The sequence below is a fragment of the Anabrus simplex genome, chromosome 2, assembly GCF_040414725.1.
Source record: "Anabrus simplex isolate iqAnaSimp1 chromosome 2, ASM4041472v1, whole genome shotgun sequence".
NCBI classification, from domain to species: domain Eukaryota; kingdom Metazoa; phylum Arthropoda; class Insecta; order Orthoptera; family Tettigoniidae; genus Anabrus; species Anabrus simplex.
In genome coordinates, this window is record NC_090266.1 from 354,902,869 (window position 1) to 355,047,047 (window position 144,179).

The 144,179-nt window shown below is 40.8% G+C and overlaps 1 protein-coding gene across 1 annotated transcript; it reads right to left on the reverse strand.

The window, feature by feature from the left end:
* Positions 1–10,102: 10,102 nt before the first annotated feature.
* On the reverse strand, positions 10,103–79,475 carry LOC137498348 (uncharacterized). Its single transcript, XM_068225790.1, has 4 exons — positions 79,443–79,475; positions 32,985–33,136; positions 23,715–23,840; positions 10,103–10,275 (listed from the first exon to the last, which is right to left on the reverse strand). Exons 2-4 carry the CDS (start codon positions 33,117–33,119, stop codon positions 10,150–10,152), a joined length of 387 nt encoding a protein of 128 aa, XP_068081891.1. The 5' UTR covers positions 33,120–33,136; positions 79,443–79,475; the 3' UTR covers positions 10,103–10,149.
* Positions 79,476–144,179: the final 64,704 nt, after the last annotated feature.

Sequence of the window (144,179 nt, forward strand, 5' to 3'; positions counted from 1 at the left end):
TCGTAGGCCTACCTAATGAAATGAACAGCATTGTTCGTTTTAATGACAAATAAGTGTATGCCATAAGTACTACAAGTATATTTTCTTTGTCACAATATTCTAATTCATTGTTTCAGGATAAAGTTGTGCCAAAATATGGCAAATTCTGAGGGCAGGTTATCGAACTTAGAGAGATAACATCCCCCCTCCCCTCCCAGGTTCTGCTGTACAGAAAACAAGAAATGGGTCTACTTCACTGCCCGCAACTTTCTGGAACCCTTCATTGCTGGAAGAAGGTACAATTCTGTAATATTTATTTTTTAAAGTAGGCCTACACCAGTGTTCTAGTTGTGAAAGCGTGAGGGGAAAATTCAGTCTCTAGGCCATAAGTTCATTAATGTATCAGATATAACTGAAAGTAATATGATATAATCTAACCTAACAATCATCTTACTATAATTATTATTGAAACTAATAATTTCTTAAACAGAAGGCTTGTGTGCAGACTAAAATGTAGATTCAATGTAGAAGAATTGCATTAATATATTGTTCATTTTTTTTTCAGTTCTATAACAAACACACCTATAGAAGTGGCACCTGGTGTAGGACAGCCTTCTCACCAAGCTGAAATGGAGAAGGAGGAGGCAGAAATAATTTGTGTTGGATGGGTTTAAATCCTGCAGTTCAGTAATTATTGAAGGGACATCAACTTGCATTCCAGTGAGTTCTGCTTCTACCAACAGCTCTGCCAGCAGTAAAAAAAGAAAGAAATGTGAAAGTGACAGTGATGTGTTAAGTAAATATTTAGAAAAGATACTGAAAACTGAAAAGAAAACATAATCAATGTTATTTTTAGTGTCTTCATGATGACATGGAAAGATTGAGTTAACTAGGTCAAAGGGCTTTCATAGTTAAAATTCAGGAACTATTGTAGATCAAGAAAGAATCTAATAAAATTTATGTCCTTGAGAAATGTTCTACTTTTTAAATTAAATCAGTTTTCCTTCTACTTATCTATCAATATTTATTGGAATCCTCAGTGAGTTATGTGTATTTGCACCTAATGGGAAAGTAACCTTAACTCCAATGTTTATTAATTATTAGCATTATTACAACTTAATTTGTATATTTTATGTGGTAGAACATGTATGGTTTAAAAAAAGGAGTAGCCTATTTTGAAATACTGGTAGTAGGTCCTCTCTATGTGTATGTAGTAAGCAGTTGTACAGCACAGGTGGTCTGAAACCAGACTGGTGTATTGATAGTTTTGTCCACGAGCTGACTTCCTTCTCACGGTATACTGTTGATCGCAAATGCAAGCTCATTGCACTAGGTTTGTACAGCACAGGTGGCCTGAAACCAGACCGGTGTATGGATACGAGTAGTTTTGTCCAGGAGCTGACTGCCTTCTTACAGATTACTGTTGATTGCATATGCAAGCTCATTGCATTAGGTTTACTGCACCCATATACAATGTTGCTTGCTATAATGCCATCCTGGGAGAATACACATCCTAAATAACTATTTGAAATCATCTAACTGTTCCAGTTTTGTATTCCCAACCTGACATTCAGTTCCCTTTTAGGTGTCTTCCCTACTGCAATCACTTTAGTCTTGAAAAGACTAATTTTATTATTATTATTATTATTATTATTATTATTATTATTATTATTATTATTATTATTATTATTATTATTATTATTATTATTATTATTATTATTATTATTATTATTAGAAAAGCGCACGAATGTGCATTACATAGATTATTAATTTTCATGTCATTTTTAAAGTTGCTAGATATTAGATTGCATGGTTTCAGTAGACCAAGTCGTTCGCATAGGACAAACCTCTTACTACAGTTATACCTAAATGAATCCCTCCCTGCCACCTTATACCTTTGTAATTAGCCTTTATCTCCTCATTCCAAGTACTCTCCTGTCATTGATACCTGTTTGCACCAGCAATCATTCTCACTACTTTCATGTCTGTTACTTATAACTTATTAATAACATATAGGCCTACTGAGGGCATCAAGGTAGACCCATTCTTTTATTCCTTGTGCTGAAGGTCCATGTAAACAATGAAAACAAAGGTGGAAAATTCATTTGTAACTGTTTTGACAGGTGTTTCTACCAAAGTTTTGTAGAATTTAATCTACAAAATAAAAATCTGCATTTTGTGTGATGTGATATTAAGGGGATGTGATGGCAGAAAATATACATATTTATAAAAAATACATTCATATCACAGTTACATGCTTGTAATAAAAGGTTGAGTAGATTAATTACCCTGTACGTTAATCCGAGATTTTACAAGAGCCAAGCACCCTACTGTCAAATATTATTTTATATAATCAGTATTTACAAATAATTTTGACACACAATGTAAGATATAGCAAAATGAAATCATTTACCACCTGAGCAACAGCCCTAAATAACATTCTACTGTAAACAGCCATGGTACTTAGTTGTTAGAAAGGCATACTCTTCACTTCTAAAAATAGAAGGCAAGGTGCTTGTTATTAGCACCTATTATTGTTTGCAGTAGTTGGTCCCCATTTTTGGTGAAATTGAAGGCAAAGTTTTCATTTTCCTTCAACTGATTCATAAGGGAAGTATTTCAGGATAGACAGACAAGCTTGGTAGTGTTCACATCAGTAAGGATGCATATGAAAAATATACAGAAAGGCAAAATCAGCATTGAGGTAAGAAAGAGAGTCCTACCAGACATTTGTGGAAAAAGTTGTAACTCTGTACCAAGGAGTTTACCAGTAACTTGGATGGAAGTGCAGGATTTAGATTAATAGGTTTATTATTGCCAAGTGAGCAATTAGATCAGCTTGCCCGTGCAAAGTTTGGGGAGACAGTACTGTATGTATAGTGATGAGGGTAATAAGACCTTGTGTGTAATTTACATGTAGTTGTGACAAGTATCAGTCTATTACACTGCCAACTTAATCATTAGAACAATATTCCAGAAGCTTTTCCAAAAGTTATTAATCTAGTACAGAGCACCTGAACTCCTCAAGAAATGTACACATATGTGAATACACAGAACCTTAATGAGAATTCTTTTTTTTTTTTTTACTTTGGAAGAGATGTCCATAGACAACCTTTCTTCACAGCCATTTGGTAAAATTAGTTTCTTTTCAAATGCTGTAGTATTCAATGATATAAATTATGATAGGATTGTCATTCTTGCACAAAGTTTGGTTTTGTACCTGGATTCTTTGCACAAAATACAGTACAGAAATTCAGCAACATGCTTGTCATGAAAGCAATATCCTACTATTCTGAACATGGCACAATAACAAATAAGAAGAGAGGCAAGAAGAGATTTACAGAGGATCATGAGGGAGAGAAACAGTGTAAGGAACTCCATTGCTTTACCTTGTTTTCCTCATTTTCACAATATTCAGAACATATGTACATTTTTCTTTCATTCAAAATTATTTACGGGATTGTAATGAAACTTGAAACACTATTTCTACATTAGGTATAATGTAAATTTTAACTGGAAGCATTTCTTGATATATTTATTATTTTGGTAGGTGGGATCTCACCAAGTGGTATGAAAAAAAATTAAAAAATGTTAACCTCCATCTAATAAATAACTCAAAATATCATCTGAAAAAGACTAATTATGTCCCAAGATCCAGCATCATTAAAAAAATAAGCATAAATGGTATTAGCCTTATGTTTGAAGTACAGTGAGCCACTGTTGTGAGGCTTTTGTTGCAATTTTTACCCTGTCAAGAATTCTGGCTGTAGTGCTCCATGAATGGCATCACATAATAGGTACAAATCTGCTGATTTAATGTGAGCAATCCTAAATCTGTAAGATGCAGACATGTATGAGTCCACAATGTCCAGAAACCTGTAGGCCTAAATAAATATATTTCCACTGTTAACAGTACCTTCAAATTATGAATTCCAGTTGATGTACATAAATGCCTCCACGGCTTTCAGTCCTTTTTTTATCAATACTTTATTAGCAACCTGTAGAATGCAAAGAAATGAACCTGCCACTAATTTTTTATTTGATATATTTTGTCACGGACATAGTTGTTTCGGAGGTGAACATCGCTTCTGACTTTAAACCTTAGACAATCGTTGTGAACATTGAATTTAACGATACTGTCAGCCTTTCCTCCAAACTTATACTTTTCCTGTAATTTGTTTGCCTGATGTTTATTAGTGACTTAATTTTTTCCCAATAATTCCTTATAATTATTGATGGGCATTCGGTACTAGTTCCTGAATTTTTCTTCGTCATTCCACAACGAAGGCACACGTTAGTGGAATTCTCCATAGCTCTTTGCCTTGTCCACTGCAATTGTCTGGTTCTTTCCTTTCTCCTAATATATTCATACGTTAGAATAATATCTTCACACGAATTATCGCGTTCACAACACATTCTTTTCCGCTCGTTAATATGAATACGTCCTATAGCCTGTACGGTACTGGGCGGGAGTATCAGCTGTTTCCGCGCAGTCGATCCCTCTCGATCGATGACCAGTGTGACAAGGTAAATGAATTTAGTCGTTAGTGCTCGATGGCAGTTGGTTGCTCTTGATCGTTCGATGCTCTGTGTGACAGTGGGCTTAGTGTGTAGTCAAATCCTAAATGGTCTTAATTGTATAATCGCACCGTACTTCTTTTTATTTATAATAAATATGTGGGCTAATATTGTTTCTTTGGTGAAAGTATTGTTGTATAGTACTGAATCAAAATCTCAAAAAAAAAAAAAAAAAAAAAACTATCACTACCGCACTTAAATTGGTAAACTGTCAACCTTTACCTCTCTGCCGATATCCGCTCAGAGAGCATAAAAGACTTGCACTCTTGTAGCTTTTGTTTTTCGGTGTTAATATACAGTATATCCCCCCCGTCCGCTATTATCCCACAAACCCGGGTCTTGTGCCGAAAGCCTGCAGTCTAATAGAACTTGAAACTAAATTCAATAGGCCTAGTCTGCAATGAAAGTTAGCCTTTCCAAGACTTAAGTGAAGTCAGTAGGCAAAGAAATGTAAGATAACTGACTGTCAGGTTGAGTATACAAAGCTGGAACAGGTAGATAATTTTAAGCAGTCAGGATGCGTGTTCTGCCATAATGGTAGTGTAGCAAGTGAAACTGAATCAAGGTGCAGCAATGCTAATGCTTTCTCTAAGAAAGCAGTCATCTGCTGGACGAAATTTTCTTTACACCCGTCTGTTTTCAGACGAACATTGCTTTAAGAGAGCGAAAGCTGGATGGACTCAGCATATCTTATTCGTAAGTTAGAAGTAACAGACATAAAAGTAGCAAGGATAATTCCTGGTAACAACAGGTGGGAACAATAGCAGGAGGGTACTCGGGATGAGGAGATAAATGCTAAGTTAGGAAGGAATTCGATGGATGAAGCTGTACGCATAAACTGTCTTTGATGGTGGATCATGTGAGGCGAATGGAGGAAGATGCACATGAAAAGCATTACTTGTCTTTATAAGTTATTCGTATTATTCTTATATTAGGCTATCCTGGAAATATCCGTTGTCATAATTGCCAATCGATGGCTTTCTTCTAAAACCTCGTATCTCCCAATGCACTTCCTATCCATTATATTCCTTAAGACTGGTCACGCCCCCCAGCCACATATGGATGTACAGTCCATCAGAACAATTTTCGTTGTGTTCATTTTGTTATGTTCGTTTGTAAAGAAAAGTGAACATTAAATAAATTAAACTGTAGGAATGCGTAAATTCGCCATGCAAACAACATCCCTACTATACGGTATGTTAAGACACATTTTCCTTTATACGTACGCATAGGAAAATGAACACAACGAAACTTGTTCTGATGGACTGCATATAAATAGGGCCTATATAGCTGGGAGGCGTGACCAGTCTTAAGAAATATAATGGACAGGAAGATCATTGTGACATACGAGGGTTTTTTTTTTTTAGAAGTAAGTCAACGAAATACTGATTAGATTGGCCCGCTCAATTTCCTGGGTTCAAATTCGGGTGAGTATAGGAGAAATATCTAAGACCTTGCTGTATTTTTTGAATAAAGAAATGAAATAAGTTAGACACTGCTGTAGATCAATCAATCAATCAATCAATCAATCAATCAATCAATCAATCAATCAATCAATCAATACTGATCTGCATTTAGGGCAGTCGCCCAGGTGGCAGATTCCCTATCTGTTGCTTTCCTAGCCTTTTCCGAAATGATTTCAAAGAAATTGGAAATTTATTGAACATCTCCCTTGGTAAGTTATTCCAATCCCTAACTCCCCTTCCTATAAATGAATATTTGCCCCAGTTTGTCCTCTTGAATTCCAACTTTATCTTCATATCGTGATCTTTCCTACTTTTATAAACGCCATTCAAACCTATTCGTCTACTAATGTCATTCCACGCCATCTGTCCGCTGACAGCTCGGAACATACCACTTAGTCGAGCAGCTCTTCTTCTTTCTCTCAATTCTTCCCAACCCAAACATTGCAACATTTTTGTGACGCTACTCTTTTGTCGGAAATCACCCAGAACAAATCGAGCTGCTTTTCTTTGGATTTTTTCCAGTTCTTGAATCAGGTAATCCTGGTGAGGGTCCCATACACTCGAACCATACTCTAGTTGGGGTCTTACCAGAGACTTATATGCACTCTCCTTTACATCCTTACTACAACCCCAAAACACCCTCATAACCATGTGTAGAGATCGGTACCCTTTATTTACAATCCCATTTATGTGATTACCCCAGTGAAGATCCTTCCTTATATTAACACCTAGATACTTACAATGATCCCCAAAAGGAACTTTAACCCCATCAACGCAGTAATTAAAACTGAGAGGACTTTTCCTATTTGTGAAACTCACAACCTGACTTTTAACCCCGTTTATCAACATACCATTGCCTGCTGTCCATCTCACAACATTTTCGAGGTCACGTTGCAGTTGCTCACAATCTTGTAACTTATTTATCACTCTATAGAGAATAACATCATCCGCAAAAAGCCTTACCTCCGATTCCACTCCTTTACTCATATCATTTATATATATAAGAAAACATAAAGGTCCGATAACACCGCCCTGAGGAACTCCCCTCTCAACTATTACAGGGTCAGACAAAGCTTCACCTACTCTAACTCTCTGAGATCTATTTTCTAGAAATATAGCAACCCATTCAGTCACTCTTTTGTCTAGTCCAATTGCACTCATTTTTGCCAGTAGTCTCCCATGATCCACCCTATCAAATGCTTTAGACATGTCAATCGCGATACAGTCCATTTGACCTCCAGAATCCAAGATATCTGCTATATCTTGCTGGAATCCTACAAGTTGAGCTTCAGTGGAATAACCTTTCCTAAAACCGAATTGCCTTCTATCGAACCAGTTATTAATTTCACAAACATGTCTAATATAATCAGAAAGAATGCCTTCCCAAAGCTTACATACAATGCATGTCAAACTTACTGGCCTGTAATTTTCAGCTTTATGTCTATCACCCTTTCCTTTATACACAGGGGCTACTATAGCAACTCTCCATTCATCTGGTATAGCTCCTTCGACCAAACAATAATCAAATAAGTACTTCAGATATGGTACTACATTCCAACCCATTGTCTTTAGTATATCCCCAGAAATCTGATCAATTCCAGCCGCTTTTCTAGTTTTCAACTTTTGTATCTTATTGTAAATGTCATTGTTATCATATGTAAATTGTATTACTTCTTTGGCCTTAGTCTCTTCCTCTATCTCGACATTATCCTTGTAACCAACAATCTTTACATACTGCTGACTGAATACTTCTGCCTTTTGAAGATCCTCACATACACACTCCCCTTGTTCATTAATTATTCCTGGAATGTCCTTCTTGGAACCTGTTTCTGCCTTAAAATACCTATACATACCCTTCCATTTTTCACTAAAATTTGTATGACTGCCAATTATGCTTGCCATCATGTTATCCTTAGCTGCCTTCTTTGCTAGATTCAATTTTCTAGTAAGTTCCTTCAATTTCTCCTTACTTCCACAGCCATTTCTAACTCTATTTCTTTCCAGTCTGCACCTCCTTCTTAGTCTCTTTATTTCTCTATTATAATAAGGTGGGTCTTTACCATTCCTTACCACCCTTAAAGGTACAAACCTGTTTTCGCATTCCTCAACAATTTCTTTAAACCCATCCCAGAGTCTGTTTACATTTTTATTTACCGTTTTCCACCGATCATAGTTACTTTTTAGAAACTGCCTCATACCTGCTTTATCAGCCATATGGTACTGCCTAACAGTCCTACTTTTAAGACCTTCCTTTCTATCGCATTTATTTTTAACTACCACAAAAACAGCTGCATGATCACTAATACCATCTATTACTTCAGTTTTCCTATAGAGCTCATCTGGTTTTATCAGCACCACATCCAGGATATTTTTCCCTCTGGTTGGTTCCATCACTTTCTGAATCAGCTGTCCTTCCCATATTAACTTATTTGCCATTTGTTGGTCATGCTTCCTGTCGTTCGCATTTCCTTCCCAATTTACATCTGGCAAATTCAGATCTCCCGCTACAATCACGTTTCTTTCCATGTCGTTTCCCACATAGCTGACTATCCTATCAAATAATTCCGAATCCGCATCAGTGCTACCCTTTCCCGATCTGTACACTCCAAATATATCAAGTTGCCTATTATCTTTAGAAATGAGCCTTACACCTAGAATTTCATGTGTCTCATCTTTAACTTTTTCGTAGCTTACAAATTCTTCTTTCACCAGAATGAAAACTCCCCCTCCCACCTTTCCTATCCTATCTCTACGATACACACTCCAGTGCCGTGAGAAAATTTCTGCATCCATTATATCATTTCTCAGCCATGATTCAACTCCTATTACAATATCTGGTAAATATATATCTATTAAATTACTTAATTCTATTCCTTTCTTTACAATACTTCTACAGTTCAGCACTAACAATTTTATGTCATCCCTACTTGATTTCCAGTTCCCTGTTCCCTTATCACCGCTCCCTAGGCCATCCCGTTTCCCTGAATGTACCTCCCTATTACCCTTCCAAACAAATTTCCTAACTTGTACGTACCACTGCGGTTTAAGTGAAGGCCATCCGAGCGCAGATCCCTATCTCCTACCCACCCATTAGGATCTAGAAATTTCACTCCCAGTTTCCCACATACCCACTCCATAGTCTCATTTAAATCCCCAATCACCCTCCAGTCAGTATCCCTCCTACACAGTATTCCACTAATAACAATCTCCGCTTTCTTAAACGTTTCTTAAACGATGTCGGCACAAATTAAAATGCGAGGTAGGCCTATAACTGAAATGACAGTTGTGATCGGTAAATCGTCGCTGTTCTGGCAAAAGGTTATATTGTAGATGCTCTTCCTATCCATTATTTTCCTTAAGACTGGTCACGCCTCTCAGCCACATATGGATATGCATTCCATCAGAACAATTTTCGTTGTGTTCAATTTCGTATGCTAACGTGTAAAGGAAAAGGAACCTCAAGTACATTATACTGTAGGGGTGCGTAAACAAGTCATGCAAACATACATTCCTAGAGTGCAGTGCTGTAAGTTTCATTTTCTTTTATACGTAAGCAAACCGAGCTCGATAGCTGCAGTCGCTTAAGTGCGTCCAGTATCCAGTATTCGGGAGACTGTAGGTTCGAACCCCACTGTCGGTAGCCCTGAAGATGGTTTTCCGTGGTTTCCCATTTTCACGCCAGGCAAATGCTGGGGCTGTACCTCAATTAAGACCACGGCCGCTTCCTTCCCACTCCCAGCCCTTTCCTGTCCCATCTTCGGTGCGACGTAAAGCAACTAGCACAGAAAAACGTAAGCAAAGAAAAATGAACACAACGAACATTGTTCTGACGGACGAACAGCGACGAATTAATGGTAAGTGGATACTGAAATGTTATTTATTTAAATATTTATTATTTAATTCATTTATTTCTTACATTTTTTAAAAATACAATTATATTTAAATTTCTCCATGTAGTAGGCTACCGTCTCAAGTATTTTCTAGCTACCTTAAACATTGAACTGTAGTAATTTTACAAGCAAACAGATCATAAAACAATTCTGTTGTATGTAAAGTTACAGTCTTTAGAATTCCACAGAAGATATAAAATCGCCAGTTGATGTGAAGCATTGTATGTCTTCTTTCCTTAGTCGTCGTCGGGTTCAATATTGGCGCAGCACGTGGCGATGTACCACAGACACATCTTACTGCAGTAAGAGCTATATTTGGGAACTGGCTCTTCCCGTTCCACCACTGGGATGTCATCACAACCCTGTGGACACAAAGCATTAAGTAGTAACATATACCCTTCAGTTAATAAATCAATAGTAATATATCAATGATAGAAAAACAAAGAGACTAAGAAGGAGGTGCAGATTGGAAAGAAATAGAGTCAGAAATGGCTGTGGAAGTAAGGAGAAATTGAAGGAACTTACTAGGAAATTGAATCTAGCAAAGAAGACATCTAAGGATAACATGATAGCAAGCATAATTGGCAGTCATACAAATTTTAGTGATAAATGGAAGGGTATGTATAGGTATTTTAAGGCAGAAACAGGTTCCAAGAAGGACATTCCAGGAATAATTAATGAACAAGGGGAGTGTGTATGTGATGATCTTCAAAAGGCAGAAGTATTCAGTCAGCAGTATGCAAAGATTGTTGGTTACAAGGATAATGTCCAGATAGAGGAGGAGACTAATGCTAAAGAAGTATTAAAATTTACATATGATAACTAGAGTTGGGATGTCTATGTAATTACATATTTTGTTCCATGCTATTTAGGTGCTGGGAAAAGTCATATGTTCACAAAACACTATGTTACCGAATTTCATTTTACATATTTTTTTATATTTGTGGGTATTCTACATATTCTTAGTGATATTACATAAAATTACATATTTTAGCATTTTCCTGTTTTCATCTATATAAATAAAACTGTAGGGGGTCCGCTGTCTGTAATTTCTTTTGTTTTGCCAATTTTTCAGATATTTATCCGTTTTAGGTCAACTCAAGACCGAATCGGTGGTTTTTACGTTTCGTGTCTGTTTGTTTGTCTGTTTGTCTGTTTGTCTGTTTGTCTGTCTGTTTGTTTGTCTGTTCCACCATCACGTCGAAACGGCTGGATAGATCTCAACCAAACTTCATATTTAGAGTAAACTTATCCCGGGGATGGTTTCGATATGCATATCATTTTAAAATCTTTCAATACTCGGGGGGTTTATAGGAAAACCAGAATGGTTTTTCCACCATCACGTTGAAACGGCTGGATACATCTCAACTAAACTTCATATCTAGAGTATACTCATCTCGGGGAAGGTTTCGATATGCATATTATTTTAAAATCTTTGAATAGACCGGGGGTTTATAGGAAAACCAGAATGGTTTTTCCACCATCACTTCGAAACGGCTGGATAGATCTCAACCAAACTTCATATTTAGAGTATACTCATCCCGGGGAAGGTTTCGATATGCATATCATTTTAAAATCTTTCAATAGACGGGGGTTTATAGGAAAACCTGAATGGTTTTTCCACCATCACTTCGAAACGGCTGGATAGATCTCAACCAAACTTCATATTTAGAGAATACTCATCTCGGGGAAGGTTTCTATATGCATATTATTTTACAATCGTCGAATAGACGGGTGGTTTATAGGAAAACCAGAATGGGTTTCCTCCATTTTCTCTTATACTATTGATTTTCTGTAAACTTCGTTTACCGTACGTGAAACGTCTCTTCATTATAAACAACTTTCGTTATGTTCATAATTTACCTTACTCTTCACATGACGGAGAAATTTACAATTTTCCGCTGGTATCATGCTCTGCATTGAGTGACCGACAGACCGACAACGAAACTACAGGTTACTATGGCAACGTCTCTGACTGCATGCCAGCAGGGAAGTAACGTATTGCCATTTTCCTCATCATGCTTTTAAATTCGTGGTTGTTCCTTGGGTAGAAGGCAAGAGAGGCGTCAATCGGCCTATCTGCGGGATATTGGCGGAATATCGTTGGATATTATAACCGCCCTCGAATAGATTAAGTAATAACACCATTAGTCATCTTCTTATTATTTGTTTACCTAAGAATCACTGACCTAAATTTCTCCTCTGTTACCGCTTTATTATATCCATTACTCACACTAGCATAATTTATTGAGGGGCATTTGATTTTCCAATACATTCACTTGGCATTTACATATTTGTCGTTATCCGGCTGTCCGCAGTTATAATCCATTTTCTATTACTTTCAACTTTCTTAACTGTATTATTTCTTCCTTAATTACGCCGTATGTACGCGAGTGCTACAAACTACTGGATGTATTTCCACCAAGACTCATATTTAGAATACACCTGTCCTTGATAGGTTTTGGGCAAATATTGTTTCTAAATCCCTGAACTGACTGGGGGTTTATACGAAACCGAAACAGTGATTTTGCACTTCCACAAAATATACACAACCAAACTTAATGGAAATCTACCTACCTTGGTAGATAATAATTTCTAAACCTTTTTTCTCATGTGCATCATTTCGATACGAGGATTAATAAGGGAGATATCATTAACGGACCGTTTTTCTGTACAAGTCCCATCGGACTTAACTCCCGAGCGGGTGCGTGTAAAGCGTACTCCTTACAATTTGAAAACTACTGAAGACATTCGAACCAAAATTTATATTTAGCATCCACCTGTCCAAAGGTAGGTTTTAAACGTAAATAACATTTCATGTTCCGGAATGGATTGGCGGTTTATAGGGAACCGAAATGGTGATTTTACTCTTCCACAACATATACAGAACAAGACCAACCTGACTGGAAATCGACCAAACGTGATGGAATTCCACCTCTAAACCTTTTTTTCATGTGCATTCTTTCGTCAGGAGGATTACTAAGGGAGATATCATGAATGGTCACTTTTGCAGGTTAAGTCCAGCGGACATAGCCCAAAAGGTGTTTTACATGGAGCAGATTCCTTATCTATATAAATCAAATCGTAACGACTGTGTGCCTCTACACTGACTATTTTGGCGAAATTTTCGTACAGCTTTCCGTTTAAGGGGTAATAATGACCATCTCCATAATTTTTGGTTTAGTTTCCTGAAAGTACTAATTTTTACCCGCCTCGCCCAAAATCCAAATTGCGCCATAATCTGCCAGAAGAAAAAGAAGATAATTGAAATTTGACAAAATTATACGTTTAAGCCTGTAACGAACGGAAAACTTCCTAGATCATTAAATTTTTCACTTTGAATCCCCGAAGTATATCGAAATACGCAGGCAATTTTAATGATGGTGCAGACCTTCGGAAATTCCTATCCTATAACGGATTGCACAATCTCCGTTCAATTTGGAATGATCTATAACCGTGGTCTTATGACTTTTTGCCGTATCTGTATCCCTTTTACGTTTGATTTTTCTCTTTAATCGATGTTAAGTCAATTTGGAATTTTCACATGCATAATTCATACTTTCAATTACTTATATGAAATACAGAATCATTAAACTCTTCACGAAAATTGGCCCACCCAGTAGCCATATGTGAGCCAAATGCTATGTATGTATCCGAAAAGTAATGTAATGTGAGATAATCTTACAAAACCTTTACCCTGTTCCACGTTTCTAATTCAATCTGACCCAAGAATAGATGACATATCATAGGACCAGCCATTTAGGCCACTAAATCCGGCGTGTCTTATGGTATAATCCTTTGTCGATATGACGTACGTTTAGTAGCAGTTAATCTGTAAATGAAGGTCTTCAATATTGCAAATACGCATATACTTTCGTATGTCGATCTATATATATTCACTGATGTCGATTTTTAGCGATCGAGAAAGGGTGGGTCTGCTATTGTAATAAGTACTCCCCACACCGACTTTGACTGGCAGTAGGAAAGGGTTCCTTCTCCAACTCCTGTGTAACTGTCATTAGTAAGGAAAGCCTACAATTATAATGAATAGTTCCCTTCTCGATTTGACTTGCAGAAGGCAAGTGAGCATGCAGTTTTGTTTAAAACTCCCCTACCCGATTGTGTTTGGCAGTAGGCAAGGGTGCCTATCATTATAAAGAAATGTCCTCATCTAAGATGTGACTGGCATTAGGCATAGTGGCCTGCTATTTTGATGGAAACTCACCAACTTGGTGTGACTGGCAGTAAGCTGGCTGGCAGTAGGAAAATGGGCCTGGCATTATAATGATAACTGCACAACTCAATTTCGAGTGATAGTAGGGTAATTGCCTGCCATTATAATAAAAACTCCTCAACTGAAATCTGTCTGGAAGTAGGAAGGGGGCTGCCATATTAACGAAAACTCCCCAATCGATTTTGTCCGCGTAGTAGGCAATGGGGCCTGCAATTATTACGTAATCATCCCAACTCGATTGTGAATAGCAGTAGGCAAGTGAGTCTGCCGCTATATCACAAATCCGTAACAAACACTTTACATTGGAAACAACGTACGGGGAACTCCCCATGCTCTTTCTCGGATAACGCTAAGAGACATGCAATTTTAAAACAATCTTATTTACTGCATGTACACTATTTACTTCGATAACCGAATACAATGTAGAATACCGTAGCGAAGCACGGGTACATTCGCTAGTATGAAATAAATTGCTGAATTGAAGTTTCACACTTATTTAATGTGAGGCTGTTGTCTGTCCTCTCAACAGGGGGATTAAGGTAATTATGAGTGACAGGTATTCGAGAGGATGATAGGTGCAGGTAGAGGCCCTTGCGAAATAGGTTTTTCTAAAGGTTCCAATTAGCTGCAGGAAAACTGTTACTTTACATCTGCCAGTCTTAAATCTTTCATCCCTTTTAGAGTTAATTGCTTTACAACTAGCCACTTTCATGTTGGAATTTCCAGGAATATTTTTCTAAACGCATTTCTGTGACCTCTTTGTTATGTACTTAGGAATTTCCAAATATATTCTTAGACCTGTCTTCCTTTGAAATGTCTCAGTTAGGTTATAGTTTCTTTTGAACAGCTGAAGAACATAGTTCATGATCATCAGTTTCCTCTAGAGTCAATATGGCACCAGTAGTGTCCTCGCTGGCTTCAAAGTTAAAATCATGGATTGCAGTTAACAGTTAGGTCTACAAAAGAAACAAATCCTGTTAACACAGATGCAGCCTTCACCTTCAAGTAACCCTTTTTATAAAGACTTATGCAGTGCAATAATTGCAGTCAATATTCCATGGTATAAACTTGAAGTGTCTGGATTCACATTTTTTCTGGAAAAAATACTGCAAACAACATGTTCCTAACCAATCCACACAACGCAAGAATTATCTTCAAGTCTGCTACGACGAGGTAATTAACAACATAAGACAGCATATAGGAAATTCTTTCATATGGGTTGCTGTTGATGAAACAACAGATGTTAAGGGTAGATTTATTGCAAATCTTGTGGTGGGGAAGCTACAACCTGACAGCGCCTCAAAACCGTGTTTGATCTAAGTTGTTGTAAAGAGCTAGACTACATAAATCACTCAACTATTGCGAGATTTGTGAATAATGGATTAAGAGCTCTGTGACTGACTGAGATGAAAGAGGAAAAGGTATTAGTGATGTATTCTGATGCTGCAGCATATATGCTTAAGGCTGCAACTGCTTTGAAGGTGATACAGTATATCCCGATATGATCCATTTTACATGCTTGGCTCATGTACTGCAACGTGTTGCCAAAGATATTAGAGCTAAGTTTCCATTTCAGCAACAGAAAAGGTTTTTCTAAAAGCTACACAATGAGTGCTATTTTACAAACAGCAATTGCCAGAGATACCACTCCCACCGGAACCATTGTTAATGAGGTGGGGGACATGGATAGAAGCAGTTAACTTCTATAGTGAGCATCTAGATGCTATCAAGACTGTGGTAGATTCATTTGATCCTGAAAATGCTGTATCTATTAGTGAATCACAAACTGAATTTAGTGACTCCAAAGTGGTCTCCTCAATCACCTACATCAGGGGCAACTTCCACTGGCTTCCAGAAAGCATCAAACGTCTAGAAACATCAGGACTGCCACTGCAAGATTCTATTGCCATCATAGAGGATGCTATTGAAAAACCAAGTGCTGTGCATGGGGAAACTGGTGCAAGTGTATTGAGTAAATTGCAAAAAGTGTTAGAGAAATCCTGGTTATTCAACATTTCACAGTGTGTGCCAAATTCTAAATGGAGATGACGTTGATCCTCCCGAGGACATTTCTCCAGCGAAAATTCCTCTCCTAAAATTTTCCCCGGTAACATCATGTGATGTTGAAAGATCTTTCACTACATATAAGAACATCCTAAGTGACAAACTACTTTCCATGACCCCAGAGAAAATCGAAAAATGCTTAATAGTTCACTGTGATTAAAAAGTTAAGGAATAAACGTGCTTTGAGTGTTGAAAATAATAAGCTTCTATTGAATACGTGTGTGATATATTCATATGACTCCAAAGAACATTGAAAAATACTTAATTGATCACTGTGCTACAAAATGTAATAAAAAGAGTGTTTAGTGGGTTGTAACTGACAAAATGGTAAGTTTATATTAATTATATTTACATATTTTGCCGCTTTTTGTTTCATATTTATATACCTATTATTCCACTTGATACTACATAAAAATCCCAGCTCTAATGGTAACAATGATATTTACAATAAGATACAAAAATTGGAAACTATAAAAGCGGATGGAATTGATTAGATTTCTGGGGATATACTAAAGACAGTGGGTTGGGACATAGTACCATATCTGAAGTACTTATTTGATTATTGTTTGCTTGAAGGAGCTATACCAAATGAACGAGGAGTTGCTATAGTAGCCCCTGTGCATAAAGGAAAGGATGATAGACATAAAGCTGAAAATTACAGGCCAGTAAGTTTGACATGCGTTGCATGTAAGCTTTGGGAAAGCATTCTTTCTGATTATAATAGACATGTCTCCAAAATTAATAACTGGTTTGATAGAAGGCAGTTTGGGTTTAGGAAAGGTTATTCCACTGAAGCCCAACTTGTAGGATTCCAGCAAAATATAGCAGATGTCTTGGATTCAGGAGGTCAGATGGACTGTATCGCGATTGACCTGTCTAGAGCATTTCATAGGGTAGATCATGGGAGACTACTGGCAAAAATGAGTGCAATTGGACTAGACAAAGAGTGACTGAATGGGTTGCTATATTTCTAGAAAATAGATCTCAGAGAATTAGAGTAGGTGAAGCTTTATCTAACCCTGTAATAATTAAGAGGGGAATTCCTCAGGGCAGTATTATTGGACCTTTATGTTTTCTTATATATATAAATAATATGAGTAAACAAGTGGAATCAGAGGTAAGGCTTTTTGTAGATGATGTTATTCTGTATAGAGAAATAAATAAGTTACAAGATTGTGAGCAACTGCAGCGTGACCTCGATAATGTTGTGAGATGGACAGTAGGCAACGGTATGTTGATAAACGGGGTTAAAAGTCAGGTTGTGAGTTTCACAAATAGGAAAAGTCCTCTCAGTTTTGATTACTGCGATGATGGGATGAAAGTTCCTTTTGGGGATCATTGTAAGTATCTAGGTGTTAATATAAGGAAAGATCTTCATTCGGGTAACCACATAAATGGGATTGTAAATAAAGGATACAGATCTGTCAGTGGCGGCTCGTTTGGGAGGCGCTAAGGCGCGCGCCCCCCACGGGGTTCCATTACATTCGGGAATTTTAATCTTAAATGTTAACATGGGAAATATTTTACTATAAGATTATTATCAAGGGCGCGAGTTGCATTGTGCTGCGGCGCGATGCGCTGCTGGCCCTACGCAGGAGGGCGCTCTCTCACAGCGGACCAAATACTCCCGAGTCACGCTTGACTGGCCTTGAGGGAGCCAATCAGAGGCGCTGTAGAGATGTGCTGTTCTACGGAGATTCCGGCGCGTTTCTGCCGCGGCCCATCGTTGCATCCAACCTACCCGAAACATTGGTGATCTGATTTCTATTTAACAGGGGTCAGTTTATGCCATTTCTCTCCTAAAACTAGGAACTATTTTACTGAGGTACTTACCTGAGTTAAATGTGCCGGTATACATTTAAAATTGTCTTGTAATTTTTAGGATTATTAACTAACGAAACGAGTAACGACTGTAACTACTGGCTCCTCGCACTTGACTCATGTTGGCCATACTCACTCGAGAGCGCGATGCTTAACTTTGTGTTGATGAATGATCTCGTGAGGTGACTGTGACAAGGTGAAATTAGGAGAAAGGTTGTGATTTATATGTAGGCGTAGTGTTATGTATGCACTTCGTACAGCATGATTGCCGTCGAACATATTAAATCACTAACGTTTTCTTCTCTTTCTATCGAGAAGAAAGTCGAACTGAAGGAGTGTTTTAGGACGACACCAGAATTCTTGTTGAAAAAACCGGAGACAAAGAAAAATGAAAATAGGGCTTTCCAAATACAAATTATTTCTCTTGACGTATATAACAAGAACTCGCGGATATGTGAAAGTGATATCTCAGAAACCTTTTACTGCTTTCCTTGCCTGCTATTCCCCGTTCTAGGAAAGGAGATAAATGGATCACCACCGGGGTGATATCAATAGTACCATGGACTTTGAAATGCTTGGTGAAGTCAATGTCGTGTCTTGTGTAAGTGATCACTACAATGAAACTATTCGTAAACATAACTCTATGGTGGACAAGAACAGGCAAATATTATTATTATTCATAATAATTATATAATGTAATAATAATAATAATAATAATAATAATAATAATAATAATAATAATAATAATAATAATAATAATAATAATAATATATCTGTATGTATGTTCAGTCTTCAGCCCTAAGGCTGGTTGGATCCTCAACAGCTCTGCCATCAGCTGTCATAGATGGCCTAGGCATCACTGAAGAGGCATACTAGGGAAATGAGGAGTGAGGTAATTTCCCGTTGCTTTCCTCACTGAGCCAGAAGTTGCTGTTACATATCAGTCTGCCAAGCCCACTGAAATGCACACACCAACCGACCCTATGAGCAACATTTTCACACCATTCCTAGCAGGGACTGGCTGCAGAAGGAATGGAATTACTAGCATCGCTCATAGCTCAGTCACTTTCATATTGTCAAAGCCAAGGATAAGACAGAGACAGATCAATGAAAGTAACAAAATTGCTCTAGCCCACACCAGAAGACATAGTGCACTGTAAACACTAGGTCCTGCCAGTAAAGGCATACAATAATAATAATAATAATAATAATAATAATAATAATAATAATAATAATAATAATAATAATAATAATAATAATAATAATCAACATCATCATAATCAAAACAATTGCATATGCATTGCACCGTATAGTGTTCGAAGTGTGTATCTTGATAACATGTTTTGAAGAACTTGAGATATTTTGTGGATAAGGTGCGCCCCCCACTGCTGATATCCACGAGCCGCCACTGAGATCTGTGCACATGGTTATGAGGGTGTTTAGGGGTTGTAGTAAGGATGTAAAGGAGAGGGCATATAAGTCTCTGGTAAGACCCCAACTAGAGTATGGTTCCAATGTATGGGACCCTCACCAGGATTACCTGATTCAAGAACTGGAAAAAATCTAAAGAAAAGCAGCTCGATTTGTTCTGGGTGATTTCCGGCAAAAGAGTAGCGTTACAAAAATGTTGCAAAGTTTGGGCTGGGGAGAATTGGGAGAAAGAAGACGAGCTGCTCGACTAAGTGGTATGTTCCGAGATGTCAGCGGAGAGATAGCGTGGAATGACATTAGTAGACGTGTAAGTTTGAGTGGCGTCTTTAAAAGAAGGAAAACCGGGCGAGTTGGCCGTGCGCGTAGAGGCGCGTGGCTGTGAGCTTGCATCCGGGAGATTGTAGGTTCGAATCCCACTATCGGCAGCCCTGAAGATGGTTTTCCGTGGTTTCCCATTTTCACACCAGGCAAATGCTGGGGCTGTACCTTAATTAAGGCCACGGCCGCTTCCTTCCAACTCCTAGGCCTTTCCTATCCCATCGTCGCCATAAGACCTATCTGTGTCGTTGCGACGTAAAGCACCTAGCAAAAAAAAAAAAAAAAAAAGGAAGGAAAGATCACAATATGGAGGTAAAGTTGGAATTCAAGGGGATAAATTGGGGCAAATATTCATTTATAGGAAGGGGAGTTAGGGATTGGAATAACTTATCAAGGGAGATGTTCAATAAATTTCCAATTTCTTTGAAAACATTTAAGAAAAGGCTAGGAAAACAACATTTTTTTTTGCTAGGGGCTTTACGTCGCACCTACACAGATAGGTCTTATGGCGACGATGGGATAGGAAAGGCCTAGGATTTGGAAGGAAGCGGCCGTGGCCTTAATTAAGGTACAGCCCCAGCATTTGCCTGGTGTGAAAATGGGAAACCACTGAAAACCATCTTCAGGGCTGCCGATAGTGGGATTCGAACCTACTATCTCCCGGATGCAAGCTCACAGCCGCGCGTCTCTACGCGCACGGCCAACTCGCCCGGTAGGAAAACAACAGATAGGGAATCTGCCACCTGGGCGACTGCCCTAAATGCTGATCAGTAGTGATTGATTGATTGATTGATTGATTGATTGATTGATTGATTGATTGATTGATTGATTGATTGATTGATTGATTGATTGATTGATTGATTGATTGATTGATTGATTGATTGATTGATTGATTGATTGATTGATTGATTGATTGATTGATTGTACAGTAAGAATTCTGACCTCAGTACTTTTGGTTTTAATACCCATAGGAAATCGTTTTCAGAATATTGTCGTTCTAGCCTATATCTAAGAATATGTGGATAGAGATTGAGACCGTCCTCTTAATGGCAGTGGACTCTGATGTTCAGTCACCTTGTCAGACGCTCATTTGCAATAACTGGCAAACAACTGTGCTACCTCCCAGAGAACCCATCTCTAGAAAGTTCATTAAGTATTTCCACAACATGGTGCTTAACATCCAAGAAGATTGCAACAAATTTAAACCATAGTTCCTTTGGCATCCGTGTAGGCCTGGGTGCAAGTCCTCCCAGTTGATGCCCAATGATGACCTGTGCAGCTGAAAACTCGTGTCCTCGTATTCCTCGAAGTGGTGCAGCGCTTTTCAGGCACACCCTTAAGGAAGGTGAGCTGTGAGTACATTTTAAACACATCCTAGCCCTCCTGCCAATCTGAAATCACTGGCCTCCGAGGACGTCAGCTACCCTTAAACTAAGGAAATGGACATAGGCCTAATACGGGTAAAACAGGTCGATGAAATGTCGTACGGCTGTTAGTGCCGGGATATCCCAGGACGGGTTCGACTCGCCAGGTGAAGGTATTTCTGTTTGACACCCGTAGGCGACCTGCGCGTCGTGATGCGGATGAAATGATGAAGACAACACATACACCCAGCCCCCGTGCCATTGGAATAAGCCAATTACGGTTAAAATCCCCGACCTGGCTGGGAATCAAACCCGGGACCCTCTGAACCGAAGGCCAGTACGCTGACCGTTCAGCCAACGAGTCGGACAAACAAGTCGGTGATGTTAATAAATGAAATGGATGAATAGGCCTATATAAGACATTTTCCACCATGGTATATACACATTTAGACCTAAAACCCATCAGTATTTCAATTCAAGTATCTTCTTCAGCTGAAGAAATGAAATGAGATAGACTAATTTCAAATAAAGTTTTAGTACCTTTCCTAAGGTAGAGAGGATCTTGCAGTGTATAGTGGACTGTCGTATGTATGGATCATTTTGCATTTCAAAATGTCTGCTTCATATTAAATTAGATGGTGTGTAGATACCTTTACATTCAAAATAATTAGTTATTAGACTATAGGCTGGAAAGCACTAAATAGAACAATGCTATTGTACTTCATTTTTACTACTCTTGGTGGCTATATAATAATAACAGCAGGCCGGATACGAACATCTAATTGAGTAGTCTTCTCGTCTTCACTAGACAGCTTGAAGAAAGCATTATTTTGTGAGACGTTAGAAATGTCATTAAAAGATGGAAAATGATCTCAGATCCACTGAAGATATAGGCCTAAATGGCAGGAGAACGATCGCCAGGCATCAAAGTGGTGTGAAGACAGTTTGCGTTACGGTAGTCGCTTTATGTTAGGGGTCACGTCCACTCATGTGCAAATATTATTTGATACCTTGTCTTATTGGGAAAAGGGTTATGAAATCAATCACTTCGACAGTTCGTGATAAAATCTCAAATCATTTTGTACAAGAGAACAAATTACGCAATGTCAATTAAGTTGTTAGGTAGAAATAAAGCAAGACAGATTTAATAATAACTTAGCCTACTACAACCAAAAACGACAATAACAAAAGTAAAGTTGTAAAAGAGGTTGAGAAACTGAAGGAATTAACGCAATTTGTAATACGCATCTGGAGGAAAAAAGATGTGGGAAGAGGATATACATTTGAGTCTTAAGTTGAGTAGGAGGGGAACTGAAGACGGTTGTCGAAACAATTTGAGACATTGTCTCAAGTTGACCGACTAAAAATCTTAAGTTATTATTTAAATCTAGCTAGACAGCACTGAAAAACATAACTTAGAAACAAATTCTATTCACAACAATCGAAGTAGGCCACTTTCACGGACCCTGTCTGGAAAAATTGAATATGTATTTCCTCGGGTTTATTTTACCACTCGTTACAGAAACATGCTAGGATAGTTCATTCCCGGCTTGCCCAATTTTTACAAATCCTGGATAGGGTTCACTCGGCCACGTGAAACAATCTGAAGAGATGTCTTATATGAGAGGCAACAGACCCGGTCATTAAAGGCAAGCAATATGGCTTAGGGTTTCGTCATGCTAACCACATGAATCTCCAATATCTATGGGCCATCTGATTGGGCAGCAGTCATCTTGGCAGGTCATAATCCTTAATGGGCGTATATTCCATTGTTCTTTTTTTAGAAGGCCTATTTCATATCTTGTTAATAAAAATGTTATTGTAGACATGATATAGGCTTTTGGGCTTATGCTGTGTCAAGAAAATAGGCCTAAGGTAAAATTCTTTACGTTTCGCAGAGATCTTTGCTCTGCGTCATCAGAAAAAATCTGGACTGTCCACGAGAAAGGCTTCTAAAACAATAAGGCTTGAATTTAGACGTTACTCAATAGAAGTGGGAATGGTACGTTCAGTCGTCACCAAATGGCTCCCCGGACGCGGTACAGCGCTTCGAAGCGGAAGCTGACGGAACAATCAGAATCAGTCTGAGAGATTCACATAACATAACAGGTGTACGCACATATGAAGATATGACCTTGACACAAGCCTGGAATGAAACACCTGGCGATGAGGAACGTACGAACTTGGAAAAAACCGAAACGAAATAACAATAGTGAAGGGACAGGGAAGGGAACTACCTACGTAAAACCTTAATGGCTGGCAACCAAGTATTTCTTAATTGATAGCCAGTGTCCCTGTTGAAATTTTTACGTATTTCCACAGCTTCTCGTATAATCCTGGACCTGCAGTGTCTAGTGTGAGTAAGAACTCGAGGCTGTTTACTGACTGAGCTCACGTGACCCTACCACTCGTGTGCCCAACGCCACTGTGAAGCTCTTAAGGCAATCTTCAATTCCAAAAGAGTTCCATGATTAAAGACATGCATAAGTCTACAACAATATCTTACGACATTAAAGAAGAATATAATTTAATTACTGAACAAAGAACATCTACTGTATGTGATTCTTACCCGAAGTAGTTTAATTCCTTCTTCATTCACTTCTTCTTCTTTGTTCTTGGTAGGCTGAGAAGTAACAACGCATGGCTTCTTGCCAGTGTTGTCTTTAGTGGGCATCATCTTCTCTAAGTCGGCTATCTGTGGGGAGAATGTGTTTATATGATATATGTAGATAAATTTATTAGAGTTCCATTTGTTTCAATAAGCCTAAGCTGATGCAGTTTCCGATCAGATTAAACGACTACCTTACAAAGATACCGAGGATCAGACTTCATCATCCGGGAGGTTGGGTGGGTATAAAGACACCGTGGCGGAGTGACGGGTGAACTTTGTCACACACACATACACACATATATGTACTTAAACCAGTCTTACGGCTGGATCAAATTTATTAAGTAGATAACTGGCACATGGTTTGTAATATAACGTTGGCTTACTTCTAAAACCTCGTATGTCACAATGCTCTTCCTACCCATAATATTCCTTAAAAGACTGGTCACACCTTCCAGCCACATATTTATATGCAGTCCATCAGAACAATTTTCGTTGTGTTCATTTCCCTATGCTAGCCTGTAAAGGAAAACGGACCTTACCATACCGTATTGTAGGGATGTTGTTTGCATGACGAATTTACGCACTCCTACAGTGTAACGTGTTTAAGGTTCATTTTCCTTTACAGGGCAGCACAGGAAAATGAACACAACGAACATTGTTCTGATGGACTGTACATCCATATGTGGCTGGGAAGCGTGACCAATCTTAAGGAAGTTAATGGATAGAAAGTGCATTCAGAGATACGATGTTTTAGAAGTAAGCCATCGATAATTAAAATATCTGCCCTACTCTTGGACGACAATTGTAACATAAATAACATAAAATATGAATAAATAAAATAGTAAATACAGCAATTAATCGCCCCATGCTTGGGCGTTAATTGTAACATAAAAAGTAACGTTGATCAAAATATCGATCTTCGTACCGTAATTGAATGTAATTATCACCTGGCGATTTCCATTGAAATATTATATTAATAACTGGAGCAATAATAATAATAATAATAATAATAATAATAATAATAATAATAATAATAATAATAATAATAATAATAATAATAATAATAATAATGATAGAGCATAAAAGATTCCACTCAGGTCATATTCGTAAAGCTGCAGAACTGGTACTCTGCTGATTGGGTCTTACCTAACCCACTGAACACGAACAAACAGGTAGGAACTGCACCTAGTTTATCCAATAACTTCTCCACTAATTGAAAATGAATTATCTATATTCTGACTAACCATAATCTGTACAGCAACTGATACGCTAAATATTCACCGTAGCAGCCGAACACGTGCCTTGAGGGCATGTTAATTAGTAAATGGAGATTATTTACAACAACTTTGTAAATGCTATTAATTTCCATAGCATAAATACCGTCTTAAAATGGTAGGAAAACGTAACTCAGGTGACAAACTGCGATCAGCTACGATTTATGAAACAAATGGGACTTTTTATTTTCTAAAATATTTATGAGTTGACCTAATTCAGGTTTAGTAAGTAGATAACACAGAATACATTGCTGGCTTACTTCTAAAACCTCGTATGTCACAATGCTCTTCCTACCCATTATATTCCTTAAGACTGGTCACTCCTTCCAGCCACATATTCATATACAGTACATCAGAACAATTTTCGCTGTGTTCATTTTCCTATGCTTGCGTGTAAAGGAAAACGGACCTTACCATACCGTATTGTAGGGATGTTGTTTGCATGGCGAATTTACGCATTCCTACAGTTTAATGTGTTTAAGGTTCATTTTCCCATGCTAACGTGTAAGCACAACGAAAATTCTTCTGATGGGCTGTACATCTATATGTGGCTGGGAGGCGTGACCAGTCTTAAGGAAGATAAAGGATAGGAAATGCATTCGGAGATACGAGGTTTTAGAAGTAAGCCATCGACATATAAGGTAGCGGCACACTGAATAAATATTTACAACTGCTGGAAGACTAACTGTATACATTCAATAATCCCAGAATACAAAAAGGCAGTCAAAAATGACAGCGAGGGCTGCATTTTCATTTGTAGTGAGCCCAGTGACCAATAGTTACAAAGCATATAAATGTAGATAATTGCCCTTCACTGTTTCTGTGTATCAACACAACTTGTCGGCTCTCACTATCAACGCATGGTATGCCACTTTGATATTGTAACTTACCTCTTTTTCACTGACGCCAACACTTGGTTTAGAGACACTTTCGTTTCCACAAACACACGCTGTTGATCTATGCCTTGAAATCGGGTCATAGATTACCGAAAGTTGCCATGTGAAGATGTTCCTGACTCGCTGACTCAATTTTTTAAACATACTAATCTGAATGTAAATTGAAAATTATGAAAAGTAATACTCATTAAATAAAATACACAATCGTCGGACCTTCTACTCACACTTAGTTCTTACCTGCTTACTTACACATACGTTATTTGAAGGGCGCTAGCTACCACTCAGTGCAGCAATAATAGAATGTGATCTTGACTATCTCTAGGGTGTGGGGATAATAAGCTTACTTTTGACAACATACCATATAAGTTCTGGGAAAAGGAGATTGGCGCTCGGTTTCCCCATTACATTTGAGGTTATCTAATTCTGTCTTTGAAATAATACGATAAATTCATTTGATAGAACAAAATATATTCTTTAAATAATTTCAATAAAATAGTGAGAACTGCTGCGATTAAAACAGATGAGAATATGAAATTGTGACATTGCAACTGAAAGAAACTAGGCATGGATTTGAATTCTTCTTGACCGGACGTTTAATAATTATACACGAAATATATCCCTCACTGGTTCACTTGACTGTACCTTCAACACTTTGAGTGTAATTACGACGTATTCCTTTGATCTGGTGTTTACTGTAGATGTAGGCCTATCAAGCCTAACTTGGTGATGTATCCTTTTTATTTCACTGACGACTAGGTATCCATGTGCTTGCTTCTTCTCCATATCATACGACTTCTTGGTAAGTCTGTACTGTATGACTTTGTGGTAAGCCTATCCTTCCAACTGTCGCCTCTCCTTCCTTTCGACTCCATCACTGTTCACCATCCACTTTACTAATAACTAATGACCGACTGAGGCCTCTCCATCTCGTTCACTCTCCGACCAACTGTGGCCTCTGCTTCCAATTGAATAATGACTGACGCTACAAGATACAGCCACCTTTTATAGACATTAGTTGACACACCTACGCAATCTCCAGAAATAACTATGATCTACTCTCACCTCGCGACAAATGTTCCACACTATGGCGAAATCGCCCGCGGCTCCCAGTAGGTAACTCCCACGAAGTGAGCTCACCGCTAAATGTGCACGATGACATAGCGATGACTTGGCAGAAACGTCAGCAGTATTGCACAATGTAGCAATGTCATATCCACATCTGATATACAGCAACTCTTACTGTACATGTTTTAGTGTTAATCAACACACACGTATATATGTATACATTTAACTACAATCAAGCAAGCGACAAGCATTGCAGAATTGAATTGAATAATAATTATAATACAATAATAGTAATCTCATAGATAAAATAATAATATTACGGACATAATAATAATAATAATAATAATAATAATAATAATAATAATAATAATAATAATAATAAAGATATCATCTTGTAACGGGATTTGTACCGTTACACATCAGATAGAGAATACAAAGTACAATAGCACAAGAGTTGTATAAGTATAGAATAGTAATAAATAATACTTTTTAATTAATAATTAGTCTATACCAGAGCCATCCAAACAGCGCTCCCCGAGCGCGAGCGCTCAGGCCGCGCTCCAAGCCAGTGCTCCGAGCGCTTTGGGGGAAGGTACTTTCTGTAGTGGTGGGAGGAGCCTGGCTGGCTGAGCGAGCATCCGATCCATCAGTCGCTAGTCTAGTCCAATGCGCTTTGTTGACAGAGTGTAACTAAATCAGTTTCACATACATACATACACAGTCTACATGCATTATCATTATAGACTGTTATGCCTTTCAGCGTTCAGTCTGCAAGCCTCTGAGAATTTACTAAACGTCGCCACAATCCTCGATTTGCAACTAGTGTTGTGGCCACATTTAGTTCTATACATCTTATCTTTAAATCGTTAGAAACCGAGTCTAACCATCGTCGTCTTGGTCTACCTCTACTTCTCTTACCCTCTATATCAGAGTCCATTATTCTCCTAGGTAACCTATCCTCCTCCATTCGCCCCACATGACCCCACCACCGAAGCCGGTTTTTGCGAACAGCTTCATCCATCGAGTTCATTCCTAAATTAGCCTTTATCTCCTCATTCCGAGTACCCTCCTGCCATTGTTCCCACCTGATTGTACCAGCAATCATTCTTGCTACTTTCATGTCTGTTACTTCTAACTTATGAATAAGATATCCTGAGTCCACCCAGCTTTCGCTCCCGTAAAGCAAAGTTGGTATGAAAACAGACCGATGTAAAGATAGTTTCGTCTGGGAGCCGACTTCCTTCTTACAGAATACTGCTGATCGCAACTGCGAGCTCACTGCATTAGCTTTACTATACCTTGATTCAATCTCACTTACTATATTACCATCCTGGGAGAACACACAACCTAAATACTTGAAATTATCGACCTGTTCTAGCCTTGTATCATCAATCCGACATTCAATTCTGTTGAAATTCTTACCTACTGACATCAATTTAGTCTGCGAGAGGCTAATTTTCATACCATACTCATTATACCTTTCAGTAGATGATCCATGTAAACTTCGAACAGCAAAGGTGAAATTTTACAGCCCTGTCTAACCCCTGTAAGTACCCTGAACCAAGAACTCATTCTACCATCAATTCTCACTGAAGCCCAATTGTCAACATAAATGCCTTTGATTGATTTTAATAATCTACCTTTAATTTCATAGTCCCCCAGTATAGTGAACATCTTTTCCCTCGGTACCCTGTCATATGCTTTCTCTAGATCTACGAAACATAAACACAACTGCCTATTCCTCTCGTAGCATTTTTCAATTACCTGGCGCATACTGAAAATCTGATCCTGACAGCCTCTCTGTGGTCTGAAACCATACTGGTTTTCATCCAAATTCCTTTCAACGACTGATCGCACCCTCCCTTCCAAGATGCTAGTGAATGCTTTGCCTGGTATACTAATCAATGAGATACCTAGTTGTTGCAATCCTTCCTGTTCCCTTGCTTAAAATAGGTGCAATTACTGCTTTTGTCCAATCTGAAGGTACCTTACCAACACTCCACGCTAATTTTACTACTCTATGAAGCCATTTCATCTCTGTCTTCCCACTATACTTCACCATTTCAGGTCTAATTTCATCTATTCCTGCTGCTTTATGACAATGGAAAGGCCGATTGTGGAATATGGTTGACAATTTATATTTCCTAGGAATGCGAACCGATCAGTCATTTCAACGGAAAATATATCTTTGCGGATAATGAACTTAAGAGACAAATGTTTGATGCATATGGTATTTTTTTTATTATTTGCTGTAAAAGTCTCGCGATGAGTGCACCGAATCCCCTACTCTCGAAGACCTTATCCTTCGTTGAGGGTAGCAATACCCGAAGAATTGCCGATTTTTTTACAAGGTGTTTCAAGTGACACCGACGACAGATAGGTCTTACGGCGACGATGGGACAGGAAAGGTCTAGGAGTGAGAAGGAAGCGGTCGTGACCTTAATTAAGGTACAGCCCCAGCATTTGCTTGGTGTGAAAATTGGAAACCACGGAAAACCACCTTCAGGGCTTCCGACAGTGGGGTTCGAACCCACTATCACCCGAATACTGGATACTGGCCTCCCTCAAGCGACTGAGGCTATCGAGTTCGGTATTGCCGATTTTTAATTTACAGAGAGGTACCTACACAATTCAATCGATCCACGCTTACCGAATTTATGTACAATATAGGCTATTCTGTAGCACCACTCAAACAAAATGATAAACAAATACTTAACCTAAACGAAATCACGTGCAAACACTAAGTAATTAACTTACAGGTATTATAAGCTTCTACATAAAGGCAAGTAGCAACTCAAATACGCCTTCAACATTAATACAGGCAGACTCGAAATAATGGTATCTTAATACTTTAAACTCATATCCATGATCATATTGAACCTATCCATGGCCCATGCACACGGCCATGTAGCTGCAGATCGAAACCTGCCTTAACACCTGACAAGGGAGCTATCGATAAGGTCATATCGAAACCGGTGATGCAATTTCGCTGAGAGGACGAGGTGACCATAAAATAGCTATGTACGAAACTTTGCCTGCCATTTCGAACTGGAAGGTGTCGAAATCCTGATTCAAGATCCGTGTGACAACGCAGCTACTGGACAACCCTTGCATCTTGGGGGCGAGGCGCACAGAAGAGTGGAGTTGTAGTTGCGCTGGATCGAGATAGAACGAACTGGCAGGTTACCGCAATCCAAATGTCACTTTAACGTTACGGAACGAATGTGAAACATAAAATGAGGAGTGTTAATCGCGTGATAAAAACACGATATTTTTGGCACCACGCACAGCGAATGTGCTCTTTAAGGCCACATTGTTCTTAACAGTTTTCCTTACCTGTTTGAAGGCAATATTTTGCAGGCACTTGGAACTCGATTAGTTTCTAAGTTGTGTAGTTGATTGCGAACCATGAATTTTTAATCATGTCCTTGAATCGTGGGGAGGAACATTGGAAATGAATGAAGGATTGCATTTTCAATATGCTGTGTCTCTGATAAACATCAAACCGGAAGTCTTCACAAGCCGACATGATGTCTGTTAAACGTCGCAAAACTTATCCAAGGGCGGTAGTTCTGGGAGGAATCTAGAGAATCTCTGTACCTTTGCCAGGAGGAATGTATTCAAGACAGCATTTATCACTATAAGTAGTTCAGGAATCTAACATTAGCAAATCCTTGGCTTCCGTGAATGGGGAAAACGCTTCTTTAAACCAATACTTTAATTCTTTTTTCCCATTTTCACTGATGTTGTGGCTGTTACAATTATATTATCGGCATTAAACATATCTTTGAAAACTCTCGGGCCAATGGTTCCAGTTGCCTCCTATGGTACAATGAATAATTATCTCAAAAGAATACCGGCCATACGATCAGTAAACATAAATGTGTACGAATGGATGTATTGTTTCAGCAACTGCTTCTGAATATTTCTCACCAAGAAACGATAGAGTCCATTTTGCTTTCAGTTCGTGGACGAAACCACTCTGATCTGTAATTTGAAAATTTCTCTGTAGCTCCTTTTACAATTTTTTTTAAGACTTGATATCATTTTTCGTCTTCTTCATGCAGATATACGTGCAATCCAAATTTCGTGATTTTTCTCATTTTCATTCGGTACATTTTCTTGAATCAACTCAACCGACCAGAACATGCGTTGAATTTACCTTGTCTTATTGAAATCTCGCTTGAAATGTCCAATTACCACAGTCGCACGTCTTCATCGCAACCTCCTTGTTTCTGCAAAGCGAGAAAATATTTTTTTCATCAATTTCCTGGGTTGTATGGGATTTATTTTCGTAGATTCTAATTGGTTCTTTCACACGTACAGTTGTCGTAGCGACGTCACCATACAAAGTTTGCGAACAGTGGTTAATGAAAGTCATCCCGCCCCCCCACTTATTTAACCATAAATGTATAGCTTTCCTCTTATAGGCAAGGTCTACAGTGTGTTTCACTTTCTTCTGTGGACCGGAAGCATAGCCTGAGCTGGTAGATATGTCAGGTCATTGCGGTTTCGCTTCACTGGATTTACTGGAATCAGACTCGAAGCTCAAACTAGGATCCGTAGCACCTCTCGTACGTGACAATGGAGTGCTGGAGTGCTGTCTTCTCCTTCAGATGATCAGATGAGGTGTTGCTGCTTCGACTGTCAATTTCACTATCACTATTTCTCTCCAGACACGACTCCGAGACAATGCTGGCGTCCATGGGATGATTTTCAATTAGTTCGATCACATGTCGACCACCTCCCTTTCTTCCGAAGTTATTTCACGGGAAGAAGAGAAACCTGTTTTACGCAAATAACGTAATGCATACTGTATACAATTAGCCAGATTCATGGCTTCTCTCTCAAAGGAACATGTGTTAACTGCCTGGCACAGAAACCACAAGGTAACGCGCTCGCCTCAGCTGGTCACCAGGGCTGCCCACGTCCAGCCATACGCTAAAGCGTGCAATCTTATCAGACATTTTCATGTCGATTTCAGGATTTTACTGCTCGAAATGGCAGCTAAATTATTGTACATTGGTTTCTTATGGTTCCCTCATCCTCTCAGCGAAATTTCATTGTCGGTTTCGATATGACGATATTGATACTTCTTTTGTGAGTGTTGTAGTTGGTGTTGCTTGGGCCACTGAAAGTACAGAGGATGTAAAGGATTAGAACACAACTGGTGCAGGAGAGAATTCTTCGAATGATGACTCAGATTCACACATTTTTAGAAAATCCCGAACTACTTTTTCCCACTCCCCGGATAGCCTGTTTTTTTATATTGGGGCAAGATACAGTAAATGTACTATATGCATCTTATTAGGCCTACGTGAGAAATGCAAAGTGCCAAGAAGCAAAGATTGTGTCTTATCCAAACCTGGATATTGGTGATTTAGTGATGCCCGCAGCCAGGCCAGGAGCCACTGATCAGGCATCTAGACCCAGATCTTACTGATGGTAGTCACAGGGACATAGTCACGATTACTGAGTGAGTGGCGGCGCAGTTTGAGGCTATTAGCTGTCAGCTTACATTTGAGAGGTAGTGGGTTCGAATCACACTGTCGGCAGCTCTGAAAATGGTTTTTCATGGTTTCCCAGGAGTCTAACCTGGGCTAGCAAGGCGGGAAACTATAACGTAAAATTTAGATCGCGCTGCGGAACTCCTGTCTCATTCCCTATGCAGGTAGGTACTCGTGTTTGTCAACAAGTATGCTTCAAGCTCTGAAGCCATTAGTGCGGTTTACTCCTTCGTATGGCTTAATGTTGAGCGCGGCAAACCGATTTAGGGAACCTATTTTGTTCCTAAAACTGGATTTAACACTACTGCCATTTATTAGATCAAGTAGCTGCTATAAATTATTCCCCCCCCCCCCCCCCAAGATTTCAGGCCGTGTTTCCAGCTGACTGACTTTAGTTCACTGGAAGAATGCTTCGAATAAACCCGAGCCCAGAAACAGTAAGAAATTCTCAGTGAACATCTCAGCCTCAGTCAATAATCTACTTACACTTAAGGGAAACTCACGAACCCATGTCTTCGTGGTTAGAGGTCGATTACCAACGGCATCGCCGAGGTGAGATTTTCTGTATATGGCCTTTGCTGTAACACCATCAATGGAAGTGGGATACCTCTTCTCTGCCATATTACCTCGTCACAAATCTAGAAAAGAAATATTTACATCATTGTTATTTCAAAAATCATAAAAGTAAAACTCCCGTCTTGTTCAACTTCTGTGTTTTAGAACACACCTCAGGAAAAAAATCTTCGCGAGTTACAGTGTGAAGTTGACACCTCCTAGGCTGAATTGTCGTTGCACGCGAGATGTGGAGTGCAAATATGGGTTAAGTATTTCATTGAACAGGGTGAACATTCTCTACCATAATACATATGACAGGTCAGGTTATTTCAAGAGAAATCTCTGGGTATTGAACTCAATTCTGACTTGCTGAAATTTCAACTGCAAGATGGTGTGCATCCATACCTTACTGCAAGCTTATCTCGCGTTCCGTGGCGTGACAACCCACAGCGGGAAGCGGCCCAACAAACATCGAACGGGGTCGGAACATTTCGGAAGACCTCCGGTAATTCATAATGAAATTCTGGAAAATAACCCTCATTGTGAGAGATTTCGGCACCGTCATTAACGAAGAAATAAGTAATTAAGAATCTTGGGAAATATCTAATGAAGCTAAAGTCCACAGGGTGGATTTTTTTAATTAGGCTAGGAGAAAAGTTGGCATTCATACTGGCAGAGTGGAGTACACGTGTCAAAATGCGTGTGAACACTCCTGCACGAAATCAATTAATTACGCCCGTTAAAGAAACAGCAACAATTAGCAAACAACACCATCATGGCTGGAAAAATAGGTAGTAAACTCGTGTCCTCATCCCGAGATGGCACAGCTCTTTTCGGGTACACCCCCATTGGAGGTGAGCTGCGTGTACCATTTCAACCACATACCAGCCCTCCTGCCATTCTTAAATTTCTGGCAGTACCGGGAATCGAACCAGCCCCCCAAGGACGGCAACTAATAACACTAACCGTTACGCTACGGAGGCGGACGGAAAAATAGGTGGAATCTCTGGAATGAGTCTCGAAGAAATCGGTCCAGTGGTCATCAATTGGAATAATTACACAACAATAGAAAACGCCAAGCACAGCGTCCCTAGAAAATGCATAAATACTCCCTCCTCAACCAAGAGCGTCAGTCATCATTCAATGGTCCTAGAGTGTGAATCTGCGTCAGGCGACATTAAGAAGAAGGCTTAAAATGGGCGAAATAGACTTGTACAATGTCTAAAGCCAGTTGGCTTGAGGGAGGAATATATTAGCAAGTGGTAAGTAGTGAACGGAGACAAATTAGATATTGATAACATTGTATGCACGATATCCATCCCGGTCGGGGAAGAAAATCATAAGTTAAATAATTGTAGGGTTCCTGAACTTCTGCATAAGGAGAAAGCAGATTCATATTTGCTTGTCTTTACTTTAAGATTTATTGTTCGGGTGTCCGATATATTATGATAATGCCGTGTGTTGACACTTAGTTGATTTTTGTAGGATTGTCACTATGAATGCGGTTTCGATTCGTCATCTGTTAACATATTTTATTTTATTGTTTTGTTATTCACATTATTTATGTGAGTACCGAGCTCGATAGCTGCAGTCGCTTAAGTGCGGCCAGTATCCAGTATTCGGGAGATAGTAGGTTCGAACCCCACTGTCGGCAGCCCTGAAAATGGTTTTCCGTGGTTTCCCATTTTCACACCAGGCAAATGTCCGACTCGTTGGCTGAATGGTCAGCGTACTGGCCTTCGGTTCAGAGGGTCCCGGGTTCGATTCCCAGCCGGGTCGGGGATTTTAACCTACATTGGTTAATTCCAATGGCTCGGGGGCTGGGTGTTTGTGCTGTCCCCAACATTCCTGCAACTCACACACCACACATAACACTATCCTCCACCACAATAACACGCAGTTACCTACACATGGCAGATGCCGCCCACCCTCACCGGAGGGTCTGCCTTACAAGGGCTGCACCCGGCTAGAAATAGCCACACGAAATTATTACCAGGCAAATGCTGGGGCTGGCCGCTTCCTTCCCACTCCTAGCCCTTTCCTGTCCCATCGTCACCATAAGACCTATCTGTGTCGGTGCGACGTAAAGCAAATAGCAAAAAATAGTATTTATGTGAGACGTTGCTACCGATCACTTGTAGTTTGGTTTAATGGGACAAGTGTAGGTAGACAGATTTGTAATTGTAGTTGTAGTTATAGAAAATTTGAATAATTTCCTTTTGTTTGTTTTCTATTGTGGACTAGTATTTAACGAATTTAATGACGTAATTGTTTCATACCCTGAAAGTTGGTTTAGTAAGAACATTTTCAAGTGATTCGTCACTTTTCTTTAACTTCAGTGTTTGGCATTTCTTTTAAATGCATAATGAATTAATGTTTTCCTGCATTTCACAGTTTCGTTCCTTCAGAACGATGTAACGTAAGATCTCATAGGAAAAAGTGTTGTTGGTTCCTTCCGAACATCTGTTTGGGGTGACGCATGTTTCAGCATCGGCTTCCTCTGTAAATTAAGGGTGTCATGAGATGACAATACATGGTGGAATTTTATTTTTGATTGTGACAATTGCTGTTAACTTGTAATGAACAACATGCTTTCAAGTAATATTTCTCAAACTATTCAAAGCAACTGACAGTCGATTTGGTTCGATTAAGGATCCATTCGGGGGGTGTTTCAATATTCGATAGGATAGTCGACTGGTGGATAACCTTAATTAAATGTAAATCTAGAATTCTAGTTGTTGAAGGTCAGATTTTCCACAGATCGTGTGGATTAACTCTCCGTTATCGTTTGGATCAAAGGTGCCCGATTTTCAGGTTTTATTCTCGTTTTCTGGTTTTTTCCGTCCACGAATTTTAACTACGTTTCCATTCTTTGGAAGTCAATAATAAGCAATTTCAATAAAACTTTACCACTCACGTTTTGCATTGTTACTGCGTTAAGACATGTGAAAGTTTTAAGCGACGTTTCTTGCCTATTTCATCATCATCATCTGTTTACCCTCCAGGGTCGGCTTTTCCCTCGGACACAGCGAGGGATCCCACCTCTACCGCCGCAAGGGCAGTGTCCTGGAGCTTCAGACTCTTGGTCGGGGATACAGCTGGGGAGAATGACCAGTACCTCGCCCAGGCGGCCTCACCTGCTATGCTGAACAGGGGCCTTGTGGAGGGATGGGAAGATTGGAAAGGATAGGCAAGGAAGAGGGAAGGAAGCGGCCGTGGCCTTATGTTAGGTACCATCCCGGCATTCGCCTGGAGGAGAAGTGGGAAACCACGGAAAACCACTTCGAGGATGGCTGAGGTGGGAATCGAACCCACCTCTACTCAGTTGACCTCCCGAGGCTGAGTGGACCCCGTTCCAGCCCTCATACCACTTTTCAAATTTCGTGGCAGAGCCGGAAATCGAACCCGGGCCTCCTGGGGTGGCAGCTAATCACGCTAACCACTACACCACAGAGGCGGACTTCTTGCCTATTTAATAAATAAATTACCGTGATTTACAATGAATAAATATTTTAGTAAGCACATTTTTGCCCCTCATTTGAAGTAGTTATGCTCTCCTCTGAACCCTACTGTTTGGTCGATGAAGTGGTAGAAAAAAACTCGCAACGACCCCAAGATCCAAGAGTACGATATTGCTCTACTGAAGCAGCCGAGGCAGACGACCAACGATGGAACGTTTAGTTCAAGGGTTCAGTATGAATCTACCACCAGCCTCCATCTCATAGTACAATGAATTAACTTTTCATGAACGGAACATAACGGACGAAATGTTCAGGAAGCACTGCTCAAGTCTAAACGGAGAATCTTTTTATTAATCCATTGTGCTAATTAGAGTATTTTCTTCTGCACTCCTTGCAACAGCGGCATTCTCTTTATGGTTTCATGAGAAAGGAAAAGTTCATACTCTAAATTACTTATACTGTATTCTGTTCTTGTATTTAGGTAGGCGTACGAAAATCTTCGAACACTAGCTCTGTGTAGCCTATATGTGAGTGCATAAGCAATCTGACGACCAGCGCTGGTCTTGGATCTGCTTAAAATGTTCCTTCTTTTGAGAGAACGTATGGTATGACAGCAGCGGAAGCGCTGGTGAGACGTCAGCTCACTCCGCTGTAACATATCGGTGTCAATCGTTGTACAGGCTCTAGTGAAGACGAGTTCAGCTGTATGACGTCACTGCGCTCTGCACTGCTTTCTCCCAGCCGAGGGGAAGAGGAAATAGTGTGAGGCATTCGGGGTGCAACGATGTAGGAGAGACAAGAAACAGATAACTTATGTTATAAATCCTATAATCCTATAATACTGCGTCACGTTCGTCACCTTGGTATTTCTCATATTCTTTTGCGTGGCACACAGAATATTGACGTTGTAAATTACATTTCTTTTATCCCGTACTTCTTTGTTACATACTTTGCACCTTCACCACATTGTACAAATACAAATTGAATAAACCAAACCCCATGGCGCAACATCCCCGTAGAGCCTTGGCCTACCAAGCGACCGCTGCTCAGCCCGAAGGCCCGCATATTATTAGGTGTCGTGTGTTCAGCACGACAAACTCCCTCCGCCGTTATTCTTGGTTTTCTAGACAGGGGCCACCATCTCACCGTAAGATAGCTCCTCAATTGTAATCACGTAGACCAGGGCCTCTCAAACGCCCAAAATCTCACGCGTGCAGAGCGAGGCGCAAGAGCTCCGTGCACTGTGCATCGGTGCCGCTCGGTATGGCTCGGATCAACGCTTCGTCTCTGGGCTACTCGGCTATGCTCGGCTCTACTCGGCTATACTCGGCTCAACTCAGCCAGGATTTGGAGCGCTACGGCGCAAGTGGGGGAGAGGGAGACAGGCGGAGCGAGCGAGACAGGCGTGGGGAAAGAGAGAGACAGCGCTATTGCTCCAAATCGAGGAGTGGGGGTCTGCACTCTGGTCAACCAAGCCAAGTAGTCTTTTGCACCGTGCACAGTGCATGCACCACGCGCATGCACCCTGAGAGGCCCTGACGTAGATAAAGCGGACCTCGATCCAGCCCTCAGATCCAGGTAAAAATTCTTGACCTGGCCGGGAATCATACTCGGGATCTCTGGGTAAGAGGCAGGAATGCTATCCCTAATTCGCGGGGCCAGCACACTGGAAAAGTAGGAAAAGATTTTCCCATACTGACAGAAAAACTGGCAGCTCCGTTTTACTTTTATTTGGCATGTTATTGTTACCGAGAAGCGCTGCAGCTGACTGACTTCTCCAGTTCCGTTGTCTAGGCAACATTATATAACTCAGCTCTCGTCTTACGTCACATGAACTGACAGACTTGCTCTTTGTTCTGATACGTCACTCCGCCTGAAACTGTCTTCCTCTGGTATAACACGCTTCCAACACAATCTATGTCAATTTCAAACACAAACATTCCTCCATGAAGCGCCGTTGTACGTCGAAATGTAATGGATATGATATGCCCAGTCCGCATCTGTGTGATTAGCTGCCACCCCCGGAGACCCGGGTTCGATTCCCGGCTCTGCCACGAAATTTGAAGAGTGGTACGAGGGGTGAAACGGGGTCCACTCAGCCTCGGGAGGTCAACTGAGTAGAGGGGGATTCGATTCCAACCTCAGCCATCCTCGAAGTGGTTTTTCGTGGTTTCCCACTTCTCCTCGAGGCAAATACCGGGATGGTACCTAACTTACGGCCACGGCCGCGTACTTCCTTCTACCTTGTCTATCCCTTCCGGTTTTTTCCCATCCTCCTACACGGCCCCTGTTCAGCATAGCAGGTGAGGCCGCCTGGGCAAGGTGCTAGTAGACCACCCTAGTTGTATCCCCAGGACCCAAAGTCTCACACTCCAGGACACTGCTCTTGAGGCGGTAGAAGTGGGATCCCTCGGACTAGTCACAGTACCATAATTACCTCCTACTTTCGACGTCGGCAGTGCGTTGCCCACGAAGTTGGTCATGTGTCGTGAGTATGGCTTGCTGGGTATAACTTAGATCCACCGTGTGTAAGATGTGTGATAGGTCATCTGCACACATAGGCCTAACACTTGTTGCTGCCATGAGTAAAGGGGGCCATTTCTCTGACCTACAAAAGAACAGTTCATAGCTCGATAGCTGCAGTCGCTTAAGTGCGGCCAGTATCCAGTAATCGGGAGATAGTGGGTTCGAACCCCACTGTCTGCAGCCCTGAAGATGGTTTTCCGTGGCTTCCCATTTTCACACCAGGCAAATGCTGGGGCTGTACCTTAATTAAGGCCACAGCCGCTTCATCCCCATTCCTAGGCCTTTCCTATCCCATCGTCGCCGTAAGACTTATCTGTGTCGGTGCGACGTAAAGCAAATAGCAAAAAAAGAACAATTCAACTAACCTTGCTGCGTATGCGGCTCAGTAACAAACAGATGGCCACTGCACCTATGCTAACGTAAGTGAATCGGCAGAAAATGTTTCAATTTGCACTACAGTATCGGAATTTTATCTCCATTGTTTGGCGAAAAGTTACCTTCCCCGACGAGTACCAACCATTTTCTGCTTCACCAAACGGAAAGACGTTGGCATCTCAGACGAGAAACGACGGAGAGCAAATGCCCTGGAACCAATGCTGGATGAACAGAAGCCGGTGGCAGCAGTTTTATGTGTCTGGGGAATGTTTTCGTGGCATTCTTTGGGACTACTCCTCCATGTGGAAGGCAATATCGTTCGATATGGTTATGAATCCGTCTGTGTAGATCGGCTTTTTTCGTCGCCTCCGTTGCTGCACTTCTGTTCCTGACGCGATGCATTATTATTTTTTGGCCGGGTGACTGCTCACCTTTAATTTATCACCTAGCCGAGCGAACAAAGCAAATTGGCTGGCACCACGTAGGAGGTCGGCCTTCACATCATGCTCTTCACATGCGTCGTACGTTTCGTCCCTCTCTACCTGTCAGAAGACACCATCCTCACCGCCCTTCGTCGGACCGGCGTCTATTGTGCTCTTCGAATCCACAGCGGGGTCCAACCGGCTGATGAGGTCCTGCTCTACTGTCACGAACCCGCTGACGTCTCTACCCTTCTCAAGACTGGCGCCCGCATCCGTCATCACACCTACATCGTCGAACCAACGCCAGAGCATATTCTCGCCCAGCGTATGGACAGCCACCCACCTTTGCCTACCACCACTGCTCCCCCCGCCATGACCACATCCCCTCCATACCCCTCACCCCCGAAACCTGTGTCCTGCACCTCCATTACTACGATCACGATTACTACTACTACTACCACCACCGTCACCGCTTTAGCTCACACCTCCTCCTCCCAGTCCCTCGTCACTACTGCACTTCCACCTATAGCTGCGTAGTCTGCGGCGTGGACCCCGGCATACCACCAGCTACCATCGTCTAGGACCTCCGCCGGGCAGGGCTCCCAGTGCGCCGCGCCTTCCGGATATACAACGAGGATGGTCCCACCTATCTCATCAGGATTCACCTCCCCACGCTTGAAGACACCGAACGCCTCATCGCAACTGGAATTCATCTGAATGGCTGACACCATAGGATAGAACCTTCTCGCTCACCTCCCCGCAATTCACCAAGTCCCCCCGACACATCGTAGCCGTCCCCGGCCTGCCCCACCTCCCTCAACACCTCGTTCTTCATTTCCCCCTTATCCACCCCCACCTCTCCCTAGTTACTTCTCACCACCACCTTCCGTTGACCTCATTTGCCTTCTCCTCAGTGCCGTGGTTCACCTCTCCTCCTTTTATCATACCCTAGCCGTTCACCTTTTTCCCTTTCACCTGGTTTAAACCCTCTAAGCTTAATATCACTGTTTTATGTAATCATGTATTGTAAACCTCAATAAAGCACTGTACCATTCACACCACTTAGCCAAGAGGTCGATTCACCTTCACATTTTCTGTATTCACATCTCTTTACCCATCTTCCTCTTCCTTCGCACCTCATTATCCCCGTCATCTCTCCTGGCCGGAGAGAGAGCGTTACCCTCTAGGTGGCCCGCCCCACCCCTTCAGGGTGGGGAATGAAAACTTTTCGACAACGACGACGTGTAGATCATATTCACCCTTATACGCTAATACATACTCACTGTCTTCCCTAGGAAGGTTGGTCACTTCCTGTAAGGCAATGCAGCATGTTACAAGACACTTGATGGAAAATCACGACCAAGATATCCACGTGGGGCTACTTTCCTGGCTCCATAAGTCCCTGGAATTGAACCCTGCTGAGATCTGTGCGAATACCTCGACCTTCGTGTTCGCTCTATAGATCCACCGCCAGGCACCCTCCAACAACTGTGCGATGCATTTCAGGCAGCATGGCTTCCAGATACATGTGACATCCTACCAACACTTTTCTGGATCACTCCTGGCCCATTTAGCTGATTTCCGTTCTGCACACAGCCGTTAGGGCCTACTCTGTATTTTAGCAAGCGGCCATAAATGTGATTCGACTATGTATAACCTCCACTAGGCCTGCGTATCGTAAATAGGCTACAGTTCGTACGCCAGTCAGTAAGGCCATGTACTCCATAAATAGGGCCTTTGAACGATTTACGCTGCGAGATAGTCTGTACATAAAGGATTTTTCAGGGTCTCAACTCACCACGAGGGTTAATTTAGCATTCCTCAACAAGACTGAATTCAAGAAGGCCTACATTGCGTTCCCTGAAAGCTTTCTGTGAAATGTTGCAGGCTAGGGTTATTAGTAGCCTACAGCCCCTTTTTCTTGCTCCCTGGCGGGGTTCTTCTTACACAGGAGAGCTTCAACAGACAAATTTCATAATGAAAATAAACATAATCTGGAGCAATTTGAAGGAGAAGAGCATCCCTCATGAGATCGAATAATGGATAACTTACCAAGCAGGTGTCAAAAATATTTCGAAAATAAATTTTTAGAAAGTTGCGTTCTTCATCCATTCTCGAAGTTCATAACATTTTCTGGCAAAATAAAATACATAGGTCTACATATTTCCAATACAAAATTTACTGTTATGCCATTCAGCGTTCATCCTGTGAGCCCCTGCGAATTAACTAAGCGCCTCCACAATTCTTTATTTCCATCTAGCTGTGTGACATCGTTTAGTTCCACACCTCTTGTTAAATCATTAAATGCTGAGTCTAAAAATAGTCGTCTAATTCCCTTGCCCTCCACGGCCCAGTTCATTGTTCTCTTAGGTGACCTATTCTCCGCCTCACATGGCCCCATCACCGAAGCTTCATCCATAGTGTGTACTTAGCCTTTATCACCTCATTTGTCACGTTTCCTTATCTGGGGTCGGGGATGAGGTGAGATGAAATTATATGGCAGGTTTTTATGGTCGGATGCCCTTCCTGAGGCCAACCTCAGTTCAGGAGCTAATGAAGATGAAATGAGTGATTGCGAGTGAAATTGGGCAAGTAGGTGGAATGAATCGGCTTTGGCCTATGAATGGGAACTATCCCAGCATTTGCCTGGATGTGAAAATGTGAAACCAGAGAAAACCATTCTCAGGACAGCTGACGGTGGGGTTCGAAACCACTCGTCCTCCGAAAGCAGAGCTTAGCTCCATAGCCGTAGTGCGTTAAAATGCGCGGCCACTCCAGTCGGTGATAATAATAATAATAATAATAATAATAATAATAATAATAATAATAATAATAATAATAATAATAATCAAAGTATCCACTTAAAGGCTCATTGTTGTCTGTAACCTTTAAAAGTTAACTTGCAGACAAATTTTAACAGATCTTTCAGTTCGAATAACCCAGTGGTGGATAGGCTACTGAGGGCTACCAAGGCCATCAGTGAAGCCCAAATCTCAATTGAGAATGATGGAAGTCTAAAGCACATTATAATGTAAGCATCTGAAACATTGTTCCATCTACAAAACTTGACAGCAGTGAGAAAAAACGTCGCACATATTTCTAAAAGCTAGACATCGGAGACTGATATTGCAGCTCAGACACTCGCCCCTCTCCCCTTGACTCGCCACACGCGGCTTGCTGCTGGATATCGGATAGGAGCGAGGACCGACGGAGGATAATAGTGCCCTAGGCTTCGGTCCGTCAGATCGCCACTGCTATCAACCATGCGTTACTCATCGTATATACTTCCTCACCTCATACTTCTGACTTAATGATATAGATAAGAGAGTGTGTGTATTCCTCACTCCCGTTTACTTCTGCATCCTTGTAGAAAGAGACTGCAGGGCTGCTGTTAGAGGAGCAATATAGTCTTATTTTCATTGGTAAATTTGCTAAAATGAAATGCCATCTTTCAGGTTTAATGTTTTCTTGTGTTGTTTGGAATCGAACCCGTGATCATGGGTCGGACACCACCACTGATCTCCCGAGGAAGCTAATTAACCAGTGAACGATGGGTACGACCGCTGTAAAATAATAATAATAATAATAATAATAATAATAATAATAATAATAATAATAATAATAATAATAATAATAATAATAATAATAATAATAATAATAATGGGGCATGGCATCTATATAGGCTTGGTGTTGACCTAAGGGGGATAAAATGAATGGCGAAGGCATCATAAACACCCAGCCCCCAAGCCAGGGGAATTAACAGTATTCCAATGAGGGGGTTGGTTCTGGAAACTGAACCGGGGCCATCGTACCAAAGACAAACGTTCTATCAATTTAGCCACAAAGCCGGACTTTCATTTGCTAAACCTCAGGCTACCATCTCCACTGATCAGGGGTTGAGCATTGGCAGGAGCAGAGGCCGAGGCAGTAGCCTGTAAAGCAATCTTGACAACACAGCAGGCTTCTCCGTTGACTACTGGCTGCAGCTCAAAACGCTGAATGCTTGACGTTCACTGAACCAACCATCGAAAAGAGGTAACCTAAGTCTAGTGATAGCCCATGTCTTAATCCCAGCACACGCCACTGGAATAACCAATAGTAGAGGCCTGAGGGATGGCACACATTTCGCCATTATAACGAAAGCTTCTGGAGGGGTCTCTTATTCCGTAAAGTAGGAGTCTCCTAGTGTACAGAGCTGGAGCGGTTCGTGAGGTAGTGCCGGTGTGCCATGGCACGGCCAGTGTAATAAATAAAGAAAGGATGAATGAATATGAGATTCTTTTCCTTTCAAAAACAATTTATATTAGAGTTAAATTTCAATAAATAGCCTAATAATAATGTTATTGGCTTTACGAACCACAAACTACTTTTTCGGTTTCCGGACACGCCGAGGTGTCGGAATTTAGTCCCGTGTGAGTTCTTTATGTGCCAGTAAATCTACCGACACGAGGCTGACGTATTTGAGCACCTTCAAATACCACCAGACTGAGCCAGGATCGAACCTGCCAAGTAGGGGCCAGAGGACCAGCGCCTCAACCGTCTTTGCCTTCATTTGAACGAGAGTGCAAATCGGCATTCCTTCCAGCGGCGCGTGTCTGAGTAGGCCCTATGTAAGCCAGATCGCACGGACACCATCTCCGCACATGACACTGTACAAACGATTGTTTGGCTCAGTTTCGCTTGGGATTTTTGTGTGTTTCTAAGGGCTGGGAGTGTGTCAATGGCCGCGTGACGCAACGCTTCAATTTCATCCGCTAGAGTGTAGTATGTACAAGCAGAAATCAAAACTGCTTTATATTTCAACCAGTATGAACGTCCCAATACAGCATATAGCAAGCACAACAACCTTCGTCACCAATATAGTGATGTTTTCACTGTATCTGACGAGTAGCCTATATCTTTTAACAAGACATTCTTCTTTCTCTCGTGTTAAAATATGCACTGTAATAGACTACTAACTACTGCTCCACTGTTGGGCAACAATATTGTAATCTACTTAAAATATCCACCCTATTGTTGGATGCTAATTGTAATATAAATAAAATATCAAATTTAATTTATGAAAATAGTAATTTTTGGACCATAATTGAGTGTAAATATCACTTGGCGACTTCCAATGAAATAAATTCAAAATGAGTGAATAAAGAAATAAATGACAACAACAATAATAATAATAATAATAATAATAATAATAATAATAATAATAATAATAATAGGCCCTAATATAATAATATTAATAATAATATTATTAATATTATTAATTATTAATTATATTATTATTATTATTATTATTATTATTATTATTATTATTATTATTATTATTATTATTATTATTATTATTATTATTATTATTATTATTATTATTATTATTATTATTATTATTTGCTGGAAATGCAGGTAAATGGGCGCCAAAGGTCACCATAGGATTTAGAATATCAATGAGTGAATAGGGTAGAAATTCAGTATGTGCAGCATAAGTTTTATAGTAGGCCTATCATAAGGGATTTGAAATGTTACAAATCTTATGTGGAATATCTTACCTTGTAGAGGATAGATGTGTTCACTGCGACAGCCAGGGACTCACCCGTCATTCCCCAGAAGTACATTTACTTTTATAACCTAATATAATTTATCACACGCCATTATTCATTCCTCAAGCGTGCTGTAGCATTTCCATTGGCTGAGATACAATCGGATATGACGTCATTCTCAGCAATGACGTAAAATGCATTCCGTTACCAACCCGCGCACAATAATAACACAACTAAGTGCAATCTGTAATGAAACAATGTACAGTTCAGACCAATATCTTTGTCACTAGCAGGCATGATAAATTACTTCAGATTTTTGAGTGCGCTGTTCTCACCGTACGGAATGCTAGAGGTCTGTCTAACAGCCGCTTACGCCCCCAGACCCCCTTTTGCTCGGTTACAGTCCAAGCCAATCCGCTAGCTCGTAAGTTGAAAACTAGCGCCGCCGCACCTAACAATGTAGGTACCGAGCTCGATAGCTGCAGTCGCTTAAGTGTGGCCAGTATCCAGTATTCGGGAGATAGTAGGTTCGAACCCCACTGTCCGCATCCCTGAAAATGGTTTTCCGTGGTTTCCCATTTTCACACCAGGCAAATGCTGGGGCTGTACCTTAATTAAGTCCACGGCCGTTTCCTTCCCACTTCTAGCCCTCTCCTGTCCCATCGTCGCCATAAGACCTGTCTGTGTCGGTGCGACGTAAAGCAACTAGCAAAAAAAAAAAAAAAAAAAAAAAAAAATGTAGGCCTACGACTAGTTCTTAAGGTCAAGAGTTGGCAGCCTTGTGCACCGCACGATCACGATCATCGCGAGAAGTCGGCGAGAAAGAAACAGATGACAGTGCAATCGCACCTAGATGTCTGCGCTGAAAAAGTGCTGCAGTTAGGCCTACTGAACTTTTGCCACGAATAATAATAATAATAATAGAATATTAGGTAACAACAAATAATAAATGGTAGAGCATAAATCATTCCAGTCGGGTCGTGTCCATAGAGCTGATAAACTGGTAGACCTATTCAGCAGATTGGGCCTACCTAACCCCACTAAAAACGAATAAGCAGATAGGAACTGCACCTACGTAATTAATAACTTTTCCACTAATTGAAAATAAACTATCTATATTCAGATCTAACCATTATCTATATATAAGCACTTCCTCACTACACAGTAGGCCTACATATAAGATAGCAACACACTCAGTGAATATCGCAAGTAGAAATACCAAAATTATTAAATTTTCTGGTCATTATTTTATGTGCGTAAGATTAGCGTCGTTAAATTATTTGTGTGTAATAATATAGGGTGCAGCGGATATCCCTTCCAAATTTACATTTGTGTGTAAATTAGACTTAAAGTTGAATATACATAGACTACATATATTATCATTATAGATCGTTATGCCTTTCAGCGTTCAGTCTGCAAGTCTCTGTGAATTTACTACACGTCGCCACAATCCTCTATTTGCAACTAGTGCTGTGGCCTCATTTAGTTCTATACATCTTATCTTTAAATCCTTAGAAACTGAGTTTAAATATCGTCGTCTTGGTCTCCCTCTACTTCTCTTACCCTTCATAACAGAGTCCCTTATCCTCCTATGTAACCTATCCTACATTCGACTCACATGACCCCACCACCGAAGCCGGTGTATGCGTACAGCTTCATCCTCCATCGAGTTCATTCCTAAATTAGCCTTTATCTCCTCTTTCCGTGTACCCTCCTGCCATTGTTCCCACTTGATTGTACCAGCAATCATTCTCGCTACTTCCAAGTCTGTTACTTCCAACATATGAATAAGATATCCTGAGTCCACCCTGCTCCCGTAAAGCAAAGTTGGTCTGAAAACAGACTGATGTAAAGATAGTTTCGTCCGGGAGCTGACTTCCTTCTTACAGAATACTGTTGGTCGCAACTGCGAACTAACTGCATTAGCTTTACTACAACTTGATTCAATCTCACTTCCTATATTACCATCCTGGGAGAACATACAACCCAAATACTTGAAATTATCTACGTGTTCCAGCTTTGTATCACCAATTTGGCATTCAATTCTATTGAATTTCTTACCTACTGACATCAATTTTGTCTTCGAAAGGCTACCGTACTCATAGCACCTATTTTCAAGTTCCAAGATATTAGACAGCAGGCTTTCGGCACAATCTGTCATTAAGACCAAGTCGTCAGCATAGGCCAGACTGCTTACTACATTTCCACCTACCTGAATCCCTCCCCGCCACTTTCGTAAATTACGAACAACAAAGGAAAAAATTACAGCCTTGTCTAACCCCTGTAAGTACCCTGAACCAAGAATTCATTCTGCCATCAATTCTCACTGCAGCCCAATTGTCAACATAAATGCCTTTGATTGATTTCATTAATCTACCCTTAATCCCATAGTCCTCCAGAATGGCGAACATCTTTACCCTCGGTACCCTGTCATATGCTTTCTCTTGATCTAAGAAACATAAACACAACTGTCTATTCCTCTCGTAGAATTTTTCATTTACCTGGCGCACACTGAAAATCTGATTCTGACAGCCCATCTGTGGTCTGAAACCACACTGGTTTTCATCCACCTTCCTCTCAAATACTGATCGCAGACTCCCTTCCAAGATGCTGGTGAATACTTTGCCTGGTATACTAATCAATGAGATACTTCGATAGTTGTTGCAATCCTTCCTGTTCCCGTGCTTATAGATAGGTGCAATTACCGCTTTTGTCCAATCTGAAGGTACCTTACCAACACTCCCTGTCTTCCCTGCTTCCCACTAAACTTCGAAATTTCAAGTCTAATTTCATCTACTACTGCTGCTTTATGACAATAGAGTTTATTTACCATCCTTTCCACTTCCTCAAGCGTAATTTCACCAACAACATTTTTCTCCTCCGCATGAGCTTGGCTGTTATCAATAAATAAATAAATAAATAAATAAATAAATAAATAAATAAATAAATAAATAAATAAATAAATAAATAAATCAATCAATCAATCACTACTGATCTGCATTTAGGGCAGTCGCCCAGGTGGCATATTCCCTATCTGTTGTTTTCCTAGCCTTTTCTTAAACGATTGCACGGAAATTGGAAATTTATTGAACATCTCCCTTGGTTTATTCCAATCCCTAACTCCCCTTCTATAAACGAATCTTTGCCCCAATTTGTCCACTTGAATTCCAACTTCATCTTCATATTGTGACATTTCCTACATATTCGTCTACTGGTGTCATTCCACGCCATCTCTCCGCTGACAGCTCGGAACATACCACTTAGTCGAGCAGCTCGTCTCCTTTCTCTCTTGTCTTCCCAGCCTGAACTTTGCAACATTTTTGTAACGCTACTCTTTTGTCGGAATTCACCCAGAACAAATCGAGCTGCTTTTCTTTGGATTTTTTCCACTTCTTGAATCAAGTAACCCTGGTGAGGGTCCCAGACACTGGAACCATACTCCAGTTGGGGTCTTACCAGTGACTTCTATGCCCTCTCCTTTACATCCTTACTACAACCCCTGAATACCGTTATAACCTCGTGCATACATTTGTACCCTTTATTTACAATCATATTTATGTGGTTCCCCCAATGAAGATCTTTCCTTATATTAACACCCAGGTACGTACAATGATCCCCAAAAGGAACTTTCACCCCATCAACGCAGTAATAAACCTGAGAGGATTCTTCCTATTTGAGAAACTCACAAGTTGACTTTTAACCCCGTTCATCACCATACCATTGCCTACTGTCCATCTCACACCATTATCGAGGTCATTTTGCAGTTTCTCACAATCTTGTAACTTACTAGCTGATGTACCCGCGCTTCGCTACGGGATTCTCAGAAAGACTGACGTTGTGGTTTTCCTAACTGAAGTCAACATAGGTCATTACAAAAACGTCAGTAGAAATGTAGCGATTGAAAGCAATGCTATCATATAAAATACTCGATCAAACGGAAAAACGCACTCTTCTGCCATTATTCCGTTACATATGCACACTGCTCATTCCAATCAGTGCCTCAGAGTAGGGATCGAATAGCTCGAATGCTATGATGAACCAGTGTCTTACGTACAAGTAGTATCAGCAAACTTATGAACCAGAGGAATGGCATGCTAAAGAAGAAAGTTATCTAACTTCCCATCTAATTCCTGCAAATACTCAGGCAGGCTGTTACACTCGGTATGACCGGGAGAATCGGCCGTGTGGTTAGGGGCGCGCAGTTGTGAGCTTGCATCCGGGAGATAGTTGATTCGAACCCCACTGTCGGCGGCCCTGAAGATGGCATTCCGTGGTTTCCCATTTTCACGCCAGGCAAATGCTGGGGGTTGTACCTTAATTAAAACCAAGGCCGCATCCTTCACACTCCTAGCCCTTTCCTATCCTATCGTCGTTATAAGACCTATCTGTGTCGGTGCGACGTAAAGCAAATTTTAAAAAAATACTCGGTACGCAGCAGTAATCCTATCTATGGGAGATGAGTGGCAACAGAAGACACAGAGCACATCACAACAAACAATAGTTAACGTAATGCTATTGTTGATCTATCTTATGAGCTTTCTATATTCTAGTCCTTCACATTTAGTTTTCTTTCGACTCTGTGATATTAGGGCGTCTTATAAAATTATTTATAGCGTAGACTGTAGTTCCTTATTCCCCGACTTCACATACCCATTTTCATTAAATACTGTTTACCAATTTTCTCCTGACTCTGCACTGATATGGACTTAGCAACAAAAATCCAAATTCATGAATATCTCCGTGATCATAGCCGGTACGGTAACAATGTATGAGACATAAATAATCGGAAATTTAATACCATATACCTTTAGTTATGTAGTATTTATAGATACAACCACTAACAACATAAATATTTGGGAATTAAATGTTAGGCCTTCCCCTAAACTACCATTTCAATCAGCGTGAATAAAATTATTTATCCCTAGATTATAGCGACCTATTCCCCGACTTCGCATACCGATTTTCATTAAGATAGGACCACTAATAACATAAATATTTGAGAATTACCTTTTCGGCCTTCCCCTAAACTACCATTCTTCTCACCATGAATACAATTATTTATAGCCTAGATTGTATCGACTTATTCCCTGACTTTACCTAACGACTTTCATTAAGATACGACCAATTAAAACCTAAATATTAACTTTTACGCCTTCCCCTAAACTACCATTTCACTCAGCGTGAATACAATTGTTTATGACCTAGATTGTAGCGACGTATTCCCCGACTTTGAATACCGATTTTCATTAAATTCTCTTCAGCCGTTTCCTCGTGATGCGTGTACATACATACAGACAGATAGACAGACAGAAATTACGGAGAAGTAAAAAGTGCATTTCCTTGTTACTGGTGACACGACTGATACATGAATACCATCCTTTTAAAATTCTGAGGAAAGTACATACAAAACTCTATATATATAGATTTATTACTCTGTAGAGAATAGCATCGTTTGCAAAAAGCTTTATCTCTGATACCACTTCTTTGCACATATCTGCTATATATAAGTTTATATATATAGGCCTATATAAAATAACATGTCCTGACTGACTGACTGACTGACTGACTCATCATCGCCCAGCAAAAACTACTAGACATAAAGAAATGAAATTTTGAGGATACGTTTATATTACAATGTAGGTGCTAGCTAAGGGAGGATTTTTGGATATCCCGTCGCTAAGGGGATGAAAAAGGGGGTGAATTTTTAAAATGAGTGCATCTATATCTCAAAACTTTAAACGTTTAAGGATGTAAATATTGGTATTTACAATCTCCCTTAGATGTAAATAAACTAGTATTTTTTATTTTCGGAAAATCCCAATAGGAGGGGTGAAAAAGGGGTTGAATGCCTTTAATGAGGATACTTGTATCTCAGAAACTGAAGATATTACAGACCTGAAGATTGGTATTTGGGATCTCCTTTAAACATAAAGAAACACGTATTGTTTGTTTTTCGAAAATCCGATTAATGGGGCTTAAACAGGAGTGACAAACTGGGGTATTTTTTTTTTGCTAGGGGCTTTACGTCGCACCGACACAGATAGGTCTTATAGCGACGATGGGATAGGAAAGGCCTAGGAGTTGGAAGGAAGCGGCCGTGGCCTTAATTAAGGTACAGCCCCAGCATTTGCCTGGTGTGAAAATAGGAAACCACGGAAAACCATCTTCAGGGCTGCCGACAGTGGGATTCGAACCTACTGTCTCCCGGATGCAAGCTCACAGCCGCGCGCCTCTACGCGCACGGCCAACTCGCCCGGTGGTAAATTTTTAGAAAGACCATATCTATAGTAACATATATCTCAGAAACGTAAAATGTTACAGGCGTAAAAATTGGTATTTGGAATCACCTGTAAAATTAAAGAAACATAGGTGATTTGTTGTTGGAAACTCCACTTAAGGAGAACTAAAAAGGGGGTGAAATTTTAAAATGAGCATTTCTACAGTATATCACAAAAACTTAAAATGTTACAGAAGTGAAAAATCGTATTTTTGATTTCTATTAAAAATAAAGAAACATGTATATTTTATTTCGGTAAAACCACTTGGGTGGGGGTAAAAATGACTGAAAATGGGGTTGAATTAATTTTATTAATATACTGATATCTCAAAAACTGAAGATGTAACAGACGTGAAATTTGCTATTTGGAATCTCCTTTAAAAATAAAGAAATACGTATTCTTTGTTTTCGGAAATTAGTTAAATTAGGTATTTGTATGAAGATTTTGCAGACGTTAAAATTAGTATTTGGAATCTGCTTTAAAAGTAAAGAAACGCGTATTCTCGAAAAATCCAATGAAGGGGGAGGTGAAAGAATTGAAAATGTAATTGAATTAATTGTATGAGGATACTTACATCTAATAAAAACTAAAGCTGTTACAGACGTGAAAATTGGTATTTGGATCTCCTTTCAAAACAAAGAACGCATTTTGGGGTGAAATCATATTGGGGGACGAGGGTGAAAAAGAGTTTGATTCCTTTTATGAGGACACATATCTCAAAAACTGAAGATGTTAGAGTCGTGATAATTGGTATTTAGAAGATCCTTTACTATTAAGGAAACAAGTATTTTTTTGCCAGAAAATTCACCTAAAGGGGGTGTGGAGTGTGAAAGGAAGTGGAAAAAGTTAATTCCTTTTATGGCGGTGACCGAAGAGATGATACTTGCAAAATCCTACCATCTGCACAATATGTTCAGCCTATTTCAAACAAGAGGATTTTGAAAGAAAGTCGTCTGCGGCTCGTCTGCGGCGAGGGTGCGGTTGAGGGTACATAAGTTATGCTTCGAATCGTTATTTCGGAATTATGGGGATACTTATATCTCAAAATTGTAGGTAAAGGACGTGAACATTGGTATGGGATCTCCTTTAAACTTAAGGAAACACGCCTTCCTTTGGGAGGGCGGGGGGCGGGGGTAAATCAACTTAACGGCGGTGGGGTTGAAAAGGAGATTAGACCAATTGATTTTACTGTTCATAATGTACTACTTGATTCTGATCATAAACCGATCGTTTTTAATCTTTCCTGGGTTCGTTTTCAAGAGCCATATTTTCCTTTGGAGAACTTAAAGTTAGATTACAGTAGATTCTCCTGGCATATAAATAAAAAATTAAACACATTTGAAATAAACGATAGGAATAATATTGACCGTGCAATTGTTCACCTATATAATAAGGTCAATAATGGACGGAAGTCCTGCGACAATGGTGCTGGTCAGCAATGACAATGGCAGCAGATGTAATTTTCCGCCAAGTAGCGGTCTTGCATCTTGCTGTGGCGACTAGAACAACAACAACAACATCAACAATAATAATAATAATAATAATAATAATAATAATAATAATAATAATAACCCAAATTCAACTAATATCATCCACCCTAATAATAATAATAATAATAATAATAATAATAATAATAATAATAATAATAATAATAATAATAATAATAATGTTCTGGGCCGTCGTCAAAATGTGCGGACCGCGCTGGAAACGGGTCGCTGAACTTAGGCTATGGCACAAGGATTGATAATGGCTTATTCTATGTTAAGAATCGACTCGTAACAATAGCCTATTTATGTCCACCGAACGAGCTGCCCACGTGGTATGAGTCAAGTAGTAGTGAGGTTACGCTCAATACATAGTGGGTTCGAATCGCACTGTCGGCAGCCCTGAAGATGGTTTTCCGTGGTTTCCCATTTCACACCAGACAAATGCTGCGGCTGTACCTTAATTATTGTTTAATGTTGTCCGGCTGCATGGCTAAATGATTAGCGTGCTGGCATTTGGTCCCAGGGATTCTGGGTTCGATTCTCGGCGGGGTCGATAATTTTAACCATCATTGGTTAATTTCGCTGGCATGGGGGCTGGGTGTCTGTGTCGTCTTCATTAACATTTCATCCTCATCACGACGCGCGGGAGACCTACGAGCGTCAAATCAACCTGTAGGCCTACATGTCTTCGGACACTCCCGGCACTAAAAGGCATAAGCCATTTCATTTCATTGTTGAATGTTATTAGGTTTTCTAAGTCCCACTTACTACTTTTACGGTTTTCGGAGACGTATTACCATATTTATTTATTCTTTTCTTGCTATTTGCTTTACGTCGTACCAACACAGATAGGTCTTATGGTGACAATGGGATAGGAAAGGCCTAGGAATGGGAAGGAACCGGCCGTGGCCTTAATTGAGGCACAGCCTCAGCATTTGCCTGGTGTGAAAATCGGAAACCATGGAAAACCATCTTCAGGGCTGCCGACAGTGGGGTTCGAACCCACTATCTCCCGGATGCAAGCTCATAGCTGCGCGCTCCTAACCGCACGGACAACTCGCCCGGTATTACCATATTTAAGGCCGCAGACGCCTCCTTTTCCCGTCTTAGCCCTGTCCCTCTCCTATCGACGTCATAAGACCTGTTTGAATCGGTGCGAAGTAAAACCGACAGCAAAATTATGTCCAATGCAGCACATCCATTCAATTGTACATCGTGACTACTTCCCGTAATTTTAAGGGTTTTTTTTCCTGGCCTTTTACCAGTTATCGGCAGTTGTGTGGATTAAGCCTACTTTTACGGTCGGTGCCTTTCCTGAAGCCAACCCTATGTGGAGATATATTTACTACTGTATCGTGTGTTTTTGTGGTGGTTTGTGGTGTGATAGCCTACGTTGTATGTTGTGGCCTATGTAAATTAAAACGTGTATTAAGACGATCACAAATACCTGCCCCGAGCTAGAGGAATTAACCAAGTAGAAATCATGATGATGATGATGATGATGCTTGTTGTTTAAAGGGGCCTAACATCTAGGTCATCGGCCCAAATAGAGATCGAACCTAGGGCCCTTTGAACCGAAAACCACTACGCTTACCATTCAGTCAAGGAGCCTAGAATTCTTCACCAATTTTAGTGGAATTGCATACAGTAAAACTTTCTTCGTTCAAAGTTAAAGATGCATGTACAAAAGTTCAAAATATCCAAAATATGAATTAACTATTAGGCTCGTAATTATAGCCTGTGTCAAATGGGAAGCGTTTTGACCTCGTGACGTTACTCAGAATTGTCCAAGCAAGAGGCTGCTATGTTGTCACGTTTTCCCACACACTCAATGGGTTGTAGGTCTACTTCGCAGAAAATTTCAATATGTTAAATATCACATGTACCAAGTTAAAGTATTTCTATTTCATAGGAAACGCCTGCAACGTAAACAGCTTCCCATTTCCCTTCTTGTTGTTTCTTACCACACCGATACAGATACGTCTTATGGCGACGATGGGACAGGAAAGGGCTAGGAGTGGGAAGGAAGCGGTCGTAGCCTTAATTAAGTTACAGTCCCAGCATTTGTCTGGTAAGTAAACTCGTGTCCTCATCCGAGATGGTGCAGCTCTTTTTCAGGCACACCCCCGATGGAGACGAGCTGCATGTACCATTTTAGCCACATACCAGCCCTTCTGCCATTCCTAAATTTCTGGCAGTACCGGGAATCGAACCCGGGCTCCTGAGGACGGTAACTAACAGTGCTAAACGTTACTCTACGGAGGCAGATCCGGTGTGAAAATGGGAAACCACGGAAAACCATCTTCAGAACTGCTGGCAGTGGGGTTCGAACCCACTATCTCCCGAATGCTGGATACTGGAACATAATAATAAAGAAGATAATAAGAACATTCTAACAAAAATGGACATTTTAACTGAAAAAATCTAGATTTAAATTGGTATTTATTCTTCAGTAACATTACGCACCGAAAGGATTGGCCGCGCGTGTTAATGATTGTCTGTGGTTTCCCATTTTAACTTCCAGCAAATGCCGGGACAGTTCCACGCCCGATTTCTTCCGCCTCCTTACCCATTTCATCCTCATTAGCTCCTCAACTGAGATTAGCGTCAGGAAGGGCATCCGTCCGTTAAAACATGCCATATAAATTCATCTTAGTTCATCCCCGACCACGTATCAAGAAACGGGACCAAGGTGTGACATACACACTTCTATAAAATAACGCAGAAGATAAATAGTGATCTTGATCTGCTTTTATTCCCATATCTTAACATAATTAACAAAGTCTTCGAGACGGTATAATAGCAACACTATATTCGTCACTTACTCTTGGTACGTATTCAACCAATTTTCTCCTATTTTCTATCATTATTATTACTTCTACTGTACGTCGGCACATCACAGTTGTACCTTGCTCTCGCCGACAGGTTGCAACTTTTTTTTTTATCCTGAAAATTTATGTTAACCTTCAGAAGAAGCTAATGAGGTCTTTTTGGGGGAATAATCTTTCCATACCTCAACCATAACTACTTCCTGCTCGCCTGTTTTTGCGGAGGGTCATTCAATCCAATCCAATCCAATCCAATCCAATCCAATCCCCATGGCCTTGGCCTCCGGAGGCTTGCAGATTACGAGGTGTCGTGTGGTCAGCACGACGAATCCTCTCGGCCATTATTCTTGGCTTTCTAGACCGGACGGTGGCTCATTCGGATAACGGAATGTCTCCGAGCGTTAATGTCCCACAGTCGGGATGCCTGTGCTTTTTTTTTTACTTTCTCTGCATCTAGGCCTACTGCATTAATAAATGCGCCAATAACTTCTCCGATATTCTATGCACACATGGCAATTTCATAAACATCGTTCAGATTTTTTTGAAACGTATTGCCTACTGAGTTGTGCATTGAAGATGTACAGTATACGGTACCTTTCGAATTTACCGAACATTTCCTCCTAAAATTCTAACTGAAAGGCATTTTTCGTTCTAATATACGTTTAATAGGAATCTCAATGGGAATCGTGTCGTGCTCGACTGTTGAACTTTTCAAATTAATCAATTTCAAACTGTACTAGCAAGATGAAGCCATGGCCATGAAGGTCACTGGATGTGTGGAAGGCAAAAGGCTTCCACTATCGGTTTCTTCTCCTCATGGCTAGGAAGATGTGCTGAATCCATGGGTCATGCTGTTGCAACTGTGCTGCTACCTCGCCTTCTGAGTAGCTCCGGTCCACACCGTAAGCCACTCCTGACAGGGTGGCCTTTGGCCGTGATGGTGTAGGTTGCGCCGAGGTGTTAGCGTTACATTTTGCGCCATGGCATGTTTCCCAAAATTAGCCAGACCTGTGTGGTTGACTAGTAGTGACTGAAATGGCCTTAAAGTTTTCAAGTTGTGTCCGTTCTTGCTTCATTATATTTCAAGCTGCTAATCCTTTTGGACGTTGGGGTGGAATCTCGTTATTATCCCGTAGATTGGTTTTGGATAGCCTGATTAAAGTTTGGATCGAAGTTCTTCATTTTCATGATTAAATATTGGTCATATATGCTGGATCCTTGGGTCATGCTGCTACGCTGCCGCACTTGACTTTGCAGCGCTGGATTACTGGCTGTTTCGGCGTAGCTAATACTTGAGAGAGGCGTAGGCATATAGCTCAGGGAACTGTTTCCTGGTGGCAGATGGAACGGTGCCACGATAACTGTGTTCCTGAATCCCATAGGTGAAATGCCGCTTGTTGCTAGGTCCGCGTTGGAATAAATGGGCGTAGGCCTACTGGCAGTAGATAGGCTGATTACTAAACCTGTAGCTCGATGTTTTCTTCCATTCAGGCTTGGGGATTCTCGGTCTGTCATAGTTCTCGCCGGTTTATAGGATTGATCGTCCATGGGTGATCGCGGGCGTTTGGTTGCTTCTCGATGTTGTCAGACGTAGTAGATGGCCCTGGAATAGATTCTGCAGAAGGACGAGTAGAGTTTCCCCTCTGTTCTTTCTCCTTGAGATCGATATTCACACTAGTATTTGCCATAGTGATACACGATGAGATTCCTTTAGTGGTTACCTACTACTACTACTAAAATTTTCATTCCGTCCCTGAAGGGAACTGTAGACCTCCTAAACCAAAGGCGGGTGTAATTCGGCTCACTAAGCAGCGCTCTAGCTCAGGCAAGTAAAGGAGCACAATGTACAGCCTATGTAGCTGCTTGCATGACTCTCAGTTACAGCTAATGAAGGGGCGGATATCTAAACATATTTAAACTTTTAACAGTTTTATAGTGCCTAATGTCTCGTTCTATTCAGTGCAATAGATTATGATGAGGAAATAATATAAGTTATTTTGTGCAGGCCTATACAAACGGCATGTGCTAAGTCAATACGTTTAATTATGTTCATTTCATTAGGTTATGCGTAGGAAACAGAATTAATTATTTTGATATGTTATAAATTATAGGCCTAATCGTTTGGCTATTTCTAGCCGGGTACAGCCCTTGTAAGGCAGACCCTCCGATGAGGGTGGGCGGCATATGCCATGTGTAGGTAACTGCGTGTTATTGTGGTGGAGGATAGTGTTATGTGTGCTGTGTGAGTTGCAGGAATGTTCGGGATAGCACAAACACCCAGCCCCTGGGCCACTGGAATTAACCAATGAAGGTTGAAATCCTCGACCCGGCCGGGAATCGAACCAGTACGCTGACCATTCAGCCAATGAGTCGGACATTTTGATATGTGATGGCTAGATACTCATTTGACTACTAATGTAGTCATGGAAATACTGTAGGCCAATATAAAACCTTGTTTAGAAATAAAGCATGAAGAATGAAAGACCGGGCGAGTTGGCCGTGCGCGTAGAGGCGCGCGGCTGTGAGCTTGCATCCGGGAGATAGTAGGTTCGAATCCCACTATCGGCAGCCCTGAAGATGGTTTTCCGTTGTTTCCCATTTTCACACCAGGCAAATGCTGGGGCTGTACCTTAATTAAGGCCACGGCCGCTTCCTTCCAACTCCTAGCCCTTTCCTATCCCATCGTCGCCATAAGACCTATCTGTGTCGGTGCGACGTAAAGCCCCTAGCAAAAAAAAAAAAAAATGAAAGACGAACGATCTGTACGACAGTATTGCGCAAACATAATATACTCAGCCAGGTACAATGCTGTGGCTGTGCTTGCGCCATGTTCACTTAACAGCACCAACTGTTAGAAGCGAGCTGCTCTCTGCTCTTACAGCGCTCATGCCGCTTGTTCAAGGAGTGGGGACTCTCTCAAAGCTTACCTAGGCCCTGTGTCCTAGACAGTAACTTCGTCTCTCAGGGCAGAGAGATAAGATTCGATAAATGAGATTTTTGGAGGAGGTGAGGGTTTTTGTGGCCTAGACTAGGAACAGTTCCAACATTCGCCTTAATGTAGGAAAATGGGAAATCACGGAAAAAGCATTCTCAGGACAGCCAACGGTGCGGACCAACCTCTCTTCCTCTCCCGAATGCAGAGCTGTAGAGCCACGTTAGAGCCGTGGCCGTCGGTAAGCTGAAGCTCACTCTGCTTGGTTGGAAGCAGAGATGCAGAACCACGGCAAGGCTAATCTGAAACACGTTGTTTCCACCTGACGACTCATGCGATAATACAGTACTGACATTCATATTTTGTGACGGAATTCAGTCTGCAATCGCCCGAACTTTCAGTGTAGTTTACTAGTTGTTTTATACGATGTTATACAAGTGTCACTTATAGACTACTCGAGTAATTATTTCCTAAGAAAACTTAAAAAAATTGCAATGCCTTCACTTAAGTTACTGTAGGCAGGCCTATAAAAATGAAAAGAGAACAAACGAAAGAACTGTGAGTCATCATTTAGAAAACTCGTCCGTCATCCAAGAAGAGTGTGATTATGACCAAGCTATAACAGAAAAGAAAAATGCAACTGATGTTCCCAGGAAAAAATGAAATGGCGTATGGCTTTTAATACCGGGAGTGTCCGAGGACATGTTTGGCTCGCCAGGTGCAGGTCTTTTGATTTGACTTCCACACACGACCTGCGCGCCGTGATGGGGGATGAAATGACGATGAAGACGACACATACACCCAGCTCCCGTGCCAGAAAAATTAACCAATGATGGTTAAAATTCCCGAACCTGCCGGGAATCGAACCCGGGACCCCTATGATCAAAGGCCAACACGCTAACCATTTAGCCATAGAGCCAGACTGTCCCCAGGAGGGAAAAATGGATACTTACGGCAACACGTGTTTAAGCTGGAGAAAGAATCGATCCGCAAAGACAGGGAAATCAACCATTTAAAAGGGGATTTTTTCAAAGTAAAACGTAGAAGAATAGATGAAACCTGAGTGTTTAAAAGAGATCGCGAAATACTTACAAGGGTACTATCGGTAAGGTCATAAATAAACCGATGATGCAATTTCGTTGAAAGGAAAAGGAGATCGTAAAATAGCTATGTAAAAATGTAACTGCCCTTTCGAACTGGAAGGTGTCGACATATCGATTCAAAATCCGTGTGACAACCCTTGCTTCTTGCTGAAGCGGTGCACAGCGGAGTGGAGTTGCAGTTGTGCTGGAGAGAGAGAGAACGAACTGGCAGGTTACCGCGCCCCAAAGGTCACTTTACTGTAATGTTGGGGAACGAATGTGAAACCTAAACGAGATTTGTTAATCACATGGTAAGAACACAAATATTTTTAGCACCACGCACAACGAATATGCAGTTTAAGGCCACATTGTTCTTCACAGTTTCCTGACTCGTTTGAAGGCAATGTTTTGCAGGCACTTCGAACTCGATTAGTTCCCCCGTTGTGTAATAGATTGCGAACCTTGAACTTTTAATCATGTCCTTGAACCGTGGGGAAGAAAACTGAAAATGAATGAAGGATTGCATTTTCAATATGCTATTTCTCCGATAAACATCAAACCGTAAGTCTTCACAAGCCGGCATAATGTCTGTTAAACGTCGTAAAACTTATCCAATGGCGGCATTTTCCCTGTAGTACCGGGAGGAATCTAGAGAATGTCTATAGGCTACTTTTGCCGGGAGGAATGGGAAAAAGGCTTCTTTAAACCAATACTGTGATTTTTTTAAATTTCCACTGATGTTGTGGCTGTTACAATTATATTTTCGGCATGAAACATTTCTTTGAAAACTCGGACCAAAAGTTCCAGTTGCCTCCTGTGGTACAATGAATAATTAGACTATCGCAAAAGAATACCGGCCATGCGAACAGTAGGCATAATTGTGTACGAATGGATGAATGCACTGATTGAGCAAATGCTTCTGTATGTTCTCACCAACAAACGATAGAGTCCATTTTGCTTTCAGTTCGTGGATGAAACCACTCTGATCTGTATCATATATTGGATGAGGAACGTAATCTGAAAATCGCTCTGTAGCTCCTCGCACAAGTTTCTTTGCGACTTTATAGTTTTTCCTCTTCTTCTTGTATAAAAATTTCGTGATTTTTCTACTTTTCGCTCGGTACTTTTTCTTGAAGCAACTCAACCAACCAGTACATACGTTGAATTTACCTTGTCCCATTGAAATCTCTCTTGAAATGTCCAATTCCCACAGTCGCACGTCTTCACCGCAAACAGTTTGCTTCAACATCCTTGTTTCTGCAAAGCGAGAAAATATTTTGTCATCATCATCATCATCATCATCTGTTTACCCTCCAGGGTCGGCTTTTCCCTCGGACACAGCGAGGGATCCCACCTCTACCGCCTCAAGGGCAGTGTCCTGGAGCTTCAGACTCTTGGTCGGGGATACAACTGGGGAGAATTACCAGTACCTCGCCCAGGCGGCCTCACCTGCTATGCTGAACAGGGGCCTTGTGGAGGGATGGGAAGATTGGAAGGGATAGGCAAGGAAGAGGGAAGGAAGCGGCCGTGGCCTTATGTTAGGGACCATCCCGGCATTCGCCTGGAGGAGAAGTGGGAAACCGCGGAAAACCACTTCCAGGATGGCTGAGGTGGGAATCGAACCCACCTCTACTCAGTTGACCTCCCGAGGCTGAGTGGACCCCGTTCCAGCCCTCATACCACTTTTCAAATTTCGTGGCAGAGCCGGGAATCGAACCCGGGCCTCCGGGGGTGACAGCTAATCACGCTAACCACTACACCACAGAGGCGGACGAAAATATTTTGTATACATCAATTTCCTGGGTTCAACGGGACTTACTGACGTAGATTCAAATTGGTTCCTTCACATGTACAGTTGGCGTAGCGACGTCACCATACAAATTTTGCGAACAGTGGTTAATGAAAGCCATTTCTTCCCCTCCCCCCCCCCCCCTTATTTAACCATACATTTAGAGCTTTCCTCTTGTACGCAAGATCTACAGTGTGTTTCACTTTCTTCTGTGGACCGGAAGCATAGCCTGAGCTGGTAGATGTGTCAGGTCATTGCGGTTTCGCTTCACTGGATTTACTGGAATCAAACTCGGAGCTCAAACTAGGATCCGTAGCACCTCTCGTGCCAAACAATGGAGTGCTGGAGTGCTGTCTTCTCCTTCAGATGATGCAGATGAGGTGTTGCTGCTTCGACTGTCACTTTCGCTATCACTATTCTCTCCAGACACGACTCCGAGACAATGCTGGCGTCCATGGGATGATTTTCAATTAGTTCGATCACGGGAAGAAGAGAAACCTGTTTTACGCAAAAAACATAATGCATACTGTATAAAATTAGGCGGATTCATGGCTGCTCTCTAAAGCTAGCCTCCGGGATTTCCTTGGGGATTTCCTCAACCGAACCCTCGTCCACACACGGAGAGGAAATCCTCAAGGCCTTGGGGATTTTCTCAAGGTTGAACTTTAGGTGGACTGGTGGTGGTTGGTTGTTCACGTGGTGTTGCAAATAATTTTCATCATGGTAATTTTTTGAACTCACTTGCCACAAAGGTTCATTCTGGTATATTTGTATAAATTCTGTTAAAACTCTCGAGACATGACGATATAGGACGCTCCCGACAATCACTTCACAAATCCTCAAGGCCTACTGCCGTCAACACATACACGCAGCAAGAGACTGGGAAAATCCGGCCTGCTTGGCCTCAAGGCGGAAAAGAATTTAATTTTGTTCGGGAATTTTGGATCACTCGCAACCAGCGCGGCCTCAAGTACGCCACCACAACGTTGAGGAATTCCTCACGAATTGGACTGTTCAGGCCGAACCTTGAGGAAATCCCGCTCGTGTATGGCCGCCTTAAAAGGAACATGTGTTAACTGCCTGGCACAGAAAGCACAAGTTTATTCGATATTTCCGTGTCGATTTCAGAATCTTACAGCTAGAAACGACAGCCAAATTCTTGTACATTAGTTTATTATGGACCGGGCGGGTTGGCCGTGCGCGTAGAGACGCGCGGCTATGAGCTTGCATCCGGGAGATCGTGGGTTCCAGCCCCACTGTCGGCAGCCCTGAAGATGGTTTTCCGTGGTTTCCTATTTTCACACCAGGCAAGTGCTGGGGCTGTACCTTAATTAAGGCCACGGCCGCTTCCTTCCAATTCCTAGGCCTTTACTATCCCATCGTCGCCATAAGACCTATCTGTGTCGGTGCGACGTAAAGCAACTAGCAAAAAAAAGTTTATTATGGTCTCATCCTCTCAGGGAAATTTCATTGTCGGTTTCGAAATGACCGTGTTGATAGTTCCCTTGTTAGCACAGTTTTCACCGGAAATCAAATGAATATTCTTCAGTGTAAGGAGAATAAAATAAAGTGGATAGACAATGAAATATATTTAGCATTTTACATGAGATACATCGTCGCTCTTTGTGAGGACTGCCTACAGTGAGAAAGTGGACATACTCCGCGGACATTAACTATGAAATCCTGGAGGACGATTTTAAAACTTTGACCGTTACTTATTCGTCCCTAAGCAGTAAATAAAAAAAATTGCTACTCTTATTTATGACAGATGAAAGTAAGAAGTGTAATGGAATATGTTCATTGAAGAAAATACAGTTATCAGCCACATTCGTATGTGCAAGTAATAGTGGTCCAGGGAATTTTCGCACAGCGGAGGCTAGCTGTTTATGTTGGTTTTGATGCGATAATGTGCGGTGACCTTTTAGATATTGTATTCACATTTGTAAAAAGGGGAAGATCGGTTACAGAAAATTTGCTACAGTCAACGGACGCAACTACAAGATAGGTCATGAATAGGGCTCGGATGTTTAAGACCTAAAAATAGCCCAAATAAGCAAGCAAATATGACCTCAAAAATGACTAAATATGACCCCAAAAGTGACGAAATATGACGTAAAAATTACAAAATATGACCCGAAAATTATTAATCAAAATATGGTCATTTAAAAATAAATTATAAATCGAAACGGCAATTCCTCTGATACATATTTGACCGAGCTCGATAGCTGCAGTCGCTAAAGTGCGGCCAGTATCCAGTAATCGGGAAATAGTGGGTTCGAGCCCCACTGTCGGCAGACCTGAAGATGGTTTTCCGTGGTTTCCCATTTACACACCAGGCAAATACCGGGACTGTACCTTAATTAAGGCCACGGCCGCTTCCTTCCAATTCCTAGGCCTTTCCTATCCCATCGTCGCCATAAGACATATCTGTGTCGGTGCGACGTAAAGCAAATAGCAAAAAGAAAAGATACATGTTTGTTAACTAAATTCTTTATTCTTACTTTAATATTAGTTCTGAATATACATGTGCAGCAATTATTCACAGTCTATTATTCATTTATCAAACTTTTGTGAATACATACCTATAGAGTACTAATTTCGCTAAGAGTATCAGATCATACAACATTTTAAAAGTAAAAACCTGTTTGCACCCTGCATTGGTGGTTTGAAATACGAGAAAACTAGAAATTAATCTACTTAAAAATACATATTTTGGAACGTTTAAGCCCAGATTTCATTAACATTATTCAAATGCGTTAAAGTTTAAATTGAGCACCAAGAAACGAATTAAGTAGATGTCTTTCAATACATTATGGTAGAGCGTCAGAGCCTAGTGCAAACTCACATAGCTTTTTCATTCTTCTCCGCGGGTGGAATTGAAGTGTATGACAAGATTCATCTTCAAGGCATCAGGCGCGAAAGACCTCCGATTATCACTTAACACATTCTTTTAAGAAGAGAAGCTCCTTCCTACGGCACATGACGTTATTGGTGCATATTTAAATAATGTTAAATCACTGCTGCCGTGTATGCACTCATCTTGAAGTGTACTGGTACCTTCTCCTCTAAGACCATCATTTATCTTGCACACACGATGAAAACCATCATTTCGATTAAGCACATTTTGAAGTTTCCGTTTTACACTGTCACGAACAGTGTCCGTCGTCTCATCAATAAATATCCAAATCTTATTGTCCGCTACACTGTATCGTATTCGATTTAGAGTATCTTCAAAGCAATGCGATAAATAGTTTTTTCGCAGTGTTGATTCTGTAGGAACAGATTTTTTAGTGTATCTCTCCAGGAATTCTTGAAATGGGGATTGTTACCTTGTTTAGAGGAATGTTTGCAGACACCATCATCTCACAAAGTTCCTTTGAAAAATCCGAACATCTGTCCATCGCTGAAGATGTAACAGCCTTATCGAATATCAATTGCAGCCTCTTCTTATCGACATAGTGACGTTTGACATTGCTGCTGTTTTTTGCCGTGTTACGATATTGTTGCACATTCAAACGTTTTTCAACCACGACTTTCACTGCACACAACTTGCAAAATAGAACTAAAGCGTCTGTAGTACAGAAATATTCCTCTCCAAGCTTCGTAACTTAACACTAGTAAACTTTTCCTCAGGCATACTGAAATGTGTGCTGGGTTACGATTTACTGTAAACTGACGCTTGTGTAAATGAAAGGAGGTTGAGGTTCTAATATCTGAACAAAGTCAAGTGAGCGATTAGCTCACTACTGGGACAGGATTTTCCGGATTATTTCTGTCTCTACCTGGAAGACCGAGTTGCCGAGTACAGAGGATTGGTTAGGGTGAGGTCTATGACCTTCAATGTATACAAAGAGTATTCCAATTGTATCAACAGCGTGGTACCGAGAAGCAGTTTTGTGAACACTTGTTCGCATTCGGTAAGTTGAAGATGATTTTGCACACTTACAGCTGTCGTCAAACTGCCGAAATATGACCAAAATATGACGTTTCTACTAAAATAGCTCAAAATATGACCTTATGGCAAAAAATAGCCAAAATATGCATTTATATGACAAATTAAAATCACTTCATTGTGACGATAATCACCTGATTTGCACCGAAATCCAATCAGGCAAGAAAATAGAGACAAAGAAAAAATATGACTTTTCCTAAACATCCGAGCCCTAGTTATGAATATTCATATACTCGTAAGAACATGTCAAATAAATGAAAAATCTTATGTTGTCTTGATTAGTTTGTGTTGAGGTACACGCTCACAAGCAATGAGCATATTAACTAGTAACTCATAATTGCTCTCATTTCGCTTGGAGAACTCGAACAGGAACTGTGCTATATCTGGTTGTTTCTGAGATATCTATCGTTTGTTATTTTCATATCTCTTGTTACCTGTTTTATGATTTCTTTATGATTTCGCTGTAAGTACGTTTATAATTTATTAGAGTTTCCCCTCTCTTCTAGAAAGTAAATTTGTTAAAGCACTTTAAAACATGGCATTGTCAATCGAAAGCCCATTATTGTTATTATTAGTCTATTATTATTATTATTATTATTATTATTATTATTATTATTATTATTATTATTATTATTATTATCTTTCTTCTGTAGCCTCCGTGGCTCAGGCGGCAGCGCGCCGGCCTCTCACCGCTGGGTTCCGTGATTCAAATCCCGGTCACTCCATGTGAGATTTGTGCTGGAAAAAGCGGAGTTGGGACAGGTTTCTCTCCGGGTATTCCGGTTTCCCCTGTCATTTTTCATTCCAGCAACACACTCCAATATCATTTCACTTCATCTGTCATTCATTAATCATTGCTCCAGAGGAGTGCGACAGGTTTCGGCTGCCGGCACAATTCCTATCCTCGCCGTTAGATGGACGCTCTATTCATTCCATTCCTGACCCAGTCGAATGACTGGAAACAGGCTGTGGATTATTATGTTTCTTCTTAAAGCTGTTTACCCTCCAGAGTAGATTTGCCCTCGGACTCTGCGAGGGATCCCACCTCTACCACCTCAAGGGTAGTGTCCGGGAGCGTGAGACTTTAGGTCGGGGGATACAACTGGGATGGAGGACCAGTGCCTTGAACAGGCAGCCTCACCTGCTATGTTGAACAAGGGTCTTGTGGAGGGGTGGGACGATTGGAAGGGACAGGCAATATTATTATTTTTATTATTTTCTTCTTTCTATACTTATGTCTTTTCACGAGAGTTTAATCCTGATGTAAACATGATATGTCCACGCCTCCGCCAAAGAAACCTTCGAGGACATGCTAGTACTCTAGTCATTTTGACGAAATGTTACTGTGCTGTACAAACCATACCTACTCCTATAGCTGTCCGTAGAGAATTGTGCACCTGATTGGTCCAAGTGATCATTTTATTTGGATAGAAAAGGGCATCGCGGTGTAATAGAAAACGTGATAGGTTAGGACCAATTACAGATATGTCAGTTCACCGCCATTTTGTATAGTCTCATCACGTCGAAATTGATAGAAACGTGTTTCTTACACAGTATTTTATCATTTATGGCACACAAATGCTGTACAGCAGATGTGGTAGTTTACGCCATGTAGCCTAATTGCTACCGTTAGGGCGGTCAATAAAGGCACAAAATCGGGCATAAGGCTGTAACACACTAGTAAATTTTCGAAGCGAGTATAATGGCTCTCCTCGTGAATACAGAGTTATAAGGGTTGATCATTTACGTTGGAATTAGCTGCGCGGAATTATGCATGATAGATGTACCTCGGTCGCCTCTGTGGTGTAGTGGTTGGTGTGATTAGCTGCCACCCCCGGGCTCGCTTACCGGCTCTGCCACGAAATTTGAAAAATGGTACGAGGTTTTTTTTTTTTTTTTTTCTAGTTGCTATACGTCGCACCGACACAGATAGGTCTTATGGCGACGATGGGACAGGGAAGGGCTAGGAGTGAGAAGGAAGCGGCCGTGGCCTTAATTAATCTACAGCCCCAGCATTTGCCTGGTGTGAAAATGGGAAACCACGGAAAACCATTTTTCTTCGTGGCAGAGCCGGCTGCCGACAGTGGGGTTCGAACCTACTATCTCCCGAATACTGGACACTGGCCGCTCTTAAGCGACTGCACCTATCGAGCTCGGTGGTACGAGGGTTTGGAACGAAGTCCACTCAGTCTCGGGAGGAAGAAAAGAAGGAAAGAAAACTGATGATAAATACAGTAGTTGGTAGCCTATAATAATAATGGCGTGTGGCCTCCGCAGAGGCCTGGTGCAGTTCTTTCGCGTTGACGCCTGATAGGTGACCTGCGTGTCTGTGAGAATGGGGCCCTACCGATGATGAATACTAATGCTGAAGATGGCACACATCCCCAGCCCTCGAACAATCGGAATAAACCAATGAAGGTTAAAGTCCCCGAGCCAGCCGGGAATGGAACCCGGGACCCTTAGTCCAAAGGTCAGCACGCTAACCATTTAGCCAAGGAGCCGGCCATTGTAGTTGATGAAAAGTACTCAAAACAATTGGTTGCTATATGATACTCTGATAACAGCATCAAGCGAAGAAGAAGATAATAAATGGTAGGAAATGTGCGAGATACCTCGTTGGAACGAGTGAATAGTGCTTACTGGTTAAAGCTACGCGTTGCAGCTCGACGAAAGCACCGATATTTCTAACACAAAATTGTTAACTTTAATTCGATAGGAATTTGAAAACACGGTCGACGAGTATTTGCCGTTTTGTTCAATTGTACCCACGCTCGTGAATGCTGAAAGTATCATTGCGGTTCTCAACACATTCAAAACTGAAAATGAACTTAACTGGGAACAATGGGAAGGATTAACTACCGACGGCGCTAGAGCATTTTTTGGTAAATATAAAACTTCAAAGACTTCTTGTGGCTTGCGAGACTTGCTTATTTATCAGATATATTCAGTCATTTGTATGAATTGCATCCAAATCTGCAAGAAATGCAAGTCACGCCCTTCACTGTCCAAAACAAAGTATATGAAACAAAAAAAATGAGTAGGCCTATATAGGCAAGCTGAATCATCATCATCATCATCATCATCATCATCATCATCATCTGTTTACCCTCCAGTTTCGGTTTTTCCCTCGGACTTAGCGAGGGATCCCACCTCTACCGCCTCAAGGGCAGTGTTCTGGAGCTTCAGACTCTTGGTCGGGGGAGACAACTGGGGAGTATGACCAGTACCTCGCCCAGGCGGCCTCACATGCTATGCTGAACAGGGGCCTTGTGGAGGGATGGGAAGATTGGAAGGGATAGGCAAGGAAGAGGGAAGGAAGCGGCCGTGGCCTTAAGTTAGGTACCATCCCGGCATTCGCCTGGAGGAGAAGTGGGAAACCACGGAAAACCACTTCCAGGATGGCTGAGGTGGGAATCGAACACACCTCTACTCAGTTGACCTCCCGAGGCTGAGTGGACCCCGTTCCAGCCCTCGTACCACTTTTCAAATTTCGTGGCAGAGCCGGAAATCGAACCCGGGCCTCCGGGGGTGGCAGCTAATCATGCTAACCACTACACCACAGAGGCGGACCAAGCTGAATCAGCAAAACAGAATTCGATTCTTTCCCAACATTTCATGATATCCTATCTCGAACTGAAGAAGCTACAAAACAGTAAGTGATGTCACGGTGAAACACTCAGGTTGCGAAAGTCTCGTGGATCAGGTATCCATTCTTGGAAACTGAAAATGAACTGCCCTCCCTTGAGGAAGATCAAGTAGCCGAAGTATCTTGTGACTTTCCTTTGAAGACCGGGTATCAAGTACCCGAAGTATCTTGTGACTTTCCTTTGAAGACCCTGTATCACAATTCCACATCTCTGATCGACTATTGGATCTATGACATCCCCCATACAAAGCAATTTATAGAAAGGAAATATTGTGTTTAATGCCTCTCATGATAACATACCTGTGTAAGTGTACATTTTCTGCTCTCACACAAAGGAAAACGAAGTACAGAAAGAGAGCTAATATAGAGGCTGATCTTCGGTTCCTTGGTCTTTCGAAAACAGCACCATCCGTAACGTTAATCCAAAAACTGCACGAAGTAAATTTTCTCAAGTAAGTTTCCACATGTCCACCTCTGTGATGTAGTGGTTAGTGTGATTAGCTGCCACCCCTGGAGGACCGGGTACGATTCCCGGCTCTGCCACGAAATTCGAAACGTCGTACGTGGTCTGTAACGGGGTTAACTCAGCTCGGGAGGTAACTGAGTACAGGTGGTACGATTCCCACCTCAGCCATCCTCGAAGTGGTTTTTCGTAGTTTTCTCTCTTCTCCCCCAGGCAAATGCTGGGATGGTACCTAACCTAAGCCACGGCCGCTTCCTTTCCTCTTCCTTGTCTACCCCTTACAATTTCCCCCCCCCCCCCACGAGGCCGCTGTTCAGCAGTGCAGGTGAGGCTAACTGGGCGAGGTACTGGTCCTCCTCCCGAGTTTTATCCCCGGCCCAAAGTCTCACGCTCCAGGACACTGCCCTTCGGGCGATAGAGATGGGATCCCTCGCTGAGTCCGAGGAAAAAGCCAACCCTGGACGGTTAACGGATTAAGAAAGAAAGAAAGAAAGAAAGAAAGAAAGAAAGAAAGAAAGAAAGAAAACAAACGCAAATATGAGTCTTCGATGCTGTAAAATTGTAAACACCTGCTATGACCCCTCCCTAACCACCGCTAAAGCACTTGTATGCTTTTACAAAATAGTGCTGAGCAGACTCGATCTGCGCGTAGGCCTATAGGCTTATGTGCCAAGGAGACTGTGCACATGCCGACTGGATGAAAGTATACAAGCCTGCCGAAAACAAGTGTCGTGACGTTTGGTCAAAACCTTGCTGTCCGGCTCCATAGCTAAATGGTTAGCGTGCTGGCCTTTGGTCACAGGGGTCTCGGGTTCGATTCCCGGCAGTTTCGGGAATGTTAGCCCTAAGTGGTTAATTCCGCAGGCACGGGGGCTGAGTGTATGTATTGGCTTCATCATCATCATCATCATCATCAACACCACCACCACCACCACCACCACCACCACCACGACGCGCAGGTCGCTTTCGGGCGTCAATTCAATGTTCTTGTCCTCGAACACTCCCGGCACTGAAACTGAAACGCCATTTCATTTAATTTCAGTACCGTGCTGTACAAGATGGCTCCATATAGCGAAACAGAGCGAAGACTAGAATTGTAATTAAACCCTCCCTAGGAGAGTTACTCTTTACTACTCAAAGGAATCATCATCATCATCATCATCTGTTTACCCTCCAGGTTCGGCTTTTCCCTCGGACTCAGCGAGGGATCCCACCTCTACCGCCTCAAGGGCAGTGTCCTGGAGCTTCAGACTCTTGGTCGGGGATACAACTGGGGAGTATGACCAGTACCTTGCCCAGGCGGCCTCACCTGCTATGCTGAACAGGGGCCTTGTAGGGGGATGGGAAGATTGGAAGGGATAGGCAAGGATGAGGGAAGGAAGCGGCCGTGGCCTTAAGTTAGGTACCATCCCGGCATTCACCTGGAGCTGAAGTGGGAAACCACGGAAAACCACTTCCAGGATGGCTGAGGTGGGAATCGAACCCACCTCTACTCAGTTGACCTTCCGAGGCTGAGTGGACCCCGTTCCAGCCCTCGTACCACTTTTCAAATTTCGTGGCAGAGCCGGGAATCGAACCCGGACCTCCGGGGGTGGCAGCTAATCACGCTAACCACTACACCACAGGGGCGGCTACTCAAAGGAATTCTGTTCAGTATTTTGTGTGCAACAGATTACTTACAACAATACGATTCCACTTTAGAACACCATTATAAGACGTATTACATTGTTCAATGTTAATGCAGAAGGCGACGACATTTAATCGTTTTCACAGAAAATAAGTCCGCCTCTGTGGTGTAGTGGTTAGCGTGATTAGCTGCCATCCCCGGAGGTTCGGGTTCGATTCCCGGCTCTGCCACGAAATTTGAAAAGTGGTACGAGGGCTGGAACGCGGTCCACTCAGCCTCGGGAGGTCAACTGAGTAGAGGTGGGTTCGATTCCCACCTCAGCCATCCTGGAAGTGGTTTTCCGTGGTTTCCCACTTCCCCTCCAGGCGAATGCCGGGATGGTACTTAACTTAAGGCCACGGCCGCTTCCTTCCCTCTTCCTTGCCTGTCCCATCCAATCTTCCCATCCCCCACTAGGCCCCTGTTCAGCTTAGCAGGTGAGGCCGCCTGGGCGGGTTACTGGTCATTCTCCCCAGTTGTATCCCCCGACCCAAAGTCTGAATCTCCGGGACACTGCCCTTGAGGCGATAGAGGTGGGATCCCTCGCTGAGTCCGAGGGAAAAACCGACCCTGGAGGGTAAACAGATTACGAACGAACGAACAGAAAATAAGTTTCCCAGACTTTTTACAGAAAAAAGGAAGACTTTTACTTACTTGTATGTATATTAGAGTACACGAAATCTGTAGGCTAACACATAATACAGAAGAACAACTATGTTGCAAACAAAGCATTCGGACACATCAAGAATAATAAGTCAAAATAGGAACAAAACCATTTGAAATAAACTCATCTGTTACCTTTTAATTGTATTTTGCTGACGATTTTGCATCTTTCAATAGTCTTGAGTCCTTTTTTACACTTTCATAGAACTTCTTGCAAGACACGTTAAAGTTCACAGCCATCTGCAGTTTAGCTTATATTAGTTCAGATGAGCTTCGGTTCCTCATATCTGTCCATTTATGATGCATTGATGAAAAAGACCGCTCAACTAAAGCATTCGAGTCCGGAATACTCGATAAAATTCCAACTACTTTCAGAATATTGGGTACACTTTTTGCAGAAACTATAGGAAAGAAATTAACCCATTTAGTAATGTAATTTACCTCAAAATTAACACTGTCAATTAAACTGCACCTGTTCTCGTAGAATTCTTCCTACAAGTTGTCCAAATTCACTTCATCTTCTGAACTGAATAACTCCAAAGCGTATCCAAACTCCTTGTACTTTTTTCACTGACACAAATAAAAGTTCTTCAACTGCAGAAAACTATAAAAATTCAAATATTGGAAAGGTGGAGCAATCCAACTGGTGAACCCACTACCATACTGGGGCGAAACGCTGGTCATTCCACGACTGACCGGGCGAGTTGGCCGTGCGGTTAGGGGCGCGCAGCTGTGAGCTTGCATCCGAGAGATAGTGGGTTCGAATCCCACTATCGGCAGCCCTGAAGATGATTTTCCGTGGTTTCCCATTTTTACACCAGGCAAACGCTGTACCTTAATTGAGGCCACGGCCGCTTCCTTCCAACTCCTAGCCCTTTCCTATCCTATCGTCGCCATAAGAGCTATCTTTGTTGGTACGACGTAAACGAAATTGTAAAGTAAAAATATAGTAGAATTATGCATGTTTATTGGCTAAGTGTATATTGGGCAAACGCATATTAAAGTGTAAGGCGCTGATTCTTGGACACAAGGGTACGCTCAATTTTCGTGTCAGGAAGTGTACTTGAAATGAACTGAGGTTCACGTTTCATCTTAAGTATTATCTACGGTGGAGTAACAAAGGTCACTAGCTTCTAGTATATTAGACTATAGAATAAAATGTATATTTCTCTTTTCTACTTTGATAACACTGTCCGAGAAAATTAAACTGTGTTCTGACGAGTAAGAATATATACTATTGCCATATGAGTATGGAACGAGCGATGTCAACTCTCTTTCAACAGGTTGAATGAAGGTTAACGTAGTAACTTCTCGCCCAGCTGACCTGAATTTCGATTCCCAAGTCTGCCACGAAATTCAGATTAGTTCGAGAAACGAAAATTAAAGTCCCATCGTTGACAATGATAGAGCAATTTTCCGTCGTTTCCCACTTGAAATCCTTGCTACTGATAGAATAGTTCCTGCCGCTCCCTTCCCTAACTTAAGTCCGAACTAATACCTACAATTATGTGGCTTAACAAGTGCCATTAAGCACATTAACTTGCCCAAATAGTCAAGACGTGCGAAAGTAAGCTACACTGTGAAACTTTCTTTCTCCAATGTTTTCTTTGTGGAGTCAGCGGAACTCCCAGGCTCAGTTTATGACTTATTGTTAGCCGCAGGTTTCGGATCGGTTACACTTCCTGCCATCATGCGCCGGTACTACTTCAAATTTTACTCGATGTCACCAGTAGGGCACTCGAGTTGGAAGCTACGTGATTGGACCACTGCACCAACGTGCCCCCAACCGTGGAACCAGAAATGTCTCTCAGCTATCTCACCCTTGGGAACTGATCATGTTACATCAGAATCTTGCCAGTGAAATCTATGATGTTCGGACTGTATCAGCTGGTATACTCACGTAGGCAAGAATCGTCTTCAAAATAAGCTTACCTGTCTTTGTTTCCATTCTGCTACAAAATTATCACCCTGCAGTAAAAGAAGAAATATGGGCCTATTATATCATCGACGGATAGCTCCATTATCACTGCCTATCTGACACAGAATGTAAAAAAACGGGAGCTGCCGTTCTACGGGATATTCTGTCCAACATATAGCTCACAGTGAGCTCGTCGACTAAAAATGTCAATCGTAAACGTATAAAATCAACCCACGAAACAAATGCATCCTATGATGTAAAGACTCCCGTTACCGATTTGTTTGGGAGATGGAGTTGGCCTATCATCGGCTTATATGGAATGGATTCGCTATGGCAATTACGTGGCTGAAATTATATCAAATGCAATTTTTCTTATCTGACGCAGTATATACGATTCGGATGACAGTTCCAACGTTCCGCTCCCGCCGTAAGATTACACCATCGCTTCTAAGGTGCAAAATCAATGACCGCCTACCAACGGTGCCGATAATCGTGGCTTAACAATGATAGCCTATACATATTGCTTTCAAGGTTGTTGATGTTCTTCTGATCATCGAAGGGTACGTGAATGACCATGGTCTAGTAATTCAGCCTTCACTAACGCTTTCAAAGTAAATACTGGATTTAGACCAGGCAGTAATCTTTCACCCTCATTGTTCATAGTATTGATGGATCACTTACTGAATGATGTAAAATGCCAGGGGGGAAGGGGGCTTCGGTTGGGTGGAAATATAGTAAGCACTTTAGCCTATGCCGACGAAATGCTATTAATGGCAAACTGTTCTAATCTGATATCTTCACCTTGGAAGGAGATGCAGCAAGAATGATATAAACATTAGCATTTCCAACTAAGGAGATGTTAGTTGGGAAGAAACTTAAGAGGCGTAAATGTTGGATCAAAAATACGAAACTGGACAGGTGGATAATTTCAAGTAGACCTACAGCCAAATTTCGATAACTCGAAATGCTTGCGGACGCTGAAAATAATTCGAGCTATCCGAAATTCGCCAAGTACCAAAAAAAAAAAAAAAAAACGTTCATAGGCTACTATTTCTCTCCACCAAAAATGTAGACCTATCAGCTATACCATCATTTACTTCCGAATTTTTTTCAGTAACGCCGTTATTTTTTCCATTGATGTTGAAAAAACTAAACACCATGGCGCAACAGCCCTGGAGGGCCATGGACTACGAAACGACCGCTGCTCAGCCCAAAAGCCTGCAGATTATGAGGTGTCGTGTGGTCAGCACGACGAATCCTCTCGGCCGTTATCCTTCGCTTCCTAGATCGGGACTCCTACCTCACCATCAGATAGCTCTTCAATTGTAATCAAGCAGGCTAAGTGGACCTCGATCCAACCCTCAGATCCAGCTAAAAATACCTGGCCTGGCATTGAAGCCGTGACCTCCGGGTAAGAGGCAGGCACGCTACCCCTACACCGCAGGGCCGGCAAGGATGTTGAAGGTTGTATGGTTGTAGGAAAGGAAGATACTGCCTATAGGAAAATCAAGGAAACCTTTGAAGGGATGATAACATCTTCGTCATTGGCCCTTTGGAAAAAGAAAAACTAGGTGTATGAACATTAAGAACTCAGATGGAAAATCACTTGTAGGGAAAGGAGAAAAGACATGAGGATGGCAGGAACATATTCAACAATTGTGTTAAGGGAAAGAATTATATGGTAAAGTTATGGAACAGGAAGAGGCTGTTGATGCTGATGGATTGGGAGGCCTAATTTTAGGTCAGAATTCGACAGAGTTTTGAGAGACCTGAATAGGAACAAGGCACCTGGAATTGATACATACTATCAGAATTAGGCTACTGACTGCATTACGAGAAACTGGCATGAGATCTAGACAAGTTGAAGGAAAAGAGACTGAGGGATTGTTTCAAGGAACATTTCGCACAAGGACTAAGTGAAAAGGGTGAAAGAAACACAGTAGATGGAGAGCGGACAGTCCGGAAGAATGAGATCAGAAGGGCTGCTGGTGTGTTGTGTGTTGGAGAAGAAATGCCAAAGCTCCCTCTTTGGATCAGTGGTAGAGTGTTGATCTCCAGGTATGAAAATCTGCAGTGCCATCCGATTTTAAAAATAATGTTGTTGTACCTAGCTGTATTCCCAAGACAGCAGGTGCTGACAAATGTAAAAATTACCGCAACATTTTAACACCTAGGCCTATTATTTACAGAAAAATAGAAAGATAATTTGAAGGTGAGTTTGCTAGTTGCTTTACGTCGCACCGACAGAGATAGGTCTTTTGGCGACGATGGGACAGGAAAGGGCTAGGAGTGGGAAGGAAACCACGGAAAACCATCTTCAGGGCTGCCGACAGTGGGGTTCGAACCTACTGTCTCCCGAATACTGGATACTGGCCGCACTTAAGCGACTGCAGCTATCGAGCTCGGTAAGCTGAGTTTGGAAAGTCACTTTGACTTCACGCGAAGCAATCCTGACGTAACGAATCAAGAAGGACAAGTCCACATACATGGCATTCTGAGAACTAGAAAAGGCATTTGATAACGCTAATGGGACCCAGCTAGGCTATTAGAGATTTCTTTTTTTTTTTAATTTTTGCTTTACGTCGCACCGACACAGATAGGTCTTATGGCGACGACGGAATAGGAAAGGCCTAGGAGTTGGAAGGAAGTAGCCGTCACTCTAATTAAGGTACAGCCCCAATATTTGCCTGGTGTGAAAATGCGAAACCACGGAAAACCATCTTCAGGGCTTCCGACAGTGGGATTCGAACCCACTATCTCCGGGATGCAAGCTCACAGCCGCGTGCCCCTGACCGCATGGCTAACTCGCCCGGAATTCGAGATTTTGATGGTGATAAGAATCAGATAACTTACCGAGAAAGAAGGATCATCTAAAATCTGTACATGAGTTAATCTGCAGTGCCAAGAACTGAGGGCTATAAAAAGAAGTGGCAATCCAGAAAGGAGTGAGACAAGGCTGCGGTTTGTTCCGTCTCATTTTCAGGCCCGGGTTCGATTCCCACCTCAGCCATCCAGGAAGTGGTTTTCCGCAGTTTCCCACTTTTCCTCCAGGCAAATGCCGGGATAGTACCAAACTTAAGGCCACGGCCGCTTCCTTCCCTCTTCCTTGTGTATCCCTTCCAATCTTCCCATCCCCCCACAAGGCCCCTGTTCAACATAACAGGTGAGGCCGCCTGGGCGAGGTACTGGTCATTCTCCCCAGCTGTATCCCCCGACCCAATGTCTCACGCTCCAGGACACTGCCCTTGAGGCGGTCGAGTTGGGATCCCTCGCTGAGTCCGAGGGCAAAACCAACCCTGGAGGGTAAACAGATTAAGAAGAAGAAGAAGAACTGAGTCTAACCATCATCAGCCTGGTCCCCCTCTACTTCCCTTACCCTCCATGACCGAGTCCATATTCTTGTAGGTAAACTGCTTTCATCCACTCGCCTCACATGACCACACCAATGAAGCCGGTTTATGTGAGCCGCTTCATCAATCGACTTCATTCCTAACTTACTCTTTATCTCCTCATTCCGAGGACCCTCCTTCCGATTCTGAGTCACATAGCTTTCACTCCCGTACAGCAAAATTGGTCTGAAATCAGACCCGTGTAAAGATAGTTTCGTGAAGGAGCTGACTTCTTTCTTACAGAATACTGCTGATCCCAACTGCGAGCTCACTGCATTACGTTTGATGAACCTTGATTCAATCTCTCTTACTCGACTACCATCCCGGGAGAACACACATTCTAAATACTTGAAATTATCTGCCTGTTCCAGTTTTGCATTGCCAACTTGGCATTCAATTCTCTTAGGTTTCTTACCTACTGACTGACATCACTTTAGTCTTGTAAAGGCTAATTTTCATCTCATAGGTACTGTATTGCACCTATTTTTAGGTTCCAGGATATTAGACTGCAGGCTTTCAGCACAATATGATATTAAGACAAAGTCTTCGGCATAGGACAAACTGCTTACTACATTTCCACCTCAATGAATCCCTCCCTGCCATTTTATACCTTTCAGTAGATGAATCGAATGAAACTAGCTTATGAACAACAAAGGTGAAAGATTACAGCCTTGTCTAACACCTGTAAATATCTTGTACCAAGAGCTCATTCTACCATCAATTCTCAACGCAGCCCAATTTCAACATAAATGCCTTTGATTGCTTTTAGTAATCTACCCTTAATCGAACAGCCCCCCAATACGGCTATCTTTTCCTCGGTACTCTGTCATATCCCTTCCCTAGATCTACGAAATATACACAAAATTGTCTATTTCTCTCTCAGCATTTTTCAATTAGCTGGCGCATACTGAATGAGTAGGTGGAAATGTAGTAAGCAGTTTGTCCTGTACTCCTTTGTGGTCTGAGACCACACTAGTTGTCATCCAGCATACTTGATTGATCGCACGTCCCTTCCAAAATGCCGGTGAACAAATTGCCTAGAATACTGATCAATGAAATACCTCGATAGTTGATACAATCCTTCCTGTTCTCTCTTTTATAGACAGGCGCAATCACTGCTTTCTTCCAATCAGAAGGTACCTTACTAACCGTCCGTGCTAATCTTATTACTCTATGAAGCCATTTCATCCCCACCTTCCCACTATATTTCACCCTATCAGTCTCATTTCATCTATTCCTGCTGCTTTATGACAATGTAGATTATTTACCATCCTTTCCACTTCCTCAAACGTAATATCATATCATTGTCCTCTTCCCCAAGAGCTGGGTTGTTTGCGACGTCAACAGAAAGATTTCCTTTGACGTTGAGAAATTTTCCCAATATTACTTCCAATGTTATTATTATTATTATTATTATTATTATTATTATTATTATTATTATTATTATTATTATTATTAGCTATCAGTTTCACATCCCACTAAGTAGGCTGCTTGGACGGTTTACGTAGACGCCGCGGTGGCGGATATTTGATCTCGCAAGAGTTAATTTACGTTCTGGTAAATTTACCGATACGAGGCTAGTGTACTCTATGTGAGCACTTTTGCATTACCATAGTATTTGGCTGGAATCGAACTCGCCAACTTGAGCTCTACGATGTGAACTGATCAGCCAAATTATTATTGGACTATTAGTGCATACTCCACACTAATCATTATAAGTTAAGCTATCGGAGAGTAAACTACTCTCCTTGAATAAACAAGACAACATGTCATTATGCAGTAGGCCTAAAGCCTAAGAAAACACCTGTTCAAACTCATTCCACTCAACAATTTGTCAGTGGACGATGACCTAGATGTTAGGATCCTTGACAGTTCAACAGTCATCAACATCGAAACGTTGTGTTGGTAAAGATCATCATGTAATAATGGGAAGAGTAAGGTTAATCAAGTAAGCTACAATCTCTGAGGAAATTGTACTCACCAAGAGCAGTTTGAACGCTTCCTTTACTTATCTGACTTGAAGAATGCACTACTGTAGTATCAAATTTGTCACGTTCTTTTACAGACCTGCAGCTAAGACGACGAGCGGACCGCTAATAGAATTTCAGCACGCGCATGTGCGACCCGACCTGGCTACCATTCTTCTCATTGGTTGCTTCTCTCTGACGGACCGCCATTTCCTGCCTTCTTGGAAAACATTCTCCGGCACAATACCAGAAAAATGTTACATAAACAGTCCCGTGCTACATCAGCTCTACACAGTCGTTCTTTAATGCACGTACTCCTCAAAATAAAACAAAAAGGAACATTCTGCTCCTGATGTCCTGACCATGTCAGAATGTCAAGAACACCAGAGTTTCTTAATAAATAAACTCCTGAAAAAAAAAAAACCACTGTACCATAAACGTCCCCATCTTGTTCATTACCCATCTTCGTGCGCGATAAGACTGGGAAGCAGCAACTTTGGAAGCTTCGAGGTTCAACTGCCGGAGCAGCCAGCACATTTAAAATGAAAATCCACAGCCTGTTTCCAAAATTCGACGGGGTCAGGGATGGAATTAACGAAGCCCCGTCTAGCGGCGAGGATAGGAATTGTGCCAGCTGCCGAAGCCTGTCGCACTCCTCTGGGAGCCGGTACATTCGCGAGGTATAATATATAACTTACTCTGGCAAGCTGTAGCCTACTTTTACTGACTTTGCACCTCACTCACAGACTGCCACCCTGGTCTAGTGGTTGGATAATCCTGATTCTTATAAAAGGAAATATTCTATAAATTTCCAACTTCCTTGAAAACATTAAGAAAAGGCTAAGTAAACAACTGATAGTGAATCTGCCACCTGGAAAACAGCCCTAAATGCAGATCATTGATGACATGATTGATTTGATGTTGATCTTTCTGTGCCATATGACTGTCAGCAACAAGGTATTCTTAGGCCAACCCCATGCTCACCATTATTCTTCTTCTTGGCCTTTTACCCAGTTTATTGGGGGTCAACAATAGAGGTGAATTTAGGCTAGTTTTACGGCCGGGTGCCCTTCCTGACGCCATCCCTATTTGGAGGAAAGTATTCACTATTGTGTGTTTCTGTGGAGGTTGGTAGTACGGTTTGTTGTGTGTGGATGAAGAAATGTGAATTAAGACGAACACAAACACCTACACTCCGAACTAGGAGAACTGACCATACGCAGTAAAATTCCCGCCAGGGCCCTCTGAATTGCAATGGTCTGGACAGCACAATGACCACCACTAAAGAGAGATTTTCAGAAGCTGTAGATATGCGTGCTTAAGCTGGTATGGGAGACGCTACAATTCGTTACATTGACTTGGCCGAACTGAGTAACTCAAACGGTATGGCGCTAGCCTTTCGAGCTCAAGTTAGCGGCTTGGACCCCGACTCAGCCCGGTGGTATTTTACGGTGCTCAAATACGTCAGCCTAATGTCGATAAGTTAACTGAAACAAAAGAGAAATCCTATGAGACAAAATTCTGGTACCTCGGCGTCTCTGAACACTAAAAGTAGTTAAAGGGGCGTAACACCAATGCCATTATTACACCAAATTCGGGACATTCTACCCTGCTCCAAATAACGACACAAAATCCGCGACACAGCACCCCATCAGGGCTTGATCTGCCAAGATGGCTGCTGCCCTGTCATATGGGCAGCAAATTTTGGATTGCCATGTAGTCAGCCTTACGACATCCTGACCTGTATTGTTTGGCTTTCGTGAACGGGCCACTGCCTCTCGTATCAGCAACTCCTCAGTAGGCCTCATGACGGTGAATAATCCCCGTTCTAGCCTTCAGTCCAGTATTAAAATCCCTAGACTGGCTGAGAGTAGAACTCGGGGCAAGCCACCCCATACCATAGGGATAATAATACTAAAATCAGGCACAGCGTTACAAGAGGTGAAGTACTGCACCCATATTCCGATTTGATCAATTATAACAAAATCAGCCCTTTTCCCACGAATAGATATTGAGGCACTGCAGTTCGCAATCTTGTTTACCCTAATTCATTTTCAGACAAATTAAATTCATTTTAAAGATAATACCATCTTGAATTTATCCCTTCAGCGAAGGTGGGCGGCATTTGCCGTGTGTAGGTAGGCCTAACTGCGCGTTATTTTAGTGGAGGATTTTGTTGTGTGTGGTGTATGAGTTGCCGGAATGTTAGGGACAGTACAAACACCTAGTCCCGAGCCAGGATAATTAATCATTTAAAGTTAAAATCTCGGTCTCAGCCGGGAATCGAGGCCTGAGCCCACTGAACCGAACGCGACCACGCTGACCATTCAGGCAAGGTACTGTACACCCCTTGTTTAATGTAAATTATTGCAGTCCTTTTAAAACAACGTGCGTGTCTGACAGCTCGTAGCACGTGGCACCGAGCAAAGGTGCGGGAGCACTGTGTTGCCACATGTTCCGGCTGATGTTACTACCGTCACAATCAATCTCGCTCTGCGCTAGGCGCTGTACGGGAATCTTGAGAGCGTCAGCATAATGTTGTTAATATTATTCCAAGATGCCTTTGCTGGCAGGACGTAGTGTTTACAATGCACTATGTCTTCTGGTATGGGCTAGAGCAATATTGTTACTTTCATTGATCTGTCTCAGCTTTATCCTTGGCTTTGACAAGATGAAAGTGACTGAGGTATGAGTGATGCTAGTAATGCCATTCCTTATGCAGCCAGTCCCTGCTATGAATGGTGTGAAAATGTTGCTCATAGGGTCAGTTGATGCATGCATTTCAGTGGGCTTGGCAGACTGATATGTAATAGCAATTTCTGGCTCGGTGAGGAAAGCAACGGGAAACTACCTCACTCCTCATTTCCCTAGTACGCCTCTTCAGTGATGCCTAGGCCATTTATGACAGCTGATGGCGGAGCTGTTGACGATCCAACCAGCCTTTGGGCTGAGGACTAAACATACATTATTCCAAGGTGGCTCAAATATCGTTAAGACATAGGCCTACTCCTCATTCCCCTTCATCTCAGGCTTTTATCAGTCGATCTCCGGACGATTGGTAGATTTCAGCATCAGAAAGGCACATTTAAAAATACGACCTGTCCTTATATTTATGTTATATTTACATTATCGTGGAAATGTCCGTTGACATCATTCAGGTTCAAATTCGGGTGAGGATGGGAGAAGTATCTAAGAGCATCCTTTCCTTTGAATAAACGAGTGAAATCAGTCGGATCCTTCCACGGGAGCCGGCACAATTTAAGAGGAGAGCTGTGATGGGTAAAAGTCCATCCTTCCGCTGGTCGTTTTGCATGGCTTTTAATCTCGTTATCATACTGTAAGTCATGGGGTCTATTTATACTGAAATCCTAAGCATAGTGCCGAGTTTTCCCTGGTGTTGATAACCCTTTAAGTCAGGTCCAGGTACATTCTTCTCTTCTTCTTCTTCTTCCTCCTCTTCACATGGCTTCCTCGCTTTCTTGCCCCCCCCCCCTATTCTAATTACTGTAGCTTGATTAGGCCGTCTGCTGCTGTTCGCTCTACAATTTTACTGACGTCTATCAGTAGGCCTCTATTTTCTCTTTCAGCATAAAATATTCTTCCCTTATAGCCTAGCGAGCTTGACCACGAATAACGAAGCCTTGTCTCCTCTTTACGCTTGCCTTTTTTACCACTTGGCTTTGCGTCGCACCGAGACAGATAAGCCTTATGGCGACGATGGGATAGGAAAGGGCTAGGAATGGGAAGCGGCCTTAATTGAGGTACAGCCTGTGAAAATAGGAAACCACGGAAAACCATCTTCAGTCCTGTCGACATTGGGATTCGAACCCACTATCTCCCGGATGCAAGCTCACAGCTGCGCGTTCCTAACCGCACGGCCAACTCGCCCGGTTAATTCACTCTGTGCCAAACTTCAAATGCTTACATTCTTCAAAATAGTGTGGAGAGTGGAACTTTAGGATAATGTAGTCTAGTTAAGTCAAACTTAGGCTCAACCGCCCTCAACTTCTACCAACATAAAAACTTACCATCAAAATTGCTTTTCAACGCATGTAAAGCAGTTACTTAGATACCGGTACATACCAGTTCCAGTTGGCAACAACGTAGGTTCAATCCTGGCTCAGTCCGGTGGTACTGAGGGTGCTCATATACGTCAGCCCGGTGTCGGTAGATTTACCGGCTCGTAAAAGAACTCCCGCGGGACAAACTACTGCCACCTCGGCGCCTCAGAAAACCGTAAAAGGAGTTGGTGAGACATAAAACTTCTTCTTTACAATATTTCTTCACGTTGCATCGACACAGATAGGCCTAGGTCTTATGGCGACGATGGGGTAGGAAATGGCTAGGAGTGCAATGGAAGCAACCGTGACCTCAATTAAGATACATACCCAGCATTTGCCTGGTGTGAAAATGGGAAACCACGGAAAAAACATCTAAGGGCTGACGACAGTGGAATCGGAACATACCATCTCCCGAATTCAAGCTGATAGCTACATGACCCAAACCGCGCAGCCGGTTATTATTATTATTTCTTTGTTTGTTTGTTTGTTTGTTTGTTTGTTTGTTTGTTTCTTTCTTTCTTTCTTTCTTTCTTTCTTTCTTACTTTTTTCTTTTCTTTCTTAATCCGTTTACCCTCCAGGGTTGATTTTCCCTCGGACTCAGCGAGAGATCCCACCTCTACCGCCTCAAGGGTAGTGTCCTGGAGCGTGAGACTTTGGGTCGGGGATACAACTGGGGAGAAAGACCAGTACCTCGCCCAGGCAGCCTCACCTGCTATGCTGAACAGGGGCTTTGTGGGGGGGGGGAGATTGGGAGGGATAGACAAGGAAGAGGGAAGGGAGCGGCCGTAACCTCAAGTTAGGTATCATCCCGGCATTTGCCTGGAGGAGAAGTGGAAAAGCAAGGAAAACCACTTCGAGGATGGCTGAGGAGGGAATCGACCCCCCCCCCCCCCTCCCTCTACTCATTCGACCTCCCGAGGCTAAGTGTACCCCGTTTCAGCCCTCGTACTACTTTTCAAATTTCGTGGCTGAAAGAAAGAAAGCGTACATGGATCCTCTACCGAAAGGTATGAAGTGACAGGGAGTTATTCAGTTAAGTGGAAATGTAGTGATTTTGGCCTATGCCGACGACTTGATCTTAATACCAGATTGTGCTGAAAGCCTGAAGTCTAATATCCTGGAACTTGAAAATTCCGTATGATATGAAAATTAGCCTTTCCAAGACTAAAATGATGTAATTAGGTAAGAAACTTAAGAAAACTGAATGTCAGTTTGGGAACACAAAGCTGGAGGAGGTAGATCATTTGAAGTATTTAGAATTTAATGATGATAATAGTAATAATGTTATTTGCTTAACGTCCCACTTACTACTCTTTTACGGTTTTTGGAGACGCCGAGGTGCCGGAATTTAGTCCCGCAGGAGTTCTTTTACGTGCCAGTAAATCTACCGACACGAGGCTGACGTATTTGAGCACCTTCAAATACCACCGGACTGAGCCAAGATCGAACCTGCCAAGTTGGGGTCAGAAGACCAGCGCCTCAACCGTTTGAGCCACTCTGCCCGGCTACGATTTGTAGTGCATGATAGTAATATAGTAAGTGAGACTGAATCAAGGCGCAGCAAAGCTAATGCAGTGAGTTCACAGTTGCGATCAACAGTATTCTGTAAGAAGGAAGGCAGTTAGCGGGCGAAACTTTCTTTACACCTGCCTGTTTTCACACCAACTTTGTATACGGGAGTGAGAGCTCTGTGGACTCGGGATAACTTATTCATAAGTTAGAAGTAACAAACACGAAAGTAGTGAGAATGATCGCTGGTAGTACAAATGGGCGCGGACAATGGTAGGATGATAACTTACTCGGAATGAGGAGATACAGGCCAAGTTAGGAATGAACTCGATTGATGAAGTTGTACGCATAAACCGACTTCGGTTGTGGGGTCATATGAGGCGAATGGAGAAGGATGGGTTACCTAGAAGAACAATGGACTCGTTCATGGAGGGTAAGAGAAGCAGTGGGAGATGAAGACAAAGCTGCCTACACTCAGTTTCTAATGATTTAAAGTTAAGAGGTATAGAACTAAAGAAGAGCACAGAACTACGTAGTTACGTGGATGCGTTTAGTAAATTCACAGAGGCTTGCATACTGAACGCTGAAAGACATAGAGGTCTCTAATGAAGATGTGTGTGAAAATATCACCCCTGACGTCAAATGATAAATTATTGTGCATATACATGGCTTGAAATACATGTATTCACTGCTGATAAACCAGCAATAAGGAGGTAATAATGAATGAATGAATGAACGAATAGATCCATGTTGCACGTATAGGCTTAAAAGGAACGCTGTGTGCTGATCAGAAACTACGTTGGCCCTGAAATGTTACGGTTTGGGATCACTTGTTTCACCCTTTTCCGTAGCCGCGGTGGTTAACTGTCAGCGCTCTGTTTCATGTTCGGAAGTTCAAACCTGGTGTTGATAGAATATTTTTTGCGTTTATTTCAGTCTTATAATCAAGATCAATGGTAATTTTGATGACATATCACATTCGACGTAGCCTACTCCTCTTCTTCTGCCACTTTCCCCACAGCTATGGAAGTTGCGGGTGTGACTGTATAGCACATGTGGATTTGGGCCTGTTTTACGGCCGGATGCCCTTCCTGACGCCTACCCTATATGGAGCTATGTAATCACTATTGCTTGTTTCTGTGGTGGTTGGTAGTGTGGCGTGTTGTATAAACATGAAGATGAGTGTGTTGGGACAAACACAAACACCCAGTCCCCGAGCCAGAAGATTTAATCTGACGCGAATAAAATACCCGACCCATCCGGAATCAATCCCAGGACACTATGAACCGAAAGCCTCATTGCTGACCATTCAGTCAAGTCGGACACGTAGCCTACTCTTCTATTCAAATTATAAGCAATGGCTTTTAATGTTGTATGCGGGTTGCGTTATCCACAACTTCTTCGTTATCACTTGGGTACCCAAAACATGCGATTCCCTTCCAACGGACTTAGTTCCGCTCAAATGCGATTGTGACGTAAGCCATTTTTAATTTTTAAAAACGGACATTGGAAAAGTTCTCTCAGCATTCTCAGATTTTTCGAACATACAGAAAATGATGTTAGTATCAACTCTCACTTTGATAATGTAGACATTCCTGATGACACTGCCCCAGCCAATGCAGTAACTCATGTGGCTGGCTGGGTATGCAGTAGAATAGTATAAGTTACCCCATGATGCATGTAAATCCCGTCTATGCACTGATGAAGAAAAAGAGCGGGCAACGCATAGCCTACTCACATTTCAAACAAGAAATAAGAAAGCGAACTTGCAGCATGAGTGTCATTATAAGGACACTGATACAAGTGAATTATGCTGATATTCAGATTGCAGTACCTGTACATTATAAAATGGTACATTAAAATACATAATAAGAACAATATGATCAAGGTCAACAGTTTTACAGCGATTGGTATGTGCAGATTCTAAAATCCAAATTTCGAGGTTTCTTAGAGAATAGATTCAAGAGATCTGTTAGTTTTACAGTTATGTCTGTGAATGTTCAAAAGAGCCAAACCATTGATTCGACTTCCACTTGTTTATTGTTAATTTCTGTTTACCTTATTTTGTAAAAGTTCCATGGGGGAGGGAGTCTAAACCCCAGTAACCTCCACTAGCTACGGCCTTGATGAAGAGTGAACTTAAAAAGTTAATAACGTCTGTGTCTGATTAGCTTACTTTTGATAAGTATTTGAATGTAAAGATAAGTTTTTAATCAAAAATAAAAAGGACACTGTAAGCCTTTCTTCACCTTCCCACTGTTTCTTCCACACTGCGAAATATTTCCGTGCAGTGGGTGGAGGTGCTCAGTTTGACGGGACAATGTCACCGGTGAAAAATAAGTTCAAACAAACAAACAAACAAACAAACAAACAAACAAACAAACAAACAAACAAACAAACAAACAAACAACTAAACAAAGAAACAAACAAAAGAACTCTTCTTTAAATTTGGTTTAAGCAGACAGTTTATCTTCTTTACTCTTCTTTCCCTTTTTCTTTGCAATTATACCAGTAATGTCTGGAACAAGGGATCAGCTGACAGCGATTCTGAGAGCGTTCTGTAAATTACAATCTAGTTTTCTTACAAGTCAAAACAGAAAAAATACTTTTCACACATGCATGTGGAACCAAACAGAAATAACTTTTGCTGCTTCTCGATGAAGCTTAGGAAAATCTTCCTTCGACAAATTCTGATAGAATAAGAGCAAACTTTTGTAAGCATTAAAAAAAAAATAGATCTGTTTGTTGATCATCGTTTTGCAAATCTATTAATTCGATATGCAAATCAGGAGACACACTTTCAACTGCTACCAAAACGAGCTTTACAAACACATCAAGTATTGACTGCAGGTCAGCAGTATCCTGTAACGAAAAAGAAACATTTTTTGTTTTATAAAAGTTACGTTTCTAATATAAAACATTGCTTTGAAGTAGGCGTACCTAAAAGCGTCATGTTTTCATAAACAGGTAGACAATTGTGGACTAATGTATTAATGTTACGCTTGTAGGCTACACTTAAGACATTGCATTTGAAAGATACCGGGTTCGAACTCCACCCTCAAGATTGTTTCCCGTGGTTTCCCATTTTCACACCAGGCAAATGCTGGGGCTGTACCTTTTGCAAGTTGCTTTACGTCGCACCGACACACAGAGGTCTTATAGCGACGATGGGACAGGGAAGAGCTAGGAATGGGAAGGAAGCGGCCGTGGCCTTCATTAAGGTACAGCCCCAGCATTTGCCTGGTGTGAAAATGGGAAACCAAGGAAAACCATCTTCGGGGGTACCGACAGTGGGGTTAGAATTCACTATCTCCCGAATACTGGATACTGGCCGCACTTAAGCGACTACAGCTATCGAACTAGGCTAAGGCCACGGACGCTTTCTTCCCTTTCCTAGCCCTTTCCTATCCCCTCGTCGCCATAAGACCTACCTGTGACGGTCCGATGTAAAGCAAATTGTAAAAGTTTGTAAAAACCCTTTAAAATTATAGTAATTTAGGGATATCTCGACCCGCTAAGCAAAAACCTGTAATTTTGATCATGCTTTATTTGTAAAATATTTCAATTATTTCCCTGGTGATTTTGTACACAGTTAGTTTATGTTTTCTATTATTTATGGCAAAAAATGACATTTCATAACATGTTAAATTATCAGATAAATAAAGGATGCAATAATGTCCACTTCTCCCGCACAGGGAGAATCTGACACTTGGTAGGACCTCCGAATAGTTACACAACTATTGTACACAGTGGGTACATAATATAAACTGTTTATCGTTTCCGTTTCCCACACACATCTCGTGGAACCATTTCCTGCATTCCCCACTACATTGGACCCATGCCTCATTACGGTTGTCGTCACATATTCTACTGCGCAGTAATTCTCAGAGCAAAGAAGACTGCTTGAGAAACTAGCTTCCCCGTTGCGCTCGCCGAGTTCTCGTTGTTGTCCTTCAGTTTGAAGGATTCTTTTCATTTTCGCGTTTCCTCTTCCTTAAATTTTCCTGTGAAGTCACCATAGCGGATGGGGGTGGGGAAGCAACACATCTCTATTCATAAAGCTGATGCCTTATCAAGCACATCCGGATCTTTGCAGTGCCTTGAGTGTCCGTCGATTATCAACCGAATCCTGCCCCGAGGTTTGAAACGGTTTAGGTGATCAAGGAATAATGAAATTACCTCAGTGGTCATATACACTGATTCGGACATTTTAACAACTGAACCACTGGGCATTCCTTTTGAGTGTATCTTTTCCTTACCCCTTTCATTATAACAAAGGGCGGGATAGCATATTCAATAGCATTACCACACACAATTACTGTTACCGTAGATCTCTTTTCCGCTGTGGTGCTGTGAAACACGTTTTTCTTTCCTTTTTCACTGATAATCTTCCCTGCTTTAAATATGAGCTGAACACCAGTTTCATTGGCGTTGAAAATATTACCAGGCTCTTGGAAAATCCAGTCATATCCAACCATTGCCTTTTGTTTTTTTAAATGTGCTTCTTAACACCATTCCTCTGAGTGAACCTAAAAGACAGTTCTCGTAAGTCGGTCAATGTTCGCCCAAACCCCTTAGAATCGAGATGACCGGGCGAGTTGGCCGTGCGTGTAGAGGCACGCGGCTGTGAGTTTGCATCCGGGAGATAGTAGGTTCGAATCCCACTATCGGCAGCCCTGAAGATGGTTTTCCGTGGTTTCCCATTTTCACACCAGGCAAATGCTGGGGCTGTACCTTAATTAAGGCCACGGCCGCTTCCTTCCAACTCCTAGCCCTTTCCTATCCCATCGTCGCCATAAGACCTATCTGTGTCGGTGCGACGTAAAGCCCCTAGCAAAAAAAAAAAAAAAAAAGAATCGAGATGAAAAATATGGTTGACTAAATGGTCCTACATAGCTTTGTCAATTGTTGCTCCGTTTTCCAGTTTTCTAATGATAGATAAACCAGATAGTATTCTGGATCTGAGTGTCTTCCTTGGAATACTGAAATACTTCGCAGCTGTTGCTAAAGTAGCTCCATTTTCTTTCACGTCCTTAATAGCAGCAGCCATATCTTCTGCATTCCATCGTCCAAGCAGACCTTTGTACACATATTTCCGTGGCATTCTCCACCTATAACCACTTGGATGTAAAACCACTAATGCGAAACTTTTACTTTATCATCAGTCTTCAACCTTCGTAATTTGAGTTTAACTTAACACTACAAACATTATTATAAAAATATCGCATTGCAAAAATATTATTAATATCCTAATACACTACATTGTCATCATTGATTACACCTACTAAACTGTAGTATTAACGCACCATTAAACCCAGTCCCCAAGAATGTATCCCGGTTTAGAGATTCAGGGAGATCTCGACCTCCCAGCTTGTCGTGTCCAGATCTCCCCGAGTTTCATTGGCAGGCATGAGGTCGCAACACTTACCAAGCTGAACGTTTGGCGATTTGGAAATGACATGACCGCTTCTCCGAAACTTTCTTTGTGCGCCTAACCAAAAACATTATGTTAAAAGTATCACATATCTACCTATTTCGTTACACAATCTACTTATCATATTATAGCAAGTTACTTTTAAATCATATATCACTTACTTACTCACCTTCAATTATTCATATGCCTTGTATTTATAGTGATAATCTTCAGCTAACAGGGTGACCATGAGCACAAAACCATACGGCTCCAGTAAATGTAGTTGCAAGTATGACCTGTGCAGTACTGTGGTTACCAGAGGCGATAAGCTTAAAAGTGTCGAGTTCTCCCTCATGTCGGGATCTCCGTAAGTTACCTTATATTTTTTTCTATTTTTGCGGTTAGTGATATACTGGTTCTTTTCCTGAAATCGGTCGCTGAACTCTATTTCAAGGGATTGTAGAGCACTTCGACGTACTTTTAAGAGCTCGCTCTTTCCCGCACAGATGCTGTCAAACAAAACCAAAGTTAAGTTTTGAAAAAGAGCACTTCTTAAAACATATGGGTCTTATTAATCTATATATCGCTTACCTATTCTTCCCCTCTGACTTCCCCTATGATTTCATAATAATTTGCCGAATACAGGCTACTCGGTTGTATTGTCTACCAATAGATGATTTTCTTACACACTTCAAGCCCCCGGCGTGGTTTTGACAGATATTATAGTAGACAACCTCTTATTCTCCGTCTCGCGTAGTAGGGAAAATAATACTAATCCACCAGCGGTAAAAGTTCATATAACCACACATCAGCTGAAAATTGTAGTGTAGATACATTGTAGATTTTAATACAGTATATTTAGATAGTGCCGTATCTTGCCTGCTATATTCGTGTGTCATCTTTCGTGTGTATCTATTAGAGCGTAGTACTAATAATAATTTGTCTAAACATTTAGCTATTTCGGTAATCTTTGAGTACAGTAGTTCTTGCAAATTTCATTTCTGTTGTGCTTAGTAGTGACATACGGTACGGTACCGGTATCGTAATTAGGATACGTCTGAAAGTAGTTTAAACATTACTGTAGTGTACTGTACAGTAATATACGAGTAATATCCTATCAGAATTTAGTGTGCTTATTTTATTATTGCAAAATATTTGTGTAGTACTGGTGTAGTAGAGGTATCCGTAGAAACCCTTACAAAAATTCTGTTGTTGTAATTAGGATAGGCTTAATTGCAGTTTGGAATTGTGTAGTTCTTGTGTATTCCTTTCGATATTGAGTAATTAACAGCAGTTTTTATCCTGTTGGGGGTTGTAGGATAAAAAGTAGAGTACGACTAAGTAGTATTGTAGTGTAGTAGTATATAAATTACCTTATTGTTGTGTGATCCTTGAGTACTATACCAGACAATATATCCCTTCGTTCATTTATTTTTTGCAAATAAGTTATTTTATTTTTATTTTCATTTTTTCCGTAAAGAATGGCTAAGGAGCGCGAGTATACGTACTGTGGGTGTGGCGAGGCATTGAGGGGTATGAGGGAGGAGTTGGAGAGTTTGAGGGAGATTATTAGGATTCTCACAGAAGACAGGAAGGAAGATAGGACTCCCTCAAACAATATACACGTTACAGTAGGTGTACAAGAGGGAGGGGAAGGAAAGGCGGGAGTTGTAGAAAACAGGTGGTCTAATGTTTTAAGGGGAAGGATATTGCAGGCAAAAGGCTCTATTCAGGATCAGAATTCAGGACAGGTGTCAGTGCGAAATCGGTACGAGTCACTCCAGGTAGAACAACAGAGGGAAGATGAGGGACAGGGAACTGTTGCTGAGATGTGTGGAAGTAGGAGGAAGGGAAAAGGTAGGAAAGGGGAATGTACAGTAAAGGATAGGAAAAGACAGGTGGAACAGGGTCATGGGAAGGAGAAAAGGGAGGAGGAAGTAGCTTCTGCAGCTATCAGGAGGGGAGGGGATCAAATGAGGTGGGTAGGGTTGAGGCTCTGGTCATGGGGGATTCCATCGTTAGACATGTCGGGAAAGTGTGTGGAGGAAAGGGAACCAGGGTAGAATGTTATCCAGGAATTAGGTTGAGGCAGATGTTGAGGAAAGTAGAAGAGAGGGAGGAGGGGAAGGAGAAGGTGGTAGTGTTTCACGTTGGTACCAACAACGTAAGGCAAGCTGATATAAGTACCAACATAGTTGGAGATGTGTGGGATCTGGTAAATGCAGCACGGGTGAAGTTTAAGAAAGCGGAGATTGTTATTAGTGGAATACTGTGTAGGAGGGATACTGACTGGAGGGTGATTGGGAATTTAAATGAGACTATGGAGTGGGTATGTGGGAAACTGGGAGTGAAATTTCTAGATCCTAATGGGTGGGTAGGAGATAGGGATTTGCGCTCGGATGGCCTTGACTTAAACCGCAGTGGTACGCATAAGTTAGGAAATTTGTTTGGAAGGGTAATAGGGAGGTACATTCAGGGAAACGGGGTGGCCTATGGAGCGGTGATAAGGCAACAGGGAACTGGAAATCAAGTAGGGATGACATAAAATTGTTAGTGTTGAACTGTAGAAGTATTGTAAAGAAAGGAATAGAATTGAGTAATGTAATAGATATATATTTACCAGATATTGTAATGGGAGTTGAATCATGGCTGAGAAATGATATAATGGATGCAGACATTTTCTCACGGAACTGGAGTGTGTATCGTAGAGATAGGAGAGGAATGGTAGAAGGGGGAGTATTCATTCTGGTGAAAGAAGAATTTGTAAGCTACGAAAAAGTTAAAGATGTGACACATGAAATTCTAGGTGTAAGGCTCATGTCTAAAGATAATAGGCAACTTGATATATTTGGAGTGTACAGACCGGGAAAGGGTAGCACTGTCACGGATTCAGAATTATTTGATAAGATAATCAGCTATGTAGGAAACGACAAGGAAAGAAATGTGATTGTAGCGGGAGATCTGAATTTATCAGATGTCACTTGGGAAGGAAATGCGAACGACAGGAAGCATAACCAACAAATGGCAAAGAAGTTAATTTGGGAAGGACAGTTGATTCAGAAAGTGATGGAACCAACCAGAGGGAAAAATATCCTGGATGTGGCGCTGATAAAACCAGATGAGCTCTATAGAGAAACTGAAGTAATAGATGGTATTAGTGATCATGAAGCTGTTTTTGTCGTAGTTAAAAATAAATGTGATGGAAAGGAAGGTCTTAAAAGTAGGGCTATTAGGCAGTACCATATGGCTGATAAAGCAGGCATGAGGCAGTTTCTAAAAAGTAACTATGATCGGTGGAAAACGATAAATAAAAATGTAAACAGACTCTGGGATGGGTTTAAAGAAATTGTTGAGGAATGCTAAAACAGGTTTGTACCTTTAAGGGTGGTAAGGAATGGTAAAGACCCACCGTATTATAATAGAGAAATAAAGAGACTAAGTAGGAGGCGCAGACTGGAAAGAAATAGAGTTAGAAATGGCTGTGGAAATAAGGAGAAATTGAAGGAGCTTACTAGAAAATTGAATCTAGCAAAGAAGGCAGCTAAGGATAACATGATGGCAAGCATAATTGGCAGTCATAAAAATTTTAGTGAAAAATGGAAGGGTATGTATAGGCTATTTTAAGGCAGAAATAGGTTCCAAGAAGGACATTCCAGGAATAATTAATGAACAAGGGGAGTGTGCATGTGAAAATTTTCGAAAGGCAGAAGTGTTCAATCAGCAATATGTAAAGATTGTTGGTTACAAGGATAATGTCGAGATAGAGGAGAAGACTAAGGCTAAAGAAGTATTAAAATTTACATATGATAACAATGACATTTACAATAAAATACATAAGTTGAAAACTAGGAAAGCGGCTGGAATGGATAAGATTTCTGGGGATATACTAAAGACAATGGGTTGGGATATAGTACCACATCTGAAGTACTTATTTGATTATTGTTTGGTCGGAGGAGCTATACCTGAAGGAGAGTTGCTATAGTAGCCCCTGTGTATAAAGGAAAGGGTGATAGATATAGTTTTTTGCTAGTTTCTTTACGTCGCACCGACTCAGATAGGTCTTATGGCGACGATGGGACAGGAAATGGCGAGGAGTGGGAAGGAATCGGCCGTGGTCTTAATTAAGGTACAGCCCCAGCATTTGCCTGGTGTGAAAATGGGAAACCACGGAAAACCATTTTCAGGGCTGCCGATAGTGGGGTTCGAACCTACTATCTCCCGAATACTGGACACTGGCCGCAATTAAGCGACTGCAGCTATCGAGCTCGGTGTGATAGATATAAAGCTGAAAATTACTGTACAGGCCAGTAAGTATGACATGCATTGTATGTAAGCTTTGGGAAGGCATTCTTTCTGATTATATTAGACATGTTTGTGAAATTATTAACTGGTTCGATAGAAGGCAGTTCGGATTTAGGAAAGGTTATTCCACTGAAGCTCAACTTGTAGGATTCCAGCAAGATATAGCAGATATCTTGGATTCAGGAGGTCAAATGGACTGTATCGCGATTGACCTGTCTAAAGCATTTGATAGGGTGGATCATGGGAGACTACCGGCAAAAATGAGTGCAATTGGACTAGACAAAAGAGTGACTGAATGGGTTGCTATATTTGTAGAAAATAGAGCTCAGAAAATTAGAGTAGGTGAAGCTTTATCTGACCCTGTAGTAATTAAGAGGGGAATTCCTCAAGGTAGTATCATCGGACCTTTATGTTTTCTTATATATATAAATGATATGAGTAAAGGAGTGGAATCAGAGGTAAGGCATTTTGCGGATGATGTTATTCTCTATAGAGTAATAAATAAGTTACAAGACTGTGACCAACTGCAACGTGACCTCGAAAATGGTGGATGGACAGCAGGCAATGGTATGTTGATAAACGGGGTTAAAAGTCTGGTTGACCGAGCTCGATAGCTGCAGTCGCTTAATTGCGGCCAGTGTCCAGTATTCGGGAGATAGTAGGTTCGAACCCCACTATCGGCAGTCCTGAAGATGGTTTTCCGTGGTTTCCCATTTTCACACCAGGCAAATGCTGGGGCTGTACCTTAATTAGGGCCGCGGCCGATTCCTTCCCACTCCTAGCCATTTCCTGTCCCAGCGTCGCCATAAGATCTATCTGAGTCGGTGCGACGTAAAGCAACTAGCAAAAAAATGTCAGGTTGTGAGTTTCACAAATAGAAAAAGTCCTCTCAGTTTTAATTACTGCGTTGATGGGGTGAAAGTTCCTTTTGGGGATCATTGTAGGTATCTAGGGGTTAATATAAGGAAAGATCTTCATTGGGGTAATCACATAAATGGGATTGTAAATAAAAGGTACAGATCTCTGCACATGGTTATGAGGGTGTTTAGGGGTTGTAGTAAGGATGTAAAGGAGAGGGCATATAAGTCTCTGGTAAGACCCCAACTAGAGTATGGTTCCAGTGTGTGGGACCCTCACCAGGATTACCTGATTCAGGAACTGGAAAAAATCCAAAGAAAAGCAGCTCAATTTGTTCTGGGTGATTTCCGACAAAAGAGTAGCGTTACAAAAATGTTGCAAAGTTTGGGCTGGGAAGAATTGAGAGAAAGAAGAAGAGCTGCTCGACTAAGTGGTCTGTTCCGAGATGTCAGCGGAGAGATTGCGTGGAATGACATTAGTAGACGAATAAGTTTGACTGGCGTTTATAAAAGTAGGAAAGATCACAATATGGAGATAAAGTTGGAATTCAAGAGGACAAATTGGGGCAAATATTCATTTATAGAAAGGGGAGTTAGGGATTGGAATAACTTACCAAGGGAGATGTTCAATAAATTTCCAATTTCTTTGAAATCGTTTAGGAAAAGGCTAGGAAAACAACACATACGGAATCTGCCACCTGGGCGACTGCCCTAAATGCAGATCAGTATTGATTGATTGATTATTGTCCCGCAGAATAGACATTTGGCTTTATCGTCACGACTGACAAAAGATAAGAAAGTTTCCACCTCGATTTATTTTCGAGAGTCTTACCTTTCTTCCGAGCAGGTTGTTCCATTACTATGTAGTTGTATTGCGCTTATCTATTTCAATAATAAACAAGCCGTATATCAATGCACGCTTCGTCGCTCTGCAATAACATAAGAGCTGAGATGAGCCGAGCTTAGCCGAATTCCCCCTAGACAAAACGCTGCCTCGAGCCGAGTCGAGTTGGACGGATGCACTGTGTACAGAACATCTGTGTCTCGATTTGAACGCGTGAGATTTCTGGCGTTTGAGAGTCCCTGCTGTTAGCCTTAAGACAGGAATGTCAAGGTCACGAGCTGACTGACAAATGTGAGTGCACGAGAAACGGCTCTTACGAGCGCTAACCCAGGACGTTATCAGGTAGCGCAAGCCTGGAGTGGTGTATATTACACGTTCATAACTACGGTACTCCGTTCAATATACGCAAAGGCCTATACTCTTTCATATAAGGACATGATGTACCCGCTCAAAGCCTGAGTCCCAACCAGCATTTATCTCAGGGAGTGTTACGGTCCGAAACTATCGCAACTAATAAACAATAAAATTAATATCGGTATATAAGATCTCCAATTAAATGTATGGGCGCCATCCAATTAGTACTACAGGGTTGAACGGGACACTCTATAATCATTAACTTTAAGGCCCATCATAAAAACACATAAAAATATATTAAATCAGATCACAGGGAAAAATAAGAAGGCTCCGTCCTAGGAATGGGGACGGATATTTAAACGGTCACCAAGGGTTTACTATTCTACAAGAACAAGAACCTGGAACTGTTTCCTTGCAAATGCTAAAGGAGCATTTTATTTAAGTAAACAGAATAATTATTTTTTTCACAGAACCAAAATCTGTTGATCCTTAATTTGCCGGGATAGGCAAATTATTCCTGAAATGTTTACACAATATTTGACACTTTTGACCACCCCACCATTTGGGTGGTGGAACCGTTGATATCTTAAGGTATCAGATTTATCCTCGTTAACACAATGACCATTTCTGGTCATGGACCAATTACCTGTTTGCCAAGTGGGCGCGATCACATGACCCCTGTCATCGCCTCCACTTTTAATGAGATGAGACCAACCCGGGAAACTAAAAACTCACCCCGGGTTCCTAACCAAGATATGCTAATCGTTAACTGAAGGAACCGACAAAGAGACTCTAACCTAATGGTCCAGATGTAGGGATTTGCCTACATATTACAAATATTAACTTAACTTATTATTTACAACAACTTGACATTATTGCGTTATTTCGCCAGCTGACTTCCCTAGTATCATTCATCATCATCCGAAATAATAAAAATTAAAAAGTAAAAAAAATATTTTAATTATATATTATTATTATTATTATTATTATTATTATTATTATTATTATTATTATTATTAATAGTGGAGATCGTGATTATCGTAACCCGTAAACATCCTCGCTGTAATATTTCATCTTATCGCTCTTATTATTATCATCTGAAATAAAAAAGTAGGTTTTTCTTCTTCTTCTGATTCTTCAAATATTATTATTATTATTATTATTATTATTATTATTATTATTATTATTATTATTATTATTATTATTATTATTATTATTATTATTATTATTACTAAAGTAGTTTGAAAATTTCAGTATTTTCATTTCAACTCCCACCATCATTATTATGTTCAGAAATATCAAAAATAAATTATTCTTCTTCTGATTCTTCAAATTTTATTTTTATTATTATTATTATTATTATTATTGTTATTATTATTATTTTTATTATTATTATTATTATTACTACTGTAAACTAATTTCACGTGTTACACCGTTAGCGATATTTATGGTTAATGCATAAGCTTTTACAATTTCGGTCTAGTTTGGCACTTAATCAATTAAGACACGATTTACTTGGATTATTATTATTATTATTATTATTATTATTATTATTATTATTATTTCGAAAATTTTATTTTTATTTCCCATCTTTAGGATTTAGTCACATATGTTATCTCCCCATAGGAATTACCCAGATCCGAATTCACATCGGTCGGGCCATAATAACGGTATTCGAACCCGCAACCTTATTTTCGTACTGTCGTTAATTCAGGGAGACCAAGTCCTCCTAAGACAAATCTCAAATCCCATAACACCTCGCAGTTGGGCAAATGCCTCCAATCTCTGCAAGTGCTAAATTATTCCTTCCTTTTCATTTTGACGTCCGTTTATTCCACTGGGACTCTTCAAAACATTTAATTAATTAACCCTCGGTGCGTGGACTCTATTCTGCCACTCATAACATCGGTCTCGGCATACGACCTCAATGTCGGCCTTAAGATCCATCTATTTTACATCAACATCAGTACAATTCACTTTCATCTCGTGCCGGATTTCTGTCCCACACGACTTCCGACCTCAACGTTTGGCTCAAATCACTCTGGGCTTCCAACATAGCGTGACCATCTTATTAAAGTGCCTCTATCATTTCTACAAAAATATTTATGATTATTATGGAGTCCAAAAACGTTAAATCAACAATTAATGTAAAATTCAAATTGACTGCCCGAATTAAAGTATTCACGCCATATGTTATCTCGACATTTAAATTACTTTAACTTGCAATCATTCCATCAAACTAGGCTCGTGCCTTTATTCACAAAGCATTATTATTAAACACGCATTTACACATTACCCATGTTTATTTATCACTCCGATACTTCTACTGATTATTATATTTCCGTCCGCTGGCGAAATTTCGCGGCACAAATAATCATCGATATTTACAGACAGTTCAATAGACTTCATTCCGTCCCACAACAATTAAAGTCACTTGGCAACCCTCTACTTCCTAAAAATCTTACAACATGCCTTAATATCTATAAAGTTTCCGATAACTGAAAACCACAGTTGAGCACTTCTAGAATGAATATTAATCTTATCTTTAAGTGAAACGTGCTCCATATAATTTCAAACAATTCAAGCAATTGAATAAACAAATCCACCCTACTCTACTCTATTAAATAATCAAAATTATGATGAGTGCTTGATCTAATTATGTACGTATTAATTTGTCCCTTTGTCTATCTATCTCTGAATTTATACGATCCGGAAACGGTTCGTTTCACAATCAAGTTACCATAATGAAAGAATATGATTTCCTTCCGCTAAAGATAGCAATCTACAAATGTATATTAATGGATACTCATCTCAGCCTGTAGTTTGCTAAACCGGACGAGGAGCATAGCCCTCACCCATGTTTAGCATTGCATCTTACTGATATTCATGCCAGCTTGAAGAGGTAATCCAATGCACTTTTCAGATTCATTAATATTACATTTCAAGTTTTTAAAATTTTAACATTTTAACAATTTTACACACACTAATATTGAACTGAAACTTTACATTTCTGGCCTTTTATCTAGCCCACTTAATGTAAATATACATTCTTCGTTCCTTTCCCGGACACTAGGAACATGGGATACCTCGGGACCCCCTTTACAACGGCCCGGGTGCGCAGTCGATTTCCCGTCACGTGTTCGCGCAGCTGACCAGGTATCAGTTGATGATTGACTGTTTACTGGGTGAAATACGTCGGACACCCGTGATCGTTCTCACGCCACGTACTTCCTAATTTCTTTTTGTAGAATCTCACACTCCTATCCGTAGGTTTTAATTTAATGACAACAGGGTTGCCATATCGAACGGCTCCGCTCAACGCCATCACGGGAAAACAGCGGCACATAAATTTGTGAAATTCAGTATGTAAGTTCAAGACAAAAGGCTGAAGAAACTAAGCTACAAGTTACTTTTATGGACTAAAGGGGACGTGGGGTTTACAGGGAGTAGTGTTCGTGGAGTAGTATTCGAAGTGTTAGAATGTTACGTAGCACAGTGATTCGTGACGTGTAATAGTTCATATTACAGTCTTGAACAGTCTACTAGCAACAAGAGTTATTAAATTAAATACACACATGCTCCCTGGCGTAGTAACCGCACAGAAAATATTCACAAGTAAGTTACGCACCCCTGGCGTGGTAACAGCTCGAACACATTATCATAAGTAACTAAGTCCGTCTCCACGACCCTGTATTTATATTCGTCTCCCCTCTCCGAGTTCACGAAAGGTCATCTTACGACGCGCAGCTCCGATATCCTCATACGACTATTTTCGGCTCTGCCAGTGGCTTAAATATGGGATCCAATGATGTAATTATGTTCTCAAAGGCTCCATGCCAATTCTCAAATAATATCGTTCGCTGGTAATTGATATAATCGTGAATTTAGCTCCTGTATCCCAGGCTGGGATTTCGCGCTCTTTTGCAGCGTCTCTTGCCTGCAGCCAATCAACGGATAGCATTCATGAATTCTCAGAATTACGCCAATCAATCTGCCTCAGTTAACAACTTTTAATAACTTTTATTATATGGTTAGGCTTCTAAAATTCACCTTCCCCGAATTTATAACTCACTTCCTTCTATAAATTTAATCCGTGGAGTTAATGTTGCTAGTTCTTCTTACAATACGAAGTTGTCGTGCCTGCCTCCTGGCCTGCGAATTTTTCGATTGGTCCAAGCTTACGCGGGACTGAGAAGTTTCATATTTTTTTCTTCAAGTACCAACCTTGCGTTCAGCTCCTGCTAGTAACTTGGAGCTCCCTTGACGTCTTTTCTAGGAATTTTGCACACGGCTCTTGCGGGGTTGCCACTGCAAATTTCGCTCGCGGCGATGTATCTTTCCACTAACTTGTCAACAACTCTCGCCTCTCTCTTTCCCCTTCGTCACCATTTCCGAGAATTCTAATTCTGCTGGCCATTGTATTTCATAATCTTAGTGGAGACAGTCTCTGGCAGGTTGCACAATACCATCTCGGCCTGGCCTGCACTTACTATATGTGAAGTAAGATATCCTTGCTTCTGAAAATGAAATATAGGGTATATTCCTCCATACTTAATTACAATTGAATGACGCCTATCACACCCCCACCAGGGAGCAATATATAATTAAATGTGTACAAGACGGCGTTTACAAAAAATGTGCCAAACAACATACTTTGTAATCACCGTGTAGGCCGTCCGGCTCTATGGCTAAGTGGTTAGCGTGCTGGCCTTTGGACACAGGCGTCCCGGGTTCGATTCCCGGCAGGGTCGGGAATTTTAACCATCATTTGTTAATTTCGCTGGCACGGGGTCTGGGTTTATGTGTCGTTTTCATCATCATTCCATCCTCATAACGACGCGCAGGTCGCCTACGGCGTCAAATCAAAAGACCTGCACCTGGCGAGCCGAACATGTCCTCGGACACTCCCGGCACTAAAAGCCATACGCCATTTCATTTCACCGTGTAGGCCTACAAGGAAAATAAATAGCCTAAATTACATTAAATAAATAAAAAATGAAATGGCATATGGCTTTTAGTTCCGGGAGTGTCCGAGGACATGTTCGGCTTGCCAGGTGCAGGTCTTTCGATTTGACTCCCGTAGGCGACCTGCGCTTCGTGATGAGGATAAAATTATGATGAAGACAACACATACACCCAGCCCCCGTGCCAGCGAAATTAACCAATGATGGTTAAAGTTCCCGACCCTGCCGGGAATAGAACCCGGAACCCCTGTGACCAAAGGCCAGCACGCTAACCATTTAGCCATGGAGCCGGACCCTATGAACAATTATGAAGCAGAATAATACCGAATACTATGCCGCTACCATATAGTCACTCCTGTGCCAAAACCGCGAATGTGACAGTGGCCTTCCTATCCATTATTTCCCTTAAGAGTGGTCACACCTCCCAACCACATATTGATATGCAGTCCATCAGAACAATTTTCGTTGAGTTCATTTTCCTGTGCGCGTGTGTACATGAAAATGAACTTTAAATATATCATAATCTAGGAGTATGCCTCTACTGGCAGGACCTAGTGTTTACAGTGCACTATGTCTTCTGGTATAGGCTAGAGCAATTTTGTTACTTTCATTGACCTGTCTCAATCTTATCCTTGGCTTTGACAATATGAAAGTGACTGAGGTATGAGTGATGCTAGTAATGCCATTCCTTATGCAGCCTGTCTCTGCTATGAATGGTGTGAAAATGTTGCTCATAAGGTCGGTTGATCCGTGCATTTCAGTGGGCTTGGCAGACTGATATGTAATGGCAACATCTGGCTCGGCGAGCAAAGCAACGGGAAACTACCTCACTCCTCATTTCCCTAGTACGCCTCTTCAGTGATGCCTAGGCCATCTATGACAGCTTATGGCGGAGCTGTTGAGGATCCAACCAGCCTTAGGGCTGACGACTGAACATACACACATACAATCTGGGAGTGGGTAAATGTCATGCAAATATACAGTACATTCCTACAGTACGATACAGCAAGTTTTCATTTCCTGTACACGTGTGCATAGGAAAATGAACTCAACGAAAATTGTTCTGATGGACTGGATATCGATGTGTAGCTGGGAGGGAAATAATGGATAGGAAGAGCATTGTCACATTCGCGGTTTTGGCACAGCAGCGACGATATTGCTTCTGTAGCAAAACGTCATTTTTATAAACTTAAAGAAAAGAAAATATCGCTTCAAGCAACCATGCTGATAGAGAAGTAAACAAACACATACACACACTAACAACTTGGTGTGTCAATCCTTATGCCACAGCCACTGATCTCTATACATGGATCGCTGATGGCAGGTCTCCGCTGCAGGAGAAAGTACGCCAAGTTGAACGCGCGGTTCGCCATGTTGGCGTACCCAACCTCGAGCTCTCCTTATGGGGAAGCAATGATAATATAGTCAATTTTAAGTCGCAATTAATGGCGCATTGGAATAATTAAAAATATAGAGACATGTTCACTCAAAGAATAAGGACATTGGGATCACTGACACGTCATTCCGAGGTCAGTAAATCTCCGGGATAGCAATAAAAATGAGTGTATAATAACGGCCGGCAAATATTAACTTAGGTGCTGAATACATGCAATTAGCGATGGGTAACACAATACGAGTGAAAACCAGTTTCTGGAAACATTGCTGTAAATTGTATACATGTATGCCACGAAATTATGCATTCTTAAAATGATGTACCTATAAACGTAGCTCAATATACAGGCCTAGATTCGACATATCGTAATCGGTGCTTGATAATGAATTTCTGTTTCCTGTTTCCAAGAAATAACGCGCATATTATCAAATTAAAATATCATTGAAGCAAATGTACACATTTATAAAACCAGCAAATATTCAAAACTAGTCAATATATCACATTACCTCCAGCTTAATGTACTATTACAGACCTCTTTAATTAAATTCAGCTAGCAAAGCGATATTGATAGTCATCATCAGAAATATGTAACACCAGTTAAGAGAGTCCCAAATACCACGAATAGTATAATGGAATAGCCCCAAACACCCACCACACTTTCCCTTCTCCCACCACTCCAGTGTCTGAAACCCATAATTATTAGTGATGTAAATAAGGTCTAGAATTCCTGCAGACTTCATTTTCTAAGATTGTTATAAGGTCACGTCAATTATTTCATCGAAACTGTCAGTTTAATTATGAGAAAAAAAATATATAAGTAAATCTTTACTTGCAGTTAATGTTCAGCAAAATTGAAAACAGTTGGCTGTACATCACTTCTAAGGTGTACAGTTTGTCCATTTCTATCAAAACAGTCTTCCTCTAAGTGATCCGAGCAGAGAACAGCTGTTTTAGAAGGCTCCCAATTCTCCCGCCTGATACTCCTAATCGATGATCTTAGATGTTCGGGTCTCGAGAAAGGAAACCTACAAAAAATAATTGCCATTTTGCTCCCGGAATATGCGAAATAAGATACAATAAACCTAAAACTCAAAACACTACCCTAGGAAGATTCTTATGTACAGTATAAAACTTCCCGAGCCGGGCTGAGTGGCTCAGACGGTTAAGGCGCTGGCCTTCTAACCCCAACTTGGCAGGTTCGATCCTGGCTCAGTCCGGTGGTATTTGAAGGTGCTCAAATACGACAGCCCCGTGTCGGTAGATTTACTGGCACGTAAAAGACCTCCTGCGGGACTAAATTCCGGCACCTCGGCGTCTTCGAAGACCTTAAAAAAAAGTAGTTAGTGGGACGTAAAGCAAATAACATTATTATTAAAACTCCCCGATGAAATGATTTCTCCTTCTGCTGATCGGTTCTGTTTGTACATCCATAAGCTGAATACTGCGGTATGTTAATACCCCGTAGAATGTTTCTTCATTCATATTTCAGATAAACACATGCATATTTAAATTTAATCTTGTAATTCACAAGCATACTACAAGGCAACGAACCTAAATTCGTAAAATACACTACTATTTACTTTGCAATAACACAGCACAGAACACTCGTGAAACTACAATCAAGAGGCCTGGCGTCACTGAACTAAGCATAAACAAAGGAAGCGCGCTCCTCGTGGTCTATTGCACCATGCGCTCGCTGCCATCTTACGACGCCAGTCATCTTCTATTCGGCTTACTGCTACCCAAGCTACCAGCCATCCAGGTATAGAGATCAGTGGCCACAGCCTATGCAAGTGTATGTTTCAACCATTACTTGTAGATCAAAACAGGTAACTGGAGCCTGTCATCGGTAGGCATGCACAGCCCTGAGTCGGCAACGTGGGAAGTACAAGCCGACAGAGGGGGAAGGGACTATAGCGCTTGCGCCCTCGTGAACAGCCATTTCTATAACTGCGCTTACGGCGGGCAATCTTTGACACCCATGCCTTAAGGCGGGTACTCACTAGGAGGCTGCAACATGCAACGCAACGGTTGCTGCAACAATATTTTTCTAATGAGTACGCCTTGAGCTTCGTTGCTGCAACCGTTCGCAGTGAGGCGCGCTGTGATCCATCTGGTTGTCGGTATTCCGGCGAACACAAAGCGGCGCGCAGTGTGTTCGTTGACGTATTCGAGGCACATTTCGTAGTCATGACGTGCAGAGGTTATGGAGTGGACTGAGGAATCCTGTCTAAATTTAATAGAATTATATCGCAATTCTACATTATTATGGGACCCTTCAGTGAAGTGCCAAATGATTTCAATATCAATGACGTCTCATATAAAAAATGTTTAATGAAATTAAATGAACCTTACTGTTACCGTGGTTGGTGGATCAGCAGAGGCGAAAGAAGGTGCCGGGGTGAATGAGTCTAACTACCAAATCAAAGTTAATTTCAAACTGTAACAAGGTTTTTTCCCTCTCATTTTTTAAAAAACAACAAATAACAAGGTAAAAAAACAAGTCTAGGAAAGACAAGATTGGTGGTATAAACAGAACTTGGACTTGAAGCCCTCGCCTTACACTTCCTGAGCTACACGCTCAACCTAATAACCTTACTTGAGGCAGAAATCCCCTAATGCCTGGAGCACATGCTCCCAAAATGTCAATATCAAGCCTCCCAGAGGCACCTTTACAACACTTGAAAAGAGCTGACACGCTCTCAGTTTTTCAAGCCTCTTAAAGGCAATACCAGACTTTACAATTAATTGCCATCAAGGCACAACTTACAAAAATGACACGGGGGAATCTTTTACCCAACCTACTGGGCCTTAGCAGAAAAAGAACAGGTTAAGTAAATGGCCCGAAAAACCAAAATGAATGGAGGCGTGTACTTGCACTCCTAAATACTCATTCTAAAACCTAAAAGGGACTAGGCCGATGAAACAGGGGCTATTCCCAAACTATGGAGGTGACTCGTATAAGAATAATTTAAGACATTAAGGAAAAGACCAGTTACAAACGTAGTCACCTCAAACCAATGTGAAGGGGAGCTCGAGAGGGTACAGCACTATCTATCCCCGATTTATAGTTAAAGATATTTACATAAGCCGGCAGAAAATTACATTACAGAAAAGTAGGTTACATCGTTAAAGTTTCGGATCTATCCCTCGGGTTAAACTGCGGTGCTAGCAAGAAATAAAGATGTTAAAGGGCCATTACCTTTCTGAAGACCTGCTGCCTGATGAAAGAGGCACCTAACGCCTCCTGCTTCACATACACACTTAGTTAGATGTTGATCAAGTGGCCAAGAGACGTGAAAATCCGCAGTTTATAAACCCTCGGGGAAAGTTCGAGACCTTTCATGAATAATCAAGACACACCCATAGAATTTTATTGGAGGATACAAAGTTTACACTCAAAATCGAAGAAGAAATACGTGATTGGTTGGAAAATAATTACAGAAGTTCTTGATTGGTTAAATTCAAAACAGGCGGAAAGAAAGGATAAATATTGCCAACCCAAAAATGAATGAACGAAATTTAGTAAGGGAAAAACTTATGAATACAAAATTTCTTCAAAAAGGTTCCTTCAATTCGCACCAGGGTGCATGATCATAGTTTTTGTAGTGACCTCTCTGAGAGAATATACAAATTTCTTGATGAACGGAAAACAAAAACAAGTTGAAATTCACACAGTACTGGCAACTACATAATCACAAAATTACGGTAGTGACATTTTCAGAGGAAACGTTTAAATAGGCCTAGTTTCAAGTTCCGTGTTTCTCCTGTAGAGGAGTTTTAATTGGCGCAAGATTTAAATGTGCGGCGTAGAGGTGTACCTCCCGGTACACTTACCCCTATGTGATTTTTTTAATTCGCTGATGATTGCTTGACACACTTGTGGTACAAATTTACTTATGACTACCGGGCGAGTTTTAGTTCGTGCGCAACCTCGGTCGAGGTAACACGGCAAGCAGCCAAGCGGTGACAGTGAGCTAGTGCGAAAGTCATTGCGACTTGTGTTCTCGTTACATCCTTGGAACTAGCCTCAGTACTAATATGGCAAGTATACGGAAAAATACTATTAAATGTGTGTTTGAGGATAGGAATAATAGGCCTACTCCACTGGAAATTCATCGCTGGATAGGAACAGAACTCAAACTTAACAAGGACCAAATTATAGCCATTCAACTTCATAATGGGGAAAATGCAGTGTATATTAAATTAGTCTCTGTTGTACTATATGAAAACTTATTATCCCGGCATGAAGGTGTGAAAGTATTCCGTCTTTCTACTGGTCTTTCAACTAATGTGACAATTACTGCTGCGGACACCTCTACTAAGCGAGTGCGTGTATTCAACTTACCACCTGAAGTAAACAACGAACGGCTTGCCCGCGTGCTGTCAACTTACAGGCTGGTCAAGGACATTCGGGACGAGAAGTGGAGTGACCCCTACGAATTTTCTGACGTGAGTAACGGCATTCGTGTTGTCAATATTGAACTTAAGTACCCTATACCCACTCAACTAACTGTTAATGACTGTAGAATTCTCCTAACGTATGAGGGCCAAATGAAATCATGTTTTTACTGTAAGGAAACGACACATTTACAAGTAGATTGTCCGCATCGTAGAAGCCGACCGGCTTTGAACGTCAGGCAGCCGACATACGGCACTGTGTTGACTGCTTCTGACGGAACTGGCAATATAAATAACATTACTGAGGATGGTGGAGACGTTAGTTCACCACCACTTCCTAGCTTAGAAGACCTTAATACTTCACATGCAGATCTCACAGACATAGACAACACCATGGAACCAGCCGTACAGCACATTAACACAGATGAACCAGCTTCACATACACAGGATATTGAAGAAGTAGTACTAGAACCTTCCGCTGAGGGACACACACATAACACAGTGACAGGCCAGACTGTTGAACAGGGACAAGAGGATAGCAAACTTAATGTTAATGCGGCTACCGTAGTGAAATCCTCATCATGGGCGGAACAGATGGACGTCCTAGAAGACACTGAACCCCAGTTACATAAACTCCTTCCAGTGGACATTCATCATGAGCCTGCCAACCATATGATGCCGTCACACCAACACCACTTAGTGCCTGTAGATGTCACTAAAGACACTGAAGTCGCACCTACTAATATTGACATCGTACAGCAACTTGAGTCTACACTAACACCTGACCTGAGGACGGACTTAGTAGCCGTAGAACAACGAATATTACCTACTGGAAACCTGGATAATAAGACACCCACGCCTATAGTTCCTAAAGATTCGTTCACTCTAACAACGAAAGCTGCCAGTAAAAATAGTGCTCGAGAGGGAGCTAAACCGTATCGTACACAACCCCGCAGTACTTCCCGAAGCCGTCGCAAATCTCCAGAGGCTCGTAAATAGATTGATAATGGGACGCACTTTTGATAGGATATTGTGTACAAGGGAGTTGGTTATATTGCTGATGGTGCAGATTCTGACTCTCGCTACTGTGAACATCAATGTCATCCAAAGCCACCTTAAATTTCAAGTGTTTGAACGATTTCTTCGTTCTAATGATATTGACATTGCTTTTTTACAAGAAGTCGCACTCCCTGTGTTACCCATATCCTCATACTTCAACCAATATATAAACATTGGCAATGCTAGTAGGGGAACAGGATTCCTTACCCGACACGACCTGGAACTGGAAGATGTGCACAGTCACCCTTCAGGAAGGATCATATCTGGACACATTAATGACACTACGCTAATAAATATTTATGCACCATCAGGGAGCCACAACCGTGTTCAACGTAAGAACTTCTTTCAGAACGATATACTCCAACACCTGCATAATATGAAAGAAAAAACAATCCTCGCCGGGGACTTTAATTGTGTTCAACGAACAGAAGATTCGACGGGGCAAACTTATGCGGCCAACCCTGCCTTAAATGATCTCATAACCTCATTAAACCTGATCGATGTTGTGGATATGTTGCATGTACCCCTTCCCCACTATACCTACATCCAGTATAACTCCTCCTCCCGCCTTGACCGTATGTATGTTTCCCGAACACTCATTCACCCTAGAACTTACGAGGTGATCCCCGTTATCTTCACCAATCACCACGCAGTTGTATGTAAAATAAATTTCCCACACAAAGTATACTATATAGGGAGAGGGTACTGGAAACTGAACTGCTCACTGTTACAGGATGATCAATGCACGGAAGCTTTTCTAAGTCAATGGAACAAATGGTTACTTCAGAAATGTAAATATAGCGATAGTGCAGAATGGTGGGACCAGTTAATCAAACCGGGGATAAGAAGACTCTTCAAAAATATTGCGTATCAAAAGGCCCAAGAGAGACGCGATACAGCTGACTTCTATTACAGGGTTCTCCGACAGCTCCAGGAGAGGAATAACGCTGGCGAACGAAATTACCATGAGATTACAGATGTTAAAGATAAACTGTTGACGGTACAGCAGAGGACACTCACAAACTTAAACGTAACCCTGAAGGATCAAACGGCACTACCTGATGAGGTTGCAAGTGTCTATTATATTGCACGTACACAGCGAGAGCAACAACGCCGGTACATTCATACAATAAGATCGTCCGATGGAAGAGAGGTGACGTCACAAGAAGACATCAGAAGAGAGATTTCCTCATTTTATCAACAATTCTATGCCAGGGAATCTATCGATGTACACGAAGTCAATACTTTGCTTCAGTCCTGCGATGCCCACCTTACTCCAGCAAGTAAAGAACTGCTTGGCATGGACATTACTGATGATGAAATTAAAGCCGTCATAAAAAATCTTCCGACCAATCGCTCTCCAGGAATCGACGGGGTCCCTTATGAATTTTATAAACAGTACTGGTTTATTATTGGCAAAGAATTTTGTGACGTTATCCGCACTATCTTGAGACGTCGTTCCCTATGTAAAACCCACTATGAAGGTATCATAGTTCTCATCCCCAAAAAGAAAGGAACCCTTCAGGTGGAGGACTTCAGGCCTATTACTCTACTATGCAGTGATTATAAAATACTAACCAGAGTGTTATCCCGTCGTATGAAGACAGTCCTCATAGATGTAATTGGACCCGAACAGTGTTGCAGCATTCCCGGACGTACAATTTTGACCAATTTAAGAACACTACGTGATATCCATCTGAAAACGGCCTCTCAGCCGAGTGACCACCTCAGTCTCCTGAATATAGATCTTGATAAAGCATTTGATCGTATTAGCCATCAGTACCTCTACATCGTTTTAAAGCACTTCCAATTCCCTGACACAGTGATCGATTACATTCGAATGATAAACTGCCACTCTATATCTCGAATTCTTGTTAACGGATTCCTCTCGACGCCCATACCGATAGAAAGGTCAGTAAGACAGGGATGCCCCCTCTCCATGTTACTCTTTGTCATAGGCCTGGAACCATTTATTAGGACACTTCAACCAAAGTTACAAGGATACAGAGTGAATATACATAACTTTTCAATGTGTGTTTACGCAGATGACATATCGATATTAGTCAGAGGTGAACAGGACATTCAACATATCTCTCAAGCTCTCAGCACATACAGCGCCGGTTCAGGGGCGAAAGCCAACCCAAGGAAAACTACTTTACTGACCTTAAACGATGGGCCCGACATCGTACAGAAGGACTGGTTTAACATTGTTGATGAAGTGAAGATCCTTGGTATTAAATGGACAAAGACTGTGATAGGTACTTTAGAAACCAACTGGGCTACTGTTATTGCTAATGTTAGGGGTGTGATGATGAACTTTCGTACACGAAATTTGAATATAACTCAACGGATTGTGGTGACAAACTTCTATGCTCTCTCAAAGGTTTGGTACTTAGCTCAAGTGTTCCCGCTACCCAACAACTTTGAAAGCCAGCTCTCAAAATATATTGGCTGGTTCATCTGGCAAGGCTATTTATTTAGAGTACAACGGGAACAGCTGTATCTCCCATGTAAACTTGGTGGATTAGGACTCATCGCACACGGAACGAAATGCCAAGCTCTACTTCTTAAAAATGATATTTCTATATTATTACAATCGGACAATTTCTCGAAGGCACTGTACAAAGACACTTGGAGCCCAGATAACTGTGACTCTCGTTCCTTGCCGAAAATTTTTAGAGATCACCAACTGAAACTCCAAAAGTTCGTCAGTGAACTCCCGTCTGGAACGAATGCTACTACCAAGACCATCTACACTATGTTACGACGAGCTGTGCACTTCACCCCGCGGATTGAGTCCACGGCACTCTACACCCACTGGTCAACGGTGTGGGCCAACTTTAGCCGTATGAAACTCTCGTCACACGCACGTTCCCAAATATTCCTTTTCCTAAACAATCTGGTACCAACAGCACAACGTCGCTACCAAATACATCTGGAACAATCACCTTGGTGTACGGTGTGTGGTCAGATGGACACAGTGATACATCGCTTGACAACATGCACACATGCCGTGCGCACATGGAGCTGGTGTAAACGACAGGTGTGTCGCCTCATGAACCTTCCTCTTGGAGACATCGATGACAGGAAACTGATTCGCCTGTCTGTAACGGCCTTTCCTCAAATTAAACAGCAAGCGATTGTATGGATCCTAGGTCACTACATTACATACATGTTGGACAGTGTTGATGGTGTCATACTACCGGCTCTCTTGTACCACCTAAGGAAAGAGAGATGGAAACTGAGTGAAAGTGGACAGCTAGAAGATCGATATGGCCATTACTTGAACTGTCTTGATATATAATGTGTCTTTGTGTTTTTACGTTTTAGTTTTGAATGAACACCTCGAGGGTATCAGTGAATTTTTTTTCTTTTTTTTAATACCAGACAGTGCATGGACAAATGAACTATTTCAACACTATTTCACCAATACCTGGCAAGTGTCGATTTATTTCATGTGTGAATGTAAATATTGAAGTATAGAATAAATAAAAATCTTTGGCTGAAAAAAAAAAAAAAAAAGAGTTGGTCGTGCGGTTAGGGGCGCGCTGCTATGTACTTGTCGGCAGCACTGAAGATCTTTTTCCGTGTTTTCCCATTTTTACACCAGGCAAATGCTGGGGCTGTAGGCCTACCTCAATTATGGCTACGGCTGCTTCCTTCCCAGTCCTAGCCCTTCCCTATCCCATCGTCGCCATAAGACCTATCTGTGTCGGTGCGAGTAAAGCAAATACAAAAAATACTTATGACTTGCTTGGATATTCTGAAGAGATACTGCAAGCTAGTGAAGCTGTCACCGGTGGCTAAAAATCTCAAAGTAAGTGCCAATTTATCTTGAACAGATATACCTTTTTCTAAATTTCGTGTCCCTTGTTTATTTTCGGTTCAACCAAATTTGATAAATACTCGAAATCGGTCGGTGATATACGAGTGAAATTCTTAAAATATCCACTTATTTCATCATCATCATCATCATCATCATCATCTGTTTACCCTCTAGGTACGGTTTTTCCCTCGGACTTAGCGAGGGATCCCACCTCTACCGCCTCAAGGGCAGTGTCCTGGAGCTTCAGACTCTTGGTTGGGGGATACAACTGGGGAGTATGACCAGTACCTCGCCCAGGCGGCTTCACCTGCTATGCTGAACAGTGGCCTTGTGGAGGGATGGGAAGATTGGAAGGGATAGGCAAGGAAGAGGGAAGGAAGCGGCCGTGGCCTTAAGTTAGGTAGACCCTACCATCCCGGCATTCGCCTGGAGGAGAAGTGGAAAACCACGGAAAACCACTTCTAGGATGGCTGAGGTGTGAATCGAACCCACCTCTACTCAGTTCACCTCCCGAGGCTGAGTGGACCCCGTTCCAGCCCTCGTACCACTTTTCTAATTTCGTGGCAGAGCCGGGAATCGAACCCGGGCCTCCGGGGGTGGCAGCTAATCACGCTAACCACTACACCACAGAGGCGGACCACTTAGCCTATTTCTTGCGATTTCAAATCCAGAAGCAAACTGGAATTAGTTTTACCTTTGTTAAAGTCACCTTGCCACCAACGACGGGGATGTTTATAGTCCTCGAGTAGGTAATGCAGCAGAATATACACAGCACGTATGACGAGTATACTGGACGACATTGTTGCATGTGTCACAACGTACGCTGCGGAACTACTGGTGTTCGCATTGAGGTTTGACGAACGTACACATTATACAAGGTTGCAGCAACCGTTGCGTTGCATGTTACAGCCTCCTAGTGAGTGCCCGCCTTTAGAGATTGCCAGAAAAAAAAAAAAGAAAAAAAAAAAAAAATTGAGATTCCCGGAATAAACGTATGTATTTATATATGCATGTTGCAAGTGTAGCAAATGATATTTGTACATAGTGTTGAAATTAATAAACTCTGCTATACTGTATACAATAGGTCTTTATTCTATAGGCCTACGTGGATGAATAAACCCTTTTTACTTGAGTATATTCTATTTTCATGTCATCATTCCAGTAGGCCTATGCCATCTGAAAGAAGAAACTGTAGCCTTAGCCTATAGCCTACGCCTAACATTTTCATCAACAGAAGGAAGGACGTAAAAATTGAACTGTTACAGTTATCAGATCACAGTATAAACTCGATATCTCTACAGAAACGCACTCTTATTATTTATTCACAAACATATTTAATTCCTCTTGCTCGAATTTCTGGAAGGTCACCGTCCCTCTGAAACAGATTAGTAGCTTCCACTGAGTTTGTTTCATTGAATTTTTATCTGAAGTTACTGTTGAGTCGAAATGAGCGCAAAATTTTTAGAATAACTTACACTCTTCTTGAAGATTATTTCCACTGAGTGCTGAAAGATATAAGCCTCTGCATATACTACGACTACTGGTTTTCTGGGAGACCGTCTTCCTACCTAATCATTTCTTATTGTCCGGCTCCATGGCTAAATGTTTAGCGTGTTGGCCTTTGTTCAAAGAGGTCCCGGGTTCGATTCCCGGAAGGGTCGGGAATTTTAACCCTCATTGGTTAATTCCGTTGGCACGGGGGCTGGGTGTTTGAGTCGTCCTCATCATAATTTCATCCTCATCACGACGCGCAGGTCGCCTACGAGTGTCAAATCGAAAGACCTGCACCTGGCGAGCCGAACATATCCTCGGACACTCCCGGCACTAAAAGCCATACGCCATTTCATTTCTTATTTAGTGGTAATGTTTTCAGACTTAAAATGAAGTTACAATAAACAAGCAGGCAGTGCCGGCCGCGACATTCAGTTTAGCCCGCATAGCAGCGCCACCGAAGCGTGCCACCAAACATTCATAAATATGCTAAACGAAACGAGTGACCATCTGCGTTATACAGTATTTCCTCTTATAGAACACTTTGAAGCTCTGTCTGCCTTTGTAGGCATACATTTTTATTCAAGTACCGTATGAATCAACTGCCTCTGAGAAAGTCACGGAAAATTGAGCTAGAATCCATTTTGCTTATCTCTCAGGAACACTCCACTCGGTACAATAAGGCCGGTGGGCGGAGTCTTTGTAGCTGCCCAGCTGTCTGTAGCAGAGAGGGGAAACTGCTAACTCGGCATTCGACTGGCCTTGGCAGTTAAAACGGATGTAAGGAGGGTCCGTGGCTCTGAAATGCAGAGTTCCCATTGGTTGGTGCCAAAAGCATGAATGTATTATCTATAGTCCAGGGAACTAAACAAAAATAAATATACTATATATTTCGTTGGTGTTGTTGTTGCTGCTACTTCATGCAAACCATTTTGGAAATCGTGGCCAGCAGCTACGCGTACTTCAGTGTTCCTAAAGTCAGTAGTTGTGGCGCACAATCCAGACCGCGGAATAGTGCCGATGCATCCAGTTTCCAATGTTGTCAAAACCCCCCTTTAACATTTTCTGGCCACAGCATCCTCTTCATGAGCCAGCCTCTCATTGGTTTGAAGTAAGTTCTGGGTCAAAACACAAAACGAGTAAAACTAAAGGGTATGAGTGCATTGCCAACTATTAATATTCTGGATAAAAAGATGCTCCACACTGATAACAGAGTGTATAAAAATATTTGTAAGGCATTAGTGAAATTTGGGGTATTGTACCGAGCACATATCTGGGGAGTTGAAGGGAAAATTTCCACACTTGATGCAATCACAAGTAATTTTGCTAAAATCATAGTCTAATAGGATTATCCATTCGTACAGTAAACTGTGGAGTGAGAAAGATGTGCAATGATGTAAATATGCAGGAAGATATTGTTGAAAAGATAAGTACCGAGCTCGATAGCTGCAGTCGCTTAAGTGAGGCCAGTATCCAGTATTCGGGAGATAGCGGGTTCGAACCCCACTGTCGGCAGCCCTGAAGATGGTTTTCCGTGGTTTCCCATTTTCACACCAGGCAAATGCTGGGATGTACCTTAATTAAGGCCACGCCCGCTTCCTTCCCACTCCCAGCACTTTCCCATCGTCGCCATAAGACTTATCTGAGTCGGTGCGACGCACAGTGCGTGATTTCAGGAATCTAGCCGGCCAAAAATCGTATCTCGGAAACTAATGAACCGATTTCCATAAAACTTAGTATGTAACTGCTATTATTGGAGATAATTAAGTGTGTGGTCAATCAAGTACAAACAACAAATTACTACGTCAGGAATAGAATTAGTAATCTTTGTAATGTTAATCATTTTCCTTATAGCTTTAAGAAATTAAATATATGTTAATACTGGGACATGGTGTTTAGAATGTTTAAAAACAGATACAGGAATACATGTAGGCCTACTTGCCAAATAATTTATTCATTAGATGCAGTTACATCAGAATCGCTATCGTCACTGTCATTATCTCCTTCGGCAGAACCAGATACAGGAGGCTCAGACAGTAAGTTGAGCACTTCTCGTGAAAGCGGAATCAACTTCCTCCTCCTTGATTTCCCTAAGCTGGTAATATAAGGGTCCGAGTATTTGTGTCTTTCTGGAAGGTTTCCTATTATCTTTATTCCTGGTCTCTTGGGCTTCCTTGGATAGTTGTCCAGTAGGTATAATACAGTACCTAATGACCTCTCCATGACCCAAGAGTCTGTGCTAAGTTACAGGCATGTAGTACGACTTGTATTTTTGTAAGCACAATTGTATAGTTTCCTTTGCGTACATGCCAAATGTCACTTTATCAATGGCATTTCCACACGAAAGAGTTTCTACGATGGCACGTAGATGGTTTATTAAATTTATATCTACTCCAGTAATATCGGCAGAAGTGGAAGCCTCTCTGAAGAATCTTCTAGCGGTTTCCATCATTCGTATTGCCAGCACTTTGTTTCGGATATCAACCAATAGACGCGTTTCCTCCCTGAACTTCTGTAGTGAAGTCATCTACAGTATTTATTTATTGCATGTGTATTTCAGGCTTTAAATCAGTGCATAAATGTTTTGTGTTGAATGAGAGTTACGCGATAAGCCTACGTGTGTGATTTATTTCTTTAACATCAATACTGTGATCTTTTGCAGTCATCTGCAGTATTTATTTATTGCGTCTGTTTTCTAGCTTTTGTCTGGATAAATTTATTAAATGCAATTAAATACATTCCCCGCCCCTCGACCTCATCAAATTATTTGTCTATTTTCTCTCGCAATTTGTCTTATATTTCAGTGCTGAGGTTTCTTATGTGCCGTAGTTTACCTCTGATTCTGTACAAACCAAAAGTGACCCCTGTAAACCCCACGTCCCCTTTAGTCCATAAAAGTAACTTGTAGCTTAGTTTCTTCAGCCTTTTGTCTTGAACTTACATACTGAATTTCACAAATTTATGTGCCGCTGTTTTCCCGTGATGGCGTTGAGCGGAGCCGTTCGATATGGCAACCCTGTTGTCATAAGACCAATACTGTTTTCTTAACATGGAATTAGCTATAGTACTGGCAGGATCATCTTGACATTGTTGTGATACACGTCCTTCTGCAAGGCTCATCCTCTGCTCGAACCAACTTTTATTGTAGGCCTACTTCAGCAATTGTCCCTTTTTCTACTATATTTTGTCCAGCGTGATCGAATTTTAGCACACAAAATACTGACAGATTTCCTTATTGACTTGGATATATCCTCGGAACAATCCTAAAAGCCTAAATGTTCAATTACAACATTCGCAATATCATCGTTCCGCTTATATTCCCTGCTGTTCCTCAACAGCTCGAAAACCGACCTCCGAGTTACAGAGTACATGGCTTCTGAAAAAAATTAATTACTGTCATGGTCGCGCCTGGTCGCAGCAAAAAGTCACAGTTTTCTATTCAATAAAGTATAGATAACTCATCCAAAAGGCTTTCATTGCGGAAATCAAAGGCAATCCGTTTTGAAAGTCAGCTTAAATTTGTATAATTAGATAGCGGTTGGACACCGTGTACCTGAATTTTAAGTGGATATTCCGGACAACAATATAGTCATTTTTAGAAAAATGCTACATGCTATATAAAATACATACCTTTATCTAATATAATCACATTGCAAGCTAAATAAATATTTAGTCCTGACGTCTTTACTGAGCCCTCACATAATAATAACTGCGCGCTCTCCTCGCCAGAATATGATGCCCTAACGGAGGAGAGCCACTTTAGGTCTTCGGTGAGATTAGATAATCAGACAGCGCGACTTTTCAGTACTTAATTACTGTACCCAAGAGTCTTATAAACACGACTAACAGAAAATGCGCACCAAAGACAAGGGTTGAAAATATTGTTTTGGCCGGCTGTATGCTAGAAATTACCCACTGTGCGACGTAAAGCAACTTGCAAAAAAAAAAAAAAAAAAAAAAATATATATATATTCACTGACTGAAATTGTTATCAAGTGGCGAAGTGTTACAGATAGCCTTCCAACACGTTTCTAACCAGAACCAAGGATACTGAGTGGATGGAACACGGAACATTTTGGAAACGGTACGAATGGGATGCTACTGGGAAAGATACTGCACAGGACAGCAAAGAATTTGTAGAAAGAGTAATTCTAAGAGTTAAGGATATTGAAAAGCAACAAATTGCTTCGCAGTGTAAAAATAAGAGGCCACTAGGGGAATGTTGTAATGTAATTGGGAGAATGAAGACGAACGTAGACAATATGACAAAAAGGGAAATGAGGGGCATAATGTGGTGGTTAACAGGGGTACACAAATATAAAGCATAACAAATAGAGATGAGAATAAATGTTTACTATGTTCTGAAGAAATGAGACGGGCACATCTTACAAAAGCTTGCTTGAAAACAAGGGAAATTTATAGGTGAGAAGGATATGAGAGAAAACTGACAACGAAACCCAACTGTATACGACAGTAAAGTTATTGAACGGAGAGTGGATGCACAGGGAAGAATTGCAATTTTTTTCATCATTATTACGGGAATGTGGGGAAGTAAATTTATGGAAGGAAAATAATTGGTAGCCTACAAGCTAGTAAGTAACAGAATAGTGGCAAAGGCAACGTAGACAATATAACTCTGTTGAAGTCTACAACAACTAGGAACGTAGATTACAGTTATAGCTAGGGGTAATATTTTGCCTATTTGCCTATTTTATTCCTGTGTAAGATACAAGTCCGTTTTAGGGTCTTTTATTAGAAAATATCGTTGGTTCTTTGTGAATATAAATGCGTATTTCAGGGTTCTTTGTGAATATAAATGCATATTTCAGGGGTTTGTACATATTTGGAGTATAATTGCCTATTTAATGCTTTTTGACAGTATTTTAAAGAGACCGGTTTTCTTCCAATGCATTATAGACTATTGACAGAATTATTTTCTTTTTCTTAATATCTGTTTATCCCACTAACAATAACTTGAATCAAGTAGGCCCTAATCCTGGCGAGGGTCCCATACACTGGAAACATATTCTAGTTGGGGTCTTATCAGAGACCTATATGCCCTCTCCTTTACATCCCAATTACAAACCCCAAATACCCTCATAACCATCTGCAGAGATCTGTACCCTTTACTAACAATCATATTTATGTGATTACCCCAATGCAGATCTTTCCTTATATTAAGATGTAGGTACTTACAATGATCCCCAAATGGAACTTTCACACCATCAACGCAGTAATTAAAACTGAGAAGACTTTTCCTATTTGTGAAACTCGCAACCTGACTTTTATCCCTGTTCATCATCATACCATTGCCTACTGTCCATCTCACAACATTATCGAAGTCATTTTGCAGTTGCTTACAATCTTGTAACTTATTTATTAATCCGTACAGAATAACATCATCGGCAAAAAGCCTTAACTCTGATTCCACTTCTTTACACATATAATCTATCTATCTATATATATATAAAATAGCTTGTCCTGACTGACTGACTGATTCATCATCGCCGAGCCAAAACTACTGGACATAATGAAATGAAATTTTGGGGATACTTTCATATTAAGATGTAGGTGCTCGCTAAGAGAGGATTTTTGGATATTCCGTTGCTAAGGGGGTGAAAAGGGAGGGTGAAATTTTAAAATGAGTGCACCTATATCTCAAAACTTTAAAAGTTTACAAATGTAAAAATTGGTATTTAGAATCTTCTTTGAAAATAAGGAAACACGTATTTTTTTGTTTTCAGAAAATCCCAATAGGGAGGGTGAAAAAGGGTGAAAATGGGGGAAAATGTGTTGAATACCTTTAATCAGGATACCGGTACTTATATCTCAGAAACTGAAGATATTACAGACCTGAAAATTGGTACTTTTGATCTCTTTTAAAAATAAAGAAACACGTATTTTTTTTTGGAAAATCTAATTAATGGGAGGGTGAAAAGGGGGTGAATTTTTAAAATTAGTGAATCTATATCTCCAAACTTTGAAAGTTTGCAGATGTAAAAATTGGTATTTAGAATCTTCATTAAAAATAAAGAAACACGTATTTTTTTGTTTTCGGAAAATCGCAATAGGAGGTGTGAAATGGGGTGAAAAAGGGGTTGAATGCCTTTAATGAGGCTACTTATATCTCAGAAACTGAAGATATTATAGACCTGAAAATTGGTGTTTGGGATCTCCTTTAAAAATAAAGAAACACGTATTTTTTTGTTTCTGGAAAACCCAATTAAGGGGGGTAAAAAAGGGGTAATATTTTAAAATGAGTGTATGTATATCTCAAAACTTTTAAAGGTTATAGGCGTAAAAATAGGTATTTAGAATCTCCATTAAAGATAAAGAAACACGTATATTTTGTTTTCGGAAAATCCTAATAGGAAGGGTGGAAAAGGTTGAAAAAGGGGTCGAATGCATTTCATGAGTCTACTTATATTTCAGAACCTGAAGATATTACAGACCTGAAAATTGGTGTTTGGGATCTCCTTTAAAAATAAATAAACACGTATTTTTTGTTTGTGGAAAATACAATTAATGGGGGGGAGGGGGGTGAAAAGGGGGTGATTTTTTAAAATGAGTGTATCTATATCTCAAAACTTTTTAAGTTTATAGATGTAAAAAAAGTACTTAGAATCTCCTTTAAAAATAAAGAAACACGTATTCTTTTGTTTTCGGAAAATCCCAATAGGAAGGGTGTAAAAGGGTGAATAATGGGGTGAATGCCTTTCATGAGGATACTTATATTTCAGAACCTGAAGATATTACAGACCTGAAAATTGGTATCTTGGATCTACTTTAAAAGTAAAGAAACAGGTATTTTTTTCGTTTTTGGAAAATTCAAATATTGGGGGGTGAAAACGGGGGTGAATTTTTTTAAAATGAGTGTGTCTACATCTTAAAACTTTAAAATTTACAGATGTAAAAATTGGTGGTTAGAATCTCCTCTAAAAATATAGGAACACGTATTTTTTTGTTTCCAGTAAGTCCTAATAGGAGGGGTGTAAAAGGGTGAAAAATGGGTTGAATGCCTTTAATGAGGATACACATATCTCAGAAACGAAAGATATTACAGAACTGATAATTCGCATATGGGATCTCCTTTAAAAATAAAAAACACGTATTTTTTACTTTTTGGAAAAGCTAATTAATGGCGGTTAAACAGGAGTGACAAATTGGGGTGAATTTTTTGAAAGACTATATCTACAGAATATCTTGGAATCGTAAAATGTTACACACGTAAAAAGTGGGTGTAAATCTCCTGTAAATTTAAAGAAATATAGGTTATTTGTTTTTGGAAACTCTACTTAAGGGGAACCCAAAAGGGGTGAAATTTTAAAATGAGAATTTTTACGGATATCTAACAAACTTAACATGTTACAGAAGTGAAAAATGGTATTTTTTATCTCTATTAAACATAAAGAAAAGTGTATTTTTAGTTTTCGGAAATACCACTTGGGTGGAGGGCGGGGGAAGGGGTAAAAGTGACTGAAAATGGTGATGAATTCTTTTAATTAGGCTACTGATATCTCAAAAATGAAGATGTTACAGACGTGAAATTTGATATTTGCAATCTGCTTTAAAAGTAAAGAAACATGTATTCTCGGAAAATCCAATGAAGGGGGGGGGGGGGTGAAAGAATTGAAACATTAGTTGAATTAATTGTATGAGAATACATACATCTAATACTAAAGTTGTTACAGACGTGAAAATTCGTATTTGGATCTCCTTTAAAAACAAAGAAAAAGGCGTTTTGGTGGGGAAACCATCTTGGAGGGCGGGAGTGTAAAGGAGTTGAATTCCTTTCATAAGGACACATAAATCAAAAACTGAAGAAGTTAGAGTCGTGATAATTGGTATTTAGAAGATCCTTTACTATTAAAGAAACAAGTATTTTTTTGCGGGAAAATTCATTTAGGGGGAGGAGAGTTTATTGTGAAATGAAGTGAAAAAAAGTAAATTATTTTTATGTGGATAGGTAATAGACGTGAACATTGGTGTTTGGAATCTCCCTTAAACATAAAGAAACAAGCATCCTTTTAATTCCTTTTCGGGGGGGGGGGGTGGCTGTAAATAAACTTAACGGCGGTGGGGTGTAGAAGGAGGTGAGACCAATTGATTTTACTGTTATTAATGTACTTATAAGGATCCTCCGTTGCTCAGGCGGCAGCGCGCCGGCCTCTCACAGCTGGGTTCCGTGGTTCAAATCCCGGTCACTCCATGTGGCATTCGTGCTGGACAAAACGGAGGCGGGACAGGTTTTTCTCCGGATACTCCGGTTTTCCCTGTCATCAGCCATTCCAGCAACACATAATAGTAATAATAATAATAATAATAATAATAATAATAATAATGTTCCGGACCGTCGTCTGTTGTGCGGACTGCGCTGGAAACGGCTCCTGGACTGGTAATGACTAAGAATGCAGTCCGGCCGCGGGTTCAGTGCCTTCTAGGCACCCAATATGACACCACGTCGGATCTCCTGAAGGATTTTATCCATATTAAAAATGATTATAGGAAAAGATGGCAAAGATTTAGGGACCCAACTGACCGGGAGGAATACCTGAGCCTAGCCCGGGAAGAACGAAATCGATTGCTGGAAAAGAAGATTGAAAAATGGGAGGAAACCTGCCGTAATCTAATAGAAAACGAGTCAGATCGGGAATTTTGGTGGGTTCTCGCAGAAAACGAGTCAGACCGCGAATTTCGGCGGATTATATATCTAAAACAATAAGCATTCAATTATGAATTTCAGTATAATACCGTAGCGAAGCACGGGTATCTTGCTAGTCTATCTATCTATATATATATAAAATAGCTTGTCCTGACTGACTGACTGATTCATCATCGCCGAGCCAAAACTACTGGACATAATGAAATGAAATTTTGGGGATACTTTCATATTAAGATGTAGGTGCTCGCTAAGAGAGGATTTTTGGATATTCCGTTGCTAAGGGGGTGAAAAGGGGGGGGTGAAATTTTAAAATGAGTGCACCTATATCTCAAAACTTTAAAAGTTTACAAATGTAAAAATTGGTATTTAGAATCTTCTTTGAAAATAAGGAAACACGTATTTTTTTGTTTTCAGAAAATCCCAATAGGGGGGGGGGGTGAAAAAGGGTGAAAAGGGGGGAAAATGTGTTGAATACCTTTAATCAGGATACCGGTACTTATATCTCAGAAACTGAAGATATTACAGACCTGAAAATTGGTACTTTTGATCTCTTTTAAAAATAAAGAAACACGTATTTTTTTTTTGGAAAATCTAATTAATGGGAGGGTGAAAAGGGGGTGAATTTTTAAAATTAGTGAATCTATATCTCCAAACTTTGAAAGTTTGCAGATGTAAAAATTGGTATTTAGAATCTTCATTAAAAATAAAGAAACACGTATTTTTTTGTTTTCGGAAAATCGCAATAGGAGGTGTGAAATGGGGTGAAAAAGGGGTTGAATGCCTTTAATGAGGCTACTTATATCTCAGAAACTGAAGATATTATAGACCTGAAAATTGGTGTTTGGGATCTCCTTTAAAAATAAAGAAACACGTATTTTTTTGTTTCTGGAAAACCCAATTAAGGGGGGTAAAAAAGGGGTAATATTTTAAAATGAGTGTATGTATATCTCAAAACTTTTAAAGGTTATAGTCGTAAAAATAGGTATTTAGAATCTCCATTAAAGATAAAGAAACACGTATATTTTGTTTTCGGAAAATCCTAATAGGAAGGGTGGAAAAGGTTGAAAAAGGGGTCGAATGCATTTCATGAGTCTACTTATATTTCAGAACCTGAAGATATTACAGACCTGAAAATTGGTGTTTGGGATCTCCTTTAAAAATAAATAAACACGTATTTTTTGTTTGTGGAAAATACAATTAATGGGGGGGAGGGGGGTGAAAAGGGGGTGATTTTTTAAAATGAGTGTATCTATATCTCAAAACTTTTTAAGTTTATAGATGTAAAAAAAGTACTTAGAATCTCCTTTAAAAATAAAGAAACACGTATTCTTTTGTTTTCGGAAAATCCCAATAGGAAGGGTGTAAAAGGGTGAATAATGGGGTGAATGCCTTTCATGAGGATACTTATATTTCAGAACCTGAAGATATTACAGACCTGAAAATTGGTATCTTGGATCTACTTTAAAAGTAAAGAAACAGGTATTTTTTTCGTTTTTGGAAAATTCAAATATTGGGGGGTGAAAACGGGGGTGAATTTTTTTAAAATGAGTGTGTCTACATCTTAAAACTTTAAAATTTACAGATGTAAAAATTGGTGGTTAGAATCTCCTCTAAAAATATAGGAACACGTATTTTTTTGTTTCCAGTAAGTCCTAATAGGAGGGGTGTAAAAGGGTGAAAAATGGGTTGAATGCCTTTAATGAGGATACACATATCTCAGAAACGAAAGATATTACAGAACTGATAATTCGCATATGGGATCTCCTTTAAAAATAAAAAACACGTATTTTTTACTTTTTGGAAAAGCTAATTAATGGCGGTTAAACAGGAGTGACAAATTGGGGTGAATTTTTTGAAAGACTATATCTACAGAATATCTTGGAATCGTAAAATGTTACACACGTAAAAAGTGGGTGTAAATCTCCTGTAAATTTAAAGAAATATAGGTTATTTGTTTTTGGAAACTCTACTTAAGGGGAACCCAAAAGGGGTGAAATTTTAAAATGAGAATTTTTACGGATATCTAACAAACTTAACATGTTACAGAAGTGAAAAATGGTATTTTTTATCTCTATTAAACATAAAGAAAAGTGTATTTTTAGTTTTCGGAAATACCACTTGGGTGGAGGGCGGGGGGAGGGGTAAAAGTGACTGAAAATGGTGATGAATTCTTTTAATTAGGCTACTGATATCTCAAAAATGAAGATGTTACAGACGTGAAATTTGATATTTGCAATCTGCTTTAAAAGTAAAGAAACATGTATTTTCGGAAAATCCAATGAAGGGGGGGGGGGGGTGAAAGAATTGAAACATTAGTTGAATTAATTGTATGAGAATACATACATCTAATACTAAAGTTGTTACAGACGTGAAAATTCGTATTTGGATCTCCTTTAAAAACAAAGAAAAAGGCGTTTTGGTGGGGAAACCATCTTGGAGGGCGGGAGTGTAAAGGAGTTGAATTCCTTTCATAAGGACACATAAATCAAAAACTGAAGAAGTTAGAGTCGTGATAATTGGTATTTAGAAGATCCTTTACTATTAAAGAAACAAGTATTTTTTTGCGGGAAAATTCATTTAGGGGGAGGAGAGTTTATTGTGAAATGAAGTGAAAAAAAGTAAATTATTTTTATGTGGATAGGTAATAGACGTGAACATTGGTGTTTGGAATCTCCCTTAAACATAAAGAAACAAGCATCCTTTTAATTCCTTTTCGGGGGGGGGGGGGGTGGCTGTAAATAAACTTAACGGCGGTGGGGTGTAGAAGGAGGTGAGACCAATTGATTTTACTGTTATTAATGTACTTATAAGGATCCTCCGTTGCTCAGGCGGCAGCGCGCCGGCCTCTCACAGCTGGGTTCCGTGGTTCAAATCCCGGTCACTCCATGTGGCATTCGTGCTGGACAAAACGGAGGCGGGACAGGTTTTTCTCCGGATACTCCGGTTTTCCCTGTCATCAGCCATTCCAGCAACACATAATAGTAATAATAATAATAATAATAATAATAATAATAATAATAATAATAATAATAATAATAATAATATTCCGGACCGTCGTCAAATTGCGGACCGCGATGGAAACGGCTCCCGGACGGGTAATGGCTAAGATTGCAGTCCGGTCGCGGGTTCAGTGCCACCAAGGCACTCAGTATGACAGCACGCCGGATCTCCTGAAGGATTATATCCGTATTAAAAGTATTATAGGAAAAGATGGCAAAGATTTACGGACCCAACTGACCTGGAGGAATACCTGAGTCTAACCCGGGAAGTACGAAATCGATTGCTGGAAAGGAAGATTTAAAAATGGGAGGAAACGTGCCGTAAAATAATAGATCGGGAATTTTGGTGGATTCTCGCAGAGAACGAGTCAGATCGCGAATTTCGGTGGATTATATATCTAAAACAATAAGCATTCAATTATAAATTTCAGTATAATACCGTAGCGAAGCACGGGTATCTTGCTAGTATATATATAAAATAACTTGTCCTGACTGACTGACTGATTCATCATCGCCGAGCCAAAACTAATGGACATAAAGAAATGAAATTTTGGGGATATATTCATATTAAGATGTAGGTGCTCGCTAAGAGAGGATTTTTGGATATTCCTTCTCTAAGGGGGTGAAAAGGGGGGTAAAATTTTAAAATGAGTGTATCTGTATCTCAAAACTTTAAAGGTTTACAGATGTAAAAATTGGTATTTAGAATCTTCTTTAAAAATAAGGAAACACGTATTTTTTTGTTTTCAGAAAATTCCAATAGGAGGGGTGAAAAGGGTGAAAATGGGGAAAAATGGGTTGAATGCCTTTAATCAGGATACCGGTACTTATATCTCAGAAACTGAATATATTACAGACCTGAAAATTGGTACTTTTGATCTCTTTTAAAAATAAAGAAACACGTATTTTTTTGTTATTGGAAAATCCAATAAATGGGAGGGTGAAAAGGGGGTGAATTTTTAAAATGAGTGAATCTATATCTCCAAACTTTTAAAGTTTGCAGATGTAAAAATTGGCATTTAGAATCTTCATTAAAAATAAAGAAACACGTATTTTTTCGTTTTCGGAAAATCGCAATAGGAGGAGTGAAAAGGGGTGAAAAAAGGGTTAAATGCCTTTAATGAGGCTACTTATATCTCAGAAACTGAAGATATTACTGACCTGAAAATTGGTGTTTGGGATCTCCTTTAAAAATAGAGAAACACGTATTTTTTGTTTCTGGAAAATCCAATTAAGAGGGGGGTGAAAAGGGGGTAATATTTTAAAATGAGTATCTATATCTCAAAACTTTTAAAGGTTATAGATGTGAAAATTAGTATTTAGAATCTCCTTTAAAAATAGAAACACGTATATTTTTTTCGGAAAATCCTAATAGGAAGGGTGGAAAAGTCTGAAAAATTTGTCCTACGCCTTTCATGAGTCTACTTATATTTCAGAACCTGAATATATTACAGATCTGAAATTTGGTGTTTGGGATCTCCTTTAAAATAAGGAAACACGTTTTTTTTTTGGAAAATCCAATTAATGGGGGGGGATGAAAAGGGGGGTGATTTTTTAAATGAGTGTAGGCCCTATCTATATCTCAAAACTTTTGAAGTTTATAGATGTAAAAATTGGTATTTAGAATCTCTTTCAAAAATAAAGAAACACGTATTCTTTTGTTTCCGGAAAATCCCATTAGGTAGGGTGTAAAAGGGTGAATAATGGGTTGAATGTCTTAAATGAGGCTACTTATATTTCAGAACCTGAAGATATTACAGACCTGAAAATTGGTATTTGGAATCTACTTTAAAAGTAAAGAAACACGTATTTTTTCCTTTTTTGAAAATTCCAAATATTGGAGGATGAAAAGGGGGGGGGGTGAATTTTTTAAAATGAGTGTGTCTACATCTTAGAACTTTAAAATTTACAGATGTAAAAATTGGTAGTTAGAATCTCCTCTAAAAATAAAGGAACACGTATTTTTTTGTTTGCTGTAAATCGCAATAGGTGGGGTGTAAAAGGGTGAAAAATGGGTTGAATGACTTTAATGAGGATACCTATATCTCAGAAACGAACGATATTACAGAACTGAAAATTTGTATATGGGATCTCCTTTATAAATAAAGAAACACGTATTTTTTAGTTTTTGGAAAATCCAATTAATGGCGGTTAAACAGGAGTGACAAATTGGGGTGAATTTTTTGAAAGACTATATCTACAGAATATCTTGGAATCGTAAAATGTTACACACGTAAAAAGTGGGTGTAAATCTCCTGTAAATTTAAAGAAATATAGGTTATTTGTTTTTGGAAACTCTACTTAAGGGGAACCCAAAAGGGGTGAAATTTTAAAATGAGAATTTTTACGGATATCTAACAAACTTAACATGTTACAGAAGTGAAAAATGGTATTTTTTATCTCTATTAAACATAAAGAAAAGTGTATTTTTAGTTTTCGGAAATACCACTTGGGTGGAGGGCGGGGGGAGGGGTAAAAGTGACTGAAAATGGTGATGAATTCTTTTAATTAGGCTACTGATATCTCAAAAATGAAGATGTTACAGACGTGAAATTTGATATTTGCAATCTGCTTTAAAAGTAAAGAAACATGTATTTTCGGAAAATCCAATGAAGGGGGGGGGGTGAAAGAATTGAAACATTAGTTGAATTAATTGTATGAGAATACATACATCTAATACTAAAGTTGTTACAGACGTGAAAATTCGTATTTGGATCTCCTTTAAAAACAAAGAAAAAGGCGTTTTGGTGGGGAAACCATCTTGGAGGGCGGGAGTGTAAAGGAGTTGAATTCCTTTCATAAGGACACATAAATCAAAAACTGAAGAAGTTAGAGTCGTGATAATTGGTATTTAGAAGATCCTTTACTATTAAAGAAACAAGTATTTTTTTGCGGGAAAATTCATTTAGGGGGAGGAGAGTTTATTGTGAAATGAAGTGAAAAAAAGTAAATTATTTTTATGTGGATAGGTAATAGACGTGAACATTGGTGTTTGGAATCTCCCTTAAACATAAAGAAACAAGCATCCTTTTAATTCCTTTTCGGGGGGGGGGGGGGTGGCTGTAAATAAACTTAACGGCGGTGGGGTGTAGAAGGAGGTGAGACCAATTGATTTTACTGTTATTAATGTACTTATAAGGATCCTCCGTTGCTCAGGCGGCAGCGCGCCGGCCTCTCACAGCTGGGTTCCGTGGTTCAAATCCCGGTCACTCCATGTGGCATTCGTGCTGGACAAAACGGAGGCGGGACAGGTTTTTCTCCGGATACTCCGGTTTTCCCTGTCATCAGCCATTCCAGCAACACATAATAGTAATAATAATAATAATAATAATAATAATAATAATAATAATAATAATAATATTCCGGACCGTCGTCAAATTGCGGACCGCGATGGAAACGGCTCCCGGACGGGTAATGGCTAAGAATGCAGTCCGGTCGCGGGTTCAGTGCCACCAAGGCACTCAGTATGACAGCACGCCGGATCTCCTGAAGGATTATATCCGTATTAAAAGTATTATAGGAAAAGATGGCAAAGATTTACGGACCCAACTGACCTGGAGGAATACCTGAGTCTAACCCGGGAAGTACGAAATCGATTGCTGGAAAGGAAGATTTAAAAATGGGAGGAAACGTGCCGTAAAATAATAGATCGGGAATTTTGGTGGATTCTCGCAGAGAACGAGTCAGATCGCGAATTTCGGTGGATTATGTATCTAAAACAATAAGCATTCAATTATAAATTTCAGTATAATACCGTAGCGAAGCACGGGTATCTTGTTAGTTGATATATATATCAATACAGTATATATAAGAAAATAAAAGGTCGAATAATACTGCCTTGAGGAATTCCCCTCTAAATTATTACAAGGACAGATAAAGCTTCGCCTACTCTAATTCTCTGAGTTCTATTTTCTAGAAACATAGCCACCCATTCAGTCACTCTTTGGTCAAGTCCAATTGCACTCATTTTTGCCAGTAGTCTCCCATGATCTACTCTATCAAATGCCTCAGATAGGTCAATCGCGATACAGTTCAACTGACCTCCTGAATACAAAATAACTGCTATAGCTTGCTGGAATCCTACAAGTTGAGCTTTAGTGGAATAACCTTTCCTAAACTCAAACTGCCTTCTATCAAACCAGTTATTCATTTCGCAAACATGTCTAATATAATCAGAAGGAATGCATTCCCAAAGCTTACATGCAATGCATGTCAGATTGGCTGGCCTGTAATTTTCAGCTTTATATCTATCACCCTTTCCTTTATACACAGGGGCTACTATAGCAACTCTCCATTCATTTGGTATAGCTCCTTCATGCAAACAATAATCAAATAAGTAGCCTACTTCAAATATTTTACTATATCCCAACCCATTGTCTTTAGTATATCCCCCGAAACCTTATTAATTCCAGCTGCTTTTCTAGTTTTCAAATTTTGTATCTTACTGTATATGTCATTGTTGTCATAGGTAAAATTTCATACTTCTTTAGTATTAGTCTCCTCCTCTATCCGGACATTATCCTTGTAACCAACAATCTTTACATACTACTGACAGAATACTTCTGGCTTTTGATAATCCTCGCATACACACTCCCCTTCTTCATTAATGATTCGTGGAATGTCCTTCTTTGAACCTGTTTCTGCCTTGAAGTACCTATACATACCCTTCCATTTTTTACTAAAATTTGTAAGACAGCCAATTATGCTTGCCATCATGTTATTCTTAGCTGACTTATTTGCTAGATTCAATTTTCTAGTAAGTTCCTTCAATTTCTCCTTGCTTCCACAGTTATTTCTAACTCTACTTCTTTCCAACCTGCACCTCCTTCTTAGTCTCTTTACTTCTCTGTTATAATAGAGTGGATCTTTACCAATCCTTACAACCTTTAAAGGTACAAACCTATTTTCACATTCCTCAACCATGGCTTTAAACCCATCCCAGAGTCTGCTTACATTTTTATTTACCGTTTTCCACCGATCATAGTTACTTTTTAAAAACTCCTCATGCCTGTTTTATCAGCCACATGGTACTGCATAACAGTCCTAATTTTAATACCTTCCTTTCTATCACATTTATTCTTAACTACACAGAAACAGCTTCGTGATCACTAATACCATCTATTATTTCGGTTTCTCTATAGAGCTCATCTGGTTTTACCAGCACCACATCCAGAATATTCTTCCCTCTAGTTGGTTCTGTCACTTTCTGAATCAGATGCCCTTCCCATATTAACATACTAGCAATTACCCGCGGCTTCGCTCGCGTGGATTTCGTAATTTGATCAAAGTAATCGTTCCTCGGCATTTGCCTGGTGTGAAAATGGGAAACCACGGAAAACCACCTTCAGACCTGCCGACAGTGGGATTCAAACCCACTATCTCCCGGATGCAAGCTCAAAGCCGCGCGCCTCTACGCGCACGGCCAACTCACCCGGTGGAATCTCCTTTAAAAATAAAGAAACATGTATTTATTTTTTCGACTTGAGAGAAGACTGTTTCCCACATGTACAGTTCTATGTGGCATGGTCGTCATAGCCCAAAAAGGTAATACCACAAAAATGGTTTACAAGAATTTCTGGGGTAAATGAAACTCAGTTCTTGGGTGAGTTCTTATACTTTTGGAATTTTCAGATAATGTCTTAGTACAACGCCGAGAAACGATTACTTTGATCAAATTACGAAATATTCAATCCCCTTTTCACCCTCTTAGCGACGGAATATCCAAAAATCCTTCCTTAGCGAGCACCTACATGTTAATATGAATGTATCCCCTAAATTTCATTTCTTTGTGTCCAGTAGTTTTGGCTCGGCGATGATGAATCAGTCAGTCAGTCAGTCAGTCAGTCAGTCAGTCAGTCAGTCAGTCAGGACAAGTTCTTTTATATATATATATATATATATATATATATATATATATATATATATATATATAGACTAGCAAGATACCCGTGCTTTGCTACGGTATTATCCTGAAATTTATCATTTCACATTTATAAATTGAATGCTTATTGTTTTATATATAACTAGCTGATGTACCCGTGCTTCGCTACGGGATTGTCAGAAAGACTCTTTGTGGTTTTCTAACTGAAGTCAGCATAGATCATTACAACAAACGTTAGTAGGAATATAGCGATTAAAACAATCTATCTATATATATATAAAATAGCTTGTCCTGACTGACTGACTGATTCATCATCGCCGAGCCAAAACTACTGGACATAATGAAATGAAATTTTGGGGATACTTTCATATTAAGATGTAGATGCTCGCTAAGAGAGGATTTTTGGATATTCCGTTGCTAAGGGGGTGAAAAGGGGGGGTGAAATTTTAAAATGAGTGCACCTATATCTCAAAACTTTAAAAGTTTACAAATGTAAAAATTGGTATTTAGAATCTTCTTTGAAAATAAGGAAACACGTATTTTTTTGTTTTCAGAAAATCCCAATAGGGAGGGTGAAAAAGGGTGAAAATGGGGGAAAATGTGTTGAATACCTTTAATCAGGATACCGGTACTTATATCTCAGAAACTGAAGATATTACAGACCTGAAAATTGGTACTTTTGATCTCTTTTAAAAATAAAGAAACACGTATTTTTTTGTATTTGGAAAATCTAATTAATGGGAGGGTGAAAAGGGGGTGAATTTTTAAAATTAGTGAATCTATATCTCCAAACTTTGAAAGTTTGCAGATGTAAAAATTGGTATTTAGAATCTTCATTAAAAATAAAGAAACACGTATTTTTTTGTTTTCGGAAAATCGCAATAGGAGGTGTGAAATGGGGTGAAAAAGGGGTTGAATGCCTTTAATGAGGCTACTTATATCTCAGAAACTGAAGATATTATAGACCTGAAAATTGGTGTTTGGGATCTCCTTTAAAAATAAAGAAACACGTATTTTTTGTTTCTGGAAAACCCAATTAAGGGGGGTAAAAAAGGGGTAATATTTTAAAATGAGTGTATGTATATCTCAAAACTTTTAAAGGTTATAGGCGTAAAAATAGGTATTTAGAATCTCCATTAAAGATAAAGAAACACGTATATTTTGTTTTCGGAAAATCCTAATAGGAAGGGTGGAAAAGGTTGAAAAAGGGGTCGAATGCATTTCATGAGTCTACTTATATTTCAGAACCTGAAGATATTACAGACCTGAAAATTGGTGTTTGGGATCTCCTTTAAAAATAAATAAACACGTATTTTTTGTTTTTGGAAAATACAATTAATGGGGGGGAGGGGGATGAAAAGGGGGTGATTTTTTAAAATGAGTGTATCTATATCTCAAAACTTTTTAAGTTTATAGATGTAAAAAAAGTACTTCGAATCTCCTTTAAAAATAAAGAAACACGTATTCTTTTGTTTTCGGAAAATCCCAATAGGAAGGGTGTAAAAGGGTGAATAATGGGGTGAATGCCTTTCATGAGGATACTTATATTTCAGAACCTGAAGATATTACAGACCTGAAAATTGGTATCTTGGATCTACTTTAAAAGTAAAGAAACAGGTATTTTTTTCGTTTTTGGAAAATTCAAATATTGGGGGGTGAAAACGGGGGTGAATTTTTTTAAAATGAGTGTGTCTACATCTTAAAACTTTAAAATTTACAGATGTAAAAATTGGTGGTTAGAATCTCCTCTAAAAATATAGGAACACGTATTTTTTTGTTTCCAGTAAGTCCTAATAGGAGGGGTGTAAAAGGGTGAAAAATGGGTTGAATGCCTTTAATGAGGATACACATATCTCAGAAACGAAAGATATTACAGAACTGATAATTCGCATATGGGATCTCCTTTAAAAATGAAAAACACGTATTTTTTACTTTTTGGAAAAGCTAATTAATGGCGGTTAAACAGGAGTGACAAATTGGGGTGAATTTTTTGAAAGACTATATCTACAGAATATCTTGGAATCGTAAAATGTTACACACGTAAAAAGTGGGTGTAAATCTCCTGTAAATTTAAAGAAATATAGGTTATTTGTTTTTGGAAACTCTACTTAAGGGGAACCCAAAAGGGGTGAAATTTTAAAATGAGAATTTTTACGGATATCTAACAAACTTAACATGTTACAGAAGTGAAAAATGGTATTTTTTATCTCTATTAAACATAAAGAAAAGTGTATTTTTAGTTTTCGGAAATACAACTTGGGTGGAGGGCGGGGGGAGAGGTAAAAGTGACTGAAAATGGTGATGAATTCTTTTAATTAGGCTACTGATATCTCAAAAATGAAGATGTTACAGGCGTGAAATTTGATATTTGCAATCTGCTTTAAAAGTAAAGAAACATGTATTCTCGGAAAATCCAATGAAGGGGGGGGGGGGGGTGAAAGAATTGAAACATTAGTTGAATTAATTGTATGAGAATACATACATCTAATACTAAAGTTGTTACAGACGTGAAAATTCGTATTTGGATCTCCTTTAAAAACAAAGAAAAAGGCGTTTTGGTGGGGAAACCATCTTGGAGGGCGGGAGTGTAAAGGAGTTGAATTCCTTTCATAAGGACACATAAATCAAAAACTGAAGAAGTTAGAGTCGTGATAATTGGTATTTAGAAGATCCTTTACTATTAAAGAAACAAGTATTTTTTTGCGGGAAAATTCATTTAGGGGGAGGAGAGTTTATTGTGAAATGAAGTGAAAAAAAGTAAATTATTTTTATGTGGATAGGTAATAGACGTGAACATTGGTGTTTGGAATCTCCCTTAAACATAAAGAAACAAGCATCCTTTTAATTCCTTTTCGGGGGGGGGGGGGGTGGCTGTAAATAAACTTAACGGCGGTGGGGTGTAGAAGGAGGTGAGACCAATTGATTTTACTGTTATTAATGTACTTATAAGGATCCTCCGTTGCTCAGGCGGCAGCGCGCCGGCCTCTCACAGCTGGGTTCCGTGGTTCAAATCCCGGTCACTCCATGTGGCATTCGTGCTGGACAAAACGGAGGCGGGACAGGTTTTTCTCCGGATACTCCGGTTTTCCCTGTCATCAGCCATTCCAGCAACACATAATAGTAATAATAATAATAATAATAATAATAATAATAATAATAATAATAATAATAATAATAATAATATTCCGGACCGTCGTCAAATTGCGGACCGCGATGGAAACGGCTCCCGGACGGGTAATGGCTAAGATTGCAGTCCGGTCGCGGGTTCAGTGCCACCAAGGCACTCAGTATGACAGCACGCCGGATCTCCTGAAGGATTATATCCGTATTAAAAGTATTATAGGAAAAGATGGCAAAGATTTACGGACCCAACTGACCTGGAGGAATACCTGAGTCTAACCCGGGAAGTACGAAATCGATTGCTGGAAAGGAAGATTTAAAAATGGGAGGAAACGTGCCGTAAAATAATAGATCGGGAATTTTGGTGGATTCTCGCAGAGAACGAGTCAGATCGCGAATTTCGGTGGATTATACAGGGTGTTAGGTGTATACCTGCAGATATTTCTTCTAGCAATAGAGAACGATGTGACGAACCACTATATATCAAACTTTTAGTAATTCTCGGAAGTTATTTTCGAGAGCAAGGAGATACGATGTTTTTAGAATAGGTAGTATGCCTTGTTCTTCTGAATGAATAGCTTCCCTTTGACAACAGGCGAGTCACGCGCCATGCGTGCCAAACTGGTTTCTGTTTATGTTTACTTGCAACAGCTGAACACCACCTATGCAATGCACGAGATGTTACGTAACATACTTGTCAAACTGGTTTTATGTTTAAGAGCAACTGAGCTACGATAACAGCTGAAGGTGGCTACTACAGTAGCGTATGCCTTGTTACGTTACATTCTCGCCAGACTGGTTTCGTAGTTGTCAGTATTCAGTTTCTGTCTTAGGTGCTTCAGACGACCCTGGTCATCGGTTTCGGACCCTGGAGTTGTACCGAATTCTCAGCGTTAATACTGGTTCATTTGCTGTTATGTCCTTTAAGGGATTGGGATATGTGTCGTCATCAGCCCCGTGGTCTTGTGAGTATGAAAATGACCTGAAAACCACAATCGGTGCGGGACCTGTACGAGTGTGTGATATAATTTTTGGTTGGAATAGGCGCACCGGGACGTGAAATACAGTAGATCCCCGTTGTGCATTGCGTAAAGGTAGAAGAAAGATGGCAGGTCCTTACGCCAACGAAAGCAGTCATGGGATGCCCAAATGAGTAGCATCGGAATTGAATTATCGAAACACATCGAACGTTTAGTTTTAAAGGAATATTGGACATGTTATACAACTAAATAAATTAAACGTACTTACATTTCGTGCCTCCTTCCGGGCTGAGTTGCTCAGACAGTTGAGGTGCAGGCCTTTTGACTCCAACTTTACAGGTTCGAACCTGGCCCAGTCCGGTGGTATTTGAAGGTGCTCAAATACTGTAGGTCAGCCTCGCGTCGGCAGATTTTCTGGTACATAAAAAGAACTCGTGCGGGACTAAATTCGGGCACCTCAGCGTCTCAGAAAACCGTAGAAGTAGTTAGTGGGAGGTAAAGCACTTAACGTTATTATTATTATTATTATTATTATTATTATTATTATTATTATTATTATTATTATTATTATTAGGTCATTAAAAGCTGAAATACGTGGAAGAAAATAGTAAAATATGTGTGGTTCAAGAGGAAACAAGATGAAGTGTATGTCACGTGAGTTAGCATCGGTCGCAGTAGTTACCTACAGATTACTGTGCGTAAAACGAGAACCAGGTCAAGCTCGTGGGGATGAGTCAGCTGTAATCTCGTATTGTGTTTAAACATCAAACATACACATCAACAAATATAAGAAACATAAACAAGGTTACACGTTAGAGACATGTAGCTATTAACCTGAACGCCAGGCCGACGGTCGCTTTCATGAGTACAGATGAATTATCAAATTATACACAATCCACAGATGTCGAACATATCTAAGAAGATTCCGCCACAACTATATTAGATTTTATTATGATGGTGCTAATAACAAATCGCAGCAGCTATTGGCTTTACGTCGCACCTACACAGATAGGCCTTATGGCGACGATGGGACTGGAACGGGCTAGGACAGGGAAGGAAGCGGCCGTGGCCTTAATTAAGGTACAGCACCACCATTTGCCTGATGTGAGAATGGGAAACCACGGAAAACCATCTTCTGGGCTGCCGAGAGTGGGGTTCGAACCCACTATCTCCCGAATAATGGATACTGGCCACACTGAAATGAAATGTCGTGTGGCTTTTAGTGCCGGGGGTGTCCGAGGACAAGTTCGGCTCGCCAGATGCAGGTCTTTTGATTTGACTCCCGTAGGCGACCTGCGCGTCGTGATGAGGATGAAATGATGATGAAGATGGCACATACACCCAGTTCCCGTGTCAGCAAATTTAACCAATTAAGGTTAAATTTCCGACCCTCCCGGGAATCGAACACGGTACCCCTGTGACCAAAGGCCAGCACGCTAACCATTTAGCCATGGAGTCGGACTTAAGCGACTGCAGCTTTCGAGCTCGGTAAATCGCAGCAGATTACGCTACTGCGTGTTGAGATGATGTCGGTAGAATACAGTATACCTGTTAAGACAGAAGGCTGCAGTAGAAGAAGAGGAAGAAGAAGGTAACGAGAGCCACATAGTCAAGCAGCACACAGCTGAACAAAGTGCACATTAGTGACACAGACATAAGTGTGGCGTGGTCGCGGGAACTACAGTCGCATTCGTAACATACTGTTGTAGAAAAATAATGAACTAACATACAGTACGGGCTCCGTAATTCCAGGTGGACGGTAACAAGACTATCTCGAATAGAAAAGTACGGATTTACGAACGTACACGAAACGCCTGTGAACAACATAATGTACCTATGTTAAACATTACAGTACAACAGTTTAGAAAACAAAAACATACAGATTGCATTAAAAGAAATGTTAAACTTTCTTTTGTAAATTAACAAAACACTCTAGGCAATCTTCTTAAGTTAAATGTTAACTTATAGTTCCTATTTCAGTAATGATGAATATAAAACGATTATTTTATTAAATATTTATACGTGACGACGACGACGACGATGATGATGATGATGATGATGATTGCTGTCTTAATGTCATCGGCCCTTAAGAACGCAAAGTGTCCTCTGTTTTAACTCGTAGGGAATAAGAAACAAAATATAAATTGCTGGAAGCCTTTCCCGATAGATTCATGAAGGGCGACCCGTGTTCTGTTCTGCCACACGATACACTAGCAGCATATAATGGTATTCGTGGTATTCATACACTGGCATTATTCAAATACTGCTACTACTACTACTACTACTACTACTACTACTACTACGAAGTAACTCGCGTACTAGTACGGACGATGATTCGCATATCTGACAGCTGTTATTCAGGTCAAGGTCAGACAGACCGGTTTCATGTAGGGGTGGGGAACCCGTCCAGCCACATTTCCATCGCTAGGAACAACAGACAACCGGCATGTGACAGGTCTAGTGCTTTTGTCGAACTGCTTACGTGGAATATTCTCCCACAGTGCGATTTCAATATCATGGTCTTTTGGGAGTCCAACTCGCCGTATGCAGAAACAACCCGTGTTGGCGTGTACGTAAATAAAGTTTATTACGTCAACGAAAGAATGCATGGGATAGAATTTCAAAGTGAGTAGTATCGGAATTGAAATGTCAAAACACATCGAACGTTTTACTTCATACCAGTACGGGACATGTTATAAACATAAATTAATTAAACGTACCTTCCTTTCGTGCTTACAACTGAAGAGAACATGTTTAAATGTAAATGAGAACCTTCTAGCTTACTGCTGATTTTGCAGTGCCTATTCAACGTATCAAAATAAACGTTGCCAGGCTGAGTGGCTCAGACGGTTCAAGCACTGGTTTCATGAACTTAGCAGGCTGGATCCTGGCTCAGTCCGCTGGTATTTGAAGGTGCTCAAATACGACCGCTTCTGATCGGTAGATTTACGGGCACGTTAAAGAATACCTGTGGGCAAAATTCCGACACCGCGCGTCTCCATTGGCACGTGAAGATTTATTATTATTATTATTATTATTATTATTATTATTATTATTATTATTATTATTATTATTGGGCGAGCTGGCCGTGCGATTAGCTTGCATCTGTCGAAAAGCCACTAACAATATTATTATAAAAACTGTGTTAGTCTATTATTACTGACTATTATGAAAATAAAAGTTAATCGCCCCACTAAAACTTCGTAGCTCGTAATCTGTCAGAAAACACTAAAGAAAATAGTGAACTTTTAACAGGTCCGAATTACTATTAATATTATAATTGCAGACATGTCTCCGAAATTTCCGAAGCATGTACTTACAAATTGTTTTACGTCGCACCGACACAAATACGTCTTACAGCGACGATGGGAGAGAAAAGGGATACAAGTGGGAAGGAAGCGTTCGAAGTCTAATAAAGGTACAGTTCCAGCATTTCCCTGATGTGAAAATGGGAAACTACGGAAAACCATCTTCCCGGCTACCGACAGTGGAGTTCGAACCCACTATCACCAGAATACAAGCTCACAGCTGCGCGCCCCTAACCGCACGATCAACTTACTCTAAGCTCCAATGCCGGTCTGCGTAGCTCGGACGATAGAGCGCTGGTCTTCTGATCCCACCTTGGCAGGTTCGATGGCGGCTCAGTTCGGTGGTATTTGAATGTGCTGAAATACGCCAGTCTCGTGTCTGTGGATTTACTTGCATTTAAAAAGTACTGCTTTACAAAATTCTGGCAATTCAGCGTCTTCGAAAACCGTGAAAATTAGTTAGTGGAACGTAAAGATGTTAGTAGTAGTAGTAGTAACATTATTATTACGGAAGTTTTAATTAAACGGGTCCGTTACATTACCTATCAGCACTTACTGTCCAGTAATTAGCCTTCTGTCCACCTCTGTGGTACAGTGGTTAGTGTGATTAGCTGCCAACCCCCGGAGGCCCGTGTTCCATTCCCAGCTCCGCCACGAAATTTGAAAAGTGGTACGAGGGCTGGAACGGGGTCCACTAAGCCTCGGGGGGGTCAAATGGGTAGAGGTGGTTCGATTCCCACCTCAGCCATCCTGAAAGTGGTTTCCCGTAGTTTCGCACTTCTCCAGGCAAATGCCGGGATGGTACCTAACTTAAGGCCACGGCCGCTTCCTTCCCTCTTCCTTGTCTATCCCTTCCAATCTCCCCATTCCCCCGCAAGGCCTACACAAGACCCCTGTTCAGCATAGAAGGTGAGGCCGCCTGGGCGAGGTACTGGTCATTCTCCCCAGTTGTATCCCCCGACCCAATGTCTCACGCTCCAGGACACTGCCCTTCAGGCGGTAGAGGTGGGTTCCCTCGCTGAGTCCGAGTGAAAACCAACCCTGGAAGGTAAACAGATTAGGAAAAGAAGAATAAGCCTTCTATTAGAAATGCCCGGCGGCAATTCCACAGTAGACCGAGCTCGATAGCTGCAGTCGCTTAACTGCGGCCAGTATCCAGTATTCGGGAGATAGCAGGTTCGAACCCCACTGTCGGCGGCCCTGAGGATGATTTTCCGTGGTTTCCCATTTTCACACCAGGCAAATGCTGGGGCTGTACCTTAATTAAGGCCACGGCCGCTTCCTTCCCACTCCTAGCCCTTTCCTGTCCCATCGTCACCATAAGACCTATTTGTGTCGGTGCGACGTAAAGCATCTAGCAAAATCCACAGTAGCTATTTTTTCCTTCGAGCAATGTTCACGCATGGTTGCAACTACGGTTTTTGAAATCTGTCTCATTAATAACAATATGACTGAATACTTACAGCCTTTTCTTTCAGTGTCCACCGTCCTTTCATTGACCTGAAATGTTTATGAATAAGCATAGACAACTCGCATTGTCTATTGTCAGAAATTCATCGTAGACTGTCGCAATAACAGCACAGAAATGTTGCGCTCATTTTTCATTTACTTATTAACTATTTCCTTTCATTTTGTCAGCTTTGATCACTGAGTAATGCCATTGACGTCTTATAAATCACACACAACTACACAATACTTTATTCGCACGTATGTGCTGGTGCGTATCTTCGAGGTCACTGTAAGGATCCTGTGTACATTTCACACAGAGTACCCTAGACCGGTTTTCGAGTACAGCAAGTAGCCTGGCACGTGAGTCATACTCTCCTACTTGCCAAGCCTTTAGGGGAAGTGCACAACAACATGTGTTGGCCTGCGATAAGAAACAGGTTCAACAAGCCCTAGACTCTGCTACTGTACTTCCACTACGCGTGGACAGAATGACGTAACCGGCATATCCTGCTACGGCCGTTCAAAACACATTAGGTCCTGAAATATTTGGCTCAGTTATGGGCAAACTAATAGGACAAGATCAAAAGTACATAGCATATATTGTGAGATGTCTTTTTCTTTGCCGACTAGCTTAATATCTGCACGTATACACCTAACACCCTGTATATCTAAAACAATAAGCATTCAATTATAAATTTCAGTATAATACCGTAGCGAAGCACGGGTATCTTGCTAGTGTTATCATATAAAATACCCAATCAAATGAAAAACAGCACATTTTCTCACTTTTAACGAACAGTACTACGGTGCTGAAATAACAGTCCAAAGTCTCAGTGCTGGAATGATCAGGCCGCAGACAGCTGGCCATTCTTTATGTAAGTGAGCACACTGTTCATTCCAATCATTGCCACAGAGTAGGGATTGAACAGCTCAATGCTATGATGAACCAGTGTGTTACGCACCAGCAGGTCCCAGGGGCTCTGAACTTTGGAGGGTGGATTGGCGACCACGGGGCACCTAGCTGAGTCCTGGCATTGCTTCCACTTACTTGTGACAGGCTCCTCACTTTCATCTATACTATCCGACCTGTCTTTTGTCAACTCTTGTTCTTTTCCGACCCCGACGGTATTAGGTTCCCGAGGCCTAGGGGAGTCTTTCATTTTCACGCCCTTCGTGGCCCTTGTCTTTCTTTGGCCGATACCTTCATTTTTCGAAGTGTCGGATCCCTTCCATTTTTTCTCTCTGATTAGTGTTATATAGAGGATGGTTGCCTAGTTGTACTTCCTCTTAAAACACTAATCACCACCACCACCACCACCACCACCACCACCACCACTGCTACGTACCAGCAGTATCAGAAAACTTCCGAACCACAGGAATGGCATGCCAAGGAAGAAAGTTATCTAACTCCCCAGCTACTTCCCACCAATATTCAGGCAGGCTGTTATACTCGGTACAACCGTGCGAGTTGGCCGTGCGGTTAGGGGCGCGCAGCTGTGAGTTTGCATCCGGGAAATAGTGGATTCGAATCCCACTGTCGGCAGTCCTGAAGATGGATTTCCGCGGTTTCCCATTCTCACACCAGACAAATGCAGGGGCTAAACCTTAATCAAGGCCACGGCCTCTTCCTTCCCACTCCCAGCCCATTGCTATCTCATCGTCGCTATAAGACCTATCTGTGTTGGTGTGACGTAAAGCAAATTTAAAAAAACTCGGTACGGAACAGTAATCACATCTATCGGAAATGAGTGGGAACAGAAGACACAAAGCATATCACAACAAACAATGGTCAATGTCGTGTTATTGTTGATCAATTTTATGAGCTTTCTATATTGTAGGCCTTCACATTTAGTTTTATTTCGACTCGATGATATTAGGGCGTCTTATAAAATTATTTATAGCGTAGATTGTAGTTCCTTATTCCCCAACTTTACATACCGATTTTCATTAAATTCTGTTTACCCATTTTCTCGTGACGGCGCTGATCTGTAATTAAGGAACAAAAATTCAAATTCAGGAATATCTCTGTTATTATAGCTGGTACGGTAAAAATATATAAGACATAAATGATCCAAAATTTAGTACAATACTTTAGTTATGTAGTATTTATCGACAGGACCACTAATAACATAAATATTCAAGAATTAAATTCTAGGCCTTCCCCTGAACTACCATTTTACTCAGCGTGAATAAAATTATTTTTAGCCTAGATTATAGCGATTTACTCCCCTACTTCGTATACCAATTTTCATTAAGATAGGACCACTAATAACAAATATTTGAGAATTAAATTTTAGGCCTTCCCCTTAACTACCATTTCACTCAGAGTGAATACAATTATTTATAGCCTAGATTATAGCGACTTACTTCCCGACTTTGCATACCAATTTTCATTAAGATAGGACCACTAATAACATAAATATTTGAAAATTAAATTTTAGGCCTTCCCCTAAGCTATCATTTCTATCAGCGTGAATAAATTTATTTATGGGTAGCGACTCATTTTCCGACTTTGCGTTCCTATTTTCATTAAATTTTCTTAAGACGTTTTCTAGTGATGCGTGCACAGACAGACAGACAGACAGACAGACAGACAGACAGACAGACAGACAGACAGACAGACAGACAGACAGACAGACAGACAGACAGACAGACAGACAGACAGAAAATTAAAAAGTGCATTTCCTTGTTACAATGGACACGACCGATACAGGAATATCATCCTTTTTAAATTCTGAGCAATGTACAGACAAAACTCTTATTTTATATATTACTAGCAAGGTACCCGTGCTTCGCTACGGATTTATACTGAAATTTATAATTGAATGCTTATTGTTTTAGATATATAATCCGCTAAAATTCGCGATCTGACTCGTTTTCTGCGAGAATCCGCCAAAATTCGCCATCTGACTCGTTTTCTAATAGATTACGGCAAGTCTCCCTCCATTTTTCAATCTTTCTTTCCAGCAATCGATTTCGTACTTCCCGGGCTAGGTCCAGGTATTCCACCCGGTCAGTTGCGTCCCTAAATCTTTGCCATCTTTTCCTATAAGCATTTTTAATATGGATGAAATCCTTCAGGAGATCCGGCGTGATGTCTTCGTGGGTGCCTTGGCGGTTCTGAACCCGCAGCCGGACTGCATTCTTAGTCATTACCCGTCCAGGACCCGTTTCCAGCGTGGTCCGCACATTTGACGACGGTCTAGAACATTATTATTACTATTATTATTATTATTATTATTATTATTATTATTATTATTATTATTATTATTATTGTTATTGTACCGGGCGGTACACCTCCGCTCCGCTAATTCAAACTTTGCGCCAGTTGAAACTCCTCTACTGGAGGAAGCCTGAACTTTAACTACAGTGTTAATTCTCAAGTTTTTCAGAAGATGTCACTACTTGTAAATTTTGAAGTGTTCTGAAATGTGTCGTTTTCGACGTATTTTTGTTTTGCCTGTAGTAAGAAGTGTGAACATTCTCTTCTAGATGGTACTACTGAAGGACTACAATTATGCACCCTAGTGCGAAGTGAAAGAACTGTGTTTTTGGAGAAATTTTGTGTTCATAAGTTTGTTCTTTGTTAAATTTATTCCAGTCATTGTTTAGGTTGGCTGTATAACCCTTCACTTTCCGCCAGTTTTGAATTCGTCCAATGAGTAATTTTTGTAATTAATTTCCCACCAATCCTGGTTTTCTTCTTCAGTTCTGACATGTAATCTTTTGGCCGTCCAATAAAATGATTGTGGGCGGGTGTTATCATTCCTGAAAGGTCTCGAATGTTCCGCGAGGGTATATAAACTGCTGATTTTCGGGTCTCTGCGCCACTTCAGTAACATCTATCTGTGTGTAAATTATGTAGCAGGGGGCGGGT

Excerpts from the sequence above, each read along its gene's own strand:
- LOC137498348 (XM_068225790.1), bottom strand. The coding sequence starts at position 33,119 with ATGGCAGAGAAGAGGTATCCCACTTCCATTGATGGTGTTACAGCAAAG. Across the intron at positions 23,841-32,984 it reads TTCGTGAGTTTCCCTTAAGT|ATAGCCGACTTAGAGAAGAT; the intron begins GTAAGTAGATTA and ends TTCTCCCCACAG. Across the intron at positions 10,276-23,714 it reads AAGGAATTAAACTACTTCGG|GGTTGTGATGACATCCCAGT; the intron begins GTAAGAATCACA and ends TTGTGTCCACAG.